This window comes from Mytilus trossulus, chromosome 9 (assembly GCF_036588685.1).
Source record: "Mytilus trossulus isolate FHL-02 chromosome 9, PNRI_Mtr1.1.1.hap1, whole genome shotgun sequence".
NCBI lineage: Eukaryota > Metazoa > Mollusca > Bivalvia > Mytilida > Mytilidae > Mytilus > Mytilus trossulus.
This window is the reverse complement of record NC_086381.1, coordinates 36,700,486-36,816,383: the sequence shown is the minus strand read 5'-3', so window position 1 is coordinate 36,816,383 and position 115,898 is coordinate 36,700,486. Positions and strand designations below refer to the sequence as shown.

Here is a 115,898-nt window from a genome sequence, read left to right as displayed (position 1 = left end):
TGCAATAATTACTCATGTCAACACATTTTTACTTTTCTTTCTATCACAATCATGGATAGAAGGAACATTTTGATATTGATTGTAAAGTGCTACCTACAATAAGGGGCATTGTGTTTTCCAGTCTGTGTATCTGTCGTCCATCTGTGTGTTTGTCTGGTTTTTTTTTTCATGTTAACATTTTTGATCAAGGTAATTTTTGCCATGCATTTTTGGTCGCGTCATCTTGAAACATAATAATATACATATGAAAGTGTTCATTATGATGAGGATTTTCCCAAATTTCGAGGTTCACCTAGCATGGAAATATAATGTGAGCTGAGCATGGCATCCTATGGGCTCTGCATCCTTGTGAATTAATGGTAGCAGTCAGTAATTTATAGGGCACGTAGTAAAATGTTCAAAAGCCATGTCACCTTGTTTTATTTTCTCCCTGGCCTGATGCAGCACAGTATTGTACTTAGTATTTTAAGTTTATTGACATACAAATGCAGTTTTAAACAATTTGCTTTATCATAGATTGCAATAAGTTTGTAATTTTTTTCAATGACCGGTAAAATTCGTAAAATTTTACCAACCTAAAAAACAAAGAAATAAAAAGTAGAGAAACAAATATTGGTAGAGAGAAGAATGTTTTGTTGTACTTAGTTATGTCATGAATGTCATCAAATTGTTGTCAAAATATCATCTGAAATTGATTGTTTTGAGATGGTCCCTAAAATCTTCCTTGCTGAACTCAGTATTGTACATGCATGTTGTGTCCTGTCTTTGTTAAGCTTCATTTTGTGATCGTAAACCGTGATGGTGTAAACATTAGAAGTGGATTATTTATTTCATTGTGGACTCCCCGAGAAGAACTACAACTGTGATGCTACTAATACAACATAATACACTTGAAGAGTGATATTGTACCATAGAATCGTAATAGAGATTCAAGACATTTGTACAATGCAAATAGATATAATTGTTTGTGATATTTATTTATGTTAGAGATGTGTCAAATGTACCTATCTTGTTTTAATTGACAGTTTTATATTGTATTAAAGTTACTGATGTTTTACAAGAATACAGAGCTCAACACTCTACATATATTTATCTTCTAAAGTTACAGATGTCCTTATAAGGTTCTTGTTTATTATAATAATAATATTATATGGGGTCTGCTTTATATTTAAATATACATAGTATAAGGTATTTATCTGGAAATATTGATAAATCTTTTTAAATATGAAAATTTTCACTTAATATGAGTTGATACAGTAATTATTTCCAATAATTATAAGAGGATTTATAATTCTGAAGAAAAAAAATGCAATGGAAAATTGTAGAATATGTTGCAATTGAAATTTATGTAAGAGTTTAGACAACAATTGGGGAACCCAGTTTTTTTTTTAGACATGCACATATTATTCAAATAGGACAGTCAAAAATGCAAGTCACTAGCAAAAACAAGCATTAATGATTTGACAATTTTCATTTTTGGCAGATATTAGGTACACTACATTTCTGGTGGAAAGTTGTCTCATTGGCAATCATACCACATCTTCTTAATTTCATCTTATGAAAAGTTGCATATCAATCTTCAAGAAATCCAAAACACTAAAAATGACAACACACCAGATAACTACCAACTCCTTAATAAATGAAACAAGAAAACTGACATGTGTATATCATATTTTGAAGACATTTCAATCTTTTAGAGGGACAATATGTATTTATTCCATAATCACTATTTTAAATACCCTATAATACTAATGAAATACTGTATATGTATATATCTAACTGTATTTATGCTTCATTCCTAAATCAGTGTGAAGAGTTCCTGTATAGATATATGTAAAACACAGTAACTTTTGTATAAACCAAGACTGGAGTGTTTATAGACTGAACATATTGTTTGGTCTTCATATCATTATATGATTATCATCAATATTAAATGAATGTTAAACAGTTACTCACTTGTTTGCGTTATTTATTATACAACTTAGTTTTCATAGTTTAAGATGGAATAACTCAGTAGGTGGTCTGATTTGTGCTTAAATGTTAAACATTTTAATATGATATTCTTTATTTATCGCACCTGAAATGAAAGTAAAGTTAGGCAGCATGGAGTTGAAGGTCAGGTCTTTTTCTTAGGTAAACATAAGGTATGTTGATTGGTTAAGAGGAGTAAATATCTGATTGATATATTGTTTGTGAATGGCCTTGATTTAATGCTCCAGTGGTTAATTTGATTTTTTGTTGAGGCTGTGACTTTTGTTGCACAAGCAAAACAGTGATCCTACATTCCATTGTTGGCGGCTTCCACAAAAATCACTGGTTAAAGTTTTTGAAATTTTAATTACATTTAAAAACTATCCTGTATTTCTACAAGATAGTTTCCAGAAGTGCATTTTTTATCTGTATTTAACTTATTTTATAATTGATTTACTATTTCTGCAAGTTAGCATTACCTGTGGTTAAATTTAAAAAAAACATTTACTAGGTTCATTAAGCATTCTGGATTTTTACAGAACATGAACAGAAGCTTCTTACCATCAAAGATAGTATCAAGGAAATTTTAGAAATAATTTTTCCCCATTTGTATTGAGCCTGTGACAACATCAAAAACAGGCGCAAACTGAGTTACATGGAACCATGACACAATTTTCATTATGAGGACTATTCTTCAATAACTGGTTTATAGGTTTACAATTTTGGTATATGGATTGGTCAGGAGAATATTTCAGACAGATATATTGTACTGACCTTAATCGTCATGTTGGTTTTAACCTAAAGTACTGTCCCTGGAACTATACTTCATAGCCCAACGAAACAAAATGCATCGGGTATAGTTTTTCTCTGGCCTGTAAAATGTTGCTGAATATAAGACATGTTCACAAGGATGTGTATGTGGTCCATTGAATTTTTTTTGAAAAGACATCTTTCTGAGAGATTCTACTTGGCCTTGACTTCATGTTCAATGTACAGTTGTTGGCATGACACGGGTTATGTTCTTCTCATAAATGTTATGATGGTATGATACTAAATCCCTAACGGGAAGGATTGTGCCTGATGTTCATATGATGAAATCATAATCTTTCAGTCAGATTAATTGAAGTCTGGAGCTGGCATGTCAGTTAACTGCTAGTAGTCTGTTGTTATTTATGTATTATTGTCATTTTGTTTATTTTCTTTGGTTACATCTTCTGACATCAGACTCGGACTTCTCTTGAACTGAATTTTAATGTGCGTATTGTTATGCGTTTACTTTTCTACATTAGTTAGAGATATAGGGGGAGGGTTGAGATTTCACAAACCTGTTTAACCCCGCCGCATTTTTGCGCCTGTCCCAAGTCAGGAGCCTCTGGCCTTTGTTAGTCTTGTATTATTTTAATTTTAGTTTCTTGTGTACAATTTGGAAATTAGTATGGCGTTCATTATCACTGAACTAGTATATGAGACAATATCTGAAAAAGTCGATTTTTTGGCAATAAGAAAAAAAAAAAAAAAATATCTTTAGACCCGGTATTTTAATAGCACGAATCGAAGAACACACATTGTGGATCTAGGAACTGTTGTCTGAAATTCAAACAATTGTTTAATAAGGAAGCAATGGCTTTTTTAAAAATGGTACCAAACAAATCCAGTTCTTTCCTGTTACCAAAGTGAATCAATTTTAAAAAGTTTCTAATGGGAATAAGAAATAAGTTTAAGACACTATTTGTGGTTTACTAGTATATCCTGCAATAGTTTATCAAATGGCAATTATTGATTTTAGCATTTGCAATACAAAAGGTTTAGAAATATACTTAAATATAGTCAGATCTTTCGGTAACATGAAAGAATCTTGAGCAACAGGACAACGGTAACAGGACAGAGTTGGTAACAGAAAGGATTTTTCTACTTTATTTTAAAGTTTAAGAAAAATACATCATTTTAGATTGGTCACAATTGGAAGATAACAGCAAACAATGTCATTTATCCTTTGAAACTGTATTTGCAAGATGAAAAATCTGCATAGGTAACGAAAAATTCTAAAATAAATTCCTTGCTGTTACTATCTACTATACTAGAATTGCAAAAAGTGGAAAACCCTATTTTTTTATTCAATATACTGTATATTATTTTGAAATTTATTGGATAAGGTGGTGATAACATAAATTAAATGAAATGGTTGGCATATAGTAGATAAACTCCTCGATTCTTTAGTGAAATTGTCTTTAGCATCCTTCCTGTTACTGATGATGGTTATGCTGTTACTTTTTATCAGGTAACATGACAGAACGTAACAGAAAGGAATTACGCGATAGTTTTTGTCCTTTTTATCACATTAAATGTAAGTGTATTTCCTGTGACATATAACATTTAAAAAGATGATATAAAACACACTTAATGTTGTAATGCAAACTTAAAATTATTCTCAGAAAGTGTAAGAAAAGGCTATAACAGGATAGAACACCATAAAGTATTTTTCTATAAATTCGTACCTTGGATGGGCTTGAATTTTCAAACCTGGCCGCTTTTCTATCTATTTCTTTGTACTAATGCATTCAGGAAATGATGCTCTTCAAAATACATAATGGGAAAATAACTCTTGGTCTTGTAAACGTTTCCACAGGTAAAAAAAACTAGTGGTAACAGGAGGGAAATCACCCCTGGGGACAATTTTTTTTTCTCTTAAAATTTGCAAAATTTTATTACATGCTCTAGTTATAATATAAAAAGACAAATAAGGGGCAAGTTTATTATATAATATATCATATATGTGAGAATCGGACGCCTGTTGAATTAATTTGGATATTATTTGAATGATTTAGTTTTAAAAAAAACACAGGGGACAACATGATTTTAGGGGGGGGGGTTGAACATTTAAATTACAATATTTTATTGGAAGAAATACAAGAATGAGTGTCTAATTGGCAGGGGTTGGTGCATTATATAATTTAGTTTATACTGAAACTTAAAATTTTCAAAAAATAATTTCTGGTGAAGTGGGGGACATGGAAAGTAGACTTTTTTCAGATATTGTCTCATATATTTGTTTAGGGGCCAGCTGAAGGACGCCTCCAGGTGCGGGAATTTCTCGCTACATTGAAGACCTGTTGGTGACCTTCTGCTGTTGTTTTTTTATTTGGTCGGGTCTCTTTGACACATTCCCAATTTCCATTCTCAATTTTATTATCAATATTGTTTTTGTGATCACACCAGTAACTAAGAAAAGGACTACTATGTTTGTTGCGTAGAATGATTGTGCATGCATGCCTGGCAAGGATTATCTAACCTTCACAAAATCATGTTTATACACCTGGAAAAAAGTATTGCAACACTTCCATTGAAAACAATGTAAAATGGCATGATTGTAGAATGTGTATAAATTGGGTTTTACCAAATACTTTTGATCCTTTTATGGTTTAAAATTGAACTTGTGTTATTAAGTTACATTCACATATTTCTGAATGATTTTTATGGAAAAAAATCTATTTGTTGCAGAACCAATGTTTTGGAAAAAAAGAAGTCCTGCAAAATTTGTATTAATGTGAAAACCGTGAAAAACTATTTCTGTGCATCTCTTATGTCATAACCATGTAGCATTAATATAAGATGAAAAGTTAGTTAATACCATACATTGTATTTTAAATCTTTAACAGATCAAAAGTATTAAGCAGAAGCCAGATTATACTTATTCCAAAATCATGTCATTTTGCATTGTTTTCAATGGAAGTGTTGCAATACTTTTTCTAGGTGTATAGTAAGAATTCATAACAACAATGTATTCAGTAAAGCATTCAAGGATATTGACTGCAGACAATCCAGAATTCTTAACATGTTTCACCTTTAATTAGATTTTAAACATCCAGCCATGTATCGAGTGATTTTGATTAATGGATCATTATAAGTAAACGTCCAATTTCAAATATTTCAGTTCTTTGACCTCATTCATTTTGTGTCACAAACCCTATGCTGTGCAAATATTCAATCGCAATCCAAATTTGGAACTGTCTAAAGCTTAAATGTCCCGTCCGTACTTGCTCAATTGTCCATGGTTCGACCTCTGCAGGAAAACCTCTTGTTTGTGGTTGTATAATGGTTCCTTGTTCGCTAACATGTAGAAGAGGATATCCACTAATCCGGCTATCCGTTATTAAACAATTTGTACAATACCTCAAATTTACTCTGACGAATTCTCTTATTCTGTTGAGCTTTATAAATTAAAGAAAATGGAAGAACTATACGGTTCACATAGTTTGTATTTTGACGGCCTCTGATCCGTTGTATCCGTATGGCATTTTAGTGGTTCACTTACCTACTCAACTTGGGTCAACATTCAGTTATCGAAATAAATAAGATTGACAGGAGTCACATGAACTTGCTCTTTTATCATGGTTCAAAGTTTAGTTTCCATTATCATATCACTTTCTCCGGGTAAGGTCTACTATATTTTACATGTAGTAAACATGAATGATGGAGATGTGGACTATTCGTAAGCACTGATATTTCGTTTATTAAGCACTGATATTTAGGAGATATAACTAAATTTCGAAAAGTGCAAGACAAAAATAATTTTGTCGTATTGCGGGAAATGTGTTTGTTATTCTGACACCAGTAGAGTAAATTATTTGTATGAAGCTTTATATTGCATACGGTAAATGGAAATGTATGTAGATATTCCTTATTGCCTTAAGAGTTCAGCGACTGCTTAAAATAGTTTGATACCATGTTTTCACTTATGAGCTCGACTAAGTGTATGATACCTTTTTGGAAATGTAGAATTATTGAGTTTGCAAATCGCCTAGACTAAGCATGCTTATTCTTAAATGGAATTTTTAATTTCTTCTTGAATAGTATACAGACAATTTTTATCTTTTACATTAACAATGCTAAACATTTTTCAAGTATCTTTAATTGAAACTGTGAACTGTGTACATAATGCTTAAAGTGTAAAAATATTGGTGTGGAAGAATATTCATATCCTATTGCGGGATGGAATTATTATTTGCCTATATTGGCAGAATTGTATTGAATACAGATACATGGTCTATCTTACTCTGATAACTTGTCATGTGGTGTCAGGACCGTTTCTAAAATACTTTAAGCATCAGGTCTTAGATATAGGAAGATGTGGTGTGAGTGCCAATGAGACAACTCTCCATCCAAATAACAATTTGAAAAGTAAACCATTATAGGTTAAAGTACGGCCTTCAATACGGAGCCTTGGCTCACACCGAACAACAAGCTATAAAGGGCCCCAAAATTACTAGTGTAAAACCATTCAAACGGGAAAACCAACGGTCTAATCTATATAAACAAAACGAGAAACGAGAAACACGTATATATTACATAAACAAACGACAACTACTGTACATCAGATTCCTGACTTAGGACAGCGGGATTAAACGTTTTAATGGACCCAAACCTTCTCCCTTTTTCTGAAACAATAGCATAACATCATAACATAGAAAAACATACAATAAAATATCAATTGGCAGACTTAACTCATCACAAAACGTATGATTACACAATGAACGAATAAATTTGATCTGCGATATCTGAATACAAATGCACAGTAAATTAATTTCATGTTTGGTGTAATATAATGGAATTATGTAAACCTATCTGTCTATAAAGGTTTATTTTCACCTTGACCTTATTTACAAAGTTCGTTGGGTCTTCCTGGTTAGGTCCGTTTTAGTTGTGTTTGTATGGTTGTGATGTTTGCTTTCAGTTTTGAATGTTGGGTCTTAATCGAAAAATGCCTTTACCAAGTCAGAAATATGACAGTTGTTTTTCGTTCGTTCCGTTCTGTGATATATTCAAAGGTTTGATTTTGCCAGACTTCACTTTTTTGCGTTTTCCTTTGAGTTTGATATTTTTGTTAATATTTTTTCTCAGATACTAGTACTTTAAGCAAAAGGTAAACTATCTAAACATAACTGTCATGCCGGGTTGATATCCCGTTGACCACAATTAATACATCATGGTCTTGATTATTTATTATGGGTACTGACGACGTTGTTTGTCATCTTAATAACGTCTTACAGTATTCTTTTATTTGTCATTATGAATATAGCTTTTAATGTTTAGTCTGTTTTTGGTGATATCCATTAGACGTGACTCTGTACTTATACATCTCGTCTTTGTGTTATTGTTGTATGATAATTTTTTGTATTCTTGCCTTTCATTTTTACTAATGTGCTTTGTCTATATGCCTTTTCTTTGGGATATATGTCGTGGCTCTGTCCTTATAATTTGTTATTGTACTTAGGTACATTTTTGCATCGTTGTCTTATTTTTGTTAATGTGCTTTTTCTATATGCCTTTTTGTCCTTTGTTTGTCTTTAACTGATGTAGCCCTATTTTTGACAGTTTAACCTATCATGTCTGTTTGTTTTATTCACACATCGTTGTCAATAAAATGGAATTTAATGCTACTACCATACACGTGAGAGGTTTAGCTAGCTAAAAAAACAGGTTTGGTCAACCATTTCTACATAAGAAAATGCCTGTACCAAGTAGGGAATATTACAGTCGTTGATGTGTTTCGAGCTTTTGAATTTGCCATTTGCATTGATTTTGGACTTTCCATTTTTAATTTTCCTTGGAGTTCAGTATAATGAATTTTTTCTAATGTAATGATTCAGCAATTAATACTCACAAATTCCATTTTAAGATCTACTGAACTCATTATTGATCATGCTGGTTATTGTATAATTGGAACAATACAAAGGTTGAAATGGGGAGTCATTGGTTCCAGACAAGGTATATAAAGTTCAATGAAACTATAAATTTATAAGTGTAACCAACTTTATTCTAGGTTACACACTTATTCTCATTTCGTTTTAAACATCACAAATTCTCCACTATATCATATTCTACAACACATATTCATACCTTAACATACTAGATTTAAATGACTTTAGTAACTTTCTAATAATGGTTATTTCCGAAATACAATAATTTTTTTTAGCGATTTCAAATATTACTTAAATTTATTCTATGATTGACAACATTAAACATTCCATTAGCATACATCCCGCGAACAGTTATGTAACTTGTTAACCCTTTAATTGATTTGATTTTCGGTGGAATGAAAAATGTAATAAATGTGTTTTTAGTTTCTTGCCACTGTATTATATCAGCACTACCAATAAAAGTTCCGGCAGAAACCTCGTAAAATGTGTCTTTATCTTCGGAAAACAAATCTTTCCATGATATCTGCACTGTACGATTATTAATAGAGACATGCAAAATTGCGGAAACTGCAAAAAAATAAACAATTATAAAGACATAAGGATATACACAAATTCACATCAATACATATATATTACCACGATTTTTATAACTTGAACTTGAACTCTATCAAGTCTGATTTCCCCACCGATTCATGGCTTATTTTTTTCTTAGACCGAAAATTAGGCTATAGGTTTCAGGTTATAGACCATCATACTTAAGTTTGAATAGAATATGATTTGACGATGTTAGCGGATTCTTCACAACTTTATAGTATAGTTATCCACATGCCTATTGCACATTTGCTCTTTATATACTATTGGTTTGCGGGCAATAATTCAATTAACGTTTGATCAAGTTGATCCACAATGTCATAACATACAGGTGAAGTTTGGTTTTAATGTGATTTGCTTAAAAAAAGTAGATTTTCTTGATATTTGGATGATTACCACTCTTTATTTTTTTTGTTATTGAATCAATATGTCATGAACTATGTAATGCAGACCAGATTCGATTTAGATGATAATGGGATTATCTGTCAAAAGTTATGTTCTTAATTATCTTTCAAAGGGGGATTACTTTTGGTTTTCGTATTATACCGTACTACATGACAAAGTATTGTAGCAAATGTCATGAACCATACATTTAACTCATATTGATAAAAGGTTTATTTGCATCAATCAAATGCAAGATTCTTTCAACATAATGGATTTAAACAATTACTAGTATAGTAATCTACTTACTTTTCACCTTAGGCTGCAATGACGAAATAGTAATAGCTGCTTTAACAGGGTCACTTCGGACATACATTTTATTAATGGCTTGAACCGCAACAGTGTAGTTACCGTCGTTCAGGTCAAGTCCAGCCAACACTAAGTATGTAGTGTCTTGTTTTTCAGCTGTTATTGACCGTGTGATTATAGAGTCTTCCTCATTGTCCATTTTAAATGAAACCTGAAATTAAATTTAAGTTGTTTTTGCGTTTATTTTTGAATTTAGAAATTTTTGTTTAAATTCGACTCACAAGACCCGTTAACAGTAATTTGATTGACCAAAAAAAATGATCAAACTGCTATTATCTGATATGCTATAGGTAACACCTAACCAAACATAAACAGGAACTTTGAGACTTGCTGATTTCGCCTTCATGGAATTAACGTTAACAATAAACAAGACGTTCTTAATACAAAAAACAACAAAACAAAAAAGTATATTAGACATACATTTTGTACTACATATTACATTTAAAATAATTGAATGATCATCAATATAAACTAACCAGATAAGAGTCCAGACCAACTATGTCTTTAAAACCTGACCATTTAATTCTCATTGTATGTTTATTCTTTTGAAATCCTTTATAAGCCATATATTCCGTATCTGACAGAGGGATGATATTCACTTGAGCACCAGCACTGACTGGAGGCAGGTTAGATACAGTAACACCATCAGTTGATAGAGATGACTGCAGCCCAGCCTTATTCTTACATCTAATGGTTACATATATCGTCCGCATAAACATGAGATCGTATGGAAACACTTTCGACAATAGTCGTAATTCAACAGGTATTTTCTGAAATGTTTGAAGTTCATTGCCGTATAACTGGTAGCCTGGAAAAGAGAGAAAGTTTACATTAAATTAAATATGAATTTCTTAATTTTAAATGTTGTCAAGTATCGTGTACATTATTCAAACACTCGTTCAATAATGATCACTTGATGAAGTGCTCAATGCACGTTGTTGTTTTCACTACCAAAGTGCAAGCGACAAACCCTTAATTGAAAACATAGATATCAAGCTAATAACATAAGTGTTTTGGTTGCACTGTAATTTATACCCCAACAATGTGTTAAACTTATGTTATTCTCTACACTGAGTTGTTTTCTGACAAGATGGACATTTATTTTCAAAAGATAGACGAAAGCACTGGTGTGATAACCTTGTGGTAAAGAACTTACCAACTGAAAATTCGCAGGATTCTAATCCAGATTCTAAATCGTCTACTTCCCAGTTGGCAGATATTTCAGATTCCGACTGTGCATCTATATCCTCACCTTAAAATTAGAAAAGAACATTTTTGATGTAAAGATACCAATTTAGAAATTATTTGTATTCTATAATTCATATAACAATTAATTAAACTAGGCGGAAAATATCGTATTGATTTTAAATACATGCACTGAATTAATTACTAGCCGTCGTATCCAATTATCAACATGTTGTTAATAAAATACACTTAAACAAAACCTTACTTTTGCGATTTTTTTCAATTTTAGCAATATTTTAAAAGCATGTAAATTTACCTATACCATCATTGACACATGTTATTTCTGGCGGAGTTTTATCTACAAGAAGACTTTCAGCGTGTATCTTTGTCATTAAACCATCAGCGTTCGTAGCTATAACGGTTACGTGAATCGTTGATGTATGAGGTAAAGATACATTATAATTATATGCAAAGTTGCTAAGACCAACACTTTGAAAACCTTGAACCTCTGTACTTCCTTCTGTATATCCTGAAATAAAAGATGACATTTTTAGCATACATTCGATTGTTTCTGCCCTAAGGTCTAGTTGTTGTCTCTCAGACACAATCCCTATTTTCGTTCTCAATTTCATGTACAATTCTTCTCATGTTTGAAAATGAAATACACGTTTCTTCCACTAATTCATATTTTCTCAACACTCAATGATACATGTCCATTATCATTTAACATAGCATTCTGTTTTGTCACGTGTTTGTAACTTAAATTTATCTACACCATACATAGATGAACTTAGCTGTATGTAACACATCCTTTTGGAATTTTGTTTTCAACACATTTCACCTGCGTGATTAATTTGGTTTTCCTACTACTGTTATATCAGCGCCATATATACGTTTACGTAGGCTAAGTTTTCAACACGCATACCAAATATGTACCAAGTTACTTTTGATTGATAACTTGAGAAGAAGATCATAATTGAACATAACTTTGGAACTGTTTGAAGATTTATACCGAATATGCTCAAACGTCTGATCGTGTTCATGATTCCTTGCAGAAAACTTATGGACTTTTTTTTTAATTCATATTGAAGTTGTACAAATTTGTCTTTATTTGCTATATCAAAAGATGTAAGTTGCATTTATTATAAACTTTAAGAACTGTTTCCAATTGTCAAATGTGTTTTATTTCTGTTTTACTAATAAAGACAAAGTATATAAACTTACCTATGGCCCACGTGTAATCAACAATGGGGCTTTCTGGGTCCACGAAATGCCAGGAGGCATGTACTGAAGACCATTGATGAATCGTAACAATATGGTTATATACATGTTTACCAGAGGTTTGATTGCTGTCCGTTTTTAGCATGTTCACCTTTTGAAATTTTACATCATCAAAATAAAGTCCTGTATTTCCAAATAAACTCCCTAAACTAATTGTCATGTTTTGTAAGACTGGTCTAAAATAAAATGTATGGTGATGCCAATGAATATCAAAAGTTTGTGCTGTATGTCTATCCTGCTTGGTATATACCAAAAAAACATGTCGCTCATTTCCAGTTTGAAGGAATCCTTCTTTATTTGCACCATCTATCCCTTCCCAATAAGGGTGTGCTGTAACAAATGTAATGCGATACAGGTGACCTTTCTCAAGACTTGGCACATTCTGAGATATCTCGCCATTCAGAAATACAAACGATCGTCCATCAAAGGCATTGTTTCTGTTTGATTTCAACACTATTACACAGGAATCAGACTTTTTCGTCCAATTTAGCAGTTGAACGTATTCAGCCATATTGCACAAGCTGCTATCATCCGTTATATTCTCCAAAAGAACAGTATTTCCTTCTGAAAGCTCAAAAGATGGATTTGAAGCAAGATTGCCGTCCAAATTTATCATTTTAACTGGAATAGGTTGAGTTATGTCAACGATTACACCATTTGATTTTACAGTTGCAGATTCATGTCCAACAATATCCACTGCATATATCAAACTCTGAATTTTCATTCCTAAAATAATTACCAATCACACAATAAAATAAATGGCATTACAAATCATTTGTGCGAGACTAGCCATAATATAAATATTTATAGCAGTATATGCGTATTGATATTGTTACATAAATGTAAATAATACTTATTGAACATACTGACAAACTTTTTAATACTTTTCAATAGAAATTCAGTTTAATAAATGATGTAACGATTTTTTTTATGAAAATAAGATAATTCTGTCAAAAACCAAAATAATGTTTATTTAAATTTTGTTTCGTTTTGGTTTCAATTTTAAAAATGTATTCTGCTTTTTAAACTGTGAATAATTACTCATCTCATATAGAGAAATTTCGAAATCAAATTACAAAAACATGTATCAGTGACTTTGTTGGTATTATACTTACGGAACAGAGAATTGAAACTATGTATCGTAGCAAATTTTTAACAATACATTCATTTAAATACTTGTACCTGACAAAAGAGAAGTTCCGTTTAATTTTCGAGATACAGATGTTTGGATACCAACATTTTCCCAGGCTCTGATGTTACATAAAGTTAGCTCTGAAACCGTCTGCACACACCACATATAATGAGTAATGACGGAATCTAGGTCAGAAAAACCATGCCAAGATGCGCTTACTACTTGAGGATCATCTTGATAATCACAATCATAAATACCTATTAAATGCACAAGATAGTTACTAGGTAAAACTAGACATTTTTATCTTATATATCACGAACAATACGTTGTCAAAAGACACAGACTTAAACAATATATATTTATGGCAAAAATCATTACTTGGATTGCCTATAAATTGAAATGTTAAAATCTTATACTTATTATGTATACCTACATAATACCTACACAATGAACACAAGAGGAGGTATTAGAAAATCACAAAATCGTATTTGTCTCCTTTGATTTTAACATATGAGCATTAACGTGCGATTGTTTTAATCTCTCATTTTATATTAGATTCAAAAACGTCTCAAAATTCTGCCAAATGTTCCAGTAAAGGATTTGTGTTATACAATTAATTAAACAGGAACATAACGATGATCATCTTAAATAAATATTTTGTACCAACATAAAATTACATTCTGTATCAAATATTTACATCTTGCATCTAACAATTGAATGGTTTTGTGCATTTTTCTATCAAGATAGGAAGAGACCTTCAATCGTTTAAAATTGCTATTTTACAAAAAAGACAAAAGAATGATAAACTGGTTTTAAACTTGTATTTTAAATACAATTCACATGAATCAGCAACAGCTCTTGTTTCAATAGGTGTTCAACTGTAATAGGAAGGTCCAAAGCTACATTTATGACAACAAATTAACAATAACTTTATACAAAAAACATAAATAGAACCCCCGTAAAATGTTATAAGACCGACACCTATCGTATATGAAAAATAAAATGAATACTCCTCAAGTCAAACCTGTTCCATCCTTTACACTTCCTGTGGATGGCGGTACAATGTCAACTGTTATCCCATCAGATGTTACTGTTGAATGTATTCCTGAAAAGCTGTAAGCTACAACATTACTGTAGAAAACAATGCCCGGTGTTAGAGGTATACGACTGACATTGTATGATGTGACTGTTCCAGGTAAATCTATGTTGGCTATATGCTCATCATAACCTAAATAAAAACATGTAAAATGTTAATAAATATCAAATATCCAAATAAAATTACGAAAACCAGATGTTTCACACATGTATCAAATAAACTCATCATAGATACCAGGACTAAAGTTAGTAAATACGCCAGACGCGCGTTTCGTACATCAACATATTATCAGAAAAGTTAATGTAAATACTCAAAGTTTGAATAGCATCTATGTGTTATGCCATCGAAAAGTAAATTGAAAAACATTTACGAAAGGAACGACTGAAGTTTAGTTCACAATAATTACATTTCAATATTTGTAAAATTTGATTTTAGTATTTACCGCCTGGAAATGTACTGAGATAAATGTTAAATCGTTCAATTATTTCATCTGCATCAATGAATATATTGCTCCACTTGATTGCAAAGGGAAATCCTGGTCTTATGAAATCAATATCCTTCTTCCAATGTCCAGGTCTTTGTTCACATACCTTAAAGTATAAACAATATTGTTTATTGTTAGTCCACATTTACATTTTAATTCACTTAACATCCGGGTTTTCATGCACAATTTCATACTGTATATATGATTCAGAGAACCATATTGAAAACACATATCCTGTTTTAGTGATATTGGAAATGAGACCCGTTAAGAATTAAGAACAGTAGTCAATTGAAATTCAAATCTCATAAATAAATAATGGAGACTAATCAACGAAAGAAGCAAAAACTCCAGTCAACTTTAAAAGGTACGAGAACGGGTGCGTGTACAGAGTTAATATCTTCTGCTTTGAATGCATCACCTGCCATTTTTTATACATATATTATGAATATGTCTCATACAAGTATACTGTCGTCTGAAAGTGTTTGTTTTATAATCCCGTTTCGGAAACTTTTTTAAAAAGGCAGCTACAATTACACGAATGAAAATAAAACTACAGATACTTATCAACTTACTGTAGATCCTTTTAATTTCGATATAGCTAATGGTCTCGACAAAATAGTCACTCCATTTGTTTTGAATACTGCATATGTATTATCACTATACCATGCTCGAACGTAAAATGAGTAGGCGACAAATTCCCTCAGTGGTTTTCTGCCTACATGTAGAATAGAAAAGAAAGTAAGATATTAAATGTTTCGTGTAGCTTTTAATTAAAAAAAACCTAGTTACAATGTTAAAGATAATTTAACCGCATTGATAACTGTGCAATGATGTTAAACTATTTATCGTAATTGCAGTTACGGTGATCCCAACCAGGCGGAGCCCAAAACAGGTAAAATAGTCTTTTTGTAATTTCTCCGTGTACACGCATTGTTTTAAAGAATTACTCAGCCGCTAGGTATTGTTGTATGTGTGTGTTCTTAATATCATATGTGACTCTGTTACCGAAATAATTGCAACTGTCAAATACGTGAAAATGTCCTTTGTTTTATTTTTATAGTTGATTTGTTGCCCTCGAATTTTGGGTGTGTTATCCGGATTTGTTTCCTCTCAATCGATTTATGACTTTTGTACACCGGTTTACTGCTGTTGCCTGTGAATAAAAGAGTCTTTCCATTCTTTTTTTCTAATGGCGAATGGGATTTTTTGCTTTAGGTTGTAATTTACCCTTCTTGAGTAGAAACGTACCATCTGCCCAAGCCTAAATCTTTATCAAATTTCAATTGATATGACACTATAGAGGTTTTTACCATTTGGAGATTTCACCAATTAACCAATCACTAGCAGACGTATATCAAATTCTCCTCCAACAGTGTTATGGGAAAGAATATCTCCATCATGAACTACCTTAATCTCAAATTTTCCAAAAAGAAACTTTGTTGTTTATCCAATAAGTCAATAATGAGAGTTTGAAATTAAAACTAGATGTGCCATTTTTAACTCTTTGACATGTACCACTAAGCGTGGGTTAAGAATGGATGGAACATACATTGCATGAGATGGTAATCTCCAAGTCTTTATCTGATTGGTGATCTAGCGATTTCGTTTATTTTCCCTTCACTGTTTGTCTGTTTTATATATAAATTAATGTAATATTTGAAATCTAAAGACAAATCATGTGTCTAGTAAAAGTACAAAAAAATAGCGTGTTTTACTCTGCCCTTAGTAATTTCAAACGGCATCACAACAAAGATATGAACAAATGTATAAACTTGCCTCTTTCAATACTCAGAAACGCCTGATTTGTTTGTCCAGCATGTCTCCAAATGACATCGTTATCATTGTCAAAAACACCTTCTGGTTCATCATTTGCAGATAGTCCTACACTCCATTCGTACCTGTGAAAACAATTTTATAAGTGGCTAACCTCTTAAATTATTATTTATACAACCTTTCGTTAATTTAAAAAAAGAGCAACACTTCAACTATGACCGACGAAAGTGCCATTTAGGTCAGGTTAAAATAAAATTTGTTTACATTTACAGTTTGAATGACGAGAAGATTTTTAAATATCGAATTCGTATTTTTAATTACGTTGACGCCTGGACTGATGCGGGTGTGTCTATTCTGTGAGAAACTTAGCATCATGTATTCGGGTTTAGTTTTCTGTAATTAGTAAATACTTCAGTTTCATTATGTATATCTCTTTTACATATTCATTTGTTAAAATTTACTGTTTGCAGTAGCATTAAGTGTTCTATATAATAAGGATGTTCTAATCCCGTGCATAAAAACAATGTCGTATTTGGCAAAACCTTTTCATCTTTTGATCTTCAGTGCTGTACAACTTTGTTCCTTTTTCACTTTCGATCTTTTATATCTGGGCGTTATGTATCCGGGTTTAGTTTTCTGTAATTAGTTAACACTTCAGTTTCTTTATGTATATCTCTTTCATATTCATTTGATAAAATTTACTGCTTGCAATAGCATGAATTGTTCTATATAATAAGAATGTTCTTATCCCGGGCATAACAACAATGTCGTATTTCGCGAAACCTTTTCAACTTTTGATCTTCAGTGCTGTACAACTTTGTACGTTTTTCACTTTCGATCTTTTATATCTGGGCGTCACTGGTGAGTCTTGTGTGGACAAGGCGCGTTTTTGGCGTATTGAATTTTTAACCTGATGCTTTTTGTTATCTATTAATCATGTTTTTCTTTGTCTAATATGTTCTCCTATTTATTTGTATTGTAGTCCTGTAATATTATGTTGTCATTTCAATGTTATATTTAACTTTGCCATTTAAGTGCGAGGTTTGGCATGCCACAAAACCAGGTTCAACCCACCACTTTTATTCCCCTTTAAAAGTGTTCTGTACCAAGTCAGGAAGATGGCCATTGTTATATTATTGTTCGTTTCTGTGTGTGTTTCATTTTAACGTTGAGTCGTTTGTGTTTTCTCTTATTTCTGTGATATTGAGATAAGACGTGGCACGGTACTTGTCTATCCCAAATTCATGTATTTGGTTTTCATGTTATATTTGTTATTCTCGTGGTGTTTTGTCTGATGCTTGGTCCGTTTCGGTGTTGTGTCATTGTTCTCCTCTTATATTTAATGCGTTTCCCTCGGTTTTGGTTTGTTACCCCGATTTTGTTTTTTGTCCATGGATTTATGAGTTTTGAACAGCGGTATACTACTGTTTCCTTTATTTGTGGCAAGTCTTTTTCGTAAACTTCTTTAGAACTTGTTTAATAACAATTTCCATCCTTGTTATGTATTTTCCATTCTATTTCTTAAATATCAAATTTTCTAAGTTTGAATTATACAAATATTAAGATTACTTTGTTCTATAAGTAATAGCGTTTTAGTATTTTCTACAGAAGATAATTGGCTTATACTTAGGTGCATGATAGATTTCGAAGAAATGACATTTCAAATACTAAATGTTCGATGTCATAGTAGCCTTCCCGAAAAACACATATTAAAATAAAATATATTGCAAGGATCTAGTTCATCAAATATGATTCTGTGTTGTTTCATGTTTGAACGACATATGTACCTATACAACGCGAATTTGTCTTTACTACTGAATGTTTCAATTTATGCTCCTGTGATTTTCATGTAACTTTTTTTAACCTGATTGTTTTCTTTTACAACAAATAACACGTACACTTGTCAAACAAAATCTTTTTATATTCCTATACTTATATTTGTTAAATCCTTTCCACTGCAATGTCAAGTTATGTCCGGATTCCAGGATGAAATGAACAAATGGAAACAGATTTATTGTTTTTCTAATTTTTATATCAGTTCATAGAGTAGGAAGTGTCTGAATCAATCAGAATAAAGAAAAATCCTTTATCAGCATGCTGTCATTTCATTTTAACAACTCCAGTTGTAACAAAGAAACTTTCATAAGAAACAACATGTTTGAGCTATAAGAGCTACTTACCATAGTGGAGGCAATCCTTGAACTTGAATTACTTGCCACTTTGCCATCAGTTCAAATACTGAAGGGGTGTACTGAATATCATACAGAGGAACATCGTGCAAATTAGTTACATCATAAACTCCAATAACATTGTTTGGATTATCTTAAATAGATATAAACAAATTAACGAAGCAAATACTAAAAACAAACCAGCAAAAATTATTAAAAAAAAAAAACCCGTTGTACAAATCTACAAAAATTTGGCGATTCGATATATCCGATGTTCTGCATAAATGCAAGTATTCTTTGATAGTTACCTTACCTCATTTATCATTTCGTTCATTATCTTTATTGCTTAATTAAAATCTTTGAGTCGAGCCTTTTTCAAGTGATATTTATCGTTGTTTATAATATTTCACCCTTACATCACTCTACCACATAGGGAGATAATGGTTTAAGCCGTGATATTATGTACACGTATGTTCAAATCCTAGATTATATTGTCAAGTGGTTGTCTTGATTGCTGACCACAAAAAGAGTTTTTTTCTCATAATTTTTAAAGCTAAAATCTTGTCTTTTGGTTTCTCGTTTCAATTGCTCCTCAATAAATTTCAATCTTTGTACACTTTGTAATCTGCTGTACGCTATCGGTTATGTTTATTGTACATTTAACAGTGAAGCGTAAAAATTAATTCTTAAGTAGTTATATATAGTTGTCTTATTGGAAATTTAACCGCATTATCTTAATTTTATTCGAACGTGTCATTGGTTCATCTGTAATTTCTGCGTCTTAGAAAAGTATGCTTATCCTTGTCCATGTATTACTATTCATCTGGATTGTTGTGGATTATATGTTTTCTAAACTTATGAAAGGAACATTTAAACAAAAAAATAAAACAACAAAAAAAACACACAAAAGCAAACAACGTTTAAAGAACGAGCAAGTTTATGCTTCATGGAATGAATATTGTTGACAACAGTTTAGTTGCTTTCATCCTTATCTTTCGTTCTTTCGATGGGAAGTATCACATTAGCAATAACTTACCAATACCCTGTAACTAGATTATAGATTAACTTCTTTAGTCAAAGTCAAAATCGATATGTTTCTTTGTATCAATAACTACTGTATGCAGATGAACATATATCTTATTATACATGCAATGACAAAAAATGTATTCATACCCTTTGAAACGTCATGACACTGTTTGTCTTCAAGTGCACAGCGGCCATCTTGTGTAGAACAGACACAATGGCCTAAACAAGTTTTAGCAGTGCATCGGCGAACTAACTCTAATAAACCACCGGGTACCAATCTGAACTGTGAGTGAATCATTGGACTAGACAATCCAACCTGTACAAGATAATGACCTTTTAATTCCCGGATTTTGCGAGGTTTGCGTATGTATTTTGTAAAAGTTTTATGGATCAACTTCTGGCACTGTTTTTTTATTTTTTTAAATATAGTATTGTGCATTTTCTTTGTCATTGATGTATAGTATTACCTTGGTATATCATTATTTTATTCTTTTTCTAAGACCCGCTTCTGCAATGAGTATATTGATGGTGTATTTATTCCGAAAAGAGCTTTTAATAACTGTAAATCAAGTTATTATAGCAGTCCAGCCGACTATAATGATTCGTCCTACTAAAATCATGTAAAGTATTTGAACGAAGATTGAGATTGTACAATTTATTCATCCTTATACGACATTCAAAATCAGTTTCTGTTAGATTCATCAAATTGGGCTGGCGCAAAATAATCGTCTTCACAGACTGTGCCCTAAACCAGTACACTACAGCTCACCTGAAGAATTAGTATTACAGCCTTAGAAAGGTGTCATTACATATTCAAAAACTATATTTTACAAAAGCAACTTAATTTCATCAAAACCAAAATAAAACTTGAATTATTTACTGATTAATAGTAGAAAGCAAAGTAGTGGTTACTTTCTTAAACCTTAGTTCATGTCAAAGAAGGAAACCGTTTACTATGTATACATACATGACTTGAAATTTAGGCCTTACGTGTGCTTGTAATACCTGAATCCAAAAATTCTTCGACATTCATACAGTGTTACTTACTTTTCTATGACTAAAATTAGAGCTTCACGTGTGTTATTTCATTAAAATGCCCCTCAGCATTAGACAAATAAAGTCAATAATAAATACAAGTTGGTAAGGTTGATAAAATTGCACCTATTTTATGACTGCAAATAAAACCTGCTTTGCAATAAGTTATTTTTCACATATCTGGCAGTCTTTAAGATTAACGTTCAAATTGAAAGACGAAAGTTCGCCCAGTTTATTATTTGAAAGATTAAATACTCTTACATTAACAAAGTAAACTATTACAAATAGTACGTTTTGTTTTACCAACACAGTTTATTTATGTGAAGAATTTTAATAACTAAGTGAAATCAGCTTACACGAATTGTGTTAAAACGCTGTGTCAATGTGTCAGTGACGGATGACTTAAAGGCTTTAATAAGGAGATTTGGTAGGTCATTCAAAACCATAAAATTGTCACAAATTGATTACAGAGCAGTTCTATTAGAAATAAAACATAAAAACTATACAGTTAACATATTAAGAATAATTACATTTTCGAGGATGAAATTTTCAAAAATCATGGTCAAAGGTTTAAAACAATCACCTCCAACAACCATAAAAAAAAAAGCATGATTATGACAAATAGGATTTCTTTGATATTAATCTTGTACAGAAGTAAACATTAATGCATTAAATCTACCTTTTAATCTTTGAAAGGCGGAATGTCAAATAAGGATTACACATTAGCAAATATGTCATGTTTAGAAAACGTTAAAACAAGACAAAATGTCCTGGAATTAATATCATAGATATAAAAAGACACTTTACGAATAATTTACAAACTTCATAGTATAAAAAGTCTGGAAAACTATTGTCGTGTGCATTACATGTAGTGTGATTTGTACTAATGTGTACAAATTTGTTACACATACCTTATTAACAGCCCAAACGCTGACATAAATATGTTCAAAAGCACTAAGGCTGACTGTTTCAATAGAAAATGTTTGAACAAAACCTTCATCCCCTTTGTCAATTCCAGATTCATTGTGAAGAAAAACTTCAGGAGACCCTCTAACCTGCAATATATAGTTCTATAATTAATAGGATATGGAGAAAACTACTTCTTTATACCGATAAACACATATATATTTATTGGAAGATATACAAGAACATCTTTACAACAGAGAATTTGTCAAATTTGCAAGGATGGAATTGAAGATGAGTTCCATTTCCTCATTGAATGTAAAGCGTTAGAACTTAATAGAAATGTACTCTTTTGTAACTTAAGTTATATAGTTCCATCTTTTGTTAATATGTCTGAACAAGATAAGTTAAGTTTCTTTTGAAAAGTAATGATATGGACAATAGTACTGTATGTGTAGCTGGAATAAGCGATATGTATGATTTGCACATTCATGTAAAGCAAAAATAATATTGCTAAGAACTTTTATAGTGTTAAAGCTTATTGTAATAGCTTGAATTAATAATATAGTATGACTAACATCTTCACGCAATGTGGATAAACAATATGTATCTCTTATCATTGAGAAAATATGTGTTTTTGTTTGTTTGTTTTTTTGTTTTATTTTTGTATTTGTATTTTGTAAATGTCAGCTGGTATCGATTTGCTTTGATTTCATATATTTTGGTTAGTTGGCCTTATATTTGTTACACAACTAAGGTATAAAACATAGAAAATAAATTATCAGTACAAACAACCTCTTGACATTTATTAATAATGTAGGAGCGTAAATGAATCTAATTAATTATAATAAAAGGATAATCAAAATATTTCTTGAAATGTATTGCTGGGATTGATAATTTTTAGATATGTCAGTATTGCCGCCATTGAATTAGTTTGCATATTATAACTCTGATTTATGACATCAAAACTCTACTTGTTATCTATGTTCTCCGTAATATCTACAAGAATAATTGATGAGTACGTGTATGTCATGACAATACATTAACATATGGAACAATTAAATTATTTATACCTTATTGATATCACTTTGCATATATTTACTGCCAACGTTCACCAAATATTTTTCTATACCAGTATGCAAGTCAGTGAAGCCCAACCAGGACAGCCACAATTTATACTCTGACCATATCATCCAGCCATTGATCATTCGACCAAGCTTTGAAACATGGTCCGTATTGATAGCAAACATACCTAAATTTACATACAGAAAATATGTACTCAGTCACAACAAACAATTCACTGGTACGCGATTGTGATTATTATCCAATATAGTCTGTACAGTCTGCATGGGATGCCAAGCTAACTTGTATCAGTCTATCAAGAAGTGCGTGATTTATACTTTTAATGATAGCCTTGGCAGGGCACTTATAGTTTTATTAAATAAGCTGTAAATAACATTTTTATCATAATATAGTGGTGAACGCTATTGCCGCAATAGTTCTGTGTACATTTCTTATCGTGATACTGTATTTGCAACTTGTGCTGTGTACATTTTTATTGTGATACAAGTGGTGAACATTAGCTGCATACATTTTTACCGTGATATCGTGTTGATTCTTATTACCGCAATTGTGATGTGTACATTATATTTTTAACTCATTATCGTCGTAATATTTTAAGACTTTAAAAATATTTCTTTTAGTCGTACATATTTTTAATGTAAATATAAAGATATCCGCAATCTCGGTGTGTAAATTAAATTGCTCATCCGATAAGTGGAGTGCTCCGATTTAACGGAGGTGAATACCTGTACAGAACAGAACAGATATGACTATTTATCGTACCCAGTGTTTGATGGAGGGGAAGGAAACTATAAATTATTTAATGAGAATTTTTGTAGATCCAAAAACACATTTATAACTTATATACATAGGCTTATTTTCTTTCTGTGGATAGCACCATTATTGAAATTCTCTATAAACAACCGAAAATTTAGAAAAAAGTAATGCATTAAAAGATATGAAAATGGAAAAATCCTGGATTTGATGGTTTTACGATTTATTTATAGATTTGTTTGACACCGTATTGAATCTTTCAAAGAGTATTTCAAGAAGGCAAATTCCGAAGTTATATGAAAATAAGGAGTTATCACCTGTTGATCAGCAGATGTTTAACTTAGTTATTTATAACAACACTGGCGACTTATTCCACTTCTGAATGTAGACTATAAAATAACTTCAACATGTACATCAAAAAGTTCTTGATCACCTGATAAGTGAAACTCAGGAGAATGAAAGAATGTTGTTTAAATGAGAACATGAATTATATTTTTAGTGATACTATTTCAAATTTGAATCATGATTCACACTGGTTTTATAAAGGTATACATATTGGTAAATGTACACGTCCTATATATAATCTATTAAAAAGGAAGACATTCCATGTTTGATTGTTTTATTATAGTTTGAGAAGATTTCGATTCTATAGTGTGGAACTGTATAAACTAGACTTAAACATTTCTTGGATTTGGTGACACAATAATTAAATGATTTACAACCTCCTTTCATAATATCAAAAAAATATGGTACCCGTCAGATTTTGTCTAAAATAGTGAGAACTATGGCAAGGGAATTCGTTATCTTCTCACATTTTTATCTCATATTTTGAACTGCTTAGGGCATCTTTGAAATATGACAACAACAATAGTTGTGAACATCAAAATTTTTGAGTGTATAATCAGTCAGTACGCATATGAATTTGGGCCTTAGAGATAGTGATTTGAATCAGAAATACCCGTTTTGAAATTCATGTTCCCTAATCAAATGAAAAAAAGCTCAAACAAATCAAACGAATCGATCACAATTGTTGTATTCCTGACTTGGTACAGACATTGTCTTACGTACAAAAGGTGGATTAAGTCTGGATTTATAGCTAGATACAAATGTAACCCTCTCACTTGTATTACAATAGCATACAATAATAAATGAAGGTATTTCATTACTACTTTTAGTGTAGAAAACAAGAGGACAAACGATAAATTTTGTGCAAACGCATTAAATCTTATGTAAATTTAAAAACATATCAAATGATTTCAGATACACCATAGCATGGCTAAAGTAAAGATTAATGATATGATCATAAATATTTTCTGAGATACGGCTTAACACGTGAAACCCTTCGTCTTTTTAATTTTTACAAAAAACTCAATAACTCTAAAATAAAATTATTAATCATCACCAAAAAGATCGTCAACAATGATGTTTAAAGTAATATAACTACATTAAGAAGTGTGAAAATTTTTAAACAATAATCAATAATCATAAATCGTTTTTAAGATACGGCGCAGCATGTGAAATGCCCCCCTTTTTTTTTTTACCAAAAAACTCAATAACTCTAGAATAAAAGTTTGAACCATCACCAAAAGGTAAACATATCTTTAGATTTATATAACTAAGAAGTGTGTCAAGTTTTAAGCAATAATAATAAACAATTTTTGAGACACGACGCGACATGTGAAAAAAAAACACCCGCCTGATTTAGTTACAAGTGTCTTAAAAAGTTTTAATCTTATTTTCATAAGAAACAACTATGTTAAGTTTCATAAAATTTGGATAAGTTGTCCTCAAGTTACAGTGCGACATGTGAACGCCAGACAGACAGACGGATCGACAAACAGACGGACGCCGGACATTTGTTTACCATATACGGGGGTATAAAAACTATAAGAACTTACTATGACACAGTACTGACGTCTGCACATTATATACATAATCTTATTACGCTGTAACTTCTATGTTTCTTAATCAAAAGAAAATGCTATTAACCTGGAGTAGGGGGTGAACTGTCAACTAAAATAGGGTCCGACTTGGATTCTGTGCACAGTTTTGCTCTGTTGCAGGCAATCAGGTGAACAGTGTATTTAACGCCATCATGAAGATCAAGTCTTGAAAACGTATATTCTCGTACTATACCATTCAACTGGAGAATAAGGATCCATCAGTTATTAGATGATATAAATTTTATAAATAATATAATAGATATAGGAAGATGTGGTGTGAGTGCCAGTGTGTTATCTATCATAAATTACATTTTCTCTTTGAAACTTCATGTTTACACTATTTGATGCATATATGCTATCTATACTGACATTTCACATGAACATGCTGATAAGGTTTATCAGTCCAGTTTAAATCTCACAAGTACACATCTGGATGATGTGATAAAATATTTGCAATGTCCAGCCTCAAATATGTATCCATACCTCAAATATATGTTACGTGGCGGCACAACACCTAAGGCTATGTCCTTTTGCAAAGTCTCAAACGTGTGTGTACATTTCTCATACATGTATGACGTGACGTCTTTATAGTTGGTGGAAATGATTTAGTACTTTTATGTTTTGAATAGTTGTCGAAAGTAGGCTTGCTTAAAGTTTCGTTTTGTTGTGTAAATAAACATATATCAATATGGTTATGATATACTAAAATTAACTACTTGGATGGAGATGATAACAAGTATTATTCTTAGTACGTATATTTGTAATATCTTTTTTGTGTTGTGTCTTAAGTTGTAGAACATTTTTTGTATTGATTATTTACAGTAAAGGGCGTTGAGCAAACACCAGTAAGTCAAGAAATCAACAGTGAACAATTAAACCCTGCACATATTTTCATGGGACCTACATTTATAATTTTTCTCTGGTGGACAACGAATGATGATATACATTTATTTATGCCTTTCTCGTCTTATATTCATGGTTTTGATATGTTTAACTTATTTAAAGTTAGGTATTCGATTCAGGTTTGAAAAATAGCAAATGTTTTTTCACGGTATAATCAGACAACTCATTATATTATTCGAGTTGCAATGGCACAAAAATAGACTAAAATATGCAAGTTGCACCACTTTGTTCCAAATTATACTTTATACACTTAAATGCGCTTTTTCGAAATGCTACTATTCCTCTAGTTAGAAAATAGATGATGTTTAACATGTTTAAATAAAACTATTCAACGTAATATAATTTTGAAAATATCTCAAATGATATTACAATTAAAGTAGTGTACCTGAATAGCTGAAGAACTGAAATTTCCACCGATATGACAACCAACTGAAATATATTGACGTTCAATAAATGAATCCTTATCTTGAACCTTCCATTTCACTTTAAAAGTACTTCTGAATACTATTGAATCCTTATAAAAAGATCCAAAATTCTGATCCAAAAACGGGTTTTCAAAGAATATCGGCGGTGTTACATCAACAATGAAGCCATTAGATGATGCTTCGGAATATAAACCTGTAATAAAACAATAATATTAACATAAACACAAATGTAAGAAGTGTTTACATCAGTGTCATCTTTTAAACTTATATCCTAATCAAAATAGTTTGATTTTTTAAAAGCTCTACTTTCAATCAACGATATATCATATTTAGATTATTTTCGACTTTAGCTATTGAATATTCTTTTAAAATCTGAATTAGAAAAACTGAAATTTAAATGAAAATGTAGAGGTTCAGTGTATCGAAGAATTCAAACTGTACCACAAACACATGTTTTTGTTTTGGCTCAGTGGTATATTTAAAGGGAAAATTACTTGCATGAGTACAGTCGTAAAAGCCAGGTTAGCTCATCAAAAGTCAATATTGTAAAGTATCATTTTTGAACATTCTAATAATTGGATAACTGTCATTTACAAGGACAATGTGATTACACATATTACTTTTTAACTTTCAATTACCTGCTTTATTATATACTCTCACTGTTACAAATATTCTCTTTTGCAGTGGAAGATATGGAGTAAGATTCACATGTACAATAGGGTTGGTAATTGGTATATCTGTCGATGGGACAATGTCACCGGAACCAGATTTTGTTCCAGCCCTCCATGATAAATAATCTATTCCAGACTGTGGATCAGTGAACCCATACCATTGGCAAGCAATATAATTCCTCAAATAAATAAATGAAAATAGAAGTAATAGGTCGTTTGTTAGCACTGTTATAATGGCATGGCTTTTTTTTAATATCTATTCAAAAGATGCAAAAATATATTATTTATGTTCTTCAACAATTGCTTATTGTCTCTTATTGTCCTGATAATCATTTAACATTTATTTTTAAACTTTTTTTTCTGTCAAAAACTAAAAACTATTTGTGTTCTGCCTGTAATAACTCAATTACAAAAAAATCCCAAAACCAAACAAAATACCACCTTAATGCTTGATAGTGCGTATCGTCTTTTCCAATCCCGTCTTGGACAATTCCTACAGTAGGAGGAGTATCATCAAGAATAACCCCGTCTGAAGTCACCGATGTGCATAAATCAGCAGTATTACAGGCAGTGACAGTTGTGAAATAATTTAATCCATTTGTCAAATGAATATTTTGCAGAGTAAATTCTGAAAAAAATACTTTTAAATTTCAAAAATTGATACAAATAATAAAAAAAACATAGTTACAGTATAAAACTTGATAATCACTTTTTAACTTACTTTTACTCTATATATTCTGTTTACACATTTGTATTACTTAAATTAATCTTTCCGTTGTATTTCTGAGGATAATTCTAGTTAATGCATTCTTGATGTCTTACATGTATATTAATAAATGATATACTATGCACATGTGGAAGCAATCACCCAAAACCACAAAACTAAACATGACACCTTTTCCTTTGGTTATATGTTCACTTTTTCTTTTTATGTTTATCCTTTAATGTGGTTTAATGAGTTTATTCATTATATATGATACGAGATCCTAACTTTGTACAAATATATCATAAAACTTTCGAACATTTAGAAATGCAATAAAAGTGCAAAATTGTCTATAGAACATTGAAACCCACATTTCTGTACGATGAATTATATTTACATTTCCCAAAGTACTATTTCATTTGATTGAAAATCAATCTACTATGTTTTTATTATGTTATATCATTATATATGGGTTCAACGTTCTCTTTACAGTCATTTAAATATGATTTACTAGCTGAATATTATATCAAGTAGATATTGTTCATTCAATCTGACTTCATAGGAAATATAGTAATAAACATAATAACCGTATATAACCCCAACAGCTATTTCATTTAAAACATTCTGACAATGAGGACATGTTCCAATGCTGATATAATACATTTTGATAAGAGAATGTGGATCATGGAAGCCCTCCCAGTAACTGTAAAGTGTCTTGGAATCAACTTGATAATCTATGTCTCTCATGGAGTCCGTTGCATTCTGGTGGTATCCATCATATACGTATCCCGCTATGGGTGCTGATTGGTCCACTCTATATGCCAATGATGACGCTGATATCATGAGATGGGCTCGATTTACTGCCTATTTGAAATGAGATTGACATGTGATACACATTTAATATTTTTTTTTTATTCCTAACATTATTTTATTTGTAAACTAAAAGGAATTTTTTTGCAAACTTCAACGCCAGTCAAAATGTTTGTTTGTTTTTTCACAATTGGCTGTCAATATAATGGATTTTATGTGAAAGTCATACCAGTAAGAGGTTTAGTTAGATATAAAACCAAGTTTGATCCACCATTTTTTACATAAGAATATGACCGTACCCTGTCAGAAATATGACAGTTGTTATCCATTCTTTTGATGAGTTTGAGCGTTTGATTTTGCCATTTGATTAAGGAATTTCCGTTTTGATTTTTCCTCGTAGTTCAGTATTTTTGCGATTTTAGTTTTTTCATCAGTATGTACTGTATTTATATATATATATTTATTAAAGGTATGACCCAAAGCGATGAAAAAAAGGTTGAATGAAAAGAAATAAAAGATAACAATTCTAAAAGCAATACGAATATGAAAACATACATTTACTCATATGAAAACATTGACAAAGAAATGAAATGGTCTAAGAGATACCTTAATTGTTATGAAGTAACTATGACCTTCGTGAATTTCAAAATCATTGTGTATAGCTGAGACTTCGCAGTCTTTGTTTGTTTTAGTAAATGTGATGATGTCATCATGACCTCTTTTCGATCCAACGCCCCACATATAGTAGTCGATTCCACTTTCTTTGTCTATAAACACATCTCTCCAACTGAGCATCAAAAACACACAACATTCAGTTCTATGATAAATGTCTAACAAAATTTCATAACTCTACTGTGAAAAAAGTGTTATTACAAAAATCGTTATCTTTCTTGAAAATTTTGCTTATTACTCATTCGTTTGAATATATATTTTTTTTATATTCTGAATCATCTGTACTATATATTAGAACTATATCTGTTATATTGCATACTTTCAACTGGTCCATAAAATCGACAAAGCTAGTGCGAATTAAAATTTGGCCTTTTATCAGAATAAGTGTAGATATTCGTACATGCACTAAGAATAAAATTGAAAATGGAAATGGGGAATGTGTCGAAGAAGCACATTTAGTAACTAAATTTTACAAGATGCACGTGGGCTTCTAACTTTTATACCAGTCCGTAGGTTGTGGGTGCTACAGCTCTTTACGCTCTAAGTCTCGATCTCGTTTGCTTCTGTTTTTGTATGATATCTTTAATTAAATGCTAAGTTATTATTTGAGTTTTCAACATATGCTACTGTCGCTTTAATTATATTCAGGTAACGATGACCTATACTTTAACCTATAATGGTTTAATTTTTAAATTGTTATTTGGATGGAGAGTTGTCTCATTGGCACTCACACCACATCTTCCTATATCTATTATAAATATTGTGAGCAGGTATTTTCAATCATTACAGTTTAAAATCAGATAAGTATTCTGAAAAAAATTCGAAAGATGTACACAAAGTTCTTCGGACAAATCATTACACATTTGATTTCTCTACACTATATACTAGTTTTCTTTATGGCCTGCTGAATGATTCGATGGATTGATATGGTAACACATAGTTGATTTTCAAAGGTTGATAAATATACACCACTACTGATCGACTTATTTTTATATTCATATTAAATTAAACTTATGAAAATCCTTCTTAAAGACAAAGAAATTCTTTAATTCCACTTTCAGAAATAAGGTTGATATCCCTTATATAAATTGATTAATCTACTGTAGTACATCTCGATACGATTAGGGAGACACATATCAAGGTACAAACAAAAAATGAGATAATGATTTTTCAGTAAGAAAACAGTAGAATAACAGAAAATGTCAACACGCAACTACTGACTATACGCAGATAACATCGGAGATGATGCATTGCCTTGAGGCATCGAAAAAGAAAGCTATATATTGTTTTCGTTTTGCTATTTATCTTTCCATTTTAGAATTTAAATTGTATGCTTGAACAATGTCTCAGCGTCATATGGCCTTTTGGGTATCGGTTTCACTAGCAATCATATCATATCTTATGTATGTATTGTATGCAATCAATATCAGCATCAATATTCAATGTATAAAACAACTTACATGCAAAATTATACTTTATGAGTTCAGTTCTCATTAAAAGCAAATATCATATGAACATACCATGCATTCAATGCAGTTAAGTTTTTGATATGTCTTTCTACTATATGTATTTGGTTTTTTGTTCTCTCCGGTGGTGTGTTGTCAATTATGACAGCAGCTGAAGTGGCTGTTGTGCTTTTGCCAGTAAAATCATAAGCTGAAATCAAATAGGAAAAACAAATATACCGACAGAGTTCTAAAAAAAAATCCAACACTGTTTTATTTTTTTATTATTTAAAAAATAATTCATGGGGGCTTGAATATATCGTTATTTTACCACGGGTTGGCCCTTTATGACAAATATTTTACCCTTAGCGATAGCGAGGGGTAAAATATCGGCATAAAGGGACAACCCGTGGTAAAATCTAGATATATTCAAGCCCCCCATGAATTATTTGGATTATAATAGGACAAATACGGCAATTGTTTTGGATCGAAGCGCTCTAGGTGGTGGCCATTATTTGCCGTTCCCATGAATTAACGCACTTTTAGATTGGCGTAAAAGAACGGAACAAACAGAATGAGTGACATGCTAAAACTATTCACAATTTTTTTTAGATAAATTTGGATGAATTTTAATGATAATTTACTTATATGTCTTCTATGTACATATAAAAAAAATGGGCTTATACCACATTTTAGCATCGTTTGTTTACGTTTCCTGTTGTGATGATTTTCGGTATCAAAAGCGTGTATTTTCCCGTAAAATGCTTAAATTCATCATTCTATGACGTCGGGTACTTCATTCATAAAAAAAAACATATGACGTGGTTGTGCGATCGGAACGGCCAATACAATATATCCATATTTTACCACGGGTGTGTACTCAAAGCGTTTGAAGGACGTCATGTTAGAATTTCATATAAACCATAATTTTAAAAACAAATATACTAGTATACATATACAGTTGCCTTATGCTTTCAGCTCTGAAACCGAATAGAAAACGTCACAGTTGATGTTTTTGTTGCGTGCTGTGCACTTGAAACGTTTTGTGTGATCCCTGCATGTTTCCACACAGTAGTCTATGATTACTTGTAGACTACGTCTCAATGACTGAAAGTGACAAACGTTTCAGTGTGATTTTATGTGTTGCAGGTTGAAATTATCTATATATCTGCTGGTTAAGCCTCAAATTCGCTCTTTCAAGTCTGTTGTTGTTTTGTCAATGAGGTGAATGAGATTATTTCAGCTGTTTACTTTTTGATAGTTTTCTAGCAGGGAGTAATGTGGTATGTATGTATACTGGGAATTATTTCCTGATTGCAGTTGACGTTTGAGTTTTAATCTATCTCACAACTGATGATGTATAATGATATATTTTATGTATAATGATATATTTTTGATGCAACGCGTTGTTTCTAAATTCACCTGGTCATGGGATGTTATTTATCAATCCCTACTGTCTGAATCGTTGTTGTTGGTACCGACAGGGGCATTGTTGACGTTGAATAGCAACTGGAAGTTGCCATACACAAGAGGATGGTTTGATTTAGATTGTCATCACACAACCTCAACACTATGAAAATTAACAATTAATTACTGATGTATTTCTTGATAAAGTTTTAAAACATTGTTCCACTACGAAAACAATACAAAACATTACACATATTATAATTTCAACAAATGATTTATACTAAACATATCGTTTTAACTAACGAGATTAATATTTCATGAAATATAACTGTCACTTAAAAATGAGCTGAGCAACTGATATTGAGAAAAGGATTGCAATACATAAAAAGAGAAAACTAACCTCTGACCGAAGCAAAGTATTCATGTCCATTCTGTAATCTTAGCTTATGTAGCGTATAGTGGTTTGCTATCCCAATGTTTGTGAATGGAACAACGTCTGATCCACCAATTGTAGAACCTGTAGTCAAGAAACATGAAAAGGAAAATTCAGTGAAACTAATTACGTAATATTTAATATAAATAAGTTGAAAAAAGTTACCTCAACCAAAAAAGATCAAATAACTAATTTTTCATCATTCAAGTTTTCATCACAATTGATTTTTTGTAGTTTAAGTGAACATTTTAGAAAGTCAGAAAACAGATTGCCTCTGACAGACATTTTTGTATCTTATTGAATTTCCTCAGCAGTCACTGTTTATATAATCGAAAGTAAATCGGACAAGTCGAAGAGGATGTTACATAAATAAATGCGGTAAAGTGAGGTAAAAATTAACGATTTCGGAAGAGAATAAAAATCCTAAAAAATGAATAGACGGACGTTGCTTGATAGCCATTGCTAAACGTAGACATTTTGATCAATTGAATTATTATTCTATATAGTTTAATACAATAAGATGTACATGTTTGAATAGTTCATTAAATAAAGGCAACAGTAGTATACCGTTGTTCAAAACTCATAAATCCATGGACTAAAAACAAAATCGGGGTAACAAACCAAAACCAAGGGAAACGCATTAAATATAAGAGGAGAACAACGACAAAACACCGAAACGGACCAAGCATCAGACAAAACACCACGAGAACAACAAATATAACATGAAAACCAAATACATGAATTTGGGATAGACAAGTACCGCGCCACGTCTTATCTAAAAAATAATAGAAAACACAAACGACTTAACGTTAAAATACAACACACACAGAAACGAACAATAATATAACAATGGCCATCTTCCTGACTTGGAACAGGACACTTTTAAAGGGGAATAAAAGTGGTGGGTTGAACCTGGTTTTGTGGCATGCCAAACCTAGCACTTTAATGGCAAAGTTAAATATAACATTGAAATGACAAAATAATATTCCAGGACTACAATACAAATAAATAGGAGAACATATTAGACAAAGAAAACATGATTAATAGATAACAAAAAGCATCAGGTATAAAATTCAATACGCCAAAAACGCGCCTTGTCCACTAAAGACTCACCAGTGACGCCCAGATATAAAAGATCGAAAGTGAAAAAAGTACAAAGTTGTACAGCACTGAAGATCAAAAGTGGAAAAGTTTTCGCCAAATACGGCATTGTTTTTATGCCCGGGATAAGAATATTCTTATTATATAGAACAATTCATGCTATTGCAAACAGTAAATTTAATCACACCACATCATTCAATTATCGTTTAGTAGCTCTTTACCTATTCCTAAATGATATTCCTTTATTCCAGATGTATGTCTGATTCCAACATTTTGCTCCACATCAAGAAAGGAATCCCAGTTTACATGAAGATCTGATGTCGATGTCTACAAGAAAAACAGTTTTCTTCTTTTTATCTAAAATATAGCAAAATTCTAAACGCAGAATACCGGATCTGTGGATAAAAGTATATATTTTTATACATTTCTTATACAAAACATTTCTGAATTTGTTGAACTGAATGAAAAAAAATATTTTGGCAAACTATCTGTGTTTATAATTTAGGAAGTATTTATGAAATAAAGACGAAAATTTTAAGCAAACTACAAACTTCCGATAAGACAGAACATCTCAATGACTTTTCCAGTAAAAGATGAACATCTGATTAGTTCTTTTCTAGACCTCTCTATATTAAAAAAAAAACTTGATCTGCTTAGGAGTTTTTACCTGATAATGATCTGCAGAGTCTATTCCAATATACACATTCCCCGGTATTGGTGGAGTTAAATCAATAGTTACACCATCACTACATGCTGACACGTCGTCTATTGTTTCAATCCATTTCTCATGTGTAATAACTGTTATTGGTGCATGTATACAAATCATATATCTCTCTCCATGTTTTAATTCTTTTCCTTCTCCGAACAGTACATTTACATATTCTTTTTCTTAGACAAAAAAAGAAAATGAATGTGCATGAAAAATAAAAAAATAAATATCTTAAGGTTTAGCTAACGTGAATCTAGGTTAAGGCCACACCATGCTGTGTTGGTACTTTAACATTGTTGTTTGACCATGTTCTGATAGTAACGTATTGATTTTGTGTATGAAAAAAAAAGATGAAGTAGGAATGCAAATAAGGAAGTTATCCAATAGAGTTAGTACAATGGGCATATAAGTAATGGTACATATAGGTCAACGTGTGCCATTTATCAATGAGAAACCCGTATTGTTTACAATACATGTCCCCGACGTAAAACATATAAAATAGTTGAAAAAGAGAAAACTAGCGGCCAAATTCACGATCGAACAGTTTACGAAAGACAAACATTATCGGGGTTTTATTGGTTGTTATGTCGGATATGCTGTTTGATATTTTTTTACGATTGATGTCATTCTTTTTTATGTACTATCATATGAATAAAAGCAACAGTAGTATATTACTGTTCAATTTTCATAACTCGAATAATCAAACACAAACCCATGTAACAAACTAAATCCAAAGGTAACATAAACATAAAACATCTCAATTCTAAAACATTTGACCAGCCAATCTTGATAAGATTTATGTAATTATCGTCAACACAGATCAAATATCAATTTATCATTTTGGGGATACCATACAAATCTTTTAGACCGAAGCTCTCTGATAACTGAATTGAATACACAAAAAGATATGCACAATTAAAAGCTAATTAGCACAATCATGCTCACCTGTTTTGCCACATTTAATAGCACGAGGAGTTGAACATGGGTCAGATAACTTTTGTGATTCCTCCCTGTAGTACATGGTTATATCTAAATTTATCATTTCAAGAACTGCCCATGTGTAAGATCTATGACGTAGAGTAGGCCAGGCAGCAGATAATATATTTCTGTAAGATGTGTAATCGATATCAGATTCTTTCCAAACAGCATTTTGTTCTAAGAATATATCCCGTCCATATCCTTCTCGAACATGGCCATCTAAAATGTGTAAACAATAAAACAATTTATATAAAAAGATATCATGATTAATTCCAGGGCTTTCAAGAAAGGCTACTTACTTATTTTCTTTTTCAGAATCTAATTATTGGTGATGTTTTTAAAAGTATACACCAAAACTTTGTGATCAGTTAAAAACGTTCCATTGAAATTTTACCAATGGCGAAACGTTAATTTCATTTTGGTGTACGAACATTGAGATTATAAATAGTCCCTTACATTTTGAAAAGGTCAATTTACAAATTTAGTATAGTAAATTACCGACTATATAATGCAAAACTTCTTTAAAACTAAGTAAAAGCATGCACAAGACTCGATTTATTGAAAATACTTATCACACCAGGGAAAAAGGATAAAAAGGACACTTTGAAATCGTAAATAGTAGAGATTTCATGGGATTTAAATTGTGTTCTTTATTTTCTTCAATTTCATAGTTAATTAAAATACTTTATATTTCTTTGTTACAAATTGATATAGGAAGATGAGGTATGAGTGCCAATGAGACAACTCTCCATCCAGATAACAACTTAGAAAAGTAAACCATTATAGGTCAATGTACGGCCTTCAACACGGAGCCTTGGCTCACATCGAACAATCTATAAAGAGCCTAAAAATACTAGACGTGTAAAACCATTCAAACAGGAAAACTAACGGTCTCATCTGTATTATAAAAACCCAGAAACGAGCAACACGTATAAATTACATTACTACTGTACATCAGATTCCTGGCTTATGACAGGTGCAAACATTTGCAGCGGGATTAAACGTTCTAATGGTACGAAACTTGCTCTCTTTTTCTGAAACATGAGTACAACATCACAACATACAAAAACACACGACAAATATCAAATGGAGGGCTTAACTCAATCAAAAAACGTAAACTAACACACTATGAACAAATACTGTTTGTTTTTATAGTGATTAAGAATTTAACACAATGCTGTCCCCCTATTTGTACCTATTTTTACATATTATGTCTGTTTGTTTTGTTCACACATCGTTGTCAATATAATGGTATTGATGAGACTGTCATACAAGTGAAAGGTTTAGCTAGCTTTAAAACCAGGTTTAATCCACCATTTTTCGCATGAAAAATTCCTGAACCAAGTCAGGAATATGACAGTTTGTATCCATTCGTTTGATGTGTTTGAGGTTTTGATTTTGCCATATGAATAGGGACTTTCTTTTTTGAATATTCCTCGTAGTTCGGTATTTTTGTGATTATACTTTTTTGAATCATTTGGAATGAGGAGATATACATATTTTGCTTGAAAAGATCAGGAGCCTTGATCTTTAATTTTGAAATGCTAACTTGAGTATAACTTCATCATAATAAGTGATGTATAGTTATATTTGATTCATATATATATATACTTGCATGCATAATTTTAACCAAATCTTGTTTTATATTCATGACGAAGACGTTTTTGGACTGAAACCAAACAAGTGATTTATTTGTTTCTTATGAATGGAAACTATGCTAAACTATATATCTGTGGTTGTTTTCCTGTTACTTTGTTTGAAAAACTGTATAGTCTTTCATGACTGAATTCACTTTTTGTATGCTATCGTGTCATTCATCCCTTGCCAATCAGAGGACAAGTGCTAGATAACATAAGTCGGAGAACTACATTTTAAATACCTATCATATTAATTTAATAAAAAGCAGATCTAGACTGCTATCTGATATTTCTAATAGTTGCATGTGTGCTTGTTAAATGTATGAAACTTTTTTGTTATTGAATTAATGAAAGCACTGATTGTTGCCATCTGTCTCTAAAGCAGCAAACTACATGCATGATACTTCTCTTTTTCATTGCTCTTAAATTTTTTATTACAAAAAATAATGTGTGGTAAAATTATTTACCCCCACTTCTTTCCGGTTTTCCAATAGCATCAACAACAATATTTGGGATGATAAAGGAATCGCTGTCCGTCACATGGCAGTTCTTTATATCTGATGACACTACAGACCACATTCCAGCTTTGTTGTATCCTCTCACATGTATTTTCCTACATTTTGAATAATCTATGCTTCCATTTAGGGGTAATTGAAAACTCACCTTAAAAAAGTTCAAAGTTTATATACTAAATGGTAGTATGAATTGAACAGATGTTTACTGAAAAAAGTAAACTGAAAAAATTACCTGTCGAACAAAACATTCCTTTCTAACAACATTTCAAATCTAAAGCATAGAGTAAATACCAAGATTTCAAATTTCATTACTCAAAAACAAGAGTTGACGGTTTCCTGATTTATCTGTTTATTGTCTACTGTATTAATTATCCTTATCAATTTCATATTTACGAAATAATTACTTACATGAGTGAAATTTGAAAAAGACAAAACATCTATATGCGTCCATTGTGTATGAACGCTAAGAACATTCCCTATTGCCCATTCATATTGATTAACCATACTCAAGGCTTCTTCCTTGTCTTCAACGTCAGGATCATACATTCGCTCGAATGATATCAAAATCTAGAATAATAGTATAGTCTGGTTAACAGAAACCTATATATTAATACGAATCATAAAGCACGTGTAAGACAAATGCAAAGAAACGACACCAATCGGGATAAATGTTCAATCTGGAGACATACAGATTGTGGAAATGTTAGAAACTCTGGACATAAGTGTAAAAGCACCACAGAAAAACAGACTGTAAAATAAGTTGAAAGTAGATTGATTCGTTAAATTAGCACGAAACACAAAAATCAACCAGACCAAAGACTTAAAGAACTAACATAAGAGAGCTAAAATAGTAAATATAAAAAAGAGAATGTTGTATGATTGCCAATGAGGCAACTCTCCACAGGAGACCAAATGACACATGAGTTAACCACTGTAGATCACCGTACAACCTTGAACAATGAGCAAACCCCATACCGCATAGTCAGCTATAAAAGGGCCCGAAATGACAAATGTAAAACAATTCAAACGAGAAAACTAACGGCCTACAAAAATGAAGGAAGAAACAAATATGTAACACATTATCAAACGACAACCACTTAATTACAGGCTCCTAACTTGGGACAAACACATACATCCAGAATACATACCGAATGTGGCGGGGTTAAACATGTTAGCGGGATCACAACCATCCCCATAACCTAGGGCAGTGGTGTAACAGTGCAACATAAGAATTAAGTATGAAAATTAGTCGAAAAAGGCTTAACTCATCAGATGGACACAAATAGAAATATATATATAAAAAAAAATGTTAGATATAAACTGTCTAGCAATCAATATAAAGTAATCTAATTTCAAATTCCATGTTTGTACCGAAACTGATAATATATATAACATGTCTTGGTCATGTCGGTGTTGGTGTATACATACCCAAAATATCACGAACGTTGAACCTTTGAGAAACGCAACATTCATTTAGTACAAATTTACTGCTTTCAAAAGAATGGCAAAAGAAACGAGAGGGATATTCAAAGTAAGTTTTAAATAAATGACAACGCTATGGTTAAAAGAGAAAATGAATAACAATCGAACAATAGTACATAAAAAAAATAGAATACATAAAGACTAAGCAACACGAACCCGAACATAAAACTGGTGCTGCAAAGGAATAACAGATGCTGCTCCAAATGTGGCACCCATGGTATTGCTCATGTATGTATAAACCCGGTAATAAGTCTAATTTGGTAGGTCCCATTGGTGAAAAGATTAATAATAGCTACGATAACAGGAGCATATTCACTATCATTGGTGAAACAAATATTCCAAGTAATTTTCATGACGAATTTATAAGAGTTTTTACATTAAATCAAGTTGACTTTCCCATTGGAAGATGATAATTTTTGGTAAATCTAAAAGGTGCAATACAATTCCACATAAAGTACAAAATTCCTTATTTTATTATTATATACTATAATTACAAGCATTGTCAACTTTGATAATCTTAATTTGCGAATGTCTTTCCTATGCTAGAATAAATTCTTTTTAACGCAAATTATTTCTAATGATTAAATTCCATTATAATACTTTAAAAAATGATTCCACGTTTGTAAACAAATATGTCTTTTAGTATTTTTACATCCGTACTTGAACTTTGAGAAAAGAGCTATCAAGAAAATTGGTAAGACCACACTTATAAAGTGACCTGCTTTAAAACAATTATTGAATAATCTCATGTGAAATTAAGATATTATCAAGAAACTAAAGTTCTGGACTCCCTCAGGCAAAGCTGACCTCTGCTGAATATGGTAATTCATTTAAGGTTCTAATAGGTATTATAGAATTGTTTCCATAGTTTTCAGGTTATAAATATTTAAAGAGAATCGTTGACCACGTACATAATTGAAAAGGTATTATTTTCATATTGTTACCTGGTCAGAATCGCCTGATACATTTTCATGGATGACTTCTATCCCACCAATTTTTGGATTGCTATGAAGCACTATAAAGCCATCACTTTTCACTGGTGGAAACCAATAGTTTTCTGCACAAAATCGTAGACTCGTGCGATAGAATCGTCCTGATTGAAGGTTTAGATTTCCAATGGTAGAGGAACCATGTTTTCCAACATACGTGTAGTTCCAAAATAACTTCCAAAATTCTGTAATAAAGAAAGAGGTAGCTGGAATGATTGATTGAACCTATTTGTCCCGACTTTGGTTTATTTTGTGATTAACTTGTAGTTGATTCAATAAAAGGACAACGTTGCTTTATTAGACTAAAGAAATGCTTGCAGCAATCTTAACTTGTTAACAGAAGAAAACCCAAAATACAGTTATTGTAACTTAGATGAAATGGTTTAAGCAATAGAATGATGTACGTTTCTCAAATTATTTTTTTTGGGTATGTTTGATGTATTCCTACGGGCTCAAATTACGAAATATCATTGATTTGAAATAATCATGAATAAATAGATTGTACATGCAAAGTAATTTCCTTTCCTTGGTTTTTATATTTGCATTTAAATAAGAACTACATGTTAATATTAAGAGCCAATGTGACAAATGTTCTATCGTTGGTGTTCACGTTTTCAAATTAATGTTTTATACCACTGTTACGGAACGTATATTTTCAAGTCGTTTAAATTTAAATTCATGTAATCTGTGTAAAAATTGTTACGTTAACTTATAGTTTTAATATTTTGTCATAATAAATTAATTGAATCCTTTTCTAATTTTTTTTTATATATCTCAATATAATTATGTTTGGAAGTTATGATGAATATGAAGAAAGTTCATTTCTAATGGAACATCATAAATAGTTAACCAGTGAGCTCATTAATTAAAATAAATGCACGTAAAATTATAAGTCATTTCAGTTAAAATATTCTCAAATGATAGTTTTTCCACATTATGGTTAGATCTTTAAATATCGTCTGTACATGTAACAGTTCTTAGATTAAATTTGTTTTCATTTCTTAAATACATAAATACATATATTTTGTTATTGTGATTTTAACTCATAGTACGGTTTATTGTTGTTTCTGAATATATTGAAGGTGTGTTGTTGGCATGATATATTAACTTGATAAACATGGTCTAATAATTGTTTTGAAGAATGTTTTGATAAAGCTTAGGTTATAACAATATCGAGTACCCGATAATGTCGATACGTTGTTTTTAAATTATTTCGCTAGATAAGTTTGTGCTTATCCAATTAATTCTTTTTTTCATCTAATGGTGTATGTTTGTGACTAATGCTTAAGATGTATATGTATAGACACTCACCACCAATATGAGCTCTTTCTTCCACTGCAATAAAACTCTCTCGTGTATAGTCAACATATTGATTAGGCACAGTCCAGTACGCAGAAACAGACGACGTGGAAGATTGACAGTCTATATCTACTGCACATGTTGGTCGCGTATCCTAATTAATATGTAATAGCATTAAGCAATATGAAAAATAAAATAAATACAGACCAGTAATTGATATGTAAAATAAATCAGGTCATTGTTATTTTGCATTTTAGTAGTTGTGTTATATATCGATATGTCAATGTCTTATATAACTTACTTTAATGTATAGGGTTTGCTTATTGTTGAAAACTGTACGAAGATCTGAAGTTGCTTACCTTTACGCTATTTGGTATCCAAAGAGTAGTTTTGTCGGCAAATATGAAAGTGTACTTAAAGGCTGTTGTGTCAGTTTTTCTTATATAATATTTTCTAGTTAAGGAAAATCTATGACCGATATCATTTTATTTAAATTTATCATCACGTTCAGATATGATAAGGTTTACTGTTGAGATTTCATAAACATGTTTAACCCCGCCGAATTTTTGCGCCTGTCTCAAGTCAGGAGCCTCTAGTCTTTGTTAGTCTTGTATTATTTTAATTTTAGTTTCTTGTGTACAAATTGGAAAAACTGAACTAGTATATATTTGTTTAGGGGTCAGCTGAAGGACGCCTCTGGGTGCGGGAATTTCTCATTACATTGAAGACATGTTGGTGACCTTCTGCTGTTGTATTTTTTCTAAGGTAGGGTTGTTGTCTCTTTGATACATTCCCCATTTCCATCCTCGATTTTAATTTTTACTTAAGTTTAGGGCTAACAATTAAGGCTGAATGATTTATTAGAATATGTTTTATTCATGTATACATTTATATGCCACATGTAGCAGTTGTATGATCCAAAAAACTGCCAAGGAAAACCATTTAAGGGAATGGGTATAACATAACAGTTCTTTATCACTAGTCGATGCTAAATTCTATGATATTGGGATCTCTACAAACAACCTGAATTAATTCGCACAAACATGGTCTGACTTCTTAAAACGACGTAACCGATTTGAGTTTGCCTTTGCCGTATACATTTTTCAGGAATACACTTTTATATGCTTTCTTGGAATTTCTGCAATCCAAATACACAAAACAATCAAATTTAATAAAATTAAGGTGGTACCCAACAACTTTACTTTAGTTTTCATAAAATTTTGACAAAATATTTACTATAACCCTTCGACAAAAATATAAAAAAATCCACAATTTGATCCAACCAATTTATCAGAAAAATTACACTGGTTATAAAGCAGTTTGGTAAACACTAGTTTTGATCATTGAGAAGCATAATATCAACAACACAACGTCATTAAACGTTTAGCTGAGTTATCTCCCTGTAGTGTTAGGTACCACCTTACGTAAGTATGGGGTGTAAACAACATGGATTGTTTACAATTTTAAAAGAAAACCTTTAGGTAAACAAGTCTGTTTTCAATACCCAGTTGTGATAAATTTACATGTTTTATGTCATTTTTATACATGAGGTCAGTGTAAGTGTTATAAAGAATATCAAACTTGAAGATTAAACATTCAAATTGAATTTAGAAGATATTAGTCCTTAAACCATGATGTTAGAAAAATTAGCATACAATGTGGTTATCGTATATTTTTTTTATGCTTTTTTACAAAACAGAAATACAATCTGCACATTCCTTTAAAACATCAAATAATTTGAATACTTTTCTCTTTTTAATCAAATTCATTGAATTAATTCTGTATTTGCAAATCTAGTTAAGCTAATGAAATTATAAAACATATTTATTTCGTTTGAATGAAAATTCTTTAAAATGAATTGCATTATTCTATCAATGTATCAAAAGAAGATCATTCTGATTCTTTAATATGGAATTTAACGGAACTTACCAACTGGTGATGATTGGATAATAACTTCTGACCACCTGCAAAAAAAATTTGCTCGTTCAAAAAAATAAAAATTATTAAAACATCATTACACATTCATATAGTTCTGAGTGCATATATCAATAACAAAGCTTTTTTTTTTACATTTTACCAGTTGAATATAACACTTCCCTACGTTTAATGAAAATTAAGACATACAAAAAGATATTATTACAAATTTCAAAAATAATATAACTAAATCATTATCAAAAATCCATTTCCTGTACATACCTGTACAGTTTGTACCATCGAAAACTGAAATTCCAGACAGAGGTTTTGTAATATCTAAAACAGTTACACCATCAGATGATACTGAAACTGTTCCAGTTGTTGCTTCTGCTTTAACCGTGACGAAATATTTCTACAAAATATATATCAATTTCAACTTTAGCAAGGAAAATTTGATATAATGTTTGAAAGAGTATACATGTAGTCATAATTGAGATCTATTCAGAAATGCAACATATTTTAAATATTATTACTCGAAATACTTGTTGAATATTCTTTATCAAAAAACAAAAATCCACAAAGGAAAGTTTCAGGTAATTTCTATGTATGGTGATTCATTGCTATAGCTCAAATCAATTCAAATTTCACTTTATTAATAAAGATTCTAATATATCATATCGGATTTTACTGTAAAAAGAATATAGATTAATAGCAAAATTATGCTAAAAAGCAGTGAATTGAAGATATGCAAGTACCTGGAATGCTTTTAAATTCAATCCTTTGAACACATAGTAGTTAGTTGAAGAGTTCCTTATTACAACAGTGTTGTTATCAAATTTCTCTTTTTCAGTTCCAATGCATATGTGAAATATGATATCTAAATGAGTATGTGTAAAACCCGACCATACAACACCGATTTCTCTTCTGTTAGAGGTAAAATCCACATCTCTTATGTCCTGGAATAAAAAAAAAAACAACATTATATTAAACATATAATGTTATATTTAGAAATTTACTACTTCAATTAATAGGAACAGTTTTTGCGATGACAAACATAGTTAATTCAAACAATGGAACTGCAAACAAAAAAACAAACACATAGATGCTCGATCTGCAAATTGCGTTATCAAACTTATTTTCCACTTTTAGCGAGATAAGCTACCCTAGTACCCTAGATCCCCTGCTTCTGTGACATCATTGACACACTACCTGAACTTTGGCAAGCGCCATCGACCACTCCACCGAAAATTCAATCTTAAGCTGGTCATGTAATGTTCTTCCTCGTCGGCTTATTTAGTGTTGTAACATAGTAATGTATAATGAAAAGTACATTTCGTCTGCCGCAAATAATAATAATGAAAATAACCTTGCGGCACTTTATATCTTAATTTAATTATATACTTAGCCATCTGACTACTTCATGACATACAATCTACACAAGATAACACGTTGTTATACAGGCCTCACTCCATACTATAAATATACTTACTCTCAAATTTGACAAAAGAAAATACAAGATCTTTGATTTTCTCTTACTGATTTGACATCGCGGCAACATAACCTACACTTTTCACAATATATGTCAACTATTTCATTATATAAACCCACTGTAAAAAGGTAAATAGCGGACCTTTCAATAGGATATATATAAAAATTAAACTTGCTTTCAAGGATCTTCAGTTTGAGCACACTGAATGGAGAAAATATGATTATTGAACCTAAAAGGCTTTTACAGGACGTCCAGCAATTAGAAATATTACGTAATCAAAATGTCATTATCAGCACTAGCCAATCTGTGGATTGTGCCATCCAAAGATGCTGTTTCTACATATCAATAGGAACTAACTGTAGAAACCGTATTAGTTTTAGGACTTCGGTAAAGTTTTATTTGTAAGACTAGTAACGCTTCCAATGCAGTTATATTAATGTTATAACTTTTATTGGCATATTAACAGTTTCATTTCTTTCCCCAAGTTATGATTATAATTGGTCGTTGTGACCTATTCTGTTAGTCAAATTGTCTACATTTTACAAAAGTCTATCGAAATTTTTAAAATAAGAGCGACAATAGATACCTAACAGACACTCAAAATCATTAGATGAAACTTCATTTAGATGATTTGCATTCTACAAATCAAATCTATTTCAAACTAGGATTAAAAATGAAATACCAAATGGCAACTTATGTGTTTGGTTGCGAGAACATATTGAAAAAGGAGACGAACAAGTCACATATGTCCTTAAATTTTGGTTCAACACACATTAGGCGATACCTTTTTTGTAATCATTGGCACCTATCTTTTAGGAATTAATACTAGTAAGAGATACCAAATTTAAACGTTTAAATTATTTTGAAAAATTGCATCAAAATTTTGTAAGAAACATATTGGAAGTAAACATTCTTATAATTTATATATACATTTGTAAAAAAACATTACATAAGTATATCACAAAACATTCTTGCGGTTCCTATAGACGCTTAGAGGATTTATCATTTTCCAGCGTTGATTGGACGTTCTTCAAAAATACACATTGATGCAAGATGTCTAATTTGCAATTCTACAACATCTTTTTATTTGTATATTGAATTTTATTTACTTTAATACATATTCAAAAAGAGATAATGCTACAATTTCAGAGAAGATGACAATAACAACGGCTGAACCACAAACAAAATTGAATATTTAGATCTTGGAAACCTGTATTTGTATACAATTTTGTTTGTAATTCAGTAAGCACTAAAATTACTACATGCGGGTTCGTGACAAAATAAAAGTACCCTCGCCTTATTTAAACCTGACTTTTAAGTATTGGTAATGTAATAAATTCATGCTGATTATAATGAGCACAGTTTTCTTTGTCTTCAAAATCTTTCTTTTTAAAAATGTCTAGGTTTTCTGACTACAGACATATACCTAGGCTTTATTTGTATATAATTGTTCTTTTATTTTTCATTTTCTTTACATTTTGAGGTTGAGCAAACCAAGTGAGTGTATGGTTGTATGTTTTATTGCATTCTACATCTTATTTTCGTGGAATGTTAATTCGTCACGGCCAAGCTTTGAAACTGGGAAGTCATGTGCTCATATTATATCTGTACCGGTACAGTGTGTCCTCATTTACACCATACCATACGGTGGTGCTCCTAGCAACAACAAAAAATGAAGACTCATAACAAACATACAATTGGAATTGTGCTATATACTATTAGTATAGGTATCAGACTCGATCCGGATCTTGTTAATTATTGGAAGTATTAATTATGCTGAAAACAAAAGGACCTACAATGGTGTAATCCTTAATCACCACCATATTATTAATATTCAAAATTGAATCCTTCTGAAAATTCGGCTAAACAATTGGACCTCATTTACTTAATAGTATTGATGACGATTGATACCTTTATTCCATGGAAATTTATGTTTTCAGGAAGTACATCAAAAACCACTCCTTTAGATGGAAGCTGTATGTTATATCTGAAAGGTGATGCTACTGTTGTTGATGACAAGCCTGCGACATTCGTAACTCTTAATGTGATATAATAATCATGATTAGTATGTAAAGGCCACTGCAGGTCTGATATCAGAACAGCTGAGCAAGTTGGAGGATGGGTAACAGAACATGGTCCAACACTGCTAATACTTGTAAAAGTTTGAACATCTTGTTTGGAAGAAGTATGACCTGAAAGAGATTTTTTGTACAAGTTAAATTATATAGGCCTAAGAAAAATGAAATTACTGTAAGTCACCTAATTTTCAATTCTACAACCATAAAGACGGATTGTGTCCTAAACAAATAAAAACGGATTACCTATCTAAGTTAAGGAAAAAAAACTTTGAGGCCAATAAACGACAAAAGAGATGACCAAAAATTATTAGTATACATCCATTTATTTGCCTACAGCGTCAAATCCTATGACGATTTTAACTTTTGGTAATTTTCATTACTCTCTTAAAGCAATCTTAAAAATGGGAATTTGTTTTTAAGGGAGCTCGTTCCTCAGTTTAAAAGTAATTAACTTTTCAAAACACTAGTTTATATTGATAGGGTACTCATAAAGGAATCCAAAAAGCAAAAAAAAATATATAGGTCACCGTGCTTGTTTTCAAGATATTAGCCATTGAAATTTTGGCGGGAAAATATTCTCTCTTGACTTTTCATAGCTTTATCATTGACAAGCTTAAGTTCTCAAAAACTATTAAAAATAATCAAAATTTTATAAGACTTTTACAGATGACTTATCATTATACATGTAAAAGATTTACATAAAGAAAAATGGGGGTCACCGGGCAAATTTTTTCAAGGCATTCAAATGGATAAAAAAATGAAAATCTAACAAAAAATACAAACCATGACAAACCAGCTTCCTAAATATCTTGATTACTTTGAATAATTCAATTTTTCCAATTCATATAAAAAAAAAGCATTCTGCCCGAAATATATTTTTCCAGATGCACCTTTTTCATTTATTTTGTAGGATTTACAACACTGTAATCTTTTTATTTTTTTAATACATATAAATAGGTTTTTTAATTGATATCTCAATGAGTTTGTCTTAATTGGAATATCTTAAAAGCCAATTATGTTGGTACTTAATGTGTTTAATTTGTAGTATAATATGCAATATCCAAGAAAGACAATAACTAATTCAATTATATGTGTATTTTTAAACGATAAATAAAGCTTGTTTTCATACCTGGTCATAGACAACAACATCAATTAGATGCATACATATATAACTAGAGGCTCTAAAGAGCCTGTGTCGCTCTCCTTGGTCTATTCAACAAATGACACAAATAGATTCATGACAAAATTGTGTTTTGGAGATGTGTTTGTAGATCTTACTTTACTGAACATTCTTGCTGCTTACAATTATCTCTATCAATAATAATCGGTCCTGTAGTTTCAGTGGAAAATGTTAGTAAAAATTTACAAATCTTATTAAAATTGTTAAAAAATTGACTTTAAACGGCAGTAATTCCTTATGGGGTTAATTAATCATTTTGGTCATGTTGACTTATTTTAAGGTCTTACTTTGCTGTAAGTTATTGCTGTCAAATTACTAATTCAGGGGCAGCAGCCAAACAACCAGTTGTTCAATTCATCTAAATTTTGAACTGATAAGCAATTTCACCCTCTGTCAGATTTGCTCTAAATGCTTTGGTTTTTGAGTTATAAGCCAACAAACTGCATTTTACCCCCATGACAGCAATCTTGGTTGATTTGCTGGGTCACCGGACACATTTTTTAAACTGAACACCCCAATGATGATTTTGGCCAAGTTTGGTTCAATTTGGCCCAGTAGTTTCAGAGAAGAATTTTGTTATAGATAACTAAGATTTACCGAAAATAGTTTAAAATTGACTATAAAGGTCAATAACTCATTTTTGTCATGTTGACTTAATTGTTAATCTTACTTTGCTGAACATTTTTGCTGTTTACAGTTTATCTCTATCAAAAATAATATTCAAGATAATAACCAAAAGCAGCAAAATTTCGTTCAAGTTACAAATTCAGGGGCAGCAACCACACAACGGGTTGTTTAATTCATCTGAAAATTTCAGGGTAGATAGATCTTGACCTGATAAACAATTTTATCTGTGTCAGGTATTCTTTAAATGCTTTGGTTTTTGAGTTATAAGCCAAAAACTGAATTTTACCCCTATGTGTGCTATTTTTGGCCATGGCGGCCTTCTTGGTTGGTTGGCCGGGTCACTGGACACAATTTTTAAACTAGACACACTAAGAATAATTTTGGTCATGTTTGGTTAAATTTGGCCCAGTAGTTTCAGAGGAGAAGATTTTTGTAAAAGTTAACGACGACGGACGACGCCGGACGCCGGACACCAAGTGATGAGAAAAGCTCATTTGGCCCTTTGGGCCAGGTAAGCTAATAACATGATAGTTACCAACTGCATATTCGTAGTACAATGGAAACGGGTCATCCTCGTCAAATACAGTATTATCTCGCCACGAAATAAGTAAATAGTCATTTACATTGTGTACGTTTATCACATTATTTATAAACTTTGGCGGAGTTTTATCGACAATGAATGGTCCAATACTCTAAAAAGAAAGACAAAGAAAAACAATGTCAAAACAAGATATGAACAATATCGTATTGCAGAATAATTGCTTAAATAGAAAAACGAATTAACTAGTAAGTAAAAGTATGTCAAAACAGTAATAACTTGAAACTGGCAGTGACATTCCAAATGTTGGATAGTTCATGCTTTCTACTATCAAAACACTGCCTGGTTTAAATTCAAAATGTCTGTTATGTGTTTATATAGAATATACATACATTGACCACGTATTAATTGACTTAGATCGATTCAAATAAAAAGTCCCACCTGATATCCATCAATGCCAGATCGACTTGTAGTTTTGACAATAATATAAAACTCTTCACCCTCTGCAAGATAGCTATGTCGAATTCTGAAATGGCTTTGATGTTTTGATGAATGGAAACTGTTAATATCAGGAGCCATACTGCCTGGAGTTGAAGATATTCCAATTGCGTAATCATGTATTAGACTTTCTGCAACACCACTCTCCCATTTTACCTGAAACTAGTAAATACACTTATAAACAAATTTTCCTTTCAAGCTTTTACGTTCTGTCAAGTTTTAGAATAAGGGAATTTACACGAACGATAGTTTTTGACTATTTTATTAATTGTGACTGTTTATTTCCGCATTATGTAAATGTAGCGGAATTTGATAAGACTGTAATTAAAGTGAGAGGGTTAGCGCTATAGAACCAGGTTTAATCCACCATTTTCTACATTTGAAAATGCCCATACCAAGTCAGGAATATGACAGTTCTTGTCCATTCGTTTTTGATGCGTTTTGTTATTTGATTTTGCCATGTGATTATGGACTTTCCAAATTGATTTTCCTCTGATTTCAGTATTTTTGTGATTTAACTTTTTATCTTCCAACTCACTAGTATGGGATGCTCAATTATTAGACATGACACATTGAAGAGTTTAAACATATATAATACTTCATACAAGTGGAGTACAAAATGTGGATCCTGCCAGTGCACATGCCTTCATCGCCGTTCTTTTTTGTTTGGTTTGTGTTGTTGAATTCAGTTATCTTAGCCTACTAATTCATCTGAAAATTATGTTGTTTTACTGAAGTTAATTTGTGTATTCTTGTTTTTAATTTTTGCCAATATGCTTGGTCTATATGCCATTTTGTTCTTCTTTGTTACATATTTTATTTAGTGATTCAGACTATAACACAACGATGACTGCTGTATTTTTTTGCGTTTTTACCTATGATGTTTATTTGTTTTGTTCACGAATCGGTGTGAATTTAATAGAATTTGATGAAACTGTCATATATGTGAGAGGTTTATCTAGCTATAAAACCAGGTTGAATCCATCATTTTTTACATAAGAAAATGCCTGTACTACGTCAGGAATATGACAGTTGTTATCCATTCGTTTGATTTGTATGAGCATTTGATTTTGCCATTTGATAAGGGCCTTTCCGTTTTGAATTGTCCTCGGAGTTTAGTATTTCTGGGATTTTCTTTTTATATATGCCATCGTGTTATTGTCGGATTCACGCCGATGTATACATTTGAATTATCCCTTCTGTATTTTCTCCTAAATAGTAAAATTAGAAGTTGAATTTTGTTTCCTTTTTTCCAATTTTGAATGATTTACAGTATCGTATTACAACCGACATAAAATGTGGCTTAAGGTTATATACAATGGTAGTATAAAAAAAATTAAATTAAATATCGTCAGTCCCAGGATGATATGAAAAACATGTTATTAATACTAACTGATTGATGTGTCGGTAAAACTCCTATGATTCCACTTTTTGATTTGGTATTCAGAAATTCGGATTCAATCTTATCAACTGGACGACCTTCGGGGAATGCCATTAAATCTCCACTGTTTTGAGACATCTCCGTTGAATTACTGTAAAATACATATAAAACACACAATGCAATAAATGTTTAAAATCATTATATAAATAGACACAATTTTCATCAAGAGACGTGTTGTGACCTGCAAATTCATTAATGACTAAATTCGACACAAATCAACATATTATGCTGCTAATATTGATTTAGTACTTGCAATTTGTAATAGACTTTGAGATTTAATCCAAACATTATCAATTTACGGAAAAGATATAAATGTGAAATACTTATATTTAATTATTTGTTTTAACAGTATTTAAACACCCATAAACACATATATTTGTAAAGTTTTATACGCCCTGAAGTAACACTGGTAAAACGTATTATGAAACCTATTTGATGATAAACTGGTTCAAAGTTACAATGTGATGATTCGCGATAAGATGATCATAAATAAGTCATTACCGGACTGCCATGCATAAAGAGGTGGCAATTATTAATCTGCATGACATTAAGCCAGTAGAGTTTTACTTACTTGTTAAATCCTGACATATCTGTAATTCTATGTCGTATCAAATTACTATCTAGTAACCACAATGTGTCATTCTGAATTTGTAAAACCTGATTTCTGGCCTTGATATCTTCGAATACAAAGTCTTTGATGAACGGAATAGTTGTCGTGACTGTAACTCCATCAGAGCACACCAACTTTGAACTTTCGCTAGCTCTATTAACAGCTGTGACTGAGATGAAGTAAATACCCTCCGAAGTTGCATTGTAGGTAGCAAAAGTGTTGTAAGTAATCTGTTTCTAAAACATAAGTATGTCATGGGACTCATCGGAAAGTCTTATAATATTATAGAAGTATTGATTAAAATATTTTCAACAAAAAGCAAAATATGCTAATACGAATTCAAAATACTGATTTAGATAAAAAAAAATCGTTATCAAAGGATTATAATTAATTATATTGTAATGTAATGTTTTGGTTTCAGTCATACTTTCTATTTTGTATATCTTGTCTTGCTATTAATGATTTCTATTTATAGTTTTAAGACGAAACAAAAGATCAAAATGAGGAAACAATATTCGTTAAATGGCAGCAGCTCCTATAAAACTGATCAATGCATTGTTTGACTCGTGATGAAGTTTTGATGATTGTGGTTCGCTGATTGTTTTTACTAACTAATTTTTCTCTCGATTTACTATACTTTCAAACATAAAAGCTCATCGAAGGAAATGCTAAAAAAATAAAAGCTATTGTCAGTTCTGTTTGTTATTCTTATAGGATTTTGTCTAATGCTCTGCCGTTTCTGTGTGTGTTACATTTTAATGTTGTGTCGTTGTTCTCCTACAAAACTCAATGCATTGTTTGACTCGTGATGAGGCTTTGGTGATTGTGGTTCGCTGATGGTTTTTACTAACTAATTTTTCTCTCGATTTACTATACTTTCAAACATAAAAGCTGGACATGTTGAATTTCATCAAAAACCTTCATATTAGAGCAACTTCTCTTTTGAGGGACAATCTATATTTTTAAAGTTATATGGGCGTTTTTGGTAGATCTCGTACTGGTGATAATGTGTGCTGTTGACAGTTTCTGTTTATATTTGATAGTTTCAAAGCTCATTGAAGAAAATGCTAAAGAAATAAAAGCTATTGTCAGTTCTGTTTGTTATTCTCATAGATTTGTCTAATGCTAAGTCCGTTTCTGTGTGTGTTACATTTTTATGTTGTGTCGTTCTCCTGTTATATTTAAAGCGTTTCCCTCAGTTTAAGTTTGTTACCCCGAATTTTTTTTGACCATGGATTACTGAGTTTTTAACAGCGGTATCTTACTGTTGCTTTTATTTGGTACCAGGGACTAAACAGCAAATAAAATCATTCCACGTCAAACAGTATGCTAAAAGATCTGAAACCAATAAACTACCAGTCTTCCAATGCCATTAATGCCCAGAAGGATTAAATTAAGGATGAACATGGGGAATATGTCAAAAAGACAACATCCCGACCAAGAGCAGATATCAGGAGAAGATATATAATAGGCCCCTTTCCCAGATTTTCATGATACAAAATGTATGATCAGATATTAGACAATAAATAACTACAAGTTTATTAATGTTTTTTTTTCTAAGTAATGACACTCATGCTGGTCGATGGACAGAAACTAAAATAAGAAAATTTTATCTGGCTGCCTTTTAGAATAAATTATGCCAAGTTTTATTTTCCACACTATGAAGTCTAAATAAAAATTAGATTGGTTAATAAATCAAACATATAAATGAAGGACAATAATTCGGGGTTTTACTATCTCTTTTATCTTACTTCATTGTAATACGAAATACCTCTTTGCTTATTGCCATCTCATTTTTACTGAAACAATGGTCGCTGAAGATATACTGATAAAAGTCAACCCCACTCTCTTTGTCAAAAAATCCTTCCCAATGAGCATCAATATTCAGATCTTGTTGAAAGTCTACTTCAGAGTCTCCTTTAAGACCATCATGAACGTATCCTTCATGAGGAGGTGACAAGTCCAGAGATATCTTGAATCAATAAATAACATGAAGAAGACAATTAATGTTAATGAAAACTCGATTATTATCAGCAGCATTTGTGTTTCATTTGTTTTTATTACGATTCAATACTTAAATTTTATAAATCTAATAGCTTGAAATCTAGTTTACGGTAAGTCTGGTTGAAGAATTGATGATAAAATATGAAAAAAAATATAGAATCATATCAAAAATGTTGATACAACAGTCAAAGTGTTATGATCGGTATAAGTGGGAGTTTCGGTTAGTCATAAAACCAGGTTAAACCCAACATTATTTTTTTAAAGGACTATGGCAGTTGTTATACATAGTTCTTTTTTTATGTATGTTGGGGTTTGTTTTTATTTCACCTCAGTGTTCCTGTTGTTCATTCGTTTTGCTCTTTTAGCTGATATGTTTCCCTCGGTTTAAATTGTAACCCGAGTTTATTTTCTTTCAAATAATTAATGATTTTTGAAAACTAGTATACAAAAGTTACCTCTATTTATCATTAAAAAACCCAAACAACTATGTCAACAAAAGGAAACCAAGATGTTATGGTATCTTCTTGCTATTCCTACATTTTGTATTTTACTAATTTTGGATATTTCTATAAGGTTTAATGTAGACCTGTGTTTGTGTCGATATATTTAAAGAAGGCAAACAACTTACTTGAATTGTCTTCTTCGTCTTCAATAAGGCTTTATTTGTAACTGTCACTTCAATGAAGTAATCGGAATCATGCAACCCAATCTCCTTCCCAGGTGTTATTCCTGAATCCTTAACAATAATTGGTCTAATTTGAAAATGTTTGTGAAAGCAACCATGAAACATTGTACAGTAACAGGATGGGCCTTTTGGTGATGAACCATACTTATTGATACAATCCTCCAATGTCTGTAACATACAACGGAATAGAGTAAACAAAACCCCACAAACTATCTTTTTTACAACATTTTAGAACGACAAAATATATTTTGTATATCGTACGTTAATGCATTTTAATTGGTTCTCAGGATGTACTACGACTTTTTAAAAACCATAAAATTACAATATAAATCATAATATATCTTGAATTGGGAAGGCAAAAGCGACATTTAATTTGGAAATATTTTAATTATAAGCTAATGTCTTTCAAATTACAAACTGATAAACAGTCAATCGAATATAGTTATCAGAAGTACCAGGTTTATAACTCAATACGTCAGACGCTTATTTCGTCTACAAAAGACCCACCAGTCAGGCTCAAATCATAATAGGTATAAAGCTAAATAAGTACAAAGTGGAAGAGCAAAATTTCGACGAGTGCATTCAGTAATATGATATGGAATAGAACTTTTTGTGGCATACCTACCTCAGCCTCACCTTGTGTCGTAGGTGCTGCTTTACCATGTTCTTCTATCCCAGTAAGATTATTATAAAGCCTCCATTCCACTTGGTCCAATCCACTGGCATAATCAAATGCCTCCCATTCTATGCTATTGACCGGGGAAAAATAAATTATGGCAACTATAGGTTTCCGATATTCATCTAACTTGAATAACGATTAGAATACAGGGTAACGAAATGTTTTTTTTTAGTTGTGAAAATATTAAAGGTTATATTTAAAAGAGTAAATACATATATTCTTACACTGCAACAATTGTATTACGATATTTCTCCACTCGAGACAGTTAAAATATAGTATGTAAAGCGCGAGGCTTGTCGTGCTCTTTAAATAATAAAATTTAACTGTCAAGAGTGGAGAAATATCATAATACACGAGTTATAGTGTCAGAATCTGTTTCTCTAATGCTTTTTATCGTTCTTTTCAAAGATTTTCCGAAACTTGAGTTCTTTATATGCGATGTCATCAGGCACTGTCGCCTTTTTTTCATTACGTCACAATAGAAAAATTCAGAAGAAAACAAAACAATTAGACGTCATAATCAAATTTCGACTCATCATTTGCCGAGAACAGATTTTTCACTAGTGAGGAGAAATATTTTTCTAACACCGCTCAGGATATGTATAAATAGTACAAAAATTAGAGAAATGACGTTTCAAATTCTAAGAAGCATAATTGTCTTGGTAATTAACAAAAATAAACGCATAAAATACATTTGCTTTTACTCACACTGTCAACATTGCTCTATTGCAATTATAAATTATCCATATTACTTAAATTTTTATTAAGCAAGGTAGTTCATAAATTATACACAACATTAAATCAATATTTGTGATTTTGAAAGAAATAAAAATGACAATGAACCTTTGTATCCTTTCATATTTCCTCATAGTTTCTTTCAAATGAATTATGATATAATTGTAAACTTTATGTAGTATTACTATTTTGAAGCGTACTTAAAAGTGACAATACTCACGTCATTTTAGAGAAATCTTCCATACTGTGTACTGATATATTTACTCTGTCTCCCTTAGTTAACCACAAGTTTTGTATTACTGGAGAACTAACATCTTTATAAACTGATATAATATCATCCTTATAATTATCTAAAATGTCAAGGGCTCTAACGGTGATATCAAGTCTATATCCATCTTCCCAAGTTATATTCAAATATTCAGCTTGACTTATAACACTTGCTGTTTGTGTGAAACTTTGGTTTGCTTTTAGATATGGTCCATATACTTCATATTTAATTTCAAATCTTACAATTCCTGCAAAGGAAGAAAAATTATTTTGTTATATTATCATTGGAAAAAAGTAAAATCACAAAAATACTGAACTCCGAGAAATACTCAAAACGGAAGTCCCAAATCAAATGGCAAATTCAAAAGCTCAAACACTTCCAACGAATGGATAGCTGTCATATTTCTTACTTGGTACAGACATTTTCGTATGTAGAAAATGATGGATCAAACAATAAAATATCAACTGTTGTTGTTTCTTATTCAAAATAACCTGATCGATATTTTTACTAATCGGGCAACCACAGACATTTGATTCACACTATTTATGGAATATTTTGATATAAAAGTGTGCGGTACATGTTTAATCGTGTTATGGAATACGATACATGTTTAATGGTCTAACAGTATACGTTGTCTGATATAATGGTTTTCGGAATATATGTAATATTATATGGTGTTAAAGTGTTCAATTGATATAGGCATATCTAAAACAAATATTTTGAAGGTGACTGCATACTCTTTGTTTCGCATTTATTCTGTTACAAACTCAACGTAAAACAACAGAAAACTAAGAAAACTGTGCTTCTTAACTGAAACTCATTAAGTTATCTCACTGCAACATTTTTTTTATCGGTGTTTCAACCAATAACAAGATTACATAGGAAGCCATACTTTTTTTCAATTCATTTTGAAACCACAAATATACATTTTTGTTATTATCTGCCAAACTATGTAATAATGGAATATATTTTATTATTGAGGCGTTTGCCTAAACCGTAACACGTTTATGCCACAATAAGGTTCGTTTGATCTGGATTATTGTCAAAGGAAAATGCAAATATTTCTTATTTGTTATTATTTTTTGTGTAATTGTTTTCCAACAACTTATGGTTATTTAGTGATAAACAATACAATTAATGATTGAAACTAACTTACATGACAACCATCCAGTTACATACCATGTATATTGTCAATAGGAGAGACCTTTCGAGATCCATATAAATCATCGTATTCCTCTTGAACGCCTACATAAGCTGCCACTCCGTACAACCAGCCGTGCTTTTCGTGTCTTTCATTTATAAAACGATCTGGCCATATCACAGATAATTCTACATCATCAACTGACACCCATGTATAGTTTGTTTTCGCAGAAGCCTCATTTACTTTTATTCTCTTAGTATGTTTGATGTCAACAACAGATATATCGTCATAGAAAACTAGACATCTTGCTGACTGATGGTTTCCTGCTTTGTCAATCGATGTCAGAATCACGGAATACATACCCGGATTCGGTAGTTTTAAAATTTGCTAAAATGAAATAAATAAAAATTCTGTATGGCAATATCCCAACAACACAATAACCATGAAATATTATTTAGAGGTCAACATACGATTTAAATAAAAGGGAACACCTTAGGTTTATACAGGCATGAGTTTGTCTGGCTATGCAGTGAATAATCACTTCTTAGTCAAGATGTATACAGATACATTTGATAAACATAACATAATAACTATTGCATGGTAATTGCATGTTAATATTATTTTAGTGTCATAGAGAAGAAAAGGCAGAGAACGTATCTGTATATACCCCGGACTGTTTCCCGACTAAACAATAGGTACTCTCGATTAATTGTTTCTTAATTTCGGTATGGGTTAGCTTATTAAAATACCGTTAGTAAGTTTAACCACACTGTTCAAAAAGATGCTAATAAACTGAAACGCCTGGCAACGGCAGTAAAAGACGATGAAAAGAAAAAAATAGTCCTTCAACCAATTAAGGGCATACGATACAGTTTTGATCCTGTATTTACAAGTTCGTGAAAATTTGAATATAGGCTATTTTTTACCTGATTAAATCAAATATGTAATAAAAAATATACCTTCATGTGCTACTTTTTGAGTAAAATGAGGTCGAAATTTTGTATATTTGCTAAAAATTCAGATTTGTGGCCGTAATTTCTTTTTCGAAAGAAAGACATAACTTTTTTATTATAATAGATAACCACAAATTGTTTTTTGATAAATAATCGGTTACTTCTCTGTTTTATAAGTATCCTAATAATTATGCATTATTTATTCAGAAATAACTCATATTTATCAAATGTTCACGAATAGAGGAAAATACGTAAATTTTTTGCTGCATGTTTATCAAAATTAAAAAAAAATCCTCTATTTACAGTTTTATAAAATTTGGGTCACATAATCTCCCTGCAAAATGAAACAAACTGCTGTTTTGAAAAATAGGGGTCCATGAACTGGTTTTCAAATTAAATCAGTTTGAATGATAAAAATCAGTCGAAAAATGCACCTTTTCCAGATATGTCACAGTTTGACGTCGCGAAAATAACATTTTACGTTAGCAACGTCATTACCTCCCCTGTAACTGTATCGTATGCCCTTAAATGAGCAAAACGAACCCAATATATAACTCGGTGTGAACGGAAAGAGAAGGGAGAGATATCAAAGGGATATGCAAACTCATTCTCAAGTATAAAACAAACTGATAATGACATGGCAAAAACGACGAAAAGACAACAAACAACAGTTCACAAGTCACAACATATAAAACTGCAGTTTTGAGTCATCGTAAGGCGTTTATAAATTTGCTGTTTTGAAAAAGAAAAACATTATAATGGATAGGACCTTATATTACAGACATTGAGCTTAATCCTGTGAATGTGCTTTTAATTTTTTCATTTGATAAGGGGCTTTGCGATTTGAAATTGAGTTCGGTATTTTTAATATTTTACTTTTTGCAATGCACTCAGTAGGTGCATTTTTTTTTTACATTCAATAACAATTTTCAGAGTTATTACAAAAGAAAAAATTCACTGGAATATAACCTAACAAAAAACATTCATATGAAAAAAGTTTTCGTCTATGTAAATGGATAGTCAATGTCATGAATATGAATAGAAAGAAATAGTATCATACCTCGGAGGTATGAACTGATATTTTCTCATTTAGATGGACAGCTGGTCCGTTTATATGATTCAAATGTCTACCAGTAGACACAAGCTCGTACAGTTCAAGTTCAAAATGATCAATGCCGGAAAGATCATCTTTCCATCTTCCCCATCCAACTTTTATATCGGGCTAAAAAGTAATAAATATATGCAAACAATTGAGTTATGTTCCTAATCACGATTAAAACTATGTTTAATTCTTATTATTGACCGGTTGTGATCAACATTTTCGACGCTCCAATGTGGGATCAGTTGTTGTATTTCTGAGTACTATCAATGTGAAAGTATGTTCTTAAATAGAATTATTTATAGTCAAATATGATTTTGAACAAATCACATTTAGCGTTAAATTCTTGTAAATCCAGTCGTGTTTTCATTAAGCATAAAAGAGTGCAAACTTATTAGTAATGCAGTTAGACAATACAACAGTTTAAAAGGGGAAAAACAAGAAAAAAATAAAACAACGGTCCACAAAACACCACACACAAACTTAAACGTTGTAAAAAAAATTAAATTGATAATCATATTATAAATGCTGTAGTATATTCATAATTTTATAAATAATGTCGTTAAACTGAAGCTTGAGAGCGAAAAGTTTCGAAGTATATTAATTTTTACATACGTTGACGTCTTGATACTATTTACAATAATTTATGTGTAAAAGATATTTTCGAAATCGTTTCCCATGCAGTTAAGTTTAAACACTCAAAATTAACGATATTCAGTTAGCATGTTTTAAATACGTTCTATTAATGTTAGGATTAGTTAAAATATGATAATGTTTGATAAAGTGATTCCTTTTATCATAAGCTTATTCGACATATAATGCTTCATCAAGGCAAGTCGTGAATAAAAACCCCGAATAATTGCGTGGAAAAGAGAGGCGAAAGATACCAAAAGGGACATTCACTTCGTAAAATTCAAAATTAAACTGACAACGCCATGACTAAATCAAAAGAGAACCAAACAAACAACAGTACATAAAACACAACGTAGAAAACTAAAGATTCGGCAACGTAAACCCTATTTAAAAAGAGGCTGATCTCATGTGATCCGGAAGGGTAAGCAGATCCTATTCCACATTTGACACCGTCCTGTTGTTTATCATGTTATGTTAGTACAAACTGTTATTATTTGTGAAGTTCAGAACCAATATTGTTCTAGCACATACATATCTAGCGCACATATTAAAAACATACCAAATATATATAGATTTTTTTCTCAATCGCTTCAACTAATCAAGATACTTTGTAAAGTTCTTTCCTTTTGCAAATTTACAATCACTGTTCAATTATTTGTATAAGAATTATCTTAATTATTCAAGTACATCTTTTAAAACTGATTAACTACGCATGCATCAGTAATGATATGTATGATAAGTCGTATAAAAAAAAATGGATAGTTTTTATTAAAATTAATAATAATGTAAAAAAACAGACAAATGCACAAATACAATTAAATTGTGCATTTCATAACAGTTAACCACTACTTAATAGAGGAGTGCCCTCTCCAAACCTGTTTAGATACGTCCTTGCAATCAACTGGTGGTTGGTAACACTCTGTTTTACTCCCATTCATACATTCTTGGTATGGTTTTATGTAATCCCATCGGAAGATTAAGCTACTCTGAACTGTTTTGCCTTTGAGTTTGACCTCGATGTCTCTGTTACCATGTTCTCTATCGCTATATATTAGGAAACCTCCATTTTCAGCAGTACAAGTTATTTTTAACCTATATGATAAATTAAAATAAATACATATTCCAGTCAAATAATCGCCCAAAAAATGCACAGTACTGTGAAATTGACAGCTTGGATTTATATCAGATGTTACCGTAATCGATCTATGATGAGGGGAATTTGTAAAACCGAACGTTGCCCCTTTTGTTGAAATTTTTTTACATCTGAAAGGTTAGGCTCTATGGAAATCCCCCCTCCCCCCAAAAAAAACCAAACCCGATTGCTATACTAGGCGTATCATTACAGATTTCCAAAATGAAGTTAAATCTTGACGTTCGTAACATTTTGTATCCTTTTTTTGTATCGGCTAGTTTTTGACATATAAAAACTGTCACTGATTTGTGTACTACTAGTGCTTCCACTATGTTTTGAATATTGCATGTTAAGATTTCAAATGGTGTAGGTATTACGAAGGGGAATTACCGAGCCATTGTCACCTCCATGTTTCTAATTGACTGAATATGGAAAGTATCTGCAATGGACTTCACCACTTTTACTTAGTATAAGATAAGAAGATATGGTATGATTGCCAATGACACAACTCTCCACACACCAGAGACCAAATGACATATATGTTATTATTTTCTAATTTATCCGAAACAACTGATTCGGAGCCTCTTTCCTTCTAGTATACATTTTGTAATGTCAAGCATTCACAGCTATTTTGACAGAAGTTCAATTAAAGTGACAGTCAGTTCATGTCAAAACCATACCTTATCATGACTTGTCCAGAAAATTCAACATAATTTTAAGTAATATTAAAGTGCACTGATTACGAAATTTAAGAAGACCATTATCAGTACTTCTAATCTGAGTAACAAGACAAGTATGCCCTTCTATTTCAACTTCGCATAACTGTTTTATCATTCAAGTGAGAAACAGTCTGCAAGGGTTCTACAGTGACCCATAGTGCATAGGCATTCATTTGAGTTACCCAAATATTTGTTATTAACAATGTGACAGCTATGTATGTACAGTGTATATATATCAAAGTCGTGTACTACTTTCTATTTGACCAAATTGGTGGTTCTTTACCATAACAAGATATGTGGTGTAATTAAGGCAACGATGTAAAAGTAAGGCGCACAGAAGATTACCGGTTATTTTGAGATGCAGGTCACTCAATGATCATGAAATTCAAATCACGGCATTTTAGGCTTATACATTTAAAATTTGTTTTGAATATTAAGAATAAATACCCCGCTGTTCAATTTGAAAACAAAACCTACATAATGGTACGGGGACACAGTTATTGTCCTTTGATTTTTGAATATAATGAAATTGTGAAATGTTAATTAATAGTAACAGTTGAGTATATTAAACTGCAGAGTCCCTAGTGTGAACAGTGTATAACTTTTTTAAAAGTCATATGAAACGAGTGACTGGTGAACAAAATGTTTATCCAATTCTTGAACCAAAGTATTAACTTAGTCTTCTGTGCACGATTTTATCACTTTTTACGCAAATATATCGTAGAGTCGTAATTTTTTTCTCTCTCTTTGTCTGTTATGATTTAACAAATATGGCAGCTCATTGAATGCCGTGTTTTGATTCCCATGTTTACCGATTGTCACCGTAAAGTAAACAATCAACAAAAAAGCATGGATATTGAGAACATGTTTAACATGTACAATAAGATAATAGTTTATTTCAGTGACAGATTTATGCGTATTGCGAACACCGGTTTCCTTTGCATACGGCAGATATGTCGGCAAATTGCTTCCTGGAAGCAAGCAATTAAAAAAAGTAAACTACTTCTTAAAGTGGACAAATTAAAGAATTTTCTTCATAAAAAAATATTATGTACATAACTTTTGTAATAAAAACCATGCATTTTGTCATAAAAAAACATGTGCATCATTTGTTTTAATTTGAGGTTTCATATGACTTTAATACACCCTCCAAATTTATTTATTTATATTGAATGCATAAAATTACAACATGTATAAGTAAGATAATTTAATAACTTTTAAAAACATTTGGGCCATTATTTGTTATGTAACATAGGGATTTTGTCTAGTTTTAAAAGATAAAACGATAGAAGGTATGAGGCTGTCAAACTGAATTACAGACTCCTTTCACATACACTTATCCATATGATGTGTTAAATACAGTATATTTTTCTATAATTTTGATATACATTGGAAGGTGTATGAACACAATTTTCAAATTATACACTGTCCAAACTAGGGACTTTATAGTAAAATATACGTAACTGATGCGATTAAACAACATTTTACAATGTCTTGATCATATACAGTGGATTTAATAAATAGTCTATGTCATATCTTATCAGTTACTGAACAGGTTATTTTTCATTTGCGTTATTGTCTGAAAGAAATGCAATACGAAATATCTGTGTTCTTGTGTTGATTGTGTTTGTGTAAAATTCGAAACAATGTTTTAAAAACTACAAAATTGAATGATTATAAATATATCATGATAAGTTTTTTCTTTTTTTAAATCATTCTTTTTACAGTTATGGAAATTGATTTCTTATACTTTATTGGAAGAAACTGGAAGCTGTATTGTTGTATCAAATGAGTTATGAATCGTCGGTGGAGTTTCCTTTTAAATAATAAGATTTGGATAAGGCTATTGATAAAAGCCATTTTTTGTCAGGAAATTTAGCAATTTTAATTGATTATACCAGTTTAATGTATCTTACATATCTGCATGTTGAAAAACCCAAGCCTGTATGTCGAACTTTTTACCACAATTTGTAATATGAAATATTGGATAGGAATAGCCGTTACGGCAATTTAACATCCGATTATTCCTAGATACTCCTGCAAAAGAAACAAAATTTAATTAAATGAATATAATTTGAGCATGAAATTTGTTATATACCTACCAACACATGAGAGATTTATAGTAGTTAAGAGTGTATATGTTAGCGACAATAAGTGAAATAAGGCATTAAGCTTAAATCCTAGGCAATAAGCTAACGACTAGGCAGTAAGTCTATTGCCTAAATAATGTTAGGCATTAGTCTAAAATCCTAGGATTTATGCTTAAATCCTGAAAATTGTGTGCAGGCATTAAGCTTAATGCCTAAAATAAAAATGCAAGACATTTATTCATTTAAATAAAAATACATTTGTTTCATAATAACATTATAAGAACTGAATTTTAAAATCTCGTCTACCGGAAATAAAATCACTTTTAAAATATATTATTTAGATATACAAAAAAACCCTTATTAATTTATACTTGAGAAAATATGAAAACTAGATAGAAATTTGTGTGAAAATAATTTGTTATCACAAGTTGTAGAACTGTTAACAAAGAAAGTTTACTTATCCAATTAGAAGAAAAGAAAAATGGTGTAAGCAAAAGATCATATCTAAATTGTGTCTACTTTTGATCACAAAAAAAGTATGAGGTAAGAATATGCACCACTGAGGAGCCAAACATTTCTAGAATTAAATTTGTTTCTTAACCGGATTTTGGGGTTTATATGACTGTAGACAATAATTGGTGAAGAAAAATCTTTAATATGATCTCTTATGGTGGTGCACTTCTTTTTTTTTTGCTATGGCCCTTTGAAAGTACCAAATTCAGATTATTTTCAAATTTTTATCAAGTTTGACATATTTTTGGGCTATTATCGTAAAAAATCACTATCCAACAATATTTTTTTCGTCGTTTTAATGAAGATGATGTGAATTTTGTGAATTTGAAAAAAATTAACTTAAGAATTTTGATAATAAAATTTAAAAACTTATAACTTAAAAACGTCTTATTATAAATACATTATTTTTTACTGAATGAAGTTTGATTATAACATTTTTTTTTAATTATTGATATTTACCACTAGTATTACATGTTTTGGAAATAATTCCAGAACGAGATTTTAACGAGAGTGAAACGTCAGAAAAATACAACCTTAAGTCTGTTTTTTAATTACTAAAATTAATAAATAAAATTGAAAAACTGTCAAACGTATGTATAGTTATACTTATAATATTAGGAGTAAAATTAAGAAACCGCTTTATATGAAGAATAAGTCATTAGATATAAAACATAAATTCCAGAGTTCACTTATTGCCTAAAACTTTGTTCGGCAATAGGCTGAATAATCATCATCAGATTTCAGGTAATAAGCTTAATGCCTGAAAATTTCAGGCAACAACTTAATGCCTAGGCGTTAGCTTATTGCCTAGGATTTAAGCTTAATTCCTAATTTCACTTATTGCCGCTAACATATACAAATATCAAAATGGAGTGTAAATTCCTTATATTTCATTTAACAAGGGTTCATGTCTGTTGACATAACAAAGTGAAACATGTGAAAATGGTCAAAAATTTGAAACAAATATTCAATTTCATCCTGTATAACTTCGTTCATTTGAAAAAAAATCCCCTGAAGCAAAAACAACTAGTAACGCCGACTGATAGAAGGGCCAGTGATAACGGTCAACCAAAACATGTTCGTCGATTGGACATACTTGACTTATCACAAAGTAACGAATCAAACGGCAAAGAGACAATGAAATAGAGAATAATACATGGCAAAATCCGTATCATATGTCGTATCATCCCGAGACATCAATATCAGCTCAAGGGCCTTTAGGCCCGAGGGATGACATTGGTCGAGGGTGATACGGCATGTGATACGGATTTTGCCATGTATTATACGCTTTATCATATATTTCAACAGAAGAGAATTATATTATATGAACTGCTTTCTGATCCATAGCACTGGGTTACCTTCAGTTCTATTTTTATCTTGTTTCAAAGGCCTTAAAAGAACTGATCAATTACTTATCCGAAGCACCTGGGTTACCCGGCTTACAATTTGCGTGCTGTTGTTTTTCACAATATTTTGTTTATTATTGTATTTATTTGTGTGTTTTGTATTTTTTATAGTTGCATTTAGTGTGCCAAAAATATGATAACTTGACGTTCGTGACGTCACATACAATATGAAAACTTGACGTTCGTGACGTCACATACCAAACAATGACGTCATAAAAAAAATGAACTATTTTGATGAAAATGTTTCCTAAGCAAAAAAACTAACTAAAACTGACTAAACGTAAAAAAAAAAGAAAAAAAGTAGGGGTGTGATAAAGGGTATGCGATAAAGGGTAGGGGTGTGATAAAGGGTATGGCCATGTATTATACGCTTTATCATATGTTTCAACAGAAAAGTATTATATGAAATGTATTCTGATCCATAGCACTGGATTACCTTCAGTTCTTCATTTGTCTTGTTTCAAAGGCCTTAAAGGAACTGCTCAATTACTAATCCGAAGCAGAGGTGTGATTAAGGGTAAGGGTATGATAAAGGATAGGCGATTAAGGCTAGGGGTGCGATAAAGGGTATGCAATAAAGGGTGCGCACAAAAGTTGCGCGATATGGATTAAACAGCAGGCTATTTATCAAACATGCAAAACTACTGTATTTACTACTTAACATATGATAAATATAGTTATCAGTCAGGGGCATTACTTAAACAAGTAACAATTAAAATTACCTATACAAGTAATGTTGAAAACGAGGCTAATTTAAACATAACTTATATAAGTTATTTTTCTGAATATTATTTTTATAGGTGTCCAAGAGTACAGATTTTACTAGCTTTAAATAATTTTCACAGTTATCTGGTTATTTTTCCCTTGATATATAAAAACTAATTCTTCTGAAACACTAATTAACTTTCCGACGCACTTATCTTTCATACCGACGCTTCTGGGTCAAAGATTGGTTTCTTGGGACTATTAAATTATCATTTTCCTCTAAAATCTTGAAGGTAGACTGATATACATAGATAGATACTTGTGAATTAATTAAGACCTGAAGTTATTTATAATGTGTAACCTAAATCAATTAAATATGTGCCTTAGATAAGTGTTATTGCTATTTTTTTCAAAAATGTTTAAAATAACTTATTCAGGTAATATTTTTGTCATTATTTTTAAAGTAACCCTTTATCTCTTTACTCCTCTCAAATCTGATAAATTCTTTATTTTATGATATAAAATGTTGTTTAAAATCATGAAAACTACATTTAGTGTAAGTTTCGATTGAAAATTAAAATAACTCTATTAAGTAATTTTATTATTTTTAAAATAAAAAATTACTTATATAAGTAATTTAAAAAAATAACTTGTTTAAGTAACGCCCCTGACTGGTTATCGTGATTGATATTTTCCTTTAGAACGATAAAAATAGTTGGTTTCTGAAGTTTTTCCCAAGCAAATTTGCTTAAGAATCAAAACAAAATTTACAGATTTAAAGTTAAAAACACGAAGCAGTAAAATATAACGATGATAATGATCAAAATACTGTGTGCTATGGAATATGTATCAAACATTTAATTTAATGAAAAATAAAAACTAGATTACAGCAAACAGTAAAATTATATTTCTCTAATTATTTTCCAAAAATGTTTTTGTAGTTTTTATCGATTTTACAAGTGAGATTAATACTGATTAAACAGATTGTTTTATCAATACATATAAAGGTAACAGAGGGGTAACGATCCCAAATATTATAACTAATATAAGAATTAAGATATATTGGGGACGAATGATACAATTAGTCCGCTTGATCTGTACAGGTAATGTGACCATTTGATAACCTTTTTTTTGCTTTTTTTCTATTTAATGTTTACTTATTTAGTGTTATATCTTGTCTCTCTTTTTAAGATATATACCAGCTTTAATAAGCGTTTCTTATGACAACTAAGTTTCAATTCTATTCTTGTCCTATGAACAATATGACCACACCAAAATTATTTATTTTGTTAAACATATGTCTGTTTTCCATTTTTACTGTTTACCTCACAACACAATTATTTTCATTTACTTGTGTACATTATTCTTTTTGGCGGCATTCTGTTCAAGATAACGGTTGACACTTGTGTTCATATATGTCTTTTAATTGAGTAAGGCCGTTTCAATTGATATTTTACAATGTGTCGTTCTTTGTTGTGATGTTACACTATTGTTTTAGGTAAGGGCGAAGGTTTGTACCTATTAAAGCATTCAAACTGGCTCCATTTGTTTAAATCTGTCTTAAGTCAGGAAACTGATGTATAGCGTTTGTTGATGTGGTTCATAAGTGTTTCTCGTTTCTTATAACGATTAGATCGTTGGTTTTCCCTTCTGAATCTATAAATATACAAACGCTACTAGAAATTCCACAATTTTCCTCCAGTGACAAAATTGAAAAAGTTCCCTTTCCCTCAATAGCTTCAATATTGTTTTAACTATTCTAAGCATTGTTGGTATCGACGAAGTCGAGGTACAGTTCGATTTTGATAATTTAGCCAAAATAATAATGGGAAAGATTTCAACAGTTTGGCTGCAAACAGTCATGAGATCAGCATATTAGTTGAATTTTCGTAAAGTTTACTTGTATGAACTGAAATGTTATAGTTTTGTAATCTGTAATATGAATGTGGGGAAATTGTATATTTTAAACATGGTAATTTTAAGAAAAAAAATGTTCTACAAGAAATAAACTTTACAGAAATGTGATCTGTCATGCAAATATGTGCAAAAAGAGGTTGAATGACTGATGTTACCAAAGGGACAATATTTCGTGATGACGTTTGCGATAGATTGCAAATGTAATTCTATGTCTCATTCTATCTTCTTATCCTTTACTTAAAAGTATTCACGTCAGTTCATAAACATCACAACTCAAATAACAAACATTTAGTGTATTTCAGGCGTTTGACAGCTTGCTGTCCATAATTGTTTATATGCCTTGCTGGAATTGTTTATATGAGGAACACTGAACGATTATTATATAATTCAGTCATGGTCTGCATGCTACTTTTAGTATTTTGGAAGCGGTTCGGACGCATGCTATTTACTATTAGGTGTGGTTTTTAACGGTTTAAGCCACAACATTCCGTCTAAAAATCCAACCACACTTGTTTGTGATACATGATAAATAATATTTACCTTGACTTCTGTGTTCAATCACGAGAAGAGCCTTAACAATGTCATACTTAAAATATGTTACAAAATGTTTTTCTCGAGTAGGGTCTGGTGTAGGTGGCTTTTCGAAGATATGGTAGTTCAGACTAAATTCTAGCTCTAAAAATTTCCATTTGTTGTTGTTTGACCATTTGACTGGTTGATTGTATGGATCATTTGGATCATCTGGTGTTGTAAGGATCTTATTTGAGTCATCTGATAGCTTAGCCTCTGCGTGCATAATCTTTATAGACTCTGTGACTGAAATTAAAGTTGACTAAAATAGTAAATCTAGAAGCTTTGTTTCGTTGATAATTCCTGATCAACGATAAACTATTCATTTTTCTATTAGAATCGTGTATCAAATACATTGTTTTAATTCTATTCTCTGAATAGTCACGTAGATGGATTATATCAAATCAATATGCGTATTCAACGGACATGTGATGTCAAAACATCATTTGCTAAATGCGTACTGGACATGAACTATACTACATTGGCCCTAATGCTCCTTGTTCATTTTTTCAATTAAACCAAGAGTTCCAAATGGTGAAGTTGAAATCATCCCTTCGTAAATTTTACGGACGCCATCACGAGTTGGTTGACCGTTATGGAATAACCGTTTCACAAATGATATCGGATATGTTCCTTACGTCGTAAATACAATCCCCTCCCCTTTCATGAATGTGACCTACATAATTAGACTATTTACCGGATTTGTTATCACATAAGCAACACGACGGGTGCCAAATGTGGAGCAGGATCTGCTTACCCTTCCGGAGCACCTGAGATCACCCCTAGATTTTGGTGGGGTTCGTGTTGTTTATTTTCTAGTTGTCTATGTTGTGTCAAGTGTACTATTGTTTGTCTGTTTGTCTTTTTCATTTTTAATCATGGCGTTGTCAGTTTGTTTTATATTTATGAGTTTGACTACCCCTTTGGTATCTTTCGTTCCTCTTTTACAGAACCGCATCAAAACAACAAAACAACAACGTCATCTACTTTGGGTATTTTATAAAACGAAGGTTAGAAATGAAAAAGTGCGATTTGTTTGTACAAGTATGAAGTCAGATGGAACATTCAGCGAGCGAACCCTCTTTTTTGTTTTGTAATGTTTTTGGCAACAACAAATTTATCCTACTTTCCATTGTACAATCCAAAAAAATAATATTCTGTAAAAAGTTGTATCTGATCTTTTCAACAAATATGTTTAGACAGTTTAACACGTCATTTATCGTTCCCGATGAAGGTAATTCCTGAAAAGCGTTTGGACGTATCATGACAATTTATCACACGTTTTTTTTTTTAATTTTAAAATAATCATTTTTGATATTGCAACATTGTTTTAAGTTTGTTTGGTGTGTTAAGCTTGATAATTTTACGTGGATTATACATAGTGTGTATTTGCTATTTTTCGTTTTAGTAATTAGGTGTTAAAATTCATTCATTTTGGCTTTCGAGCTTGTTTTTATCTGTGCGTCACTAATGGGTCTTGTCCAGACGAAACGCGGGTCTGGCGTATTAAATTATTAGCCTGGTACCTTTTAATAGCTATTATTTGTGTGGGTTTGATGCTGTATATTTTCCCATTTATTTGTATTGTAGCCCTGTCATTTAATGTTGTCATTTTAATGTTATATTCAACATTGCCATAAAAGCAAAAGGTTTGGCTAGCCACAAACCAGGTTCAACACACCATCTTTTCTTAAAATGTCCTGTAGCAAGTCAGGAAAATGGTCAAAATGGTCATTATTCCCATTTGAATGGTTTTACACAAGTAATTTTGCTTGTTGTTCGGTGTGAGCCAAGGCTCCGTGTTGAAGGCCGTACATTGACCTATAATGGTTTACCTTTTTTTTAATTGTTATCTGGATGGAGAGTTGTCTCTTTGGCACTCACACCACATTTTTCTTTATCTATTGGTATATTATAGTTTGTTTCTGTGTGTATTACATTGTTGTGTTGTGTTTCTGTTTTGTCGTTGTTCTCCTCTTATATTTGTTGTATTCCCCTCGGTTTTGGTATCCCAGATTTGTTTTTCTCTCAATCAATTTACAAATTATGAACAAGTAAAAACTACGATATACTACTGTTGCCTTTATTTATGAACTCGTCACAGCATTAATCTAAAATTACTTTCAAAATAATGACGATTTCGACTAGACAATTGTAAAAATTATTGTGGATCTTGTTCCGTGATGGAATTTATTTCAATATTACCATTGAAAACAGATAATACAGAAATACGTAACTTTTGGTCGCGTTGATCGATTTATGTGGCGAACAGGTTGTGAAGTCCCTTGCTGTCGTTTATTCATGGGAAATGTCCGTTGTTATTCCGCGGTTTAGATGTTGTAATGTACTACTATATAATACCATGGTGTTGTATATGTCTCAGCCAGATATGAGGCCTTTTTAAAGGGGGATATTTTTCGATATTTAAATAAAATAATTCACAATAGATTGCAGTGTAAAGACAATAAAAGTTCATAGATTTTGCATATCAACGATATAAGGAATCGGCCCGAAACGTAGAAAAAGCTCGGCAGAGCCTCAAATTTCCCGTTTCTAAGCCTCATCCTTATATCCTTGATATGTCAAATCACCTGACTATTATTGTCTATTCAATTCATTCAACACATTGAAAAATACTAAGAATCAGCAAACAGTAAATGCGTATCTGTCCAGAAAAGTGCTCACACGTTACAACGCTTTAAGAATTAAGATACAATTTATCAATTCTTACTTTCAACACACTGACTTCCCGAAAAACCTTTTGTACATTTGCATTTTGATGCCAGTTGTCCATCACATGACCCAGGATAGCATCTAGTACTGTCAGATCTCCATGAACAAGCCTCTGAAATTATTGCGGACATAGAAGACAATTTAAAAAAAAATATGTTTGAAAAAGACATTTATTTACAATACTAATACAGTTAACTCGCCAAATGTAGATATAAGAATATGTGGTATTACATGTAGTGCCAATGAGACAACTCTCCACCCAATTCACAATTTGTAGAAGAAAACTATTGAAGGCCAACAGTGTAAGCTTTAAAGGTATTTACATTTAAACAAAATTGAACCCCTTCTTTTATCTATAAGTATAATATATATACTAACTATTACATTTCCTGTTATCAGACGATAAAGTATATGCTTCCCAATGTTCCATAGGCTTTAACGATCCTTCACAGTATACACAGTGGTTGTCATGGTATCCACTGCATCGCCTATGGTTGCAGTGGTCAATCGTTGGACAAACTTTAATAAAAGTAGAATAATATAAAATGTTGCAAAATATTACATGCTCTGAATTAACCATAACCATAGAACAATTTCAGTATAGCTTGTTCAATATGCTCAATAGGTTAAAAGAACCTTAGGCAGTTTGATTAGATTAGGTTTCCATTAGTTTACGTTCAAATTGTTTAATTTTTTTGAATGTGTATTGATAGAAGTACGCCAATGCATATGTACAGTTACTTAAATGACCTTCAAACAGTGCACTCGACGAGAACATATTATTTTTTTTATCAATGAACATAAAGATACGAAATGTAAAAATTGCCACTCCTTATTTTTTCACAAAATGTTCAATACAAAGAGTTGATAATTAATTTTTAATAGCATATTCCCGAGAAAAAGAGTAAATGTACATTCTGCCTTTTTATACTACCGTCGCGTTGTGTATTTAAAAGAAGAACTTGATTAAAAAAAAACAGATGGGATTGTGGTATCCACAATTATAAGATATTCGTGTTAAGCATGTACACCTCTGTAAGACTGTAACAAAATAATTAGCGAAGAGAAAATCATATGGTGGTACACTTCTTCGCTACGGCCCTTTGAAAATGCCCAATTTTGATGATTTTCCCATTTTTCATCGATCTTTACCTATTTTACTAACAAAAACTACAGGTAGGTGTTAATATAAGAAAGTTTTATCATATTTTGACGTTTTTTTTGTAAAAAAATTTACCATGCTGTCAATTTTGTATTTTTGTAATTTTTTTCAATTTTAAGAACAAAATGCATATTATTTCAACTTTTTTTTTATAAATGATTGAAAAAATAGATGTCTAAGAAATTACAAAGACCAAAATTATATCATGTATATGGGATGTACATGATTCTAGTAAAATCAATTTTTGTATCCCTCACCCATTTTCTCAAAATTTTGGCTAAAAATACCGACTTGATTGGTCGTAAAATTTGAAAACTGGATTATTAAAAAAACATCCATTGTACATACACAATTTTTTCACAGATTCGTGTTTGATTATAATATTTTTAAAGTTTTGGAAATGATTCAAGAACGAGATTTCAACGAGACTGAACGAGACTGAAAAGTCAAAAGAATACATCCTTAATTTTTAAAAATAATATTCCACAACGGTCAACAAATTTGTAAATAAGTTCTATAAAAATTTCAAAGAAATGTCATCAACTTTTGCTTTAGTTAATAAGCTTCAATGAAACCAAAAGCACGCAATCAAGGAATTTGTTATATTCAACAAAAGCGATGAATCAGTTTTAGATCAAGCTTTGTTTGAAAATATTTTTTATAAAAATACAAGAGTAAATAACTGAAATTTCTTTCTAATGTATACATTTAATTCATATAACTCCTAGATAGATATTTTTACAGTATTACAGACGCTCGGCGTGGAATTACCTTACATGTGGAAAAATTGATCATACTAGTTTGGATAAAGGTTATGTGGAGCATTTTGCAGAACCAGCAATATAACGCTGTTTGTAATGACACATTTCAGTATCCATTTAAAAGTAAAGGAATGTCCCGTTTTCCATCTTTAGTCAAAATTCAACAGCAACATAAAACATATATATGAAGATTTAGGATTTGCTCTTATGTAAGGGGAGACCGTGTATAATCCATATAAGATTAGTAGGCGGGGCTTATTTCCGTATAACCCCGATACAAATGTATCCGGATGTTGACGCGTTCGAAGCGATAATTACGGGGCGCCGAATGGGACTCTTGTGGTTTTGTACAAAATTCAATTCTGTCATAACAAAATCATTTTTGTCTTACAAAACTATGTGTTTTGTGAGAACTTCAATTTTGTGATGACAAAATTCATTTGTGTAGACAAAATTCATTTTTGTCATGACAAAATTCATTTTTGTAGACAAAATTCATATTTGTCATGACAAAAGTCAATTTTGTCTTAAAGGTATGCAAATATAAACATATTTGTTTGCATACAAAATTGACTTTTGTTACCTGATATGGAAATTAAATCACAAAAGTCAATTGTGTACGGTAAGATTCAATTTTGTGAGACAAAATTGACTTTTGTGAAACAAAATTAACTTTTGTGAGACAAAATTGACTTTTGTGAGACAAAATTGACTTTTGTGAGACAAAATTGACTTTTGTGAGACAAAATTCAATTTTGTCATTTTTGTTGAGACAAAATTCAATTTTGTCATTTTTGTTGAGACAAAATTCAATTTTGTTAATTTTGTTGAGACAAAAGTCAATTTTGTAAATTTTGTTGAGACAAAAGTCAATTTTGTTAATTTTGTTGAGACAAAATTCAATTTTGTCAATTTTGTTGAGACAAAAGTCAATTTTGTCAATTTTGTTGAGACAAAAGTCAATTTTGTGTAACAAAAGTCAATTTTGTGTAACAAAAGTCGATTTTGTATGCAAATTAGTTCACAGAAACCAAACTAAACTAATTTATATACAAAATTGACTTTTGTCGCTCAATTTTCAAATTAGGTAACAAAAGTCAAGTCTGTGTAACAAAAATGAATTTTGTCATGACAAAAGTGACTTTTGTCCGCTGATAGATAATTTTGTATGACAAAATTTCAAATTTGTAGTATGATACAAATTTTGTTAAACTGAACTCATTTTTGTTGAAAAAAAGTCACTTTTGTCCGTACAAAATTCAATTTTGAGTACAAAACCACAAGAGTCCCATTCGGCGCCCCGTAATAATCGGGACAACATTTTGGATGACAACAATTTCGAATGCCTCTCTCGATCTTATTTGTGTATATATAAATATGTCAATGTGCTTGTTAGTTTATTTATTCAATTATACGATTGTTGTAAGTATTAGATATTGCATAGACCGTCCTAAAAAACTGCTAGATGCAAAACGCACGGGCATGGTGCAAATTCATACGTTTTATGCGATAAATAATGCTGAATATCTTTTCGTGCATACACCTTTGCGTATTAATACATTAAGCATTTAATTTAATATAAAACTATACGTTGGATTACAATGTACTACGTGCCTTCAAATGTTCCCTAGAACTTATAATAAACACAATATCATACTTAATAATTTTTGTCTAACTGTATTGTTCGTTCCTCCAAATGTGTCGAGTTCGTGGTGAGTTTTTAATTAATCACTGTACAGTTCGTTGACAAAAACCGTCACAAAGCACTTTCTTATTAAGGTATTCGAGATGGCATCGGCGACCCTTTTCCTATATTGTATTGTAATTTTTTATTTGTTAACTTAATCAAAGTTGTTGAACATAAAACAAAAGTCATTTAAAGCCAAAATTGCATTTTTAAACCAGCGTACATCCGACAAAAATTTCAACGTTATTCCAGATGAAATAGACTGTTAACAAATATATTTTAGAGCAAATAAAGTTTCAAAAAGTATAGTAGCACAGCCAATACAACTTTGATGACTCGTACTTTTCACAATTAGAGGCTCTTCTAAATGCCGATGTTGTTCCAAATTCGCCCCAAAAAAGCAGCCATATCAGCTCGTTGAACCTAGTTTGCCAAATGCCTTAGATGGCAGTCCAACTGTTTTACTGTTTTTTTTCTTTCTTGTTTTTTGGGGTGTTTTTTTACATATAAAATTTGTAGATGTGGTGTGATGGCAGGTAAGACAACTTTCCATCAAAGTTAAAAATGGAGTGTGTGTATGAAGCAATTGTTATAGTCCAACGTACAACATTCAACAATGAGGAAAACCGTATTGTCGGCTATAAAAGGCCCCGATATAAAAAAAAATATATGAAAAATTTAAAAAACGGGAAAACTAACAGTGATATATTTATAACTTATGAATTATTCATTTACAGAAAAAAATATGATAGATCTATACAACCAATGTACTACAGGCGCCTGACGTTGGACAGACACAAAAATAATGCGGGATTTAACCCGTGAGCCCTCAACCCTCTCCTTAACCTGGGACACTGGTGTAACAGCACAACATGATACAAAAAAAAACCCGTACAGTTGCAATTGACTCAACCCAAAATGTCGGTACAAGGCACAAAAAACATATTCATAAAATATCGACAAAAGAGTAATTTTAGTAGCTTATATTTAACTCACAGACAATTACAACTAAGAGGTAAATCATGGTATTCAACACTACAGAATCTGTCAGTATATTGTAAAGACGTAATAAAACACATGAACTTATGCAATGTCAAATATAAGTAAACAGTATCGAGAGAATGTACGATCTTACGAGGTCTTATAAGTGTGCATATATTTCTAAAAATGTTAGGTGATGTTCTGATTTTATAGGTACAGCAAAAACTTTCTACATTGTAGCCATTTTTTTTTAATCTATGAAAGAATTTGGTAAAGGCCTAGGATGAGTGAGTAATTTACTAGTAGATATGGTCACTTTGGTCTTTTCCCGACCAGTAGTAAAACCTGGTTGAAGTTGGTCACCCCTTTAAGTCTGTGGGACGTAAAAGTACGCAGTCATGTCTGGTCCGAATGGGAATATAAGATCCAATGTCTCGTGTAAAAAGTGCACCACACTCACTACAGTGTATGATTGAACAGTATGCCTTGAGAGATTAACTGTATAAGTTACATCTTTATTGTATACACATATTATTATTTAGCCTTAATGTACAACTCTATTGTAATCCATGACCCCTTGAACCCGCCTTTAAGATTCAGGCCAAACGCCTATAATTCATTGATTGTTTTTGATTGCTGTCTATATCAAAAAGACGATGTGGTATTGAGACAACTCTTCACAAAAGATCACACGACACAAAAATTAACAATTATTAATGGTCACGGTATGGCCTTCAATAATGAGAAAAGTCCATATCACATAGTCAGCTTTAAAACACATCGATATGACAAATGTAAAACAATTCAAACGAGAAAAAATGCGGTCTAATTTGTGCACAAAATGGTAGACAAAAATATATAATCACTGTATTACATGTTCCTGACTTCGGACATGCACATACAGAATATGGCGGGATTAAACATGTTAGCGAATAATCTGTCAACATATATTTGTTCCATCTAACAGAAGTTCCAATGAAAACTTTGTTATAAACATTGTAATAATAACTATTCCTGTTGGAAAAAATATTCAAAACCATTTATTTTTCCTTTTGGAACTTATATTATAAAGGAACTTCCATTCCATGATACCCCCTAACCTGGGACAGTGCTGTAACCATACATTGAATGTCGTATGGTAAACACTTTCAAAAATGCTATCAAATTATAAATCGGACTTGTTTATCTGCTTACGCTCAGCCTATGATATTTGCATCTGTCGAGTAATTATATTGTCCTACCAATTTACACTTTCGTCACCTGCTTTCGTATACATAAGGATTTTTTTTAAATGTACAACATACATGTAACTCCGAGAGTGTTTTGACCGTACAACGGATATTATGGGTTGCTGCCTGTATGTTTTAGTGGTAATTTTTTTTTAAACATGTATATTGGTTAAAATCTTATCAAATCATTATTTAATACATGCAAAATTCTTTCACAAACGCAATATTGTCGCAACGAAGCGTACAGTGTAAAAAAGTGTAATGACAACAAAGCGGTACACAACATGAAAATAAAGCCACTTGAAAACGTGTATTTGTTTGTTTCTAGATACAACATAAACCTACGATCTTTATAAGTTTGTTAATTTAAACTATGAAATTTTCAAAAATGTATGTTTGAAAAACTATGTGGCACGAGATTCATTATGTTTTGAATATTTGAAAATACAAAGCACGTTTTATCATTGATATCGTCGTTTGTGTATAGAAATGTCAGATATTTGAAAAACCTTTTAGTAAGTAATGAGTATTATGGCAAAGAATATATTTGCTCAAATTATCCGAAGAATATATACTGGATTTTCTTTAAAAGTACCAATTCTTTATGTCTGAACTCAGTGGAACATGGTGTGTTCGATTCGAACGCGTCAAAGTCCGGATTCATCTGTATCGGGGTTATACAGGGTGTAGTAGTGGTGTTACGTCCACTTTTACAAACAACACGATGTTGAGGGAAAATCTTAAACGATTGAACAGACTATAAAATTAACAAACGGTTAAATTAAATTCATAAAACACATGTAAAGCAGTTGTTATTATTGGCATTTGTTTTTGTGTAGACCAAATGGATTTAGGTTCTTAATAATAACGGTATTAAAGAATTGATCATTTGTATATGCCACTAGTTTAATACAAAATGTTAAGATAGTCGATAACATAAATTCGTACCATAGTGTGCTAGTAACCTAAAACGATATATATTTGGAAGGTAAATTCCATATCGGGATTTGAGCTTTGCTTTCACCCAATATGGAGTTTTCTAACCCCATATATATATATCGTATTAGGTCACTAGCTTACTATGTAACCAATAATCATAACATAAACTTATCTTACAAAACAGGAATATGTATCATATCTGAGTAGTTTAAATCCAAAAAATTGTAATATGACGCCATACTTTTGACATATTTTTTTTTTTATATAAACATATAACCTTAAATTTTAGAGTGTGATAATCTGCTTTAATAAGCTAAACGTTCTAACAAAAAACTGTTATAGATTATAGTTTTTCTTAAATTTCACGACGGGCAACTAAATCAGATTTTACATTTTCAGATCTAACATATTCAGCTGTCAAGTGTTACTTATGTTTGTTTCAATATGGACAAAGTCAATGTGTTAATAAAGTGAAAGAATTGATTATTTTCGGGGTGATATTGAATAGTTATCAAAGATATCAGGCTAATCATCTAATACGCCATACGCGCGTTTCGTCTACATAGACCCATCAGTGACGATCCGATCAAAAAAAGTTAGAAAACCAAACAATTTGAAAGTTGAGGAGCATTGATAAACCCAAATTCCAAAAAAGTTGTGCACAATACGGCTATGGTAATCTATGCCTGGGATGAGAAAATCGTTATTATTTCGAATAAGTCATACATTTTCAAACAGATAAATCATAAATTAAATACATATAATTGATTTTCATGTCAATACCGAAGTGTTGACTACTGGGCTGGTGATTTTGATGGTTTTCAAAAGATCATAATCATATATACAAATGTGAAAATCAGACGTTTTTTGTCTGTATTAATCTATCATCCACTTTATACATGTAGACTAAAACTTCACTGAAACGTACGGACATTATTTTTTGGAATATATTGTGCTGGAAATTCGTTGTGCCAACATTATTATTAAAGTAAAACATACTTGTACAATAGCCACCATTGGCGAAAAATCCATCTTTGCAAGATTCACATGTTCCTGGTGAAGTACATTTTCCATCGCCGCTATTCCGTGTATAATCACCTCTGTAGGTAATTTTATCATAGGATTCTCTTACATTGCATGCATCATTTTGAATTGTCCGACCGCCACATATAGCTGCAAGTTAAGAAGATATATAGGTATGTTGCAGTATTTTAAACAGTTGTTTCTTTTGATAAATGGAGGTAAATGTAATATTTCTTTTTCAAATTGTCCATGTTATAACAAAACACATTACTATTCCATTTAGGACCTCCTAAAAAGATAAGTTGAAATAGAAATCCCAAATTAAAAAGGCAGTCACGATTCAAATTGTAATCAAGAATTGTATAATTCTTTATCCCCAAAGATAATTCGTTAACACGTATTTAAATAAGGATAATGAATCTACAGAATTTGAATTTACATGATAACGCATTAAATTGGTTGTCATAGATTATTATACATGTTTTGCATTAATTGCCACAAATTTGATGCACCAATAATTAATGATACCAGTTATAATCCGTGATCAAGAATTACAAATATATGTCATAACCATTCCGAAGAATCTTGACACGATTTTTATGAGTGTCAATGTATCTGTTTTTCTTAGTGATATAAACATTTGAGTAATAAATAAAATATCATTATTATAAAAAAAGACTTTCATAATGAATCAAAATTTTAAAATCTAAATCAGATTATAAACTAGATGTATCGAAACGACACGAATGACTCCGTCTCAAAAAGTTGAAAAATCTGCAATTTCAACAACACATGTGGACATAACCATGATTGCAGTCTCGAATATCAGCTCAAAATATGAAGGCGTATAGAAAAAAGTCCGTATAATTGTGATTTTCAACAATGTCGGTAAAAATCAGCAGAGCGGAACATAACTCAAACTTGATCTGTAACTCATCGTGGTTAACTGACATACCAAAAATCAGCCCAAAATGTAATGGCGTTTAGAAAAAAAGTCCGCATAACTGTGATTTTCATCAATCTATCAAAGTCAAAAGCCTGTAATTTCAGCAAAAAATTACGGAGCGGAAAAAACTTAAACTTGATCTGTAACTCATCAGTGTTAAGTCACATTCCAAAAATCAATCGAATATCTGAAGGCGTTAAGAAAAAAGTCAGTATAGCTGTGATTTTCAACAATTTATCATAATCCAAAGGCCGTAATTCCGCCGGACCGGAACGAAACTTGTAACAAATCATGGTTAACTCGTATACAAAAAATCAGTCCAATATCTGAAGGCGTTTAGAAAAAAAGTCCATATAACAGTGTTTTCAACAGTTTATCAAAGTCCAGGGCTCGTAATTTCGGCTAAATTAGCGGAGCAGATGGAAACTTTATCTTGATCAGTAACGCATCATGATTAACTCACAAACCACAAATCAGTCCAACATGTGACAGCATTTAGAAAACAGTTCGTATGACTTTTCAACAATTTATTAAGTCCAAATAAACTCATCATAGATACCCAGAACTAAATTTTGTATATACGCCAGACACGAGTTTCGTCTACAAAAGACTCATCAGTGATGCTTGAAACCAAAAAAGATAAAAAGGCCAAATAAAGTACAAAGTACAGGGGTATTGAGGACCAAAATTCCTCCAAAATCCCGTTATTTCGGCCAAAATTAGCGGAGCAGAACAGAACTTAAACTTGATCTGTAAAGCATCATGGTTAACTCACATACCATATCTGAAGACGTTTAGAAAAAAAGGTCCGTATTAATGTGATTTCAAAAATTTATCTACATCTAAATATAAAAAAGAAGATGTGGTATGATTGCCAATGAGACAACTATCCACAATAGACCAAAATGACACAGACATTAGCAACTATAGGTCACCGTATGGCCTTCAACAATGAGCAAAGCCCATATCGTAAATAGTCAGCTATAAAAGGCTCCGATATAACAATGTAAAACAATTCAAGCGAGAAAACTAATGGCCTTATTTGTATAGAAAAATGATTAAAAAACTGAATAACAACTATAGGTCACCGTACGGCCTTCAACAATGAGCAAATTCCATACCGCATAGTCAGCTATAAAAGGCCCCGATATGACAATGTAAAACAATTTAGCACATACTTGCAACTTTTCATCCAATCAAATTGCTTGAATTTGTATTCTAACTTTCATAGTACATACTTTTTCGTGTACTAAGTAACTACGCATGAATGACCACAAGGGTAAGATTTCGTTGTATCGTAATCAAGATATTGAAATACAAATTGCTACTGGCTATTTTGAAAAAAATGTTGTGTTCCAAATTAAACTAAATAGTGTGCAATTAATTTTCAAATTAATTTTTAAACATCTTACTATTTAATCTTTGGATCAAAAAATGTTTTTGACAATTAAAAGTTTCTTTTAATTAAATAGAGAGCAACAAATATACATTGTAGTTCATTATAACTTGATTAGAGTACAATGCCATTTAAAATTGTAATCATTTATATTATCTTCCATGTATAAATTACTTTGTACACAAAAATAGAGTGAACCATGAACCCTTGTAAAGGGAAATAAAAGCAATTTAATATATCTCGTCATGAATGGATTGATTATTGGTTGTTTAATGTCCAGTGACAGATATTTCATGCATGTAAACTATTCACTAGACTACCTATAGGTACATACCAGGGGCAGATCCATTCATTTTTAAAGGGGTTCCAACCCAAAATAAAGTGAGAGGGGTTCAACTGTATGTTCTTATTCAAAGCATTGATAATCCCCCAAATAAGCCTTTCCCCCACCCTCTTTTGAGATCTGCCACTGCAAACTATCTATATGTTTTGAAATTAATCCTGAATAGTAAAACACAGCTTTATACAAATATACCAATAAGCACACTTACACCAGCAACTACAATCTTTCATTCTGAAGTCAATATCTTACAATGGTGATAGTGAGTAGATTTACAAAACTATGTAAATGAGCTACAGCTTGTCAGCCAAAACATACCAATAGACTAACTACAGAATTACTCAAGATGTAAATACGTGCTAAATTGTATATTGTGTAGAAAGGTATACACTATGAAAATAAGAGCTTGGGGCACAGCCACGCGCTCTTATTTTCATAGTATATACCTTTCTATTCAATAACCGAGACTCAAACGAGAAAACTAACGGCCTTAATTCTATAATAAAGAATGAATAATAAAAAGTCCATAATTTCTGCCAAAATTAGCGGAGAGGAACATTAAACTTGAACTGTAACTCATCATGGTTAATTAACATACCAAACATCAGCCCAATATCTGAAGGCGTTTAGAAAAAAAAAGTCTGTTTAATTGTTTGTTGCTGAATGACGGAATGATGGACAAGGGTAAAACTATAAGGCTCCGACAACTTTGTTGCGGGGCCATAGAAAAACAACTACCATAACATATACTAGTAGATTACTTATTGCCCATATTCTATTGTAATAAACTTGTAGAAAATGTTACCCAACCAGAGGTCTTGAATATTGGTATGAGTTACCACTACCCTTCAAACCGTTTAAGAAAAATTTATAAAAAAAACATAATTCAAGTGGTAAAAATTAAATCAAATCTTTATAAGATCTTCTAAAAATCGAAATAACAGTAAGAAATGATAAATGTGTAGAAATATAAATTTGCCTTGTGTATATTTAGAGATATTTTTATATCAGTTCTTGATGAGATAGAACCAAAAAAAAGAATTAAGGATTAAAAACGACACAGAACTCTGGACAACATCAGACTTTTTTTTTACTACTGCAAATTTGCTGCAAACATTTAAGTTCTGTGAGGGTTGTTTAAGAAAAGATTCTTTGTGTAGTGCCATATTTTTGACACGTTCGAAGATAACAAGGGCATACCAATGGCAATGAGCTATGTGTGTAAATACATTATTAATGAATTTTGTGTAAAAAGATTATCTTTTCCACAAGGTAACGGTTAAAACATGAGCCTAAAACCTAGTGAAGTCAGCAAAAGTTCAAAAATGAATCGCATATATGATTACCGCGTCAATATGAAAACCGTCATGTATTTACCTTTTCGCATAAATTAAACTCTTTTTTTTTTTTTTTATCTATATGATAACCAGACCAAATCGAAAAATTAGCTATGTGTGTGGCTCTGATATTTATTTGATTGTATTAGCTACTCCGGTGGACAATGGTTGAATGGGGATGCAGTTGAGTATTTTATGGATTTTTTTTGGACCGATTTAATGCAGAAAAGGATATTCGTTCGTGCGTTTTCTGTAAACTGATGAAATATTCCTCCCAATAATCCACCACTTGTTAAAGTGTTGTTTTGTTTCGACAAATAAGCGCCTGGAATATAGTGAAAATAGTTATAAACCTGAGAAACATTACGTGGGCCGGTAAAGTAAGATATTTTTTCGTGTTTTCCTCCGATTCTTCAGAAGCAATGTTTACTTAGTTTGGGGAAAACGATTTTTGCCTCTTGAAGTTGAACATTTTTTTTTGCGGTGTATCCGGCTTTTTTTGGCTGTCCCAATCGAGTTATTTTGACTTTCTTTCAGGGACACAACTACCTTACGTGGGCCGGTAAAGTAAGATATTTTACGTGTTTTCCTCCGATTCTTCACAAGCAATGTTTACTTAGTTTGGGGAAAACGATTTTTAAACTTAAAATTAAAGGCCTCTTGAAGACCCAGCTGATACAGTGTGTTTTATACTTGGATAGAACTGCCCGTGTTTGATTGCTCGCTCTATTGTACATTTCGATCAAATCTCCTTAATAGACTTAATTTTTTCCATCGGTATACCTCTGGTTTATCTTGTTGTTTATACTAACAACTAGAGCTATTAAAATAGTGCATGAATTTAACTATTTTTTTCTACTCATTTTTTTTTATTTCTTATTTGTGTGTGCCCGCAATAGGAGGCAACTGCGTACATATAGTTGACGGCCCTGCATGACTTAATGAATCAACATTTAGCAAGATTGTTTATATTGAATGTCAAGATACATATAAATAGAAACATAGCATCGATATACATAAAAATAAAAACAAGGCTCCGAATAAAATAATATCTGAAATATTATTTTATCACATTAAAACAGGAGAACTCTACACTATATGTTATGTTCTATTCTTTATTTTTTTTTACAAACGTAATTTCATAGTTGTAAGAGCAAAAATAGGGGGGGGGATTACGTTTTTTTTTTTTAGTTGTTAGTGGAAAGAAGAAATAGGATTTCAATTATGAACACGAATTAAACATTCTAAAATGGCGTCCTTCAAACGCTTTGAGTACACACCCGTGGTAAAATATGAATATATTTCATGGGCTGTTCCCATTGTACCCCCACGTCATATGTTTTTTTATGAATGAGCGACTCGACGTCATAGAACAATGACGTCAGAATATAAGTAATTTACGGGAAAATAAATGCTTGTGAAACAGAAAATCATCACAACAAAGAAACGTAAACAAACGATGCTAAAATAGGATATAAGCGTTTTTTTAAACATATAAAACATATAATTAAATAATCATGTTTAAATTCATCCAAAACTATCTAAATACGTTATTGTTAATAGTGTAAGCATGTCACTAATTCTGTTTGCTCCGTTCTTTTACGCCAATCTAATAGTGCGTTTATTTATGGGAACGGCAAATATTTGCCTCCACCTAGAGCGCTTCGATCCAAAAGAATTGCCGTATTTGTCCTATTGGAATCGAAATAATTCATGGGGGCTTGAATATATCTAGATTTTACCACGGGTTGTCCCTTTATGCCGATATTTTACCCCTCGCTATCGCTCGGGGTAAAATATTTGTCATAAAGGGCCAACCCGTGGTAAAATCACGATATATTCAAGCCCCCATGAATTATTTCTTAAATCTAATACTTACGCCACCGGCATACAAAAAACTAATACTTACGCCACCGGCATACAAATATGAAATGATCACTACACATTTCATCATTCCAGCCACTTTTACTGCTATCACTGCTATCACTGGCTATTACACAGTCTTCATTGCCAGCATCATTTGGTTCACCTACAATCAAAGTCATAATAAAATCATCTTTTATTTCCTTGAAATATGTTAAGAATATTATTCTGCTTTCATGTTTCATTTTATCACTGTCATTCTTAGTTTTATTTTGAATTAAAGTTATACGAAACATCAAACTAATAAAAACAACCTAATGCATATGTTTTTTTTTTTTATTATAACTAAATGAATAGTTTTCATAATAAAACTTATGTACATATTTTTTTTCGGAATTAAACTCTTTAATTTGTCCACATTTAGAAGAAGTTACTTTTTATTCGTTGCTTGCTTACAGGAAGCAATTCGCCGACATATTTTTCCGAATGCAAAGTGACCCTTCTCGTAAAAATCCGTGTACAACCATGCAGATAATTTTTCTTTTAATGACAGATCTATGCGTATTGCGATGACCGGATTTTTCCGAGAAGGGTCACTTTGCATTCGGAAAAATATGTCGGCGAATTGCTTCCTGAACACGTGCTCAATATTCATGCTTCTTTGTTGACTATTTACTATAAGGTGACAATTGGTAAAGGTTAAAAACACGACAATTAAATAGCTGCCATTTTTTCACCTCATAACAGACAAAGAAAAAAAGAAGCGAAAATAATAAAATCGTGCGCAGACCAGACTAAGTAAGTGATATGTACATGCATTGGTTCAAGAATTGGATAAACATTATTTTTTACCAGTCACTCGTTTCATATGACTTTTAAGATAAAAATATACTATCAATCCGCGATTATTTTTTGTTTAAAAAGTTGAATTATGCTTTACACTTCTTTTATTCCATAAAACATAATGAGGCCATTTTATACACATACCAAGCCTACCAATGCAAATAACGATGGAAATACATTCATGGCATCCTTATATCTGTTGTATACAGACACATTACAGACATTCTTGTTAATGCATTGAAAAACGACATTTTGAGAGTAAATTCATTTCTATGTGTTCGGGTTTTTTTCGAGAGCAGTCGGGGGCTTTTTCGAATGCGTCCGTGTTTTATCGAGTGATTATACAAACTTCCTTTACCTTTAAATTTTTAAAAACCAAAAAAAGAAAGATTTAAAAATGTATACTTTTTAAGGCACGAAACCAATGCATTCATCAGTTTGATAATGGGGCTGACTTATTTCTTATTACATAGACCTTTTATGATTATTCTCTGCTGTCCAGTAGGTTTCTTACTGCGTTTTTGAGAAACAACTGCTACGTTTTCAAAGAATAAACTTCATTTTCTTATGGTTGTCGCTTATTATCTATACCTTGCATACATATACAAATTTCGTATCACACTGCACAGATTGTGATACGAAAAATTGATATGGAAATGTGAGTTTATTTGATTTTTTATCCAGAATCATAAGATGATATTACGGCATCGCATTGGCTATTAGTTATGCCGTTGACAAATAGGTTTAACAACTTGTGAGAATGTTATACAGTTTGATATCAGCTCTCGTTATTTCTGTCAAATAGAATAAACTCGCCGTATTATACTAAAATCAAATTACTTACGTTGATATAAAACGATATCCGTTCTCACTTGCACTGAAACCTATAAATCATTTATCAATGTACTATCTAAGCTTTAGAGAAAACTAAAGGGAGGTTACCTTAATCTATGTAAACAAGTCAATGAAAACTTCTAAAAACACTTTAAAAATATTGTCTGGTTAATCACCCCCTTTTAGCTCATCTGGCCCAAAAGGGTCAAGTCAGATATTTTCCAATCACCTGGCGTTCGTCGCTAAACGTCTTCGTCGTCCGTTAACTTTTTACAAAAATAATTTCCTCAGAATCTACTCGACCAAGTTCATTTATATAAATTAGTCGACTTATGGCAGGAATCAGAAGACGTTAAGATGGAGTTATCCGTTTGAATGGAGGCTGCGCACAAAGTAGTAATTCTTTGGCGTATAACGATCAACAATGATGTGAACAATCAAATAAAGATTAATTTTGAAATATCTGACATTGTAAATAAAATTAAGAAAGGAAATGGGGAATATGTCAAAGAGACAACAACTCGACCATAGAAAAAAACAACCGCAGAAGGTCACCAACAGGTCTTCAATGTAGCGAGAAATTCAAGCACCCGGAGGCGTCCTTCAGCTGGCCCCTAAACAAATATATACTAGTTCAGTGATAATGAACGCCATACTAATTTCCAAATTGTACACTAGAAACTAAAATTAAAATAATACAAGACTAGCAAAGGCCAGAGGCTCCTGACTTGGGACAGGCGCAAAAATGCGGCGGGGTTTAACATGTATGAGATCTCAATCCTCCCCCTTTACCTCTAGCCAATGTAGAAAAGTAAACGCACATTAAAATTCAGTTTAAGAGAAGTCCGAGTCTGATGTCAGAAGATGTAACCAAGGAAAATAAACAAAATGACAATAATACATAAATAACAACAGACTACTAGCAGTTAACTGGCATGCCAGCTCCAGACTTCAATTAATCTTACTGAAAGATTATGATTCCATTATATGAACATCAGACACAATGCTTCCCGTTAGGGGTTTGGTATCATACCATCATAACATATATGAAAAGAACGTAACCCGTGTCATGCCAACAACTGGTTTTTGAATAGGTCCGATGCAAAGACCCTTTAAGTGAATCAATATTAACGCCAAAATGTGCAATCTTTAATGATCTGACAACAGTATCGTAACTATATCCCTTCTTAATAAGTCTATTCAAAGATTTTGTTAGTTTCTGCGGTGAATACTGACACCTTTGTGCTTTATAAAGAATATTTCCATAAAAATTGGATGTGAAATACCTGAACGTATAAGAAGTCTGCATGTTGAGGTATATTCACGAATGATGTCCTTATACCGATGATAAAATTTAGTAAATGTTTTGACTAGTTTGTGATATCGAAAACCCTGGTGTAATAATTTTTCAGTAATTATACATAAATTTCTCTCGTTAAAATCTAAAACATTGTTACATACGTGAGCGAATAGTACAAGTTGAGATATATACCGTAAGATGGTGCCAAGGGACGGACGGACACGGATATACCATAACACGTCCTGTAAAAACAAGTCTGGATTCACCACGAAAAAATATTATTAGCTGTGACAACAAAATAACCATGTTTGTGGTCGTGTGGTCTAGCGGGACGGCTGCAGTGCAGGCGATTTGGTGTCACAATATCACAGTAGCATGGGTTCGAATCCTGGCGAGGAAAGAACAAAAAAATTGCGAAAGCAAATTTACAGATCTTACATTGTTGGGTTGATGTTTAGATTTAAAAATAAAGAAATAAAGGGAATTGAAATAGATGAAACTGAATATTTGATCTTTCAATATGATGGTGACACGTCAATTATTCTTGACGGCACACCAGAGTCTCTTGATGCATCTCTCCGCCTATTACATGAATATCCTCGTATGAACTTAGACAAGACAAAGGTGGTGTGAATAGGGAAGAAAACAAGAGGCTCTCAAGAGCCTGAATCGCTCACCTTAATTTTTTGGTTAAATATCTCATCAATAATTATTTTGGCTTTTAAATATATTTAAATTTTCTTTGAATCGTCCTATTTTCTTCAAAAGCAAAAAAAAATAAATCATTTTCTCCTATGTTCTATTTTAGCCATAGGTGCTATGTTTTTTGACATACAAGGAAATAAAATATAAAATTTATACTAGATACTCTGAAACTCATTTAGCCTAAGTTTGGCTGAAATTGATGCAGCAGTTTCAAAGGAGAAGATTTTTTAAAAGTAAGTCAACATGATGAACAAATTGTGAAAAAAGTCTTTAAAGGGCAATATCTCCTTAAGTGGTCAATTGACAATTTTGGTCAAATTGACTTATTTGTACATCTTACTTTGCTAAATATTTTTGCTTTTTACAGTTTATCTGTATTATAATTATATTCAAGATAGATAATAACCAAAATTAGCAAAATTTCTTTAAAATCATCAATTCAGGGGCATTATACCTAAAAAAAACAGTTACCCAATTCGACTGAAAATTTCAGGACAGGTAGACCTTGACCTAATAAATACTTTAACTTCTTGTCTTATTTGCTCTAAATGCTGGAGGTTTTGAGATATAAGCCAAAAACTGCATTTTACCCTGTGTTCTATTTTTAGCCATGACGGCTATGTTTTTTGACGAAATAGAAAATAAAACACAAATTTTATTCTATACACCCTACTAATCATTCATTTGAAGTTTGGTTGAATTTGGTTGTGTAGTTTAAGAGGAGAAGATTTTTTAAAGTTAGCAAATATGATGAACAAATTGTGAAAAATTGTCATTAAAGGACAATAACCCCTTAAGGGGTCAATTGACAATTTTGGTCATATTAACTTATTTGCTGATCATTTTTGCTGTTTACAGTTTATCTTTATCTATAATAATATTCAAGATAATGACCAAAAACTGCTAAATGTCCTTAAAATTACCAATTTAGTGGCAGCAACCCAACAATGGGTTGTTTGATTCATCTGAAAATTTCAGGGCGGATAGATCTTAACCTAATGAACATTTTTACCCCCATTACAGATTTGCTCTAAATGCTTTCGTTTTTGAGATATAAGCCAAAACTGCATTTGACCCCTATGTTCTTTTTTTAGCAATGGCGACCATGTTTGTAGATAGATCAAAACTTCGGATACAATTTATAAACTAGATACCCTCAGAAACATTCAGCTAAAGTTTGGAAGTATTTGGCCTAGTAGTTTCAGAGGAGAAGATTCTTAAAATAGTTTATGACGACAGACGATGGACGACGGACGACGACGGACGCCAAGTGATGGCATAAGCTCACCTGGACCTTCGGGCCAGGTGAGCTAAAAAGTCAAGACACCATGTGTGTAGAGTGGGGATTGGCATGGGGTTCATGTAGATTTACACTATTTTCGGTCAATTTGCAAGAAATGGAATCTTTGAACTATTATCCTAATATAATCAATATTTGGTCTAGACAAACACTTACTCCAGTGGAAAAGATAACAATTATCAAGACACTAATTATTTCAAAATTAAATCACCTGTTTTTTAGCATTACAAACACCATGCAATACTACTCTTGTTGGTTAATGATCTGGCAGATAATGATGGTAAATTTATGTCTTTATAGCAATGCTAAAAATAATTATTACTTTCTAGTTTATAATGGAGTAATATCAGCAATAAAATCATATCAAAATTATCTTAAAGATGACATCTCTTTAGAAAATCTTTATAAAGTTCATGAACCAATTCTACTAAATAATAAAGAACATTTTTTTTGTCAAAAAAGGGTCAAAAGGTATGTTTAATGTTTTCTTAGAAAAAAGTAGTACAAGGGTTAGTCTCTGATGCATGATTTTTTACTATTAATTGGTTTTGGCTTTTAACTAGCTGTCAGTAACTGCGAGTACTCTCAAATCGTATTTTCTTGTTAATTCGACCTGTTGATACTGTTTATAATGCTTTTTTGTTATTTTTTTATTTATATGGATCTTGTCTGTACACCAGCTTTGATTATTTGTAATATCTTCAATTTTTCACTTATTCTTACAACATTTGTATAAACTTCAAGATTATAAAAAAACGGGTTTTTTTTCTAAAGTGAACATTGATTGGTTAAATATTTCTCAGTGTGTTTGAATTTGTTTGTTAGCTTTTTGGTCATGAATGTTTGTCTCTAATATTTAATTTACTGTGCATTTGTATTCAGATATCGCAGATCAAATTTATTCGTTCATTGTGTAATCATACGTTTTTTTATTGAGTTAAGTCTGCCAATTGATATTTTGTTGTATGTTTTTCTATGTTGTGATGTTATGCTATTGTTTCAGAAAAAGGGAGAAGGGTTGGATCCATTAAAACGTTTAATCCCGCTGCAAATGTTTGCACCTGTCCTAAGTCAGGATTCTGATGTACAGTAGTTGTCGTTTGTTTATGTAATATATACGTGTTTCTCGTTTCTCGTTTTGTTTATATAGATTAGACCGTTGGTTTTCCCGTTTGAATGGTTTTACACTAGTAATTTTGGGGCCCTTTATAGCTTGTTGTTCGGTGTGAGACAAGGCTCCGTGTTGAAGGCCGTACTTTAACCTATAATGGTTTACTTTTTAAATTGTTATTTGGATGGAGAGTTGTCTCATTGGTACTGACACCACATCTTCCTATATCTAGTTGTGAAGATAAATGGTCTCTAAGTTTAACAAAATATTTGATTGGAAAAAAGTGCATAATATGTCTTTCAACACCACAAAAAGCTATAAACTTTGGTTCCAATACAGAATAGTGCACATAATCATAGGCACAAAGGAATGTTTATTTAAAATTAAGATAAAACAATCAGATAAAAGTATTTGCTGTAGTGAAGCTATTGAAGATATTGAGCACATATTTTGGACATTCCATAAAATTTTAGATTTATGGATTGAACTTGGTGATTGGGTATATAGCCAAACACAAATATTAATTCCATTTGATATAGATAATTTTTTATGGGAATTTAGGTATAAAAGGGAATCATTTGATTAAAAAACTTAATAATACACCTTACAAAATTCTATTTTTACAGACCATAGCTCTGTGAAAATAAGGTAAATTTAATGCTCTTCAACTTTGTACTTGTTTTGGTTTATAAATATTTTTGATTTGAGCGTCACTGATGAGTCTTATGTAGACGAAACGCGCGTCTGGCGTACTAAATTATAATCCTGGTATCTTTGATATCTATTTACACCACTGGGTCGATGCCACTGCTGGTGGACGTTTCGTCCCCGAGAGTATCACCGGCCCAGTAGTCAACACTTCGGTGTTGACATGAATATCAATAATGTCGTCATTTTTATAAATTTCCTGTATACAAAACTTTGAACTTTATGAAAAACTAAGGATTTTCTTATCCCAGGCATATATTACCTTAGCCGTGTTTGGCACACCTTTTTGGAATTTTTGAGAATCAAAAAGAATCTCTGGCACTAGAAAAGAATATATTGATTTAACAGAAACCCTTTTTCCTTTCGCCAATATATATGCTGGGACCCCAAGCAACCAATTTTGTAAGAATAATTTTTATACAAAAAATCTTTTATGTACATTTCTTTACCTTACCCACATTACCACCTTTGTACATATATGTATGTTGGAGGTTTTGTCTATGTTTTAAACAACATTTATGTTCCTCTAAGTTATTGACTGTACGCACATATTTGCATAAATAGATCCTGTAAGCTGTTATATGAATGCTGTAAGTAAAACCTATTTATTATTTTTTTTTCATTTTTGCTTTTTACAAAATTCAAAATTTCTAAGCTTTTTAATCATTTATTATTTTTTTCTTATCTATTCAGATTTATGGATAATTCTATATTTATAATGTATTATATGGATATCCTATAATTTATAAATGTATATATTACAGTTAAATAAAGTAACAAGTACATTGTACTAACCAAATTGATTATATACTACTAACGGTTTACGAGGCCGGGATAAGGTAACGGTATTTGATGTATGCGCTAACAAATGTGAAAACTATCAATAAAGTATGATTGACTTACTTACTTGACTTAATTCTCTTCGCTCCTTGTGGAAAAAGAGGGACGGAAGATATCAAAGGGACAGTCAAACAGTGGAACATAGGGCTGCTACAGTCGCTTTCCATCTTACTCTATTTTGGGCTATCCTTTTTGCTTCGGTCCAGGTATATCCAATTTCCCCCAGTTCTGTGTGCCTTGATCTTCTCCAGCTGTGAAATGGTCTTCCCGGTTTCCGATGTCCTTGGGGATTCCATTCTAATGCCTGTCTAGTGATGGTACCCACAGGTTTCCTCAAAGTATGCCCAATTTATTGCCAAGTTCTCCTCTTTAGCTGTTAAGTTGCTGGTTTCAGGTTGGTTATTTCCCATAAGCATTTGTTACTAATGGTTTTTGGCCACCAAAATTTACAAATTTGGCGCAAGCATTTGTTGATAAAAACCTGGATTTGATGTTGTACCCCTGCTGTAAGTCTCCAGGTCTCTGCACCATTAAGAAGGACTGATTTAACATTTGTATTAAAAATACGATTTGGTGTTTTCTGTAATGCTGTTGATTTCCAAACTGGCTTCAGGAAAGCAAATGCTTGTCGAGCTTTACTTATTCTTGTCCTGATGTCTGCATCTGTCCCACCAGTTCTATCCATGATGCTTCTTAAAAAAATAAACTGATCTACCTTCAATATCTTCCCCTTCAATTGACACTGTTCTTCCTTTTCTGGTCATTACTTTCATAATTTTTGTCTTCTTGATGTTGATTTTAAGCCCTAGTTTTTTACCTGTTTCATGGAGTTAGGTGGTTTTGTCTCTCATGTCTTTCAAACGGTGAGATAACAGAGCCAGATCATCTGCAAAATCTTGGTCTTTTAACCTTCGTGCGAAGTTCCACTGTATACCTCTTGGTGTAGTGTCTAGTGCTTGCTTTGCTACCCAGTCTATAGCTATCAAGAATAGTGAAGGAGAGAGTATGCAGCCTTGTTTCACACCAGTATTCACATGGAAAGGGTTGGTGAATGATGATTCATGTATCATATGTACTGTGAAATCCTCATACAACACCTTGATCATGTTCACAATTTTTGTTGGTATGCCATTATGCCTTAGCAGTTGCCACAGCCCTTCTCTGTTGACGCTATCGAATGCCCTTTCAAAATCGACAAAGTTGATGTAGAGGGATGATTACGATTCTACTGATTGTTCAATGATGGTACGTAGTGTTGATATTTGGTCAGTGCAGTTTCTGCTTGTTCATCTCTCAGTACCTGATCAATTGCATCTTTAATTCGGCTGAGTATAATTCTGCACAGTATTTTACTAGCTACTAATAGAAGTGTTATGCCTCTCCAATTCTCACATAGCCCTAAATCAACTTTCTTTGGCAGCTTCACTAACAAACCCTTTAACCATTATGTTGGTATCTTTTCTTCCTGCCAGATCTTATTCGGGAGTTTGTATCACCCATGACTATTTTGATGTCTCTTTTGGGGATGTTGTCCCAAACATGCTGTAGTTGTTCATAAAAATATTTTTTTACATCATCTTCGGCATCATTGGTTGGTGCATAACACTGTATGATAGTTATGTTTTGGCATTTAGCTTTTAGTCTCACCCACATTATTCTCTCATTTACTGGTTCGCATTCCATCAGGCTCTTCTTTGATGTATTTGAAAGCATTATTGCTACTCCTTTGGTGTGTTAATCATTTTCATTTGGGTTTCCCGAGTATAGAATCTCCTCACCTGTTACCAGTGTCAAAACTCCACTTTGGTTCCATCTTGCCTCACTTATGCCACGTATGTTTATATCATAATTTCTCATCACCTTTGATATCCGAGCACATTTTCCACATTCATACATTGTGCGTACATTCCATTACGCAACTTTGGTGACTTTTTAGGCGAAAACAGTGGTATTGGTTTATAAGACATCATTCTCTGCATCGCATGGTGGTCAGTTGCATTAAAAACAACTTCTGCTCCAACCCTAGAAGGGAAAGCATGTATATCGACTGTATTAGTTTCTGTATCGGCCTTTTTACAGGGCAATGTGATTAGCCTGACGCCAAACCCCCTTACCAGGAGGGCCAGGAATTTATTAATCAAGGTTGCCTTCCTCTAGATAAGCTGCTTACCAAAGCTTATGACTTCCATCTAACCATTGGTTTTATATCAAGTTGTCCTTCTATTAGATGAATGCTTGAACAGAGCTATGGTCTTCATCTGACCAACTATTTACCCATAGCTGGGGCAAGGTTGATCAGTGCTAGGGCATATCCACAGGCCGGTGGGCCTACACACTGCATCTCTGGGACCCTTGCTGCTCCGAGATCCTCTACAATAATGCCTAGGATACTAGACCCTAGTTACCGTCTGCTGTCGCGAGGAGGCATTGTAGAAGTCTTGAATAGTGAAAAGGCATGGACTAGCAGAAAGACTTACTCACTCGTCTTTTTTTTTCACCTGCAAGCAGGCTATCCAGCGGTGATAAAAAGCCTAAAGTATTATTAAATATATAGGAAACAAAAAACAAAACAAACCCGAACGATTTCACAGTTGCTCTCGAAAAAGCCTGGACAATAAGTAATCAAGACAAAAAAATGGACCAAATCATTCGAAGAACCACGATCTTAGCCGGACACTAAACCTTCCGTGAATTAAGTAGCCGCCATATTTTCACACCATAACATACAGAGAGAAAAAAATGAAGATTATACGTTTGCGTAAACATTGATAAAAATCGTACACAGAAACGCTAGACTCAAGCACTAAGGAACGAAATCAAAAGTTCAATGTAGGATAAAAAAAAACTTAATTCACATAGTTTTCTCACTGACCTCCCCCCTCTTAACTTAATTTGAGAAAATGTATTTATCTATATGGATATAAGTAAAATCTATTTTGGATTAACAAAACCTGCAGCAATGTTAACCCTCACCCCAAATCTATTTGATTTAAGTTTTTTTTTAAATTCTACATCGATCTTTTGATGTCGTCCCTAAGTTTCTGATATTTATAAAGTACATGCATTGTGTATATTACCTGGCCACCATTTTGTATCAGAACTGTAGACGCTTGACCCATCAGTCCATTCCCAATTACTACTTTCCGAATATCGATGTGCACCAGTCCATATATAACCATTGTCAATTCTTTAAATTAAAATAGAAAAATATGTACTTATTAATAAAAAAAAGGAATGCATTTCATTTTCAGCATGAAAATGTAAATGTTATATTTAATTATTTGTTATAACAGTAACTTCAAATATGTTGTTGACAGCTTTTAATTAACATACTTATGTGTTCTAATGACGGTTTGAAAAGTCATCTAAACGTTAGCTTTATTACTGCTGCTGTAATAAATCTAGTTTTGATGAATGTGTTTGAGAATTCTATGTTTACTGTTACACAATCGTCTGTTGTTTGCTTAAAGGAATTCGCTTCCCTGTTTCAAAGTTATTAACTTTTCAAAACACTAGTTTATATAGATAGGGGATAAATAAAGAAGTCCAAAGAGCAAAAAATATATATAGACCGTGTTGGTTTTCGATATATAAGCCATTGAAATTTATTCGGGAAAAATATTCTCTCTTGACTTTTCATAGCTTTATCATTGACAAGTTAAAGTTCTCAAAAACTGTTAAAAAGTAATTTAAATTTTATAAGACTTTTACAAATGGCTTATCATTTTAAATGTATATGTAAAAGATTTACAAAAAGAAAAATGGGGAGACCGGGCAATTTTTTTCAAGGCATTCAAATTGATAAAACCAGAGGATTCCGAAAATCTGACAAAAAATCTCAAACATGACAAGCCAACTTCCTTAAGGCCATTTCAGGAAAAACGCTTTATTCATGTCAGTTAAGCCATCAAAAACCTTCTCCAAATTGTCAAGCGATAAAAAAAAACTTTACCGACACTTACTGAAAAGATAAAAAGGTTAAAAATAAAGATATTAGGTTAGGTTGATTTTTCATCAATTTCTTGTCAATCTGTAAACATTTTTTTAAATACTAGTATGGCATGCAATAGATAACTGATTATGCTTGTCTCGTTCATTACTCGCACCAATGTGATTTAGAAAGACATAAGGATGACTTTTCTTCCGAAGGTAAATGTGGCAAGCTTAGTAAAATTTTTGTCAGTTCATCAATACGTAACGTACAATGTATATTTCAGTATATGAGTGTTCTTCTTTGTCACTATAAACCTATAACAGTTTTATTTTATTATTTCCTAAGACTTAATTGTTCTTTCGAGTACTACTTTATTTAATATAAAGTGTATCGAATACTGTAGTATGTAATTTCACATGTTTCATGAAAAATAGAATAATTACAAAAAAAAAACTGTAACAGTTTTTTTTCTAATTCTTTACGAATCAATATAACTTTATTAAGCAAAAGGTATTATAAAATATGTAAGGTTAAGATTGTCTGGTACCGATTGTGATATTCTGGATTGTATTACCCAACAGAGACATATACCAACCGATTGGCATTGAAGTTTCAGCCAGAAGGCATCCCAAGTTACAAAATGAAACGGTTACACGCCATTATTCCGACAGCCCATTTGTCCGACAGCCCATTGATTCGACAACCCATTAGTCCGACAACCCAATAGTCCGACAACCCATTGCTCCGACAACCAAATACTCCGACAACCCATAAGTCCGAAACTTATCAAGTCAAGTATCAGGGTATCAGGGTAAAATAAAATGTGTTTGTCTGTATTATTACGTTTAGATATGTAATAACATATTTTAGGAAATAACTCCGTACATATCAAGCTAAGTTTTTACAGGAAGTTTTTGAGTTATGAATCTGAAAAAGCATCGCACAGTATAACTGACTTATTCAAACTTTGAAACCAAATTTCGGAAATTATTGTTTCGTAGTTCCTGAGAAAAATGTGACGAAAATTTTCAAATTGGCTATTATGTAATGAGTGATGAATTTGAATACGCATCACACGATATAGCCGACTTCAATAAACCTTGCAAAAATCCTTGTAATGTAGTTCCTGAAAATGATGCAAATAGATAAAATCACACTAGTACCATACTAAAGACCTCCAAATAAAACAGACAACAAGTACTAAAAATTCAACCCAAAAGAATTCTACCGTTTAAATAGCAAACAATAACACCCTGATAATCAATGAAGAACTTAACTTTCCAGGCAACAATTGGGAGAAGTAAGCAATACATGATTGACATATACTCCTAGATTTTGAGAAAGTTTTCCACAAGGTTCCTCTTTCAAAAACCCTGTACCTACTTCAATTTTATTGGCAAAATTTGCAGCATAAATATATGCATCACTTAATTCCTATCAAACAGGTAGTAATGGAATCAGCTATGTATACTCTATCGTATCCAGAATGAGTTGATGAACATTAACAAGATAACATCAATGGTGGCGACAGACGAAATCGTGTTCGAGCAACTATAAAACGGAATACATCAACTGTCAAGGTTACCTAAGCCGGTTCTGTTTCAGATTTCCTCTCCAGGTTACCTACTACATCTTGATACAGTTCTTGATATTGTAAATAATTTGATCCGTAACCCATCTTTTTGTTTTAAATTTTTTAGTATATAATCTAATTTGTCTAAAGGAACTAGGGTTGAATGGCACCATGCCTAGTCCCGCAAAGATAAAAAAAAACCAGCATCTTTAATTCCTAAAACTGCACATACATGCATAACTTTATAAATTGAAAGGCCACGTGACAAGATGTAACAGGCGTAATCTAAAATCTTATAGTGCAAAATAGGTATATTTAATTTGGAAATCGTTGCATGCAAGGACTATGTTTACCACCGCAAAAATGTGTGTCTTAAGAGCTTGTTATAAGATTCTGTATGTAAATTTACTTGATTTTTCTCAATTGTTTTATTACTACGCAGCAAAAGTTGGTAATTTTAATTTTTTTAATATTTTAATGCAGTTATCTTTATAAATAATAAAACATAAGTCTCAATGTAGGAATGCATATTATGATATACAGTTCTAATAACACATTCATTGGGGGATTAATTTTCGATTGCTTTTGCGTCATGCCATCGATTTGCCATTTTTACAGGGACTCATGTGTTTTGCCTTCGCCTAGTATCCCGCCTAATTTGCATATATTCAAATTAGTTTTGGAAGGATAACCGATCTATAAAAACTTTAGATTCGCGGACATTGTATAGTGCAAAATAAAATTCCTTATCACTTCTTTTAAATTCATTTTTTCAATGGATACTCAGAAAATTTATTTATATTAAATACAAATTAATAATATGAAAATGATTTGTCATTAGAAATATTAATATATTAGTCAAACAATCTTTAATATCAATGCCGTACCGAAAAACTGTTGTTGCGGATAAATACCACGAATGCACATTCATCAAGAGCGAGATTAAAAAAACACTAGAGGCGATCAATACACGAAATTATACACAGAAAGGTAAATATATTTCAATTGTTTGATTTTAAGTAACTTGTTTAAAACCGTTTGTAGCATATATTTGTCTATCATATTAACGTAACAAAACAAGTAATATTTTATCCGGCACAATATGCAAATACTTTTTTGTTAGCGTCCCGGCCTGCCGCCATGTTGAAAGTACCAGTTGATTGAGTTGGAGAAACGAGAACATGCAAGGCCTTTAAAGATAAGGTTACTTTTTTGTAATGCTTTCGCAAATTTTTTGTTCTTCCCTCGCCGAGATTCGAACCCATGCGACTGAGATATCGTGACACCAAATCGCCTGCAGTGTAGCCGACCCGCAAGACCACCCGACCACATCGGCTTCACAAAAATAAAGCTTTCGGTGGCCGTGTGCTACCTTTCCTCGTCAGTTTTAATCTAGCGGCGTACTACAGTACATGATATATAAGGCATGGAGATGTTATTGTTACAGATCAGCTTAATTATCTATTGCGACATTATTTTTTTATTAGATCAGAACATTTTTTGGAGTTAAATTTCTTTTCTTCTTAAATAACAAGATCACAGCAATTTTTTTCCCTGAATCATACTTTCTCTAATTTATGGCTGCATATAGGTAATCCCCAATTTCAAGTATGTAGTATATAAGGCATGGAGATGTTATTGTTACAGATCAGCTAAATTATCTATAGTAAAGGATCCTACAAGTTAATGTTAGATACAGTCACATAAATTAATTATATTTATAAGTACGTCTGAGTCAGTGACAACTCTATAACAAATTTATCCATCGGATCACCAGCAATGATGGTGATACTTGGCTGTGTAAATTATGTATATACAACTCATCTAAACATCAACCTACCAATGTTAGATCTGTAATTTTGCTTTCGCGAATTTTTTGTTCTTCCCTCGCCGGGATTCAAACCCATTCTTCTGAGATATCGTGACACCAAATTACCTTCTCTGTAGCCGTCCCGCTAGAACACACGACCACCTTGGCTTCACAAAAAATAAAGCTTTCGGTGGCCGTTTGTTACCTTACCTCGTCAGTTTTAATCAAGCGGCGTACTACAGTACTGAGTACAGGATATAAGGCATGGAGATGTTATTGTTACAGATCAGCTAAATTATCTATAGTGAAGGATCCTACAAATCAATGTAAGATACAGTCACAGAAAATTATTATACTTATAAGTACGTCTGAGTCAGTGACAACTCTACAACAAATTTATCCATCGGATCACCAGAAATGATGGTGATACATGGCTGTGTGCATTTTGTATATACAATTCGTCTAAAAATCAACCCAACAATGTTAAATCTGTAAATTTGCTTTCAAGCAATTTTCATTGTTCTTCCCTCGCCGGGATAGGAACCCATGCTACTGAGATATCGTGACACCAAATCGCCTGCACTGTGGCCGTCCCGCTAGACCACACGACCACCTGGTCCCAGGAAATATATGGGTGTTCTGTATATGTCTGCACGAGATATTTTAAAAGTTTTCCGGAACCTCAGATTAAAAGTTAAACTGTAAAGGTTTAGTGTATTACTTTTTAAGTTATCAAAATGTTGAATGTTCGAAATGTTTAAATTTGTGGAATTTCAAATCTCAAGAATCTTTCTGTGAGTTTGGATGAATAATTCCTCGTTTTAATTTGTACCAGAAGCACAAGTCCCTCATTCATGTCATTAGTTAAGAGGGATTTCAATGTCCACGATTAAAATCACATAAATGAAGCGCCTTGAAAAAGGGCGTGTCTTCCGCTACCTCCTCCCCCCGAAAAATCTGCATCGTCAATTTTAAATCCTTTTAAGCTGAATATTCACGTTAGTTTTACAGAGGATCCCATGGGACTACAATCTAAGTAGACATCTGAATCACCCAAAATCAACTTAGATTTTCATGAATAATTTGATACTTAAATTTTAACACATTTTTTTAATTTTGTTCTTGACAATTTTTTGTTCATTTAAAAATATAGGAATAACAGAGTTGGTGTATGTGGATTCGATTCTCGCCTTAGAGGCATTCATTTATTTTGGCTGGTGCAAAGAGGGCAGTTTAGCTTAGTGGCCCCACACTGACTCTGTTGTTCATATGTCACTTAAAAAACAGGCGGCCTCGTTGGTTCATTCTCAATTTTTCAACTTTTTAAAATTATAGGCAGTACAGGTAAAAAAAAATTGAATAGATGAGATCAAAGGTAATTAAGAACAAAGGGTTTTTCAATTAGAGTTTGGGTTTTTATGTAGTAATATTTATCATATCATGTTAAAATGTGCAACTCACATGTATTTAATGTAACTAGAACACACCCGTGATATCGAGGGTCCATGACTGAATTAAAGTATATACAGAGTAACTATGCGCAAGCCTTATTTTAGTATTAGTATTGTCATCTGATAAAGTCATGGCGATTATAAGATACACAGTTTCTCTGCTTTCAAATCTTTCTGTTTGAACCCGTCGAACTGGAACTTATCAATTATTGACAATTTTAATTATTTGAAAAACAAAAGGTCCTGGAATGGAGTATTTTTTTTTATCAACAGCATTGTCCTATATTAGTTATAAATAAAGTTGAATTTTTTTATTTCCTGTTTTACTTCATGCCCGCTAACTAATTAAAAACTGTACCTATACGCCTTATTTTTAGTCCAGAATTTTAGTATTCGTATTGTTATCTTAGAAAGTCTTACTGATTAAAATACTACAATAGGTAAAATTTTACAATTTAGTAGTGTCAACCCTGTGACTATGAACCGTGTATATAGCATATTAATACTGGATACACCGTTTGGTGGTGCGCCTATCAGATGCGGAACGTACAGATAAGGAGGTAAAAGGTAACAGGTGAATATACTATTGGTATCGGTATCGGACTCGACTCGGAACTTTTTAATTATTGGCAATATTAATTACGTGGAAAACAAAAGGGCCTGGAGTGGTGTAATTTTTAATGTACACCTTTGTACTATATAAGTTATATATGGAGTTGAATTTTACGTGATGACGGCTGACAAATTGGACCTCGTAATTTTAGTATTATAGATGTTAATCATTTGAAATTATTTTAAAGTTTTTTAACCGTTAATTAAAATGCGAATTGGATAGAAAAATATCACATTTAGTTAATTAAGTAGCAGTTGCAATTTTATTCATGAAGAGATTTGTCAATGAGATGGCGCTTTTTTTTTTGGTGTAATAGATCCTCTTTGTTCACTGTTTTTCTGTTCTTCAAATGGAACAAAAAAAAGTTGAATACGCCTACGTTTCACTAAACAAAGACTATACAGAACAAAATTCACTCAACATATATACACATATTTATATATAAACATAGATTGCCTAACAATGTAATTTTAACACACTATTTAGTATGTAAATATAAGAATGTTTAAAATATTTACAAAATGATGAAAATAAACGCAATATTTCGCTAGACAAACTAGCTTTATCAAGCGTGCATCTATCCAGGTAAAATCGGATGTTGATGATAAGAAACTTTTGCAGCTCAATGTATATGTTGAACTTAGCTGCCTTGAAAATAAGAAAAAAAAATTATAAGAAATTTTGCAGCTCAATGTCTATGTTGAATTTGGATTGAGCTGCCTTACAAATGAAAAAAAAAAAATTGCAGCTCCATGTATATGTTGCTCTTGTATTTAGCTGCCTTAAAAATACATAATTGGATGTTGAAATTAGCAACGTCCATTGGCCGATATTGCGGGATAAAAAGGACGATGCTTTGTTTTTGAATTATTCAAACTATTTTGAACTATTATATATAAACATATATACATAAATATAAACGAGTCTAAATTGAAAACTACGTTCAAACCTATGATTGCGTTGGATAAAAACCGCAATTTTTATACGTGTGCAAATGGAACGCCATGACTGTCTTCTGATGTTGATTACTTTATATGTTCGGTGCTTTATGCATTATGTTCAGTAGTATGTATATTATGTTCAGTAGATATCCTATTATGCTCAGTAGTTAATACATTATGTTTAGTAGTTTTTACATTATATTCGGTGCTTTGGTTATTATGTTCAGTAGTTTCATTATTATATGCAGTGTTATTTTAATTATGTTCGGTACTTCTGACCTTATTCAGTACATTTTTCATTATGTTCAGTACTTTTGACATTATATTCAGTAGGTTCAATATTATTTGCAGTACATTATGGTATACCTTCAGTAGTCCCGGTTTCTTTATATTCAGTAGATTATTCATTATGTTCAGTAAAAGCATCGGTATTATATTCGGTTCGTTAAACTTTATGTTCAGTGGTTTTATCATTATGATGATGTAGTAAAAGTCGGGAAGTCAATAACGGAAATTGTCGGAAAAAACGAACGCGGATATTTTTGACGGACGTTTTATTCATGATCACCTTTACGTGATTGAATGAAAAAAGGAAGAAATGGAAGCAGTATTAAATCGGTGTAGTTTACGTCCTCAAGTTGACATTCTTCACCAGGAAAAAATAACTCCTGACTTAATTGGTAAGTTGTCGCGTCAAGATTTTGCATATTTAGGTATGAACGATTGAAGAAAAATAAGGGAATTAAGAATAGCTTGTGTTCAATTCAGCAGCAATATTTTGACTAAGAATAATAGCAAGTTTTTCATTCCCAAAGAAGCTTTGGAATTCCTGCCTGAAATCGATTTAACTGTTATAGATATTAGTGAGATGTTAAGTGTATCGGAGAGTACAATTTATAGAAATATGAAAATGTATGATTTGAGTAAACTCGAATTTTCTAAAATTTCTGACGAGGATTTAGTTGATGTTGTTGCAAAACAGGTAGTGAAATTTCCTTGCTGTGGAGTGAGTCTTCTAAAGCAGATATTAGCCCAACAAAATATTAAGATTTGTACCATAGATACGTTCCAAAACCCCAGTCCTAAATTGAATATTTTTAAACACTAGTATATTTCTGGACCACTTCCCAGCTTGACGATGTGGATATGATAATTACAGACATTTATAATAGATATGAAAATCACGATATCTGATCCGATCAACATTGATTTAGCCGAAGTTGTTGACATTATTAATATTAAAATCAAATAAAGAGCTGGTGTATACAGATATTACTAGCTAGTCATAGTATGCTTAAAATATGTTCTGAAAGAAGCAAGATCGCTTCATTAATCAAAAACTGATTGACTTATGTGATTGTTGGCCTATCAATGCATTCGAATGGGGAGATGTAGTTGGAACCCCCGTCTCCTTTTTTGACCTGGGTAAGGACCCCCTTTTTAAAATGGCTGGATCCGCCCCTGATCCTTTTTTGATAATTCAACCATTTCAATGGAAGCAAATTCAAGGTATGGACGAAAGACCATTAAAATGTGTTTCACATTTGTTTTTTCTTTCTTTTAATTACCTTATAAAATTGAGAATGGAAATGGGGAATGTGTCAAAGAGACGATAAATACTTATAGTATATTTACTTTTCAAATGTAGGATTCATAAGATTTCAAAAATTTCCCTGTGGAACAAACCCCTCCCCTTTTTGTGCTCTCAATTTCTAACCCTCGTATTAAGCTTTTCCAATCTAATTAAATTAAAAAAAAGCTTTTTAACCGATCTATTCATGTACCGGATCGTCAAATTTATCTATTTAATAAGAAAATCTCTACCGTCAAAGCCATTATAAACATATTTTTTTGTAGGAGTCCAGAGCTTCTTTGGGAATAAAAAGTACTTTTAGTCAAATTAAGTCAAGAGTTATTTTTTCCTGGTGAAAAATGCCAACTAAGGAACGTTAACTACACCGATTTAATACTGCTTCCATTTCTTCCTTTTTTCATTCAATCACGTAAAGGTGTTCATGAATAAAACGTTCGTCCAAAATATCCGCGTTCGTTTTTTTTCGACAATTTCCGTTATTGACTTCCCGACTTTTACTTCATCATCATAATGATAAAACCACTGAACATAAAGTTGAACGAACCGAATATAATACCGATGCTTTTACTGAACATAATGAATAATCTACTGAATATAAAGAAACCGAGACTACTGAAGGTATTACATAATGTACTGCTAATAATATTGAATCTACTGAATATAATGTCGAAACTACTGAACATAATGAACTAGAGGCTCTGAAGAGCAAGTATCGCTCACCTGATTCTACTTGGGTTTTTAAAATCATATAAAAATATATAAATTTTGGCTTTATTCCATTCAGTGGCTCTCTAAAAGAAGTCATTTGTATGCATTTCCCATAGGGTCCTATGTTAAACTAAGTTCCCTGATGGCGGCCATCTTGGATGATTGATCGGCTACAAAGTAACAACACTTGGTCAGCACCTCATAAGGAACATTCATGCCATGTTTGGTTTTATTCCATTCAGTGGTTCTCTTAAATAAGTCATTTGTATGCATTTCCCATAGGGTCCTATGTAAAACTGAGTCCCCCGCTGGCGGCCATCTTGGATAATGGATCAGCTACAAAGTAACAACACTTGGTCAGCACCTCATAAGGAACATTCATGTCATGTTTGGTTTTATTCCATTCAGTGGTTCTCTAAAAGAAGTCATTTGTATGCATTTCCCATAGGGTCCTATATTAATATAAGTCTCCTTCCGGCGGCCATCTTGGATAATGGATCGGCTACAAAGTAACAACACTTGGTCAGCAACACATTAGGAACATTCATGCCATGTTTGATTTTATTGCATCCAGTGGTTCTCTAAAAGAAGTCATTTGAATGCATTTCCCTTAGGGTCCTATGTTAAACTAAGTCCCCCGCTGGCGGCCATCTTGGATGATGGATCGGCTACAAAGTAACAACACTTGGTCAGCACCTCATAAGGAACATTCATGCCATGTTTGGTTTTATTGCATTCAGTGGTTCTCTAAAAGAAGTCATGTGTATGCATTTCCCAAAGGGTCCTATGTCAAACTAAGTCCCCCGCTGGCGGCCATCTTGGATGATTGATCGGCTAAAAAGTAACAACACTTGGTCAGCACCTCATAAGGAACATTCATGCCATGTTTGATTTCATTCCATTCAGAGGTTCTCTAAAAGAAGTCATTTGTATGCATATCCTATAGGGTCCTATGTTCAACTAAGTCCCCCGCTGGCGGCCATCTTGGATGATGGATCGGCTACACAGTAACAACACTTGGTCAGTACCTCATAAGGAACATTCATGCCATGTTTGGTTTCATTACATTCAGCGGTTCTCTAGAAGAAGTTCAAAATGTAAAAAGTTAACGACGACGGACGACGACGGACGACGGACGCCAAGTGGTGAGAATGCTCACTTGGCCCTTCGGGCCAGGTGAGCTAAAAGTGTACTGAAAATAAGGTCAGAAGTACCGAACATAATTTAAATACCACTGCATATAATAATGAAACTACTGAACATAATAACCAAAGCACCGAATATAATGTAAAACTACTAAACATAATGTATTAACTACTGAACATAATAGGATATCTACTGAACATAATATACATACTACTGAACACAATGCATAAAGCACCGAACATATAAAGTAATCAACATCAGAAGACAGTCATGGCGTTCCATACTAAACAGATAAAAATTAACTTGTGGTCACGATGTTATGCCACAAACATACGGTGTCAATATTTTTTTTAGTACACCAGATTCGGATTTCGACAATAAATGTCTCTTCAGTGATGTTGGGGATCGAACGGTATTTGGAAGGCCGTATAAAAAGTATCCTCAATTTTAGATTACATTTATATATATAAATTTTAGTTTACATTTATATAACTTTTTTATTTTGTTCTTATTTTGTGGAAAGTTTCTAAAAACTATGAATTTTTTTTTGTTAAAAAAAGAAGCAAATTCTATTACATGTCATGAAGCAGAAGTAGTAAACAATCCACATTATTCAAATGCCAAAAAAAAAAAACACAACAAAAAAAAAACATTGTTTGAAAATGAGCTAAATAGTAATCAAAGTACTGAAGTACTAAACATCGGATGACCTCACGTTTTGTTAGAATATTGATAAATGAGAGGTTTTTATATAATACCTGCCAGACAGATATGTCCACCTTACAATATAGTACATATAATATAATTTTCTATCATATCTGAGATACTGACTTAGGAAACTAAACTTTGTGAATTATCAACGACCACGTGGAAAATGATTAGATTGGCATTATGGCCATATAGTTTCACACATACACAAATCGTTAGCGTATTACTAATAATAGAGAATCAACATAACAAACAATTCTTTGAGTAGTCACTCACTGGACTATGAAAAAGAGGTTCAAGACAATCATATTAAAACAGATAAATTGTAACATTGGGGCAAAATATACAAGATTAACAGCAAACTCATAAATCGAAAATAAACTTACTATGCCATGACTAAAACTGTAAAAGACATAGAGACAAATAATAGTTAACTAGAAACAACATAGCAAACTAAAGACTGAGCAACACGAACCCCACCAAAACTTCTGGGTGACCTCATGTGCTCCAGATGGGTAAGCTGATCCTGCTCTACAAATAGCATTTATAAACAATGTTTGTACATGTAGTATCCTGGCCTTCTATTTTCTGAAACATATAGGATTATTTTTACTTTGTTCTGGATTTACTTTGGATACCACTGATTTTAGCAATGAGAACATTTTGCACCGTACATATAGAACACGATTACCATATGAATGTCGGTCCTTAGTAAGAAGCAGAGCTTGTAATTGTTTGGTGTATAGCTTGATTTTCAGTTTTTACATTGATGTGACCATTAGTTTTCTTGTTTAAATTATTTAACATTTGTCATTTCATGGCCATTTCTAACTGATACATGTATAGTTTTTTTTCTGATAGTAAAACTGTTGTATGGTAAGCTTTATTTGTTTTTCATCATTTTGTCTAGAGCTGGTGTCTGATTACCGATCATACCTCCCTTTTCGTTTCATTTTTATGAATAATGACAACAGTTAGGTTTTAATTTTCATTTATGTATGTACATGTCACAATATAAAACAGAATTTGTATACTCTCATTCTATCATTAATATTGGTCATCGTTGGCATATATAATTTATCTTTAAATTTATCTATTGTACCATTGTTTTGTTGTGTATAATTTTCGAAAAGAAAAATATAATGGCAAGACCTGCACCAGGCGGTGACTTCCTATTTATCAAACTTTTTAAATTAGGTATTCTCATTTAGCCAACTTGTTAACTATTAGGTTGTTTGTTAAGCAATGATTATGTGTCTTTCTAAAATTTGACAGTAAATATGGTCCTGCATGTTTTTATATTATCTAAAAAATATACATAAAATAGGCGATAGTAAACGCAACAGTAGTATACCGCTGTTCAAAACTCATAAATCCATGGACAATAAACATAATCGAGGTAACAAACTAAAACCGTGGGAAATTCATTAAATATAAGAGGAGAACACCGACACAAAAAGAAAATTTAACACACACAGAAACGGACCAAGCAGCAGACAAAATCCCCCGAGAATAACAAATATAACATCAAAACCAAATACAAATACACGTCTTATCGCAATGTGAATTATAAAACAAACGACGCAACCTTAAAATGTAACACACAGAAACGAACAATAATATAACAATGGCCATATTCCTGAATTGGTATACTAAGTAGGACATTTTTAAAGGAAAAAATGGAAGGTTGAACCTGGTTTTGTGGCATGCCAAACCTCGCACTTTAATGGCAATGTTAAATATAACATTGAAATGACAACATAATATTACAGGATTACAATACAAATAAATAGGAGAACGTATTAGACAAAGAAACACATGATTAATAGATAACAAAAAGCATCAGGTTTTAAATTCAATACGCCAAAAACTCGCCTCGTCCACACAAGACTCACTAGTGACTCCCAGATATAAAAGATCGAAAGTGAAAAAAAGTACAAAGATGTACAGCACTGAAAATCAAAAGTTTAAAAAGTTTGTGTCAAATACGGCTATGTTTTTATTCTTGGGATAAGAACATCTTTATTATTTAGAACAATTAATGCTATTGCAAACGGTAAATTTTATCAAATGAATATAAAAGATATATATAATGAAACTGAAGTATTAACTAATTACAGAAAACAAAACCCGAATACATAATGCAAAGACCAACACAGAATAGACACACTCGACTCAGTCAAGGCCTCAACGCAATAAATCATAAAAATGACGTCACATAGTATCTCATTAAAGCTGGTGATTTGTGCATCTTCTGTCTGGTACTATTATATAGTGCGTAGAACAATACTTCTTCAACTTGGTGAGGAGGTACTTAAGGAAGTTCTGATGCTGATGAAGTAATGGGTCGTTCGTTCTTATATTCTTCGGTCAAGTCTGTACTTTTTGCCATATGCGCTGGTAAAAGTGGAATAAACAGCCTTTGATAGTAGAAGTAGGACATTCATACTTCCCCCATAAAATGTTAATATAAAAATATTACCGATGTGTAGGTTTCTTCTGTATAAATGAAATATAACAAGTTTACTATGTGGTCATTTGTTATGATTTATAGCGTTGATGCCTATACTGAGTCGAGTGTGTCTATTCTGTGTTGGTCTTTGCATTGTGTATTCGGGTTTTGTTTTCTGTAATTAGTTAATACGTCAGTTTCATTATATATATATTTTATTACTAAGGACCGACACATTCACATAGGTAATCGTGTTCTATATGTACGGTGCAAAATGTTCTCATTGCTAAAATCAGTGGTATCCAAAGTAGATCCGGAACAGTTTAAAAAAAAATCCTATATGTTTCAGAAAATAGAAGACCAGGATACTACATGTACAAACATTGTTTATAAATGCTATTTGTAGAGCAGGATCTGCTTACCCATCCAGAGCACATGAGGTCACCCAGAAGTTTTGGTGGGGTTCGTGTTGCTCAGTCTTTAGTTTTCTATGTTGTCTCTAGTTTACTATTATTTGTCTCTATGTCTTTTTCAGTTTTAGTCATGGCATTGTAAGTTTATTTTCGATTTATGAGTTTGCTGTTAATCTTGTATTTTTTGCCCCAATGTTACAATTTATCTGTTTTAATATGATTGTCTGGAACCTCTTTTTCATAGTCCAGTGAGTGACTACTCAAAGAATTGTTTGCTATGTTGATTCTCTATTATTAGTAATACGCTAACGATTTGTGTATGTGAGAAACTATATGGTCATAATGCCAATCTAATCATTTGACCACGTGGACGTTGATAATTTACAAAGTTAAGTTTCTTAGCTCAAGTCAGTATCTCAGATATGATAGAAAATTATATCATATGTACTATATTGTAAGGTGAGCATATCTGTCTGTCAGGTATTATATAAAAACCTCTCATTTATCAATAATCTAACATAACTTGAGGTCATACGAAGTTCAGTACTTCAGTACTTTGATTACTAATTAGCTCGTTTTCAAACAATGTTTGTTTTTTGTTGTGTTTTTTTGTATTTGAATAATGTGGATTGTTTTCTACTTCTGCTTTATTACATGTTTTAGAATTTGCTTCTATTTTTTTATCCAAAAAAAAACCCCTCATAGTTTATAGAAACTTTCCACAAAATAAGAATAAAATAAAAAATAGTTACTTATAGTTTACACAAGGTCACTAGAGTATAGCTCGTTCAAGAAGTGCTTTCTTCGTTATCATGCCTAAATACCATTATTCCATTCAGTTTTTCATTTTCTTTTGCAGTTTACAGTTTAAGAGGAGAAGCGATAACTAAAAAAAGTAAAATACTGAACCATCTTTTGTTCTTTAACCTCACTTTCCATTTCGAAGAGCAAAAGTTCAAATAAATAAGACACTACATGTACATGTAGGTCTCTACAAAATATTGTTTATATCAACGTGTAGCTAAATGAAATTTTTCAGAGTATATGCTGCTAGATGATGCTACAAAAAAAGTAAAGTAACATAAATACCAAAGTTCAAAAGACAATCAATGTCACCTGACTATAATATATGTTTGTTAATCTCAATTATAAATCCGCGTATTATCTTGATTTAAAGACTATCAAACGCCCCCATCCGCTTCAACCCGGCCCGATCAAAGCTATCTTCAGATTTTCTCAGCTGGGATGTCATTGCTACTGTCTTAAGTGTTAAAATAAGGCAAGATGGATAAAAAAGACACACATACATATATAAATATATATATATATATAAATTAATTGAATTTCACCTGTAGTAATAATAGTAAGATATCAAATTAGAACTATCATTAATTTTGTATTATAATACAGATCATAAATAATATTTGTTTAATATTTATATAATACTCAAAAACTTAAAACTATGATAAAAACAGAAAAAAACCAAGAATGTGTCCCCAGTACACGGATGCCACACTCGCACTATCATTTTTTTTAATGTTTAGTTGACCGTAAAATTCGTATAAAAACTCTAATTTGGCATTAAATTTAGATAGATCATAACATGTGTACTAAGTTTCAAGTTGATTTGACTTCAACTTTGCCAAAAACTACCTTGAGCAAAACTTTAACCAGAAGCGGTACTGACGTTCGAACGGACGGGCGGACGCACAGACCAGAAAACATACAGTCCCTATACTATCGTAGGTGGGGCATAAAATGTAACTACGTTTTAAATGTATTTTAAATATTCGTAAATAATGACAATTTTATAAATACAGTCAATTGGTAAAAATTATTAATATTATTTTTTGAAAGTTAAGGAAAACGTGCCACAGTTTCATACTTTACGGAGTTTATAGTCCCCGAGGGTATCATCAGCTCAGTAGTCAGTGCTTCGGTACTGACATGATTTAACAAACTTTACTAAAATTGTCTGTTTATAAATTTTGAAATTATTATGAAACTAAGGTTTCAACTCCCTCAGGCAAAGTTGGCTTTAGAAGAATTTGGCTATATATTTTTGGTATTTTTGACATATAGCTCTTCAACGATTTTCGGTACTTTTACATCTTCGGATTTCAAATGTTTGGCTTTGAGCGTTCCTGATGAAGGTAAATCCAGAAAAGCGCTTCGGACGCAATAAATTATAAAAGTGTTGTTTTCCATTTTTTACATCACTGGGCTGATACCTTTGCTGGTGGACTATCAGTCCCCGAGGGTATCATCAGCTCAGTAGTCAGTGCTTCGGTATACTGACATGATTTAACAAACTTTACTATAATTGTCTGTTTATAAATTTTGAAATTATTATGAAACTAAGGTTTCAACTCCCTCAGGCAAAGTTGGCTTTAGACGAATTTGGCTATTTATTTTTGGTATTTTTGACATATAGCTCTTCAACGATTTTCAGTACTTATACATCTTCGGATTTCAAATGTTTGGCTTTGAGCGTTCCTTATGAAGGTAAATCCAGAAAAGCGCTTCGGACGCAATAAATTATAAAACGTGTTGTTTTCCATGTTTTACATCACTGGGTCGATACCTCTGCTGGTGGACTATCAGTCCCCGAGGGTATCATCAGCTCAGTAGTCAGTGCTTCGGTACTGACATGATTTAACAAACTTTACTAAAATTGTCTGTTTATAAATTTTGAAATTATTATGAAACTAAGGTTTCAACTCCCTCAGGCAAAGTTGGCTTTAGACGAATTTGGCTATATATTTTTGGTATTTTTGACATATAGCTCTTCAACGATTTTCGGTACTTATACATCTTCGGATTTCAAATGTTTGGCTTTGAGCGTTCCTGATGAAGGTAAATCCAGAAAAGTGCTTCGGACGCAATAAATTATAAAACGTGTTGTTTTCCATTTTTTACAGAAAAATCTTGACTTACATATATAGCTCAACATGCAGACTTCGTATACGTTTAGGTATTTCACGTCCATTCTCTTACAGGAAATATTCTTTATAAAGCACAAAGGTGTCAGTATTCATCTCAGAAACTAACAAAACCTTTGAATAGACTATTATAAGAAGGGATATAGTTACGATACTGTTGTCAGGTCATTAAAGATTGCATATTTTGGCGTTAAAGTTTGATACACTTATAGGGTCTTTGCATCGGAAATAAACACATTTAATCAAAAACCAGTTGTTGGCATGACAGGAGTTAATGTTTTTGTCATATATGTTATGATGGTATGATACTAAACCCCTAACGGGAAGGATTGTGCCCATATAACTTCCAGTCAGTTTAATTGAGTCTGGAGCTGGCATGTTAGTTAACTGCTAGTAGTCTGTTGTTATTTATGTATTATTGTCATTTTGTTTATTTTCTTTGGTTACATCTTTTGACATCAGACTCGGACTTCTCTTGAACTGAATTTTAATGTGCGTATTGTTATGCGTTTACTTTTCTACATTGGCTAGAGGTATAGGGAGAAGGTTGAGATCTCACAAACATGTTTAACCCCGCCGCATTTTTGCGCCAGTCCCAAGTCAGGAGCCTCTGGCCTTTGTTAGTCTTGTATTATTTTAATTTTAGTTTCTTGTGTACAATTTGGAAATAAGTATGGCGTTCATTATCACTGAACTAGTATATATTTGTTTAGGGGCCAGCTGAAGGACGCCTCCGGGTGCGGGAATTTCTCACTACATTGAAGACCTGTTGGTGACCTTCTGCTGTTGTTTTTTTTCTTTGGTCGGGTTGTTGTCTCTTTGACACATACCCCATTTTCATTCTCAATTTTATTCTATAAAATTAAAAACATATTTACGATTGTAGCGAGACTAAAAACTTTACGTTACATCCAATTTAATGATGAACAAGCAATCCACCCCCCCCCCCCCAAAAAAAAAACGAATCCGCCACCTAGCTGCATGTTATAAAAAAGTTGATTGATTAAACACTTTGTACAGACATCGTTGTTTAAAAATAAGAAAAAAATTAACGTCACCTTTAAACGCCACATTTCGGCTATTTCTGGTCGCCCAGTTTTTATTGGTAGAGGTAGCCGGAGTGCCCGGAGAAAACCTCACAATAACCTTTGATAGGAAAATTGACAGTCCAAATCAACTAATATTGGAGTAAAAAAAAACCGAACGGGCGAAGTTCGCCCTTAACCCTCAGTGTTGACGGTCTATAGCTAGGGATTACAGTAGAAGAACTACTTAGACTTTTGGAAAACGAGGTCCCTGATGAAAAAAGAAAGGTTTCTGGGACATATATTGTTTTATTTTTTGCAATGTAAATTTTAAATCAGTGTTTTAAAGTCAAAACAGATAATCACGATTTTTTTTGTAGTTTCTACCAAAAAGAAATCATGTATTTAAGAATATTCCGATAAATGAAATCTGATTTGAATAAGTTTTAGACTCAATGAAATTCATTTTTCGAAATTGGCATATGCATTCCTATGAAGGGACTCTTTGTGTATCGAATTTATTGAAGATAGGAAATTAAAGAGAACCGTTGTTTCTGTTTATTGATCATTTTAAACTTATGTACTAACATCTTCCTCGGTTCTCTTTCTCTAAACATATCTTTAAGGAAAGAAAAGCAATTAACCTTTATGCAATAACACCGATTTGAAAGTACAATATGTCAAAGTATTATTAAATCGTCACTGATTGCAAAAAAAAATAAATATGAATAAATTTAACAAAAACGATAGAAAAAAACCAATTAAATCGCAAATAATGTAACAATTTAAAAGGAGGAAGCCTAAATAAAAAAATTTAAAACGTACCAACCTCTTACTACTTACAGGCTCATTTCCCCCTTTCTTTACTCTGCAAG

General features: G+C 31.9%; 1 protein-coding gene across 1 annotated transcript; it reads right to left on the bottom strand.

The window, feature by feature from the left end:
• Positions 1-8,763: 8,763 nt before the first annotated feature.
• On the bottom strand, positions 8,764-94,398 carry LOC134684589 (uncharacterized). Its single transcript, XM_063543886.1, has 52 exons — positions 94,281-94,398; positions 86,119-86,238; positions 80,167-80,340; positions 72,787-72,927; positions 72,407-72,520; positions 69,646-69,921; positions 64,391-64,511; positions 61,499-61,715; positions 59,952-60,113; positions 57,977-58,325; positions 56,750-57,044; positions 55,741-55,864; positions 55,059-55,283; positions 54,198-54,398; positions 52,388-52,662; positions 51,769-51,907; positions 50,319-50,537; positions 49,875-50,031; positions 47,366-47,646; positions 44,721-44,921; positions 44,248-44,377; positions 43,981-44,015; positions 42,064-42,205; positions 40,708-40,937; positions 38,690-38,848; positions 38,234-38,429; positions 36,097-36,348; positions 35,110-35,330; positions 34,664-34,769; positions 33,309-33,425; positions 31,577-31,712; positions 29,991-30,171; positions 29,162-29,438; positions 28,313-28,499; positions 27,839-28,050; positions 27,161-27,393; positions 25,919-26,072; positions 23,167-23,345; positions 22,102-22,245; positions 20,303-20,471; positions 19,142-19,283; positions 16,961-17,086; positions 15,761-15,899; positions 15,147-15,294; positions 14,633-14,836; positions 13,659-13,865; positions 12,420-13,202; positions 11,512-11,724; positions 11,167-11,262; positions 10,487-10,818; positions 9,951-10,161; positions 8,764-9,236 (listed from the first exon to the last, which is right to left on the bottom strand). Exons 1-52 carry the CDS (start codon positions 94,396-94,398, stop codon positions 8,950-8,952), a joined length of 10,257 nt encoding a protein of 3,418 aa, XP_063399956.1. The 3' UTR covers positions 8,764-8,949.
• Between the last annotated feature and the right edge of the window lie 21,500 nt (positions 94,399-115,898).

Coding starts and splice junctions, on each gene's coding strand:
- LOC134684589 (XM_063543886.1), bottom strand. CDS start 94,398: ATGGATAGAACTGGTGGGACAGATGCAGACATCAGGACAAGAATAAGT. Junction 27,394..27,838: donor GAGAGTATATAATAAAGCAG/GTAATTGAAAGT, acceptor GTTTTATTACAG/GTTTATATTCCGAAGCATCA. Junction 11,263..11,511: donor ATGTGTCAATGATGGTATAG/GTAAATTTACAT, acceptor TCTAATTTTAAG/GTGAGGATATAGATGCACAG.